At 47.1% G+C, this 121896-nt stretch overlaps 4 protein-coding genes across 7 annotated transcripts; 1 reads left to right on the top strand and 3 right to left on the bottom strand.

Annotated features, from left to right (window-relative positions):
- Positions 1-1310: 1310 nt before the first annotated feature.
- On the bottom strand, positions 1311-11975 carry SLC38A7 (solute carrier family 38 member 7). The gene is made up of 11 exons (XM_063312748.1): positions 11944-11975; positions 10144-10532; positions 9199-9397; positions 8674-8818; positions 7457-7555; positions 6859-6916; positions 3570-3684; positions 3275-3422; positions 2999-3198; positions 2067-2121; positions 1311-1965 (listed from the first exon to the last, which is right to left on the bottom strand). The coding sequence occupies exons 2-11, from the start codon at positions 10402-10404 to the stop codon at positions 1863-1865; spliced, it is 1383 nt and encodes a 460-aa protein (XP_063168818.1). The 5' UTR covers positions 10405-10532; positions 11944-11975; the 3' UTR covers positions 1311-1862.
- A 1715-nt stretch (positions 11976-13690) lies between these two features.
- Positions 13691-27460, bottom strand: GOT2 (glutamic-oxaloacetic transaminase 2). 2 transcript variants are annotated; one of them, XM_063313223.1, is made up of 10 exons: positions 27332-27460; positions 26055-26220; positions 24541-24669; positions 23411-23470; positions 23118-23279; positions 22732-22836; positions 17911-18061; positions 16586-16751; positions 15799-15949; positions 13691-14693 (listed from the first exon to the last, which is right to left on the bottom strand). In XM_063313223.1, exons 1-10 carry the CDS (start codon positions 27400-27402, stop codon positions 14571-14573), a joined length of 1284 nt encoding a protein of 427 aa, XP_063169293.1. In that variant the 5' UTR covers positions 27403-27460; the 3' UTR covers positions 13691-14570. The 2 variants fall into 2 exon arrangements, with proteins under 2 accessions (XP_063169293.1, XP_063169294.1); XM_063313224.1 differs by having other exon boundaries at positions 26055-26211.
- An 8888-nt stretch (positions 27461-36348) lies between these two features.
- Positions 36349-89906, bottom strand: LOC134503964 (G patch domain-containing protein 4). Of its 3 annotated transcripts, none has more exons than XM_063312941.1 (9): positions 89896-89906; positions 46673-46695; positions 40805-41006; positions 39048-39121; positions 38439-38531; positions 37615-37719; positions 37378-37472; positions 37218-37268; positions 36349-36873 (listed from the first exon to the last, which is right to left on the bottom strand). In XM_063312941.1, the coding sequence occupies exons 3-9, from the start codon at positions 40923-40925 to the stop codon at positions 36585-36587; spliced, it is 828 nt and encodes a 275-aa protein (XP_063169011.1). In that variant the 5' UTR covers positions 40926-41006; positions 46673-46695; positions 89896-89906; the 3' UTR covers positions 36349-36584. The 3 variants fall into 3 exon arrangements, with proteins under 3 accessions (XP_063169011.1, XP_063169013.1, XP_063169014.1); XM_063312943.1 differs by having other exon boundaries at positions 40805-40933; positions 89896-89900; XM_063312944.1 differs by lacking the exons at positions 37218-37268; positions 89896-89906 and having other exon boundaries at positions 46673-46699.
- Positions 63097-64608, top strand: LOC134503919 (mitogen-activated protein kinase 15-like). Its single transcript, XM_063312875.1, has 2 exons — positions 63097-63444; positions 63578-64608. Exons 1-2 carry the CDS (start codon positions 63278-63280, stop codon positions 63831-63833), a joined length of 423 nt encoding a protein of 140 aa, XP_063168945.1. The 5' UTR covers positions 63097-63277; the 3' UTR covers positions 63834-64608.
- Positions 89907-121896: the final 31990 nt, after the last annotated feature.

The following is a 121896-nucleotide window of genomic DNA, read 5'->3' as shown; positions in this document are numbered from 1 at the left end:
GTGTCAACAGAAGCATCACATTGAAATCAAGGTAAGTTGTCATGCCTCTATTCTGTATTGAGCAGACCACATCCAGACTGTGTCGAGTTTGGGGCACCACATTTAGGAAAGATACTGACAAGCGAGTGTATCCACAGAACAACCTTGATGAGAAGGGGCCTGGAAAGGAAAAACTTATGAGAAATGGTTGGAAGTGTTGGGTATGCTCAGCCTGGAAAAAAGCAACTTTGGTGGGATATGTGATTGCCATCTTTTAAGTATTTGAACGGAAGTCATACAGAACTCTGGAGAGCTTTAGTTACAGTGAAGACAAGGAGACAAAACGATGGGCTTCAATCTCAGCTGGACATCAGGAAAAATCTAACAGCAACAGCTGTTAATGGTGGGCTCTCTTTCACTGGTGGCATTTAAACAGAGTCACAGATGCTACAGTAGTGGGTTCCTACACTGAGCAGGGTTTGCAGTAGATCCCTTCCAAGCCTTACATTTGGATTCTAAATTACACCTGAACATTTCAAAAATGTGGTCTGGTTTCCAGTGGTCCATATTTTGGGGGAAAGTAGCTGAGCAAATTGTGAAACCCACCTTTCTTGCATCCTGTCTACATCCATTTCTCTCTTTTTTGAGAACCACTTCAATGAATATTATAAATAAGGTGAGGATGGCCAGCACATTGGAAAGGGGAGCTTATTGGCTCAATCCTGATAGCGCTCCCAGTGGCTTTTGATACCAACAACCATGCTATCCTCCTGGGTTGGCTGGTGGGCCCTCAGAAGGGGTCCAAATTTCTCCAGATGGTGGACTTGGGAGAAACCCCTTGGCCACTTGCTTTCACTCCCTGTAAGGCTGTACTACGTCCACTCAAGTGATGAAACCCCCAGATCAATAATGAAAACAAAACTTAGTTTGGGCAAGGCTCTGGGTTAGCAGGTCAGAGAAGGGGACTGCACCTCCCATGATGTTTTGGTATGTAAATGGTGTCACTGATTCTTTACGCCCCAAAATCCACTTTGTCTCTTGCCAGCAAGAGAATAAATCATTTTTCATGAGTGGTCACACCTGCATCTGATCTGTCACCAAATAGTACCTCTGAACAAATGACTTCAAAGAGACTGGGTGACTGCTTTGAGCCCAGATCTGCACTCCTCCTCCAGAGTCCTTCAGCTGCCAACTGCAGAAGCAGATGGGGAGCAGAGCAGAGTGTACACTGCCCACCCACCCCCAGCAAAACAAAGCAGCCAAGTTCTTGTTAGAGGTGGGGGTCAGAGGGGAAAAAAGAAAGAAAAAGGAATTGTGAATCTGCACACAGAGAACTCCTCTCAAATAAATTCAAAATCACTGGACAGGGAAAGTATGCATTTCTAGTCAAGGATTTTTTGCAAGATTCAGTTTCAGATACAAAAAGCAAAAGCAGCTTCACACAAACAAGGTAAGAGGGCCCTTTCTCAGCTAAAACTGGACAGTGTGCTTTCCACATGCTGATTCATAAGCACCAATTCCTTTAAGTACTTCAAGTCACAATGATTTTGCCTAGTCTTCCCCAATGGTGTGACAATCAAATACATTCACTTTATTCCATCCCTGATCCAAACAGAAAAGCTGAGCTTCTTGGCGAAACAAAGAGACGTCCTCATTTGCTGAAGTTCTTGGGTTATCTTTCATGAGGGTGCACTGAAGCAAGGCCAAAAGTCCTGCTCCGAAATGCAACCAGAAACCAGAGAAGTGAAAGTTGACCAGAAGAACAAAAGGATGCTTGTGTTTTGTCAATGCTAAGGTATCTCCAAAATTGGGGCAATGTCTCCATTTTGACTAACTAAATTCCACAGGGGACAGTATAGATCCAATGAGGTAGAGTTGACGGATCACTTCCTGAGATCCACGGAGATGGCATTAGCAGTTGTCTGTCCAAAGATGAATGTGCCAAGGACCACCATGAATACTCCATAGCTAACCGCCATCCACCAGCTGAGGTGAAGAGAGAAACTGTCAGGCCAGCAAGGAGACCCACAGCAGCTGTTTACAGGAGAGCAGGAAGGGTGGGGGAGATGAGAAAGCGCCGCTCTTACCCCACTTGTCCAGCTCCCTGAACTTCGGAAAGCTTGGTATGGAGGAGGCAGAGTCCTGGCAAGGAAAAACAGAGCGGCGGAGTCTTGCAGCCTGTCCACAGTTTCACAGTAGCCACAGAGACCGAGTCCACCCATCCCACCAGGAGCGCCAGCTGGCTAACAGGAAGCACAGCTCCTTTTCTTTTACATTGGCAGTTGATCCCCTCCTGCTGCACAGGGCCAGCTTCTTGGCCAGGCAGGGTCACCTCCTCCGAGGGGTCAGACCTGTGTGGGATTGCAGCCAACCCGGGCTGAACGAGCAGGAACAGCCACCTCCACTTCCTACCGCCATCAGAGGGCCATCCCTGGGGGGACTTGCCCATCCAGTCCTCAGAGCTGCAGAGGAAAGGCCCAAACACTTCCCTTCCTGGGCGGTCCCTCCCCCTCCTCCCTATCTTGTTTCAGCTGCTCCCACCACTTTCCTGCTCCAGTGAAAATGAGAGGGCTGTTCAGGGGCAGCCGTAGCCACATCTCTTAGTGATTTTTTTTATTCAGATTTTTTTATCTGACCTTTATTACTTTTATAAATAACTCAAGGCAGGGAACATACCTAACACTCCTTCCTCCTCCTATTTTCCCCACAGCAACAACCCTGTGAGGTGAGTTGGGCTGAGGAGGGACTGGCCCAAGGTCACCCAGCTGGCTTTCATGCCTAAGGCAGCACTTGAATTCGCTGCCTTCTGGTTTCTAGCCTGGTGCCTTAACCACGAGACCAAACTGGCTCTAGTGTCCCCAAAGCCGGCTTTGAGTTGCACTGGCTGCAGGCCCTGGACCCAGCAGCCCCATTCAAACACCAGCAGGAGTAAAACTGAAGTCCTACAGGGGGATCCCAAACAGAAGCTACCTTCCTCCCACCAGCCAAAGCCAGCCTAGCCTGGAAACCCTTTTTCTACCTGGGAAGACAAAGATGAAGCAGGCAGCCAGCCCTCCGATGACGGAGATGACTCTGCCGATGTCCGGAATGAACAAGGCCAGGAGAAGGGTGAGGAGGAACCAGCAGATTGTCTGCAACAGGCTTCGCCGTCGTTCCTGAACTGTGTCTTCTTCCAGTGCTTCCCCTTTGTAGCGCAACCACAGGCCTTCCAGGACGGCTCTACGAGGAGATCTTGGAAGGGTCAGCAGACACCCATTCCCACATCCCCGGCCAGTCGGCCAGCCTGCCTGCTCACCTGCCACAGAAGTGCAGGATCGGGTAAGAAGTCAGGACAGAGAGAATGATGAAGGCCCGTGCGATGGCCACTGGAATGTCATCCGAAGGGTAGGAGAGCAGCACGTCCTGCTTCACGCTCTCGCCAAAGGTCAGGAAACCACAGACCCCTAGCAGAGACAGAGAGGGGGGTAGAGATCCCCCAGGTCACTGTGTGGCCAACTGGTCCAGGCACTGCTTCTGCCAGGACTGTGACCAAAGCAGAAGCAACTGGACAGAATGAGGAGGGGGTTGGATTTGCAGGATCCACTCCCTACCTGTGCCTGTGTAGACAAAGAGGGCAATGACCATGGCTGCTGTCACGACGATTCCCCAGGACCTTACCTGAGGGCACTTCATGCTGTTGAAGATGGGCACGCTGCTGACGTGGCACTACGCAAGGGGAGGGAAAGGCTCAGTAGCTGTCCTGGCTGAGGGGGGAACAGCAAAGTAGCTTTGGGGCAACCCAGGGCGAGGTCCGCCTTCCCCAACCAAACTCTGAAGTTTGCTGCACTGGATCCCCAAACCCTTTGTCCATTCAGGCTTGGCATTATGGCAATTCAAGGCCACTGCAGATGTATACCCATTTCAGTTCTGATTTGGAAGTATCTAAATTCACAACCAGGAACCCAAAATTCCTTGGTCATGGAAAAAAACTCCTCAACCAAACGATGGGACAATTACAACCTGCATTTCATTCCAGTACCTGAGAATCATTTTAACTACTGTTATCCTTTTTAACTTAGCTTGGCAGCTATACCCTTGCCACTGACGACGACGTAAAGTCCAGTCGTGTCCGACTCTAGGGGGCGGTGCTCATCTCCGTTTCAAAGCCTTGGAGTCGGCGTTGTCCATAGGACACTTCCGGGTCATGTGGCCAGCATGACTCACGGAACGCCGTTACCTTCCCGCCGAAGCGGTACCAATTAATCTACTCACATTTGCATGTTTTCGAACTGCTTGGTGTGCAGAAGCTGGGACGAGCAACGGGAGCTCACCCCGCCGAGCGGTTTCGAACCGCCGACCTTCCGATCGACAGCTCAGCGGTTTAACCCGCAGCGCCACCGTGACCCTTGCCACTATCAAGTATTAATCTCTTTAAAAAACCAAATTCCATTTCAATCTTTTCTACAGTAGCTGAGGAACTTACTCAACGGGATGTCAAATGCTGCTGCTTGTGCCCTTCTTCCTCCATATCTGCCAAGTAAAACTGTACAAGCCCAAAGCCGGTCTAGGAATGCCTCTCTGACTTTGGGATAAGCTCAAGCAGACATGTGTGGGAAGTGTAATAGGCTGTGTCCTCAGACAATCCCTGCTCTCCCCAGAACACCCCCTTTTGAAATTCCCAGGCCAACCCAGGTAACAAAACCACAGTGAGGGATTCTCAAAGGACTTCTCGAAAGACTGCCCACTCAGTTTCTCATTAAATCCGATTCATACGTGTTAAGTAGAAATCTCTTTAATGGATTGTAGTGTGCAGTCAGAGAAAAAGTTTCAAATAGAAGTTCCCGCACTTTCCCCAAGTTAAACAGTCCAATGAATTCAACCCCCTCCCCCTTTTTCAGTATGCAGCCCCCCTTTTCGTGCCAGTCTGTTCAGTCCTGTGCCGATGTCTGCAGCGGCTCTGCTGGTTGACCTTGGATGCCAGAGATAGCCCAAACAAGATGCTTTCACACTCCTGGCTTGTTCCCCCTCCCACTTCTACTGACTCGAAAGTCTTAACCTGTGTTGATTCCATTTATGCATGCGAGTTGGATCAGGTGTTCTGGGAATGTTTGATTTGGGAGCATGTCAGCCCCTCCCTAACATGGGGTAGGGGTGGGGAGCTGCTTTTGTGCAAGGATCTTGGCAAACATGAAGATGAGCAAATATGCCCCCGCTTCTTCCAAGATCTGAGACACCTGAGGTGGGCAGGCGTGCCAGTGATCAAGTCCTAGATGGCAGAAGCGTTGCCATTAACCCACCAGCTGCAGAACTCTAAAGCCTCTGGCTGTTGCAGAAGCAACTTGGATAAGGAATCCCAAGGTGGGAAGACCACTGAAGGCCACGTGGCCTTCCCTGCAAGCACCTGATCACCATCCATCAACATATCTTCATTTGCCTCCTATGATGCCAGACATCACAGGACAAACCTCCCCCAGAAGGCTCTTAACTTGCCTCCACAATTCTCAGCAGGGAGGAGAATGAGTTAACTTGAGTTGCTCTGAGACTGTCATAGCTAAACAGCATTTTGATTGCAAGCTTTCCATGTCTATGACCAGCCAATCCACTTGGCTTTCTTCACTGGGCTGGACACTGTGGGGAGCAGGCACCCGGGCTGTCCTCACAGGACTGATCTACAAGGCTCATGGTTTGTGATGAATAAAAACAACTGACAGTCCTGGGGAGGGAGGGGCTTGCAGAGGAGACTTAAACCCACACAACTGACACATCCATTCTCTCAGTGTTCACCCTAAGGATGGGCAGACTTGTTGAAATGGTGGGTACAGACAGGGTTTTGAGAGCATGCCATGGGTGTGCCCACAAAATGGCTCCTAGGTATGCATGGCCACTTACAAAGATAAACTCTTCAATCTGCTACATGCGACTTTTGTCTTTTTTCCAGGCTGCTAGGCACATTTTCAGTTTGAATCCTGGGCTGCAGCCAACCCTTTCTTCATTCCCACTGACCCTGCAGGCTACCCTGTGCCTCCTGAAGATCTCCAAACTGCCATTTCTTTTCAGATACAACCACATCAGTTTTCATCAATCTACTGCTCAAGAAGCCTTCCCTAAATCACTACTCAGGAAGTGGTCAGCTCGCATGGGAGTCACAAGCCAAGAAGAATCACTCTTCCTCTGTAAACCATAAAAAAAAAATCCCTTGAATTGTCACAGGCAGAAATCTGCCCTTAAGAATGGCTATTTTGTCCTTTGTGTTACCTCTCCATGCTCAGTTATGAACTTTCTCTGATACAGAACAATCAAAATGTTCTGACTCTTTGACTCCCATCTTGCATTTCCACCATTCGCTTTCTGCTCTTTGGAAGACTATTTATCCAGAAAGCTTTAAAACAGGTGTTGCATCCATGAAAGGCATTTTTTCAGTTTCCTTTGGCTATGATACCTAGTAGGCCAACACCACTAATTTGCAATCTTGCAAAAGAAAAAAAATTAATCCAAAGGAAGGTTATTGAAAACCCACTCCAATCATACATACAACCCAACCCTGTCCACGTCCACGTCCACCTCTTGAACCACCCCATTTCAGACTGGCTTTGTTTTATACATAGAAAACATGCAAAAGAGTTAAAGGGTGTGTTAAGATCCTGGGTGACAGACTACCCCCACCCCACCAAGGGACTCCTTCAAACAAGAGACTCCTTCAAACAAGGGGAAGCCAACAGTAGCCCCCCCCCAGGGGGGGGGCTCAGTAACTTAAAGGGGTGAAGCTACCCCTCATCTAGAGCTCTCAAGGACTGTAAACGTTTCCAGTCCTGTGGTAGCACCAACTGCTCCCTCGGCAGCACAGGAAGGTGCAAACTCTGCTCTGGGCAAAGCACAGCAGCAGACAATAGAGAGCGTTACCTGGAAGCCAAAGCAAATGGTGGGCATGGCGTTGAAGACGGACACCCAAGAAGAAGGGCTGTGGGGAAGAACAGGGGCCGGGTTAGCTGAGGCTTGGGTCATTTCTCCAGGACTGAGGCATTCCCCCCCAAGAGCAACTCTCTGGAAGGCGAATGCAGGAGAAGTTCCCACTAAGATGCCCAAGGGGGTTGTTCTTCTCCACCATTACCAGGATGGAACAAAGCTGCCAACCTGACCAGGACTGTGCAAAGGGAGCAGCCCCCTTTCCAGGCAGTGGTTCCATCCCCCAAGCAGAGCAGCAGCTGCAGCCACAGGACCACCCCTGCAAGGGACAGGGCCTTTCCCCAGGAGAGCCAGTGCCTGCTGCTAACCAAGAGTGGCGATATCTGGCCAACACAAACAATACACAATAATTGATGTGGTCTTTTAAGCTCTTCCTGCTTAAATGTTTTGTAAAAGACAGCCAGATTTCTCTTCTGCTTGCTGTGGAAAGTGAAGACGGATGGGAGAAAAGTTGGGGGGGGGGGGTCTGTGACTTTGCCCTTATGCCACTCCCAGCAGGCTCTGCCTCTCCATACACAGCCAGCAATTCACATACCTGGTTGGGACTTCCTCTGGGGAGATGACCTGATCAGGCCAAAAGTACTTTATGATGATGACGATCGTGACGTACCATGTCCCAATCACACTTAAGGAGCTGAAAAACAGCAATACTTGGGAAGGTGCTGCCCAGCAGGGAACATTTCATATATAACTGCTTCTTTATGAGACTCCTCTCATTTTTAAGTTAAACAAGATTTTAATTTAACACAGGGAGGGGTGCTCTGAAGGCATTCTTTGTGGGAGTGATGGATAAGAACAAGCCTATGGAAGGACAAACTCACCACGCAGGATAAACAGGCATTTTCCCCCCTCCTGGGATCCAGAGTTTGCTGCTGCCTGGGAAGGAGGGTTAAAACAGCCCCACCCTCTCCTTAACTGGAGAGTTTGTCCCATAAAAGGGAACCGGAAGCAAGCTTGTGGGTGGGAGTGGCAAGAAAGGAGTCAAGCCAGGAAGACAGCAAAGACACGGGAAAGAGAAACCCCCAGCCCCAAGGCCAGCACCTCAGCAGCCTGTTCAGGCAGCGGAAGAAAACTGCAATTCTTGGAGCCACAAGACCAGCTGCGAGGCGGAGGTGGGGGGAGGAGAGCCCGGCCAGAGCCTGCAAACCCAAGCAAGCCCCTGCGTGCAGCAGCCCGGAAGGAGAGGACTGTGTCTGGGGGTGCGGGGGAGAAAAGCCCATTCGCAAGTCTGCAGAGGGGTGAAAAGGGTTTTCACAGGGAAATGGACAGAGACTGGCTGCAAGAGCCAAAGACCCGGGGAAGAAAAGGAAAGCTTTAGAGCTAAGGAATAGTTAAGAAAACACAGCGCCACAAGCACAGGAATAGCGACACAGACATAGAACACAGAGACATTTATAGATTAAATAAGGTAGAGACAGTTGTAAACACACAGTAATGGGAAGACGGTAGGAAAAGGTAGGAAGGAAAATAGAAACTAGCATAGATCAGTATTAAGGTTAGAGGTATGAAATAGGACTTTGAATTTGCACAATAAAGCAGTGTTTGAGGGAAATAAAACAAATGGTATTTTTGTGTCTGTGGTCTGTAACATATTAAAGAGAAACCCTAACAAACCCAAACTCTTCACATGTGTGATTTGGGGAAAGACTGTCTTTGCATCAATATAAAACCCAATGACTGTGTTGGTTTGCCTGTTGGGATGTGAACACCCAGCAGCTGCAGCCTTCCCCCACCCCACCAACTGGCTGGTACCTGGCGTATTTCTGGAAGCTAATTTCTTTGGGAATGGAGAGAGGAAGGATGAGCAGGAAGGCTGTGATGCTGATGGTGCATTTGCGATCTGTGTACCAGCAGCTCTTCCCTTCTCTGGTGCAGTTCTTCACCAACACGGGAATTACTTCTCGAAACACAAAAGAAGATAGTTGGCATCCAAGGGCCCAATCCACCACAGAAATCCTTACTAGCAGGATGAGCATGCCAAAGATAATTGAAGGGTTAGGTTGGCCTGGCAGAGAAAAGGGCTTGTGCCAACACTGGGGGAGTGAAAGACAGCAACACTTAGAGAAAACTCAGAACAAATTCTAATTGTGCAAGGTGAGAAATACTGAGCAGGTCACAGGCCTCAGATGATCTAGCATATCACAAATGGGGGTCCGCCTGTTTTATTCCTTCCAGAGTTAACAGTGAAGTGGACTGCAAAAAGAAAGAAGTCACCCAGGATGGGACCCAGGAGAAGTCTAGGGAAAGCACTCCCAAGGCTTCCAGTGCCCCACTTACTCTTGTCCTGCTGATCCCCAATGATAATGAGGAAGGCAATGCAGGTGCCAAAAGTATAGACCACGATGGCCACCTCACACAACACACCCAGGACTCGGCCACAAACGGCCCACACCACTTCCTGGTATGTGCGTTCATTACTGGCTTGGGAGCAGTAGGCCAGGATGACCAGTCCACCAATAATGAAGAGCAGCAAGCCCTGCAAGGAAGGGAAAGAAAGGCAGCATTAGTTGGGAGGGAGGGGCACTAAGGCCAGAACAGCCCTTGAAGCCAAGCCAAGCCAAGCCACACACACAGACACATTTGCAGGCAAAGAGTGGCCAGACAACCTACAGCACAGGACAAGCCTCTCTGGCCTATGAATGGATGCTGAATGCAAGATCAGGCCCCTCATGACTCCAAAGAGCATTCATGGAGGGGGTCAGCAAACCAGCCCTTCTGCCACTTGTGCCTGGCTTATGGGGATGGGGAGCACTAGAGAGGGGGATCCCTCTCCTGCTACTCAGGAACAATCAGCTGTTCTGGCTGCCTTCCTGGATCTGGAATTGAGGAGCAGAGCAGCGAGGGAACCTCTCCTGGACCACCAAAGGGCTGGTGCTGGTACAGTGCCTCCTGCTCCCTTCCCTTGCTGGGCAGGGCTTTATTGCCCAGGATGGGAGAGAGGTCAGGCCCAAGCTAAGAGGCCTGGGAGACAAGGAGTCTGCCTGAAGGATCTGCCTGACAAAGGCTGTGATGGTCCAAGCCCAACCCTTTTCCAGGCCTCTGAGACACCCCACAAGTACAGGTCCCTTTTGAGGCACACCTGTTCTGCCCCAAGGAAGATAACCTTTTCCCAAAGGGTAACCAAAGAGCCTAAGAGCCCAGCCCACTTGCCCCAGCCCACAGCCCAGCCCAGCATGCTTGCTCTGGGCCAGCAGCATGAAGAAAGACCCCCGCCCCCTTCACCATCTGCATGGCGATTCCTGCTGCCACTCCACCGGCCATCCGGAAGGCTGCTGGGAAGTTGAGCAGGCCTGCACCAAGGGCGGCGTTCACAACAATGAAGACTGCCCCCAGCATCGAGGTTGTGGTGGCCTTGTGCTCCTCTCGGCCCTTGGGCCCCAGCTCCATGCTGGGGCTCTGCAAAAGCCTGGCCCGTTCACCAGCATCTGCACTCCAGTTCCAGTCACCATAGTCACTGTTGATTCCCACATGGCTCTGAGTCATCTTCTCTGCTGGGAAGAGCTGCCTAGTGGCACAGTCCGGCTTATCCCAGGAGCAAGTCCACACATCACTCAGGGCAGACCTGGACCTTTAGGGAGAGGTGGCGGTCCACTGACACTTAGCCAGCATTCCTGGGGAGAAAAAGCCAAGCAGCTGTCAGCCCAGCGAGTCCCTCCCCATTTCGGACCTCATTGGTTTTTAGAACTGGAGACCTAATTCTGGTAACCTCTTGCTTGCTTGCTCCTAAACTCTCCTCCTTTCGGTCCACTGAAATGAGCTGAAATAATTAACTGCTGCCCATCATGGTCCTGGGCAGCAAAATAATTTCAATACACGAACAGTGGAAAAAGGAAACGTCTGGGGAGGAAAAATAAAAAATAGACTCTGACTCACCAAGCACGCCACAAGGGGCTGCCACCCACACTAACCCAAGGCCTGGGGGAACAGCCAGGTTTTAAGGGTCACATCAGTAAGGCCAGGGTGGGAACTGTAAAGTTCCCGGGGGTGGGGGATGTTCCAGGGTGCAGGTGCTGTGACAGAGAAGGCCCTGCAAACCATCTTAGCAATCTAATTTTTCAGAACTTCAGGAAGCCTGGAAAGGTTCAACAACTAGACAGAAATGGCCAAAACCCTTGACTGGCCACCAGGTTAAGGAGACTGGATGATTTCTTTCTCCTCCAGGCATCCACCACCGCTTTCCCTGGTGGGATATGATCTCAAAACTGAAGACCTGCTGTCCTTGTGGACTGTCAGTCATTAATCTCAAAACCAGCCAGCCTGGTCACTCAAGGCAGAAGCAAAGGGATGGATGGGGCACACCGAGCAGCTCTCCCAGAAACGGTCCTGACCTCGCAAGCCAGACATCACAAGGGCGACTTACTGGTAGCCTGGGAAGAGGACCCCACTCTGGCACCACTTTAAGAACAGGCGGTCTGGGGAGAGGCGAGGGGCTCAGCCTCCGCGTGGGTCCCACAGACAGTTTAACGGTCCAGTCGCGGGCCGCCGCCTCCAAAACTCTCGCTCCCTGTAGCTCAGAAGGTGGCATCCCTTGGGCACAGGAGTAGGGCTCTCTCTGCCGCCGGGCACCGCTGAAAGCTCATCAGGGCTGCCCAAGATCCCGCCCGCAGGGATCCGCGGCCGGAGAAAATCGCAGGAACGAAGGCCTCAGGGTCGGCGGCCAGTCCGCACCACCCCACTGCGGCAATCCGGACGGCCCGGGAAAGGAGTCGCTGGCTCGGCTGCGCAGCGACCTCAACGCGGTCACCGCACCGACCCACGAAACGCCGACCCAAGCTAACCAGGCATCTTGCCTGAACATCCCGCCCTCCCCGCTCGGCTATTAATAAATCGGCTGAGGCGGCGTTGGCGGCCAAGCCGAAGCCGCCCCCCCCCCCGAGCCCCGGACAAGCGGCAGGGCTCGAAGCCGCGGGGCCCCCGTCGTTTTCTCCGGGGCCGAAGGCCTCCCGCGCCCCGACCGGGGGCTGGATCCAGCCTGGCGTCTCCTTGCCCGGGGACCCCGCCGGCCCAGCGCGAGCAGCTCACCCCGCGCGGCACCGGTCCCGGGCTCCAGCCTCGCCCACGCCCGACGCGCACGGGATGCCGGGAAAGGGAGTCCTTGCGGGGCCCCGCCCCCACCCCCGCCCCCGCCCCGAGGAGGGCAGTGCGGCCGCAGCCCGTCACGCCCCAGCCGGGTCCTTCAGCGGCTCCCCCACCGCCTCCGGGGCCCCATCTCCGCTCGCAGCTCTTCCCTCGCCTCCCTTCCCCTCCCCCGGGCTGAGGTTTAGCCCCCCCGAACTCAAAATAGCATTCTGCGCTGAGGCGGGCTGGATGCTCTCTATGGCCCCTTTCTGCCCTTATGCTTTGACCCTCTGGAGTCAAACCTCGGTTTAGAGTTCAGCTTGCAACGGCAGTCTCACCCAGCCGTAGCCATACTTTTCTTGGGATGAGCGAGTAAGGAGCGCGATCTGCTTCAGACCACACCCCTTAGTCAGTTTCATCCCTATGGTGGTTTAGTTTATAGGTCAGCAGGTCGCACAAACCCAGGAAATTAGATTTATTAATTAAGCTGGGGGCATGCAGCACCTTGCCGTTCAGAGTAAATCTTCAGAGCAAGGGGGCATGTAGTTACAGCAGCCACAGTGACACAGGAACCCCCAACTCAGGAGAATGGGCCCTGTGCCTTAAGGAGGCACCTTCAGGGTGAGCTGCTCCCAGCCCAGTTTCTTCAGGGAGGGGCCATTTCCAGGGCACCTCTTCTACTTCCTGTCTCCCTTGAAAGGGCGCTGTGTGGGTGAACTGAGACGAGGCAGAATGAATAGCCCAGGAATAGCCCATGTGCTGCCAGGCACCAAGCGCCCTTTGCAGCCTTTCATGGTTGAGCTAAGAACAGCCAAGGCACAGCTGAGTCCAGCATCTTCTTTCTTGGTGTCAAAGATCAGCCTTGCTCCTGCTACGCTGATCCCCACAACCCACCTGGCCCTACCCAGAGGTTCCCCGAGTGACTGAGAAAGGAGGACCCTAAAGAAATATCTCAGACCGCAGCGCTCAGATGTACAGCAGCTTTATTAAAAACAGGGACGGAAGGCAGGCCTCGGAAAGCTTGATTGAGACCAAGTGGCTTAATGTTCTCTAGCCAAGGGAGGGTGGGCTGAAGCCCAGCAGCTCTACAAGAGGGATGCTGCCCAGGAACTTCTCAGGTTGTGTGTGTGTGTGTGTGGGGGGGGGGGGGGGAGAGAAACCTGCCTGCTTGCCAAGCTGGAAGAGGAGGTTGTGCTTGCTACCCCAGCGGGAGAGGCAGTTTTCTCTCTAGCCGCATAGGAGGCTTTGCTTTCAAGATAAAGAAGCTAATCATTTGAGAAGAGGTAGCAGAGGGTGGATGGGCCACAGGAGGCACTTGATATCTGCAGAAGCGCATGTCATCCTGTTTCCCAGAAACCCTCTACCCACGGGGATTCTGAAGGGACAATCCGATGGTACAGCTGGAGAGGCAGGCCATAGTAGCATCAACGGGGTACACAATGTGCTGCACAGCTAGTAAAGCTTTTTGGTTGACAACAAGACCTGATGGGATGCCCACAGCAGCTTTCACCTGCCCTCTGCTTTCAGGTTGGGGGGAAGCAGCATTCAGAACTTCTTAAGACACAAATGAGAAAATTCAGGGCTCCATTATACAGGTTTTCATAACATAAAGGAGGGATTGAGGTGTGAATACTTTGGAATTGTTTTAGACACACCCAAGCTGGGAAATAGTTTTGCAGCTTCTGCCCTACTTAACACATTCCTTGTGATGTGATGTGATGTTCCATTTCTGTGGACATACCTTTGAGCAACTAACCTTACCAGAACTGGAGCAGCACTAAAAATAACTTTCGAAAAGGAGAAAGGATATTTCCTTGATTAGGTGAGCAGTTGAGAAAGAATGACACTGGCAAGTTGTGTTGTTTAAGAGCAGCATAACATACACTAGCTTCACAAGGGAGCTTTACTCCTACCACCCCAGGAGGGAGGAGCAACACAAACATCCCATCCAGAATATGCACATACCAGGGTTTCCCAAAGACCCCAAATGAAAGGAAAGGCAATTTATTTTGTTGCAGTTATTCAGATCTAAAAAATGCCAGTGAATAGCTTAAAACTGTTCTGCTAACTGCTTTCTATTGGGAAATGAAAAAAAAATGCATCATATTCAGTCTGTAGGAACATTGGCTGAGGTGAAGGGAATGGCCGACCGCACAACTTTTCTAGCAAGGAAGAAAAAAAATTACTTGTATTTCAAGAGCTGTGCTTCGAATTCCCTGGGGCACGGTGCTCGGGTGTAGGATGTCCATTCAAAACAATGGGGCACATTTTAAATTATTCTCAGCACTACCCTGACCACACAGAAGTCCAGCAGACCTGGGGAAGGCTGCTTTCACAAGAGCTGCAAAGAGGCGCAAAGTCTCCCAGCCCAGCCCAGATGCCGCTGAAGCATTTGCACAGATTCCAGCCCGACTGCCAAAAGCAGCCCCAGAACCCATTGCAGAGCCGGGGGGGGGGGCAGGGGGGCTGTGGGGGCAGACATGAGGTCAGTGACGGCTGGAAGCCAGGGAAACACTGATTCTACCTGCTGCTCCTCCTCCCCCCACCAGTCAAGCTGGAGAGCGCAAAGCCGTCCGGACAATTCTCCCTGTTCACTTCGACACTTGGTGGATTGCGTGAGCCAGGTAAGAAACGTTGCCCGATGTGACTCCTGCCACGGAGATGCGGCCGTCTTTCGTCATGTAAATGGAGAATTCTTTGATTAACCGCTCCACCTGGAAAACAGCAGCAGCAGCAGCATCAGACTCGGTTTGGGCGGAAGCCTTCCCAAGGCCCACTCCGGAGGACTGTAACCCCAAGGGACATGCCTGGCTGGCCAAGCAGCAGAGGCCCACTGAAGCGGCTTCCTCCTTGGCTGCAGCAAGGGCAGCAATGATGGGGGGGGAGTCCCTCAGCTATGCTGCGGTTTCTGGGCATCACCAGCTACATTCATTATTTTAATTAATTTATACGCTACACTGCAGCATAAGAGATATTTCAATGCAACATAGTGGAAACTAAAAGAACCAAGTAATTCTCAATGACCAGGGCAGAAGGCATTTCGGCAAGTTCAGGGAGTGTAGCAGGAATGTGACGAGGCCCCCTCGGGCAACTGTCCCACAGGAGGCCCTCTGCCAAGCAGACGAGACCCCGAGTTCTCAGTGGTTTATTGGCCCCCCACAACTCACAAGACTGAACCTGGCTCAGAGGCAACCTCTGCAACTGTTCCAACTGTGAGAAACACAAACAGGAATTGAATACGCAATTATATTAATTTTTGATTTGCCTTTCTTGTTTCACATCTACGAAAAAGGGTATTGCAGGCTTGAACTACCCAGAAAAACAGCCGATACCTTAATAAACGTTATAGTTAAGTATCTGGCTCCTCCAGCAGACTTGGTCAAGACTTGTTGCACTTTCAACATACCCTGAGAGCCAGAGGACTAGGTGGACAGTGCACAACCTTCTTCTTTTTATCTGTCATCTACTTTTTAAAATGTAAGCAGTCTAGAGCAATCTGGAGTTGGGGCAGCCTCCTAATTTGCAATCAAACCCAAGATCCCAGTTATAGCCCCTTAATCAAAGCATCTGGGAGTGACTAGGCAGAGATGAAAACAAGGGTTCCTCTAAAGCAGGGGAGGCATCCAGTACCCTCTCTGAAGCCCCCAAGGATCACACTGCTAAATAATGGTGGCGAGATTTTCTGCTCTTCCAGTGGAAGAGGCAGCACAACAGGCAGGCAGGGCTGCTGTCCAGCTGAGCTCCTCTCTTTGAACGAAACCCAAGCCAGGGTCAAAACAGGCCAAGGGCTCCAGATGCCGAGCCCGCCCCTCCTCTTACCTGTTCTGGCTTCAGCCCTGTGAAGCAGAACATTCCAATCTGATCAGTGATGTGCTTCCAGTTACAAGAAGACCCTTCCTTCTTCAGATTGGCCACGAGCTGGGTGCGCATGCCAATAATGCGATCGGCCATTCCCTTCACCTCAGCCAGCCTGCCCAGGGAAGAATCCAGGAAGGGTGCTCAAGCCAGCACAGAGGGAAGATGCAGCCCCAACCACCAGGGTTCTCACTGTTCTGCTTTTAAAGCACCCCACCCCAGAACCCAGATGGGTGGAAGCAAGCCATCTTTGAAAGAGGCTCTTCTTCCGACCTCTACTCGGTGGTTGGACAGGCCTGTTTCAAAGAAAGGCATTTCTGTAAGGTCAGAACAGTTTGTCCTGATGTCAGAATCATCAGAAATCAGAATGACTACTCTGAGGTCAGATACCTCTACTTTCCCAGGACAAGGGAGACTGGAAAAAACCCCAGGCTGTTCCTCTGTACCATTACCCTTCACTTTACAATGCTTCCCCTGCCACTGGCACATCCAGACACTCCCTTCAAAACCTTTACAGCTGTGCCAGGAGCAGCTCAGGAGGTGGTGCGGCAGTCAAGATGCTTTGGACAGAGCTCCCAATCCTGGCAGGATCTCTGGAGGGCACCCCCCACCCCTGACACCTCCCTCTGACCGCCCCGAGGCCCACACTATCCAAAGGCTTCTGGCTGCAAACCGGAGCAAAGCAGCAGCTAAAGTACGACTGCTCCTGGCACAAACCCAAGCCTTTGCTCCAACCTCCCAGGAAGCTCACCATTCCTTTCGCAGATCAGGGCTGTTTAGGATAGCAGAAGCTATCCGAGCCCCATTGATGGGTGGGTTGGAATACATGGGGCGGATCAGGATCTTGAGCTGGGACTCCACTCTCTTGGCTTCCTCCGAGTCCTTGCAAATGGCAGTGAAGGCGCCCACGCGCTCCCCTAGAGACAAAAGCCAGGTTGCAGTGCTGCTGCCCCCGCCCGCGGCCTCCTGTCCCACTCAGGCAATGCCATCCCCTGCCACCTTTCCAGTCCCTTTTGCCTCCTTCCCTGCCCTCGTCCGCTTTTCACTATCGACAAGACAACCTTCTGCCTGGCACGGATGGCAATGGCACTGCAGTGCACCCCTATCCTGGAGGAGGCGTTCCATAAACCTCGGATTCATTTCTTCAAAATTAAGGTTTCCACCCTGGCACACCCACGGAAGAGCAGGACCCCTTCTTCTGCTGTATCTGCTCTGGTCTCTGACCACACATGGTCAAATAGCAGTGGGGGGGGGGAGGCCCTGTGTGCAGCAGAGAGCAGCGGAGCACTGGAAGTCAAACTCCCTTCCCTGGTGTGTTACGCAAGAGGAGGAGCTAAGCCTGCTCCAGGAGAAGACAGTAGGACAGGGCAGCCAAAACTAGGAAGAACTCTATTTCAAGGTCCAGGTGCACAGACACAGCTCCCATGCACGACTGGCCCAGAGGCAGCACTGGTGTGGCTCAGATACTGTGGCCAAGGGAGAAGCAGGCACTGCCGGGCCAAAGTCTTGGCCATCTTTACCCAGCACAAGAGCTCCTGGGGCCAGGCCAGCTCTGAGGGAGAGGTGGGAACTTGTTTAGTTACATCCTTAATTACATCCTTCATTGGGGGGCGTCTAGTGTGCTGTAGAAACCCAGCCCATTTGGTTAGTGTTGGCTCAATATACTGTGTGAACCTAGAAACTTCAGCAACTAAGTTAAGCAGGTGGTGGGAACCCTAAACGTGGCTCTTGTCTATGTCTGGATGCGCGTGCGCTGTTGCAGCCAGAAATCAGGTGCTATGATTGGGTTTGTGATGGTATGAAGCGCATAGTGTGATTATTCAATACACAGCTTGTGGCTGCAAACATCATGCACCTTCAACCCAGGATGCAGGCTCTCACTAGCCAGACCTGTCTCTGCAAGTAGAGTAAGAGGTCCCAACTCTTCCCCTAGAAGCTGTGTAAAGTCACAGCATTCCTAACTGGGGGCACCTCAGAAACTCCCATTTCTAGCCTTGCACATCCCCACTGCAAGAGGGCAGCAGGAGCGCCACCTTCAAGTGCTGAGCAGTTGCTGGTGGGACCTGAAAGACTTACCATACAGGCCCATGTTCTTCGCATACGACTGGGAGAGCACTATGTTAATGCCTTGTTCAATGAAGTGACGGACGGCCCATGAATCTCGGTTGATGTCCCCGCTGGCAAAACCTTGATAGGCCATGTCAAAAAAGGCAAAGAGATTCTTTTTCTGGAAGAAAGAAATGGCTATTTCAGTTTCAAAGGCAACTGCTGAAATAGAACACAGGACTGTGCTCCAGGGGACTGCTGGGGAGACCCTCCATTTGTACTAGAGGACAGCTCAACAAGCCACATCAGGTTTTCATGCAAAAACCTCACAAAAAACAACAAAAACCCACAGTCTCAATGCCCTGCAATGTGTAATACACAGGCATCCTAAGCATGCAATTCAACCCTCAAAAAGACAGGAAAGTTGAAGGTCATTATAGTACTGCAATGCCATGTTCTCTCTATTTCATAACATTTATTTATTAACACAATAAATAATTCTGGGTGGTGCACAAGATAATACATGATACATAAGAGTCCCCCCGTAAGGGAGAGATGGGCGGAGAATAAATTTATAAAATAAATAAATAAAATAATAAAAATCATCAACAACAACAAAAGGTGGCTACATTCATCCACGCTAGGCCTCCACAGCATCAAAACAAGGTTTTCAGAAGACCAGGAAACAAATGTATCTCTAAGAGCAAGATGTTCTTGAAGGCTGAAACTATTTTCTAGTCCAGTGGTTCACAACCTTTTTGGCACCAGGGACCGGTTTTGTGGAAGACAATTTTTCCACAGACCGGGCGGCAGGGGGGTTGGTTTCGGGATGATTGAAGCGCTTCCTCTTTTTCCCGACCTTTTATTCTTTTTTCTTCGCACTGTTTGGAGATAGCAGCCAATGGGCTTTCTTTCTCTGACAGGAGGTGGAGCTCAGGCGGTAATGCGAGCGATGGGGAGTGGCTGTAAATTTGCTCGCTCGCCCACCACTCACCTCCTGCTGTACATCCCCCACCTCCCATTTCACATGGGCAGCACCTCTCTTGCTGACCAAACAAGAATGGGAAGACTCATTTTGGACAAGGCAGTCCCAATGGTACTTCTTGGTCTAGTAGGTAGGGTTGCAAACTGGTACACCAGCCGCAGCTGGACATGGCTCCCTTGTCCACAGCTTCCACTTGCTGTTTCTTCCTCCCCTTCCAACCCCATGAGGGTTGCCCAGAATAGGGCCTGGGGAGAATCTACAGATGCAATAAGCAGAGGTACACAGGCTTTATTGCTATTATCACTGCTGTATAGACCTGAACATGGGCATGTATTTGGGCTCCGCCACATTCACATTTGGATTTATTTATTATTCAAATTTCTATCACTGCCCATCTCCCCCCAAAAAGGGGGACTCTGGGCGGTTTACAATAAAATGTACAATTTAAAACCACCAAACTCCAATTACAATGCAACAACCAACATAAAAATAAAGATAAATATAAAATATACAATCCAAGTCGCGCATATTTCATTCGGTAGGGAGGACCCTACGACACCAGCCACCCCCAGGAAGAGCTATTGCCCTTCCCATCCCAGGCGAGGCAGCAGAACCAGGTCTTCAAAGCCTTCCAGAAGGCCAGGAGTGAAGGGGCCTACCTCACCTCCGGGGGCAGAATGTTCCAAAGGGCAGGCGCCACTGCAGAGAAGGCCCGCCTCCTGGACCCCGCTAGATGAAATTCCTTTGCTGATGGGGTCCGTAGCATGCCCTCTCTGCATGACCTGGTGGGACAGGTTGATGTTATGGGGATGAGACAGTCCCTCAGGTAGCCTGGCCCCATGCCATGTAGGGCTTTAAAGGTCATAACCAACACCTTGAATTGGACCTGGAAGCAAGCTGGCACCCAGTGCAGCTCGTGCAGCAGTGGCGTCACACATGCCGATCTTGGGGCACCCATAACTGCCTGTGCGGCTGCATTCTGGACCAGCTGGAGCTTCTGGATACTCTTCAAGGGTAGCCCCATGTAGAGCGCATTGCAGTAGTCGATATGGGAGATGACCAGGGCATGAGTGACTGTTCGGAGGGCATCTCGATCCAGGAAAGGGCATAACTGGTGCACAACATGAAGTTGCACAAAGGCCCTTCTGGCCATGACTGCCACCTGCTCTTTGAGCAGGAGGACCCCCAGGTTCTGCACTGGGTCTGACTGGGGCAGTGCAACCCGATCCAGAACTAAAGATGATAGCTTCCTGAGTACAGAGGAGCCGTCAACCCGCAGCCACTCTGTCTTACCAGGGTTCAGCTGAAGCTTGTTGTTCCCCATCCAGACCCCCACAGCCTCCAGGCACCACGAAAGGGCAGTCACCGCATCACTTACTTCACCCGGGATAGAGTATCATCAGCTTATTGATGATACCTCATCCCGTGGCGACAGATGATCTCACCCAGTGGTTTCATGTAGAAGTTCACGTAGAGGAGAGAGAACCGAACCCTGTGGTACCCCACACAAGAGGGGTCGAGGGTCAGATCTCTCATCTCCTATCACCACTGATTGGGACCAGCCCTGGAGGAAGGAGATGAACCAGTGCAAAACCACGTTGCCCACCCCCAACTCCCTGAGCCACCCCAAAAGGATACCATGGTTGATGGTATCGAAAGCCGCTGAGAGGTCAAGAAGAGCCAGGATGGATACACTGCCCCCATCCCGCTCCCGCCAAAGATCATCCATAAGTGTGACCAAGGGTGTTTCCGTCCCATATCCGGGCTTGGAACCCGACTAAGAAAGGTCCAAATAATCCACTTCATTCATCCAGGACCCTCTGAAGCTGCAGCGCCACCATTTTCTCAACCACCTTTCCCAAGAAGGGGAAGTGGGAGACAGGACGAAAATAGTCCAGAATGGTGGCATCCAGTGATGGTTTCTTGGGGGGGGGGGGTGCACCAGCACCTCCTTGGACAGCCAGAACCATCCCCTCTTTCAAGGATTTCTGCATCATTGCTCTAGGCACCTGTTTACTATCATCATTTCTGTAGCTCCACTGAAAACCAGGGAGATGGTCAGAATCAGTGACTACAGAGAGGTCGACCGGGCTTCAACAATGCAACCAACTGGTTGGGAACTCCTTGGAAAAAATGGGCGAGGGTTGTTCTGAAAGTACCATATATTGAACAAAACAGCTTGTTTTCTACTGATAGCCTTCCTTCTACCTTCAGAGTCAAAAACTGTGGCCCTGGACCACACAGGTCACTGGCAGGACACACGTGGTCCAGGTTACTCCCATCCCACAGGCTGTTCACCTACCACTGCCCTTCCCACCCACTCCCCTCTTCCTCTTCCCTCCTTCAGCCACTGAAAGGCCTCAGCTTCCTGGTCCCTTCCAAAGAAGAATTGGAAGGAGCTTCCTTGGAAGGGAGCTATGAACCAAGATCCTGTTTCATAGTCATCTCTAATAATTTAGAAAAGGCAATAGTAGTAGTAGTAGTTTATTAATTGATTAGTCCTGTGACCTTATCAATAATATAAAATTGAATTAAATAAAATACAATACACTGTCTCATTCCAAAAAATAAGAGAAAATACAGTAATACAATACATAGCGATAATACAAGGAGTCAGTAATCAGATGTATGAATCTCCCTTACAAGATATCCCAATTTGTTTAATGTATTGGGTTCTTATGACCGCTGCCTTAATTATAAACTTAGCAGTTCTACGTACAATGTACACATTAGAACCCAGAAGGAAGTAAGACAGTCTGTGGCTTGGATCCCAGTGTACTGTTCTGTCTAATAAGGGTGATAGATATTTAAGCCTAATGGGTACATATAATTGGCAACTGAACAAAATATGAGAAATATTTTCAAGTCTGGTGAACCGCATATGCAGGTTCTCTCATGATATGGCAAGTGGTGGAAGCACCCATATTTGTCCATGGAGTCCAACAACTCAAATCTAGCTCTAGAATAGGCCCTTCTTAAAAATTGTGGCATGTTCATTAATAGATACCTTTCAGGTTGAAAAGTAAGAATAACTTAGCCAGCCATCTTAAAGAGCTATTTTTAGTCAATAATTCCATACCAGTTTGTGCACCAATATCCAGGACTCACTGTTTAAAAATTTCCCTTGTCTGGGAGGCCGTTGAGAACAAATACTGAATGGAAAACCCATGTCATGAAATAACTTCAAAGAGTTGACTAATCCAAGAATTGGGCTGTGCCATATTTATCTGTTCAGTTAAGCATGTTTTAGGAAGTCTATCAGAATCCATTGATTGAATCCTCAGCCAGTATGTGAAAACTTTAATAATTAAATGGCTATGTAAGGAATTTTTGACCTTAGAAAAGGCAAATCTCCCCTCTTTCCGGATAAGATAGGAAAAGCAAAACAAGCAAGCAACCAATAAAAAGGCTATTGTTTTTCGTTGGCAGCAGAACCTTGCGAAGCTTGGTCTCAGATCAAAGCACCCTTTTAAAGTTGTACTTTAAACAAAAATCTCCCAGTTGTAAAATAAAATATTAAATTAAGAACAACAACATGAATAATAAATCTAAATTTAAAAGGGAATCAGACTTTTAGGTACAAAAAAGTAAATAAATCATGAAGTAAAAATCAAGCAGCCCTGCCCTTCACTGGAGTGTGACCCTCCAGGGCAGTCAACCAGACTGGGTACCAAATTCTCACATATATGCCCAGTAAACTGCTTTTTTTAAAAAAATCAAATCCCGAAGTAATTTAAATCAAATGAGACCCAACTTCCCCTGCACCCTGCAGGTTCCAAAGGAGAACCCAGCAGCACAGCAGGACCAAACCTCGCAAGAGGTGAAGGGCTGCAGAGGTTTAAACCCTGCCTGTCGCCGCCACTCACCTTCACAGCCGCAGCAAGCTCCTTCCACTGCTCTGGCCGAGGGTCCACTCCAGTGGGGTTGTGAGCGCAGGCGTGGAATAGAATAATGCTCTTTTCTGGAATTTTCTTTTAAAAAAGGAGGCAGGGATAAGGCACATATCGAGATCCACTTTAACTGAAAACACCATTAAGCGTAATTTCCCCCTTAAAAGGAAAACGGACAAACACTTCTTTTCATTCTTGCAGTTTCATGCATTGGATGAAGTTGTCACTGCCTTTCACATCATCATCTTGGCTTTTTTAAAGTGGCTACAGGACTTAAGCTTAATGCCTCATCTCGCACCTGGGCTGTTTTGGCTACATTTTTCCACAAATGTGACCTTATTCACCCACAAGCATCAACTTACAGAAATATCCTCCAAAGCCCCAGTGAAGTCAAAGCCGCAAGTTTTGGGGTCATAGTATCGATAGCTTTGTAGCTGCATCCCAGCATCTCTGAAAATGGGGGTGTGATTCCCCCAGGAAGGCTTGGGGAGGAACACATCATGGCTAGGTGTGAAGAATCGTTGCTGCACAGGAAGAAAGGAGAGGCTGTTGAGTAGTTGAGTTAGAGCCTTTAGATGGTCCAACTGACAGTTGCATGGAAAACAGGAACCCCATTCTTCCCATTTAAAGATGCTAACCTTAAATCAAGACTCACCAAGAAGTTGGCTCCAACCCTTAGGGACCCAGTTCCAGAAATTGTCTGCACAGTGACATACTGAAAGGATACAGAACAGACATGTGAGACATCAACAAGAAATTGCATTGTTGTGGCTTAGCAAGTGCTGAGCTGCTTCCATTTTGCAGATGAAGACCTCAGAGAAACAGGGGAGGGCAGGGGCCAGACTGCGCCTCAGAGCCAACAGTTACAGAGTTGGAGAAGTCCCAGAAAATCCACAGAACCCCAAGTTGTGCACCACTGCTTTGAGGGCAGTTCTGTTTGCCCACAGTGGAACGAACAACTGGACTTCTCAACTGTTTTTGTGATACAACTAGAGGAGAATATTAATTGAACTTGTGGGTAGTGAAGCTACCCACAACAAAGTTTGAGGCCAGACAGCCCTTGACCTGGGGAGATTTAATTTGAGTTCCTGCACTGTGCAAGGGGTTGGACTCCACGGCCTCAGTGGGGAATGTGAAAACTGAAACCACCATAGAGATACAAGCACCTACAGAGGGCCCATTTTTACTTGGTCTTGGGAGAGTTAAGGGTGAGTTAATCTCCCAGTTGTTTTCCAAGATATCTAACTCCTGCAGGTTATGTGACTAAGTTAACTACACCTTTTTGGGATATCCACAACACACTATGTCTCCTTGTGGACCCAGTTACAGTAAGCATGTTTTGAGAAAAGATCTATAGCATATTAAACTGTAGGATTTGTGGTGGCACATCCAAACCAAATGTAAGGAAAACTTGGACCTTTGGGTTTCAGCATTTTCAGACAATACTGCATTTACATGTCCCGCATATTTCCTCTTCTAACAAATGGAATGCAAGGAGATGGTTTATGTTCTGAAATGCTGCCTCTCTGGGACCCAGAACTTGAAACGTCCAAGAGTTTTTGAAATTAGATCCACTGGCACCAGTGGTGTTATACACTTGCCCTCACCTATTCCAACAGAGCTATTGGAGGGTAACAGCAGGACTTCAAAGGTTCAGCTAAGGGCTCTACAGAAGTCAACTCTTCATCCATGAATGATCCAAATCTTGTACAGCAAAGACTGAAAGCTTCTGATATAGGAATCTCTGTTTGAATACACTTGATAATATTTCATTTGGCTCCTTACCCGGCCACTTTGTATAACCTCATTTGTTTCTCCCAAAGCCAGCTCAGCCGATGCCTTGTTGAAGTCTGCTAACCCAGCAATGGGCAAATATTCCTTGTCCATCTTCTTAGCAGCTATCTGGGCTTCTGCCTAGGTCATAAAGACATTCAAATTACTCACTGATTTCTCCAACCTGTGAATTGAAAATATCATGCTGTTCACCTAATATTGTTCCTAGAGTACTATTTCAAATAAAACGGTGGCAAAAGGAGAGGAGACAAGGAAGAAAGGGGAGTCTGTAGGATTATGAGTATGGTTTGATGAAAGAATTAGCCAAATAGTTGACAGCTTGAGCAGTAATCACTTTTCTAGCTCAGGCACATTCTGGCTTAACCCATTTCTCATTCCCTTAGCCATACTTGCCTTCAGAACTCTATCAAGTTTTTGTAGTTGTCTCCCAAGTGGTCACCGCCCACTGGTAGTTACTTGTCCTGACATTTTCAGGGCAGAAAAGCCAGGCATTTAAATTCAGCCTGGCCTCCCCCTTTCATATGCAAATTTGTTCTCCAAGCTTCCTTTGTTAATCTTGCAGCAAGATCCCTCAGAAGAGCTGCACTTTCACTTATTCAAAGCCAAGGGTGCACCCAACTAATACTCCACTCAATTATTTAAATGTTTACTTCAGCTACTGCAACTCATAATCTCCTTTACAAAACCTTTGCCTTGCAACCTCATCCTTGGTGATACTGGGAAGACTTCAGAAACTTCTGATATTACTGCTGGGGAGAGTCTCCATTTAATCAAGCCATCCCACCGGCACAGTTCAGGCTTCTATAGCTCTTGAGTGCCTGGAGACACTTACAGAGATTGATTGATTGATACCCTGCCTGTATTATTTTTATAAATAACTCAAGGCAGCGAACATACCTAATACTCCTTTCTCCTCCTAGTTTCCCTACAACAACAACCCTGTGAGGTGAGTTGGGCTGAGAGAGGGGCACTGGCCCAAGGTCACCCAGCCAGCTTTCGTGCCTAAGGCGGGAATTGAACTTACAGCCTCCTGGTTTCTAGCCCAGCACCTTAACCACTAGACCGAACTGTATGCTGCCAAACAGACAGTTACAGTGATCCTGGTCAAAATGGAGCAAGCCACTCCAAGTATCTAGGTTACTTTCATCAGAAAAGGCCATAATTCTCACCCATTTCTCTCTGTCTCACTTACTCATGCACACACTTGGCCATTTTTACCTAATTTGACTGCCCAAGACCAGAAAGGAAGGAAGAGTTTAACATAAGCTCCTGTTGCTTCCAATTCCTGGAAACTCCATTCTCAATTCAGAATACCACCAATACAGTATTCAAATGCTGATCATCTGCCTACTGCCCACACAGGGGAAAACATCATGTGGGAGAACAGGGGCCACACTGGAAACTGTTCAAATGTAGCCAAACTAGGATCAGAATCCAGCCACCCTGATTTAACTTCTGGCACATCATCTTAACAGGTGGGGGAAAACGGAAAGGAAGCAGCTTACTTTGCGAACGCAGTTCAAGACATATGGCTTCCCGTTGTCATCTCGGTAAGCCCCAACTCCTAGGTTCATCTTCTTAGTGTTCGTGTCTCGCTTGAAGGCCTCTGTCACCCCCAGGATAGGATCGGGGAGTCCCATCTCCACGTGGGTCCACCAGGAACTGCAGCATCTGTGCAAAAGAGATGACTCAAACTTTATTCCCTTCCAGGAGTAGTTGGGAAAAGCAAAATTTCATGTAGCCTGCAGCACTCAGCATCTGGTCTTGCCCAACATTTACTGCCAGGAGCTACAGGCATCACATACTGCACCCTCTCCTCGCAGCAAAGGCCTGTCCAATTCCCACTAGGCTTCTACAGCAAGAGTGGGCCTGTCCTACCTCTAAGCCACGGCAGCATAGAGGTCTGCATCTACCTTTGGAAAAGAGTGGCCCTTTGCTGACAGTTCCAGGAAGAAGCCAGAACAGGGCTGTTGGGACCACCGCCCTGCCCAGGCGCCCCTCCGGGCCTACTCTGACGGCGCCTTCCCCAGGGCTGACCGCACTTCTCCGCCCTATCAAATCGCAGCGAGGGCGGAGAGCTCTCCAGCGGAGGCGCCGGGGAAGAGCCAATCGCCAGGAGCCGCGGCGGGAGGTGGGGCCGATCTTGGCCCGCGGCCACAGGCAGAGACCAGCCTCCCGGAGCGCCACCTCCGTTCCACACGCGAGTAGCCAGCCAGAGCGGCAGGCGACGCGCACTTCGGACGAGAAGGGGCCTGGCCGCCACCGGGCGCCCAAGACTTTGGGCATAACCCTCTCTGGCTGCCGTCCCTCTCGCACCAGCCGGATATTTGCCGCTTCCCCGGACTGCCCGCTTCCCCGCCAGTCACGCGGCGGGCCCTCGCAGGATAGTCCGGGCGGAGAGGCAGCCACCCCGACGGGGCCGGGCCGGGGGACGCCTCCCTCTCTGAGGCGCGGGAACCAGGCGCGGCGAGAGACCCAACCCCCGCCCCGCACGCAGCGCGGCCCCTCAGCAATGGCGTGCCCTCCGCGCTCCGCTCCAAGGGCACCGAGGCCGCACGCGGGTCCCCCGGTCCCGGCCAATCGGAGGACGCCCAGGCGCTCCCTCCCCCCCGAGCCGTCCAATCGCGGGCCTCCCTTTTGCCGCGGGGCGGGAGGCCGGCGCGATCGATCCTGCGACGGACTCCCCCGAAGGACAAAAAAGGAGACACCCGGTTTGCCCCCCCCCAACAAGGCCGGCCGGTCAGCTCCACTCGGCCGCGTTCACACGTGACGAAGCCGTTACCTGGCTCGGACCGCGACGGCAGCCACGCGGGGGGGCAGGAGCGAGCGACCACCGGACCACAGGAGCGCCATGGCGGCGATGCGAGCGAAAGGCGCCTGTGAGCCTCCTGCTTCCCGGAGCCCGGAAGGGGCGGGCCTTGGTTACCTCGGGAGGAAGCCTGCCTAGGGGCGGGGTCTGCACACGCTCGGAGGCGCTGGGTGGCCCAACTGCGCGGAAGCGGTCTGCCCAGCCCTCGCTGCCGCCCGGGGTCTGCCGCTGCCCAGGTCGCGCCGTCCGGGGCCTCGCCGGGAGTCACCGCGGAGACGGCGCGTTCGGAAGTCTGCTGATTGAACTGCAGCTTCATCTTTGGTCGCAGACACGGCCCCGCTCCTTTGTGCTGAGCAAGTCCCTAATCTTGGGGACTTCCGGCTCCTGCTGCAGTGGCGGCGGTGGCCAGGATGGCCTTTGGATTATTGTGTTTAACTCATTTATATGGCTGTCCATCTCACAGTGGAACTCTAAATTTAACAAAAGAGAAATTTTCTTCCCCATCCAGGCCGGCACAGCTTCCAAGATTTGAAAAGCCCCTTGATGGCATCTCTTTGATGGCCAGGGGCAGAGCTATATAACAGTACTGTCAGCATTCTGAAGGCATTTGACCCTGTGCCAATGGCTGACCTTGCCCGGCAGTTTCACATAGGTGTTAAACAGGTGTGAGGAGAGAGTTGTGCTCTGCTCATCTCACATAGCAGAGGCCTGGGAGTGGACCTTGCCCGCACTTCCAACACTACTGGAACTGCCTTCAGAGGAAAGAGCAGAACCACTGAAAATCTGTGCCCACCCCCCTTTAGCTGGCTCAGGAGGATACCATGAATAATGGCACTGAAAGCCACTGAGAGATCAAGGAGGGTTAGGATGGATAGCTATTCCTCTCCTGAGCCCAACAGAGGATATTTACAATTGCAATGAATGCTGCATTGGCACTGTCATGGCACTGCTGGATGAGGAAATACTTGTGCTCAGCCTGGGATGGAGATACATATTGATGGTATCTCACCCCATGCCAAGACATGACCTCTCCCAGTGACTTCATGTAAACAGTGGAGACAGGGCTGAAGCCTGTGGCAGGTGAAGGACAGATGAGGTTCAGAAAAGGAAAGGGAGTGCCAGAGAACACAGGAAGACAAGTGAAAGTCTGTGACTCAGAGAAGCCTAATCAACCCTGGTTTCACAGAGAAAGGTGGAAGGCACTGGGGCCCCCATGGGTGAAACCCACTTTGAGGAAGAACAGGCACATTGTTGAGGATGGAGACTGGATATAATTTTGAAGAAAGCATGTTGTTTCTGGTTCCTGTATCCAAGTCTCTTCAATTGTGGGGATTTATATGAGGATAAATTTTGTGTCCTGGTTTCAGTGGAAGGGGCAAATGCCTATGTAGCAGGCAGCCTGTCACGCTCCCAGATCAAATGTTCTCCGAACACTTGATTGGACTTGCATGCATCTTTCAGTCAACATGTGTCGTCTTCTTGCGAGTTGAAGCGAAGGGAGGGGGGAACATCATTGGAGTGTGAAATCATTTTGTTTGGACTATCTTGGACTGCCAAGGTCATTTGCAAGGAGTGTTGGAGACAGCTGCACATGCTTACACTAACTGGCATGAGAAGGGGTGTGCTTACCTGAGATGGGGAGTGGTGGGGAATTTGAAGTCACTGAAGATGTTTAATGGGGAAAAAGCACAAGCGTTTCCATTTGCAGCTTTTCTTCTGTACTGAATGCTACACACCATTAAAGAGAATTCTAAGTAATTACTTAAGGGACATGGTGGCGCTGCAGGTTAAACCTCTGAGCTGCTGAGCTTGCCGATCGGAAGGTCAGCGGTTCAAATCCGCGTGACGAGGTGAGCTCCTGTTGCTAGTCCCAGCCCCTGCCAACCTAGCAGTTCAAAAACATGCAAATGTGAGTAGATGTGAGTAGGTACCGCTTCGGCGGGCAGGTAATGGCATTCCATGTAGTCATGCCGGCCACGTGACCACAGAAGTGTCTACGGACAAACGCTGGCTCTTCAGCTTTGAAATGGAGATGAGCACCGCCCCCTAGAGTCGGACACGACTGGACTTAATGTCAAGGGAAACCTGAGTTGGATTTAATGGGAAGTTGAGTATTCCAGTCATCACACAGCCAAGTGGTGGGTGCAACTGTGTGCATTGGTATGCGAGGCTTATGGAGGGGCTGGGGACCAAGTGCATCCTGGGAGAGTGGAGGGCCTGGTAGGAGAAACTGGCGGGGGGGGGCAAGGGAGCGGCACAAGGAGAATGTGGGCGTGGGGAATTCGAATGTCTGCAGGAGAGGCTGGCGGAGGAGCTTGGCGCAGGCACGCTGCAGGACCTGGTTGGTAAGAGCAAGGGTGGCAGGAAGGTGAGGAAGAGGCACAAGGAGAGTCGGAGCAGGGCTAGGAAGGGGCAGCCGGGAGCAGGCCTGTGCTGGGCCGGGATGAGCAGGAGATGTAGATCCTAGAGCCAGTCAAATGGCCTATAATCTGAAAAACAAGACAATGTCTTGAAAGCACCGAGGGAAATGCCAGACACTCGGTCAGAAACATGCGGTAGGAGTCAGGAACAAGAAACCTGGAGGAGCGTGAAGCCGGATGCAGAAGTTGCTTCCAGCAACAGAAGGCAGTCCCAGCGTGGTTTAAATCCTCTTTGCAGCTGTATGCACAGCTGAAGCTTGTCTTGCTCAGGGGGCCAGCAATGAGGCGCTTGGCTTGTTTGAGGGGTCAGCAGCTTGCCGCTTTCTTGTGAGGCGCTGACTTTGGTGGAGGGCTGGGCCTGCAGACATCCTGTGCCTGACTGCCTAAGTTGTATTTCTTACCTTTCCCCTTTCCCCCTTTGCAGAATTCCCCCCCTCTTGTAGAAGAGAGAGATTATCAGAACAAGCTATCTTTTCCCAAACTGCTTTTCAGCACAGCACTCCCCTAAAAGGTGGTAGCTGCAGGTTAATTAGCACTCTCGGCCATCTTCCACTGCTATCTGAAGTTGACCAAGACCCTAATCAGTTTCACCTGAAGACTTTCTCCTGTGATCTAAAGTGGCTCCAGACTTGTAGCCACCAGCATGCTAAGCAAGCAACTGGTGCCAAGGCATTCCTTTCAGTGTCTTCCCACACTGTGTACTTGCTTACTCTCTTGTAATCTCTTCCTCTTCAATGAATGTAAATACAAACATTAATTTCCCCTTGCTAATTATCCCAGAACTGAGGTGAGGATTCCAAGGGGCAGGGGAGTGGGGGAAAAGGGCTTTAGATCTACCCCTTTTTCCCAGCTTCCTGTAAGTTGAGTTCAGGAGCATGAACCTTCTCCTCCATTAGGGCTCAGCCAGCTGCTTAGGGTTGTATCCTCCTGATGCTGTAAGGAATTTGGGGTGATTTCTTAATAAACCTTTTTTGGGACACAATCCACCTGCATCTTGGAGTCTGGCCATTGGATGGTGACAATAAACTCTGCCAGTGTTTCAGTTTGGTCTCCAGTGGCCTTGAGCAGTTTAGGTAGTGTTTTCATGAGTCCTTCCAGTTGAGAACTGCAGCATAAGGGAATGGGATCCTGGATGTGAGCAAGGGTGGTGCCACTAAGAAGGGCTTGGGTTCCTTGGCTATGGTTGGCATTACTTATCTAAAGAACTCTTGGCAAGAGACAAGCTTTATCTCACAAAAACTGGGAATGTGTTCATCGATTACTTCACCAATCATATCAGGAGCATGTTAAACTGGAGCAAAAGGAGTGTGACTGTGTGCATGTGATGAAGCCCCCAAACCAAATATACTGCTGAAGGACAGGAGCCAACAACACAGGAGAGAAAGGTAGAGTGGGACAGGAAACTACGATAGGAAAGCCAATCTCAGTATTTCTATGGGAAGCAAATGGGGGGAGCCTGAAATCCAGGCATCCTTGAACCTTGGTGGGATGACTGATATGATTAAAGGCTGCAGTTTATTCAAAAGGAACATGGAGGGTGTTGCGGTGTACATAAAGCATATGCCTGCTTGTACAGCATGGAAATCCTGAGTTTGGTGAAGGCAAAAGAAGAGAAAAATAACAATGATATAGTTGGGGGAATTTGTTGTAGATTTCTTGAGCAGGCTGAAGAAATAGAGAACTTTCTTGAGTCTGATGACCAAACTTTGGGGTGCACTAATGACAATGGACTAGTTCACCGACTGGTATCTGCTATAAAGAAATTTCAAGATGATCTTGAGGAAGGTATGTCAAGGTAGGCCTGGTCAAGAAACAGACATTGCAAGGACTCCAGGGATGCTACTTTACTGTATTGTTGTAGGGTAGAATAAAAGACTTCAGCAAAGGATCGTTACCTTGTCGTGGTGCTGGAGCTTGAGCACCTCAATGATGCCGTGAGCTAAACCGTGAAGGGCCACCCAAGACGGGAAGAGGTCAGACTAAATGCGATCCCTGGGGAAGGTAATGGCAATCCACCCCAGTATTCTTGCCGTGAAAACTCAATGGATCAGTACAACCAGAGATATGTCGGTATACCATCGGAAGATGAGACCCCCAGGTCGGAAGATGGTCAAAATGCTACTGGGGAGGAACAGAGGATGAGTTCAACTAGCCCCAGACGTGATGACGCAGCTAGCTCAAAGCCGAAAGGACGGCTAGCGGCCGACGGTGCTGGTGGTGAACAGCGAATCCGATGTTCTAAGGATCAACGCACCACTGGAACCTGGAATGTAAGATCTATGAGCCAGGGCAAATTGGATGTGGTTATTGGTGAGATGTCAAGATTAAAGGTAGACATTTTGGGCGTCAGTGAACTGGAATGGGCCACTTCACATCAGATGACCACCAGATCTGCTACTGTGGACAAGAGGACCACAGAAGAAATGGAGTAGCCTTCATAATAGTAAAGTGGCTAAAGCAGTGCTTGGATACAATCCAAAAAACGATAGAATGATCTCAATTCGAATTCAGGGCAAGCTGTCTAACATCACAGTGATCCAAATATACGCCCCAACTACAGATGCTGAAGAAGCTGAAGTAGAGCAGTTCTATGAGGATCTGCAGCATCTACTGGACAACATGCCTAAAAGATGTTATTTTCATCACGGGAGACTGGAATGCTAAGGTGGGCAGTCAAATGACACCCGGAATTACAGGTAAGCATGGCCTGGGAGAACAAAACGAAGCAGGACATAGGCTGATAGAATTTTGCCAAGACAACTCACTCTGCATAACAAACACTCTCTTCCAACAACCGAAGAGACAGCTTTATACATGGACTTCACCAGATGGACAACACCGAAATCAGACTGACTACATCCTTTGCAGCCAAAGGTGGCAGACATCTATACAGTTGGTAAAAACAAGACCTGGAGCTGACTGTAGTTCAGATCACAAACTTCTTATTGCACAATTTAGGATCAGACTCAAGAGATTAGGGAAGACCCACAGATCAGCTAGATATGAGCTCACTAATATTCCTCAGGAATATGCAGTGGAGGTGAAGTATAGATTTAAGGGACTGGACTTAGTAGATAGGGTCCCAGAAGAACTATGGACAGAAGTTCACAACATTGTCCAGGAGGTGGCAACAAAATACATGCCAAAGAGAGAGAAAACCAAGAAGGCAAAATGGCTGTCTGCTGAGACACAAGAAGTAGCCCAAGAAAGAAGGAAAGCAAAAGGCAACAGCAAGGGGGAGATATGCCCAATTAAATGCAAAATTCCAGAGGTAAGGAATTATTTTTAAACAAGTAATGCACAGAAGTGGAAGACACAATAGAATAGGAAGGACAAGTGACCTCTTCCAGAAAATTAGAAACATTGGAGGTAAATTCCAGGCCAAAATGGGTATGATCAAAAACAAAGATGGCAAGGACCTAACAGAAGAAGAAGAGATCAAGAAAAGGTGGCAAGAATATACGCAAGACCTGTATAGGAAGGATAACAATATCAGGGATAGCTTTGAGGGTGTGGTCAGTGAGCTAGAGCCAGACATCCTGAAGAGTGAGGTTGAATGGGCCTTAAGAAGCATTGCTAACAAGGCAGCAGGAGACGATGGCATCCCAGCTGAACTGTTCAAAATCTTGCGAGATGATGCTGTCAAGGTAATGCATGCTATATGCCAGCAAATTTGGAAAATGGCCATCAGATTGGAAAAAATCCACTTATATCCCCATACCAAAAAAGGGAAACACTAAAGAATGTTCAAACGATCGAACAGTGGCACTCATTTCACATGCCAGTAAGGTAATGCTGAAGATCCTGCAAGGTAGACTTCAGCAATTCATGGAGCGAGAATTGCCAGATGTACAAGCTGGGTTTAGAAAAGGCAGAGGAACTAGGGACCAAATTGCCAATATCCACTGGATAATTGAAAAAGCCAGGGAGTTTCAGAAAAACATCAATTTCTGTTTTATTGACTACTCTAAAGCCTTTGACTGTCTGGACCATAACAAATTGTGGCAAGTGGTATGGAGATACCAAGTCATCTTGTCTGCCTCCTGAGGAATCTGTATAATGACCAAGTAGCAACGGTAAGAACAGACCACAGAACGGACTGGTTTAAAATTGGGAAAGGAGTACGGCAGGGTTGTATACTCTCACCCTACCTATTCAACTTGTACTCAGAAGACATCATGTGATGTGCTGGGCTTGAGGAATCCAAGCCTGGAGTTAAAAGTGCTGGAAGAAACATTAACAATCTCAGATACGCAGATGATACCACTTTGATGGCTGAAAGCAAAGAGGAACTGAGGAGCCTTATGATGAAGCTGAAAGAAGAAAGTGCAAAAGCTGGCTTGCAGCTAAACCTGAAAAAAACTAAGATTGTGGCAACAAGCTTGACTGGTAACTGGCAAATAGAGGGAGAAAACATAGAGGCAGTGAAAGACTTTGTATTTCTAGGTGCAAAGATTACTGCAGATGCTGACTGTAGTCAGGAAATCAGAAGACGTTTAATCCTTGGGAGAAGAGCAATGACAAATCTCGATAAAATAGTTAAGAGCAGAGACATCACACTGACAACAAAGGTCCGCATAGTTGAAGCAATGGTATTCCCCATAGTAGCATATGGCTGCGAGAGCTGGACCATAAGGAAGGCTGAGAGAAGGAAGATAGATGCTTTTGAACTGTGGTGTTGGAGGAAAATTGAGAGTGCCTTGGACTGCAAGATCAAACCAGTCCATACTCCAGGAAATAAAGCCAGACTGCTCAATTGAGGGAATGATATTGGGGGAGATGGGCGGTGATATAAATTCAATCAATCAATCAATCAATCAATCAATCAAAAAAAGCAAAACTGAAATACTTTGGCCACATAATGAGAAGACAGGACACCCTGGAGATGATGCTAGGGAAAGTGGAAGGCAAAAGCAAGAGGGGCCGACCAAGGGCAAGATGGATAGATGATATTCTAGAGGTGATGGACTCGTCCCTGGGGGTGGCAACGACTGACAGGAAGCTCTGGCATGGGCTCGTCCATGAAGCGACTGAACGAATAAAGAACGAGGGGGCTTGCAGGAGTGCAGCTTGTAAGTCAAAGTTCATCCTGCTGCTTGCAATCCACAAGAAGTGTTTCAGCCATAACAAACCACCCAGAATTAAAGTTTTGTTTGTAACGCTTGGGACTATGTTGTTACTTCCCGCCTCTTTTTAAAGAAGCGTTTTGAACACTTCCAGAAGCAGAGGACTAATTTTGCTGTTTTTCTACTGAAGCGGCCTTCCCAAGGTTGGGTACCTTCCAGAGGTGTGAGTTCCGGCTTCCCAGCTTCATCAGCAAGCATGGCCATGTGGGAAGATCCTGGGAGCTGGATTTGTACTTCTAGAAGGGATCCAGATTGGGGAAGCTCCCTCTGCAGCCCTTGTGTTGGGTTCACACAGTTCTGATTCCCATGGCAGGCTGAGGCTGTCCTCATTGACGAGGTCTGCTGCCCAGTGGTGGATGCTGTTTTGGGGTTCAGCTTCCAGGGAGCTGTGCAGGAGTGTTTTGGTACAATCCCAAGCACTTTGAAGGTCACCACCCCAATTGCCAGCATTGATGCTTCTTCTGGTACATTTGGCCCAAACTGCCTGAGCTGGCCTGGCACAGCACTTGAGGAAAGGCCTCTGCTGGTTTGCAGGGAGGAGTCATATCTCATCCTGCATACCCCTGTTCTTGGGTGCACATTCCCAATTTCTGTTCCCAGGACCGAGCCCAAGACGTTTTTGTAAGATTTGTAAGATTGTGCATGTTTGGATGCTCTGTTTTACTGTAATGAAATTCTGTAATCTTTTTGTTATTGCTTTGCGCGAGAGTTCTAGTATCATCAAGGACTTTGCAGTCTCTTGCTGGGCTGAGTTTCTGGGTTGTGCTTGATTTAAATAAACCCTCTCCCCCATCCCTTCAAGCAGTCCACAGGAAGTTACTTGGGGCTCCCCAAACTAGCAAGCTTCTAGGCTGAATTCTGCCACAGAAGAGTTTTGGAGGTTTTGCAAGGGGTGTCAACATGCCCCCCCCCCAAGCAAACCGAAGGGTGGAGGTCACTGGGAAGGGTCTGGAAGTTAATTTGGGAAGTTTAATCTTCTCCCAATCTTTTCCTGAAGGATCCATCTGCCATGGAAGCTGTGCTCTGAAACTGAATAGTTTAACTCTTCTGACCCTTTATTGGTGAGCCTCGTTACTTTTGTCTTTGTTTTTCCTCTTCAGTTCTGCTCTTGCCTTGTTCCTCCTGAAAGGTGGAGATGAGGGGGTTTACATTACAAAGGATTGGGGTAACCCTAACCCTTTGCTTCTAGATGCTGCCTTTCATTTAATAAACTTAAATATATCCTACGTAGGTTGTATTTCGGTTTTATTTAGGAGAGTTCAGAACTAGGAACATTACACTCTTTATTGGGCTTTATCTTTTGGAGAGCAAGAGATGCTGTTAGAGTGCCCCCCCAACCAGTATGAACAAGAAGTCTGTAGGTGTAGGATGCCTGACTTCCAAGCCTTCGAAGAAAATTAAGCAATACTTTGTAGATGCACTATTTATGTAAAATTTTTATTTATCTGCACCCTTTCCAACCTAAAGTACTCCTTAGTGAAGGAAATCAGCCAGTCCTTTGTCAGATAAAATGAGGACTGGAAGTTGAAAACAGCCTCTCCGCTTCTGGGACATTAGCAAGATGGTTTCAAGCAGGACTGAAGCTACCAGCAATTCAGCCCACTGGCCCAGGAGGCGGCTCCTCTTCTGCTCCATCCGGCTGCCAAGCTTGGCCTGTGAGTCTCTGAGCTCTGGGCTTCCCTAGTGCCTGTGCATCTCTTTGGCATTCTTCTTCTTCTTTTTCTTCTTCTTCTTCTTTTTGGTCTTGGCCTTGATGCAGGCCCCCTCTGTCTGACTTTTCTTTGGGGCACCCACAATTTTGCTTTTTTTGCATCTCTTGACTTGCTGTGGGTACTGTAGGCGAGGGCAGCCACTGCTGGGGGCAGCCTCCCATCCTTCCTTCTGCTGGACAGAGCAAGCCAAGAAAGCCTTTTCCTGCTCTTCCAGCCGTGCTAGCTTTGCCCTCATTGTAAGGCCATGCCGAGCGCCCCTAGAGAAGCAGCAAATGAGAAAAAGGAGGCTGCTCAAGCCGCCTGGGTTAATGTTCCTGGGGCTGGAAGCAGAAGCTGTTGGCCTGGGCTTGCACAACGGCCTTGGCCATGAACTAGCCAACCCCACTGGGCAAACCCGGCCAGTGGGTTCTCCAATACAATCTCACCCTTGGCAAATCTTGTGTCAGTAGAACAGCAACCTGCTCGTTTTGTTAAGAGGGTTGGCTTTTCTTGTTGCACTAGAACCCACCAACTACAGCCTACTGCTGGGAGCACCCCCCTGCCTGGCGCTGGGTCTTCCCGAGAAAGCTGCATCTAAATCCCGTCCTCCCCCGCTCCTCACTTGTGGACTGTTCTTCCCCCACAGGCTTGGAGCAGTTCCTTGTCGGTCAGCCTGCAAAAGACAGAAGTGGGAAACAGCTTGCATCAGCATCTGCACAGTCCGGGGAGGAGGGGTGGGCAGGCCAGGAGCCATGCTTCTCCAGGCCACTCCACAGTCTTACCTCCTCACTGTGGAGAGGTCCACTTTCTCCTTCTCCTGGTCTGAGGTGGACGTAGGGCTCACAGGCTCCTCTGTGCCGGATATGAGGGTGGCTGCCTACAAGGAGGCCAAGGTGAGCTGCCGTCAGACGTGGTGGTGTTTTGCCTGCCGCCCAGGGAAGGTTCACCCTGAGGGTCTCCAAGCACTGGTGCTCCACCACAGCCCCCCAGTCAATGTTCAAAGCATCAGCCCCAATTACCTTCACAAAGCGGCCATAGAGCATGTTCCCCTCCTGGGCTCGGCGTGGTTTTTTGTTTGTTACTGGTCCATCTTGTTTAGAGATTTTTCTCACTTGGACCCCATCCTGGGGGAGGAATGAAAGTTCTAAGATGTGACTACACCCAACAAGCTTCCACATCCTGCCACTTGTGAAAAGGGCTGGATGTCATTTAACTGCAAAGGTGATAAAGCTGAAAACCCCAAGGGCTTTCATAAACCCATTGGCAGGTCAACAAACCTGACAGCTCTGTTCACATAGCATGCAATGTTCAATTCAATAAAGCCATTTTTAGCTTAATAACCATACTTTATAGTCCATGTACCTCACAAAGTCTATGACTGGGTTTCTCACAGTGTGCTGAATCACAAGGTACCTGACTTCATGTTAGCCTAACTGACCTTTGCTGGATAAACCCCAGCAATGGTTGCATCCAAGCTTAGGCCCATCCACAATAAATGGACTGGAGTTTATTTACTCATGGTTACTTCCCAATTCCAATAGGTCTCCATAAACATGGTTAAATCTGGATCCAAGCCTTTCTAAATAGGATGCTCTCCCAAAACTGCCTCCTGTCTTCAATGCCCAGGCGACTGTACCCACAAAAGGAGCAAGAGGCCAGAGAGATCTCTGCTCTGGCTTAATTCAGAAAAAAGCCACCAACCTTTTGCTGCCAGTCTCTCTCTCTCAACTTAGCATCTGCCTTGTTGACACAGGAACACTCCATGGCTTAAGATTTACAACTTTGGTAGCAAACTGCCAAGCCAAAACTACCACTATGCCAAATCCAGACAGTGCCCCCTTACCTGCCCGGCTTCTACTGTAATGCTAGCAGCAGATGAGTTGAACAGATGGTCCCACCAATGGCAGGTGAACTCCTCAGCTGAGTTGTGCCCCACCTGGGTCAAGAGGAGACAGGGTCACAGATCTGGCATACAGGCTCCACGTGCTCCCAAGTCACTAAGAACCTTCCAAGCTTGGAAGGAATCCTAAAACCAAGGAAGTAATTGTTCACCACTCACCCTCCACTGCCTCCTGATTCCCTAGTGTGCCTCCAGTTTATCCCCATCCATTTGACCATTAGTTTCACCCCAAGTGTAGATGATTCTCTGCAGACTTTAGGTAAAACCTGTGCTATTGTGTTATCAAATACGCAAGTGCATAAGCATTTTGCAACTCAGGAATATGAAACTACTAATCCCCAAGGCTGGATTGTACTTACATGGACAATCCTGGCAGGTAAGAACATGTTTAGGAATAGACAAAGCGAGCCCTGAGCACTGCCTATGAGGAACTCAGCTTTGCTCAAAATAGGTGAAGGCATCTTCTGGAAAGCTGCTTCCAGTTTCTCCCTCTCTCTGGGCTGTGATCCATCCCCCTCCCACTGGTCAGCTTGAAGTCTAAGCCATCCTTACCCCAGCTGTGTTGCATTTCATTTTGACTTTTAGGGCTTCAGAGATCCCGTTTTCTTGTTTCCCAAGTCCTTTACCTAGAAGAAAAGTTTTTAAGGATGGGGTGGGAGTAACGGCAAAGGGGAGGCAGATCCAAGGCCCTGCACCCAGCTTGGCCCTCCTAACTTGGCTCTGAACCCACTTGGCCAAACAGGGCTCCAGGTGGCCGAAACTGCCACACCCAGGACTCTACAGCCTGCTATGGCCCCAAAACACCTGGCTGGGGGAAGATAGCCCCACACATTCATAAACTAGCAAGGAACAGAACACACTACTTTATTCTAAACTGACACCCTGAGCCTAACCGCCAACAGTAAGGGCTTAATCTTTAAGCCTGCAAAGAACTGCATGGAACTTCTTGCTTATCGTTGCAAAAAGGAAACGGGGTAAACAAAGTAACAGTACAGATTCCTTCAATCCCTCTTTCACGGTACTGCCTAGAACTGGACACAGTAGTCAAGGTGGGTTCCGACCAATCCAGAATAAAGTGGAACAATTACTTCCTGTGATTTAGAAAGTGTATATTGTAACCATATAGGAAACTATAACTGATGCAGCCTAAAATTGCATTTGCTGTTTTAGTAGCCATGTTTCATTGCTGGCTCACAGCTTGTGATCAACTATAATTCCCACATTTTACCAAGCCAATTTGATTTTTTTTTCCTAAATGAAAAATTTTGAATTGGTTGTGAAATCTCATTTTCAGTGAGCTGTTCTGGGATGACTCTGACTTCTGGGATATTAATTATCCCACTCAATTTTGTGTCATAAAACATTCCTTCCTCTTTTTCATTAAGGAAAATTTTGAAGTAATTCTAAGAACCCTATAGCATCTCATTCAAGGATCCAACTCTAATTTCTGAGCTAGACCTGCTATTATGTCATTCAATCCCACTTAAGAAGCTTGCTACTCAGAACAGTGAGGTATTTTGTCAGACGCTTTGCTAAAATCAAGGTAAGTCTTCAGCATTCCCGGAATCTATTATGGAAGCTGCCCAATAAAAAATTAAGGTTAGCCTGGCAAGACTTGCTCTTCATAAATCCACACTGACTTTAATAGTGCCTGCATTGTTTCATGGGGTTACAGATTGGTCTTTTTATTATTTGCACCAGAACTATTCTAGCTAGAATTATCAATGTCAGGCAGATTGGTATTTATTTCCACTTTGGATGACAGGGGAACAAATTAATCCTCAGGTCCAAAAAGGGGTTTTTCTTTGAACCATATTTAATTAATTCAAACCCAGGAATTTGCACCTGACATGGCTTGCACAACAGAAAGTGGTTTGTTTTTTTTTTTGGCCCTTTTACTGTGACTTTGGGGCTTTCCAACTCAGTCAGTTTTGCAGGAATAAACCACATGGAAAGCTGTAATCCAGAAAATAATTTAATCTCTCCTTAGATTCTTACTTACTTAATTATCCTATTTATATCAGGCTTTTCCACATTATATGGCAAATCTGGCCCAAAATTTCTACAGTCATGGAAAATTATGAGACTCAAATTAAATCTAGACCTACTCCTCAAGGAATGCAAAACTTGGACAGAAACTTATTTTTCAAATTCTAATTTCCAGTCCTTAAGACAGGTTTGTAAATGTGTAAACAACAACTCACTATTATTTCCATTTGGTTTATTCCTGTCTAAGTGAGGTTCTGCTCTACCTAAATGGGGAGAACAGAGCCCCAGACAGGAAATTTAAAATAGGTGAAGCCCTGCACCTTTTTTCCATCCATGTTTCTTCAACTGCTTCTTTGCAAATTTCAGCCCTTTGCTTGTTGCTGTCACTGCCACCTTCTTTTTCTTTTTCTTCTTCTCCTCCTTCAGAGAAACACTTTTCATGATGGAGGCTGGATAAGTAGACAAGGAAAATCTCTAGTTCTAAATGCAGAACAATTTTCAGTTTGCCTCTGTGATCACCAGCTACTGGAAAGAGAAAAACATCCGGTGAGGGAGAGGCACTCAGTTTTCCACAGTTGTAATATACAGCCACATATGATGGGATTCTAAGTGAGGAAGCCAAAACAACATGGTCTCTTTATTTCAAGAATGAAACAGCAACATCAGGGATTGGACTTTGTCTAAAGCCAATGTGTGTAATTACAAAATACTGTGTATCCTTTACTCATGTAAAAGCCAGGGGCTGATGGTTCCTGACTGAAAGAAAATTTGTCCTATACAAATCTTGGAGAGGAAGAGATCTGCATTTTTTCTATTGCTCAGATCCCAAGCAAAGCAAATGGCAGGAATGAGTCTGCATCCTCCTGTTGCATTTTTTACAGCGGCTCTCCAGAGGTACCACTTCTTATTTTTAATCCAAACTACAAATGCTCCCGCACAAATGCTTTTAAATTTGTGGTTGGCTGAAAGATGTGAAGGAGGAAAAAAACCACAAAAGAAACAAAATAGAAAATCCATTCCTTCCCCTTCTCCAAGAATTTCTATATTTCCTAAAGGAAAAATAGGGAATTTAGGGGATAATGGAAATAAATCCTTCTGAAAATATAAAATATGAAACTAATTTAAACCGTGTAATATGAAGAATTTTAAGACAAGAGTTGTTGTTTGAAACTATGTTTCACTGCCATCGTAACATTTTGGTATCAAAGAAGACCAATCTTTCTCAACCCTGTACTATCCCACCGTAATTTTTTGCTGAACTCAAGGCTCCCAGTTCCCAATTTCCCCACAACAGCAGCCCCCTGAGGTGAGTTGGGCTGAGACAGAGAGAGAGAGAGAGGCTGGCCCAAAGTCACCCGGCCAGCCTCCATGCCTAAGGGAGGATAGAACTCAGTCTCCCAGTTTCTAGCCCAGCACCTTCGCCACTACGCTAAACTGGGTCTCATTATGTATGCAGAGACTGTGTCTATCTAAAAGGCGCTACTTGTTTTTCAGTTACTAGCTCTGCGGTTTTCAGTGTTTTGCTTGACTGTCTTGAGGGCAAAAACTACAATCCATGTGGCCACTGGAGTACTTTGAGTATATCTGCAGTTTGGCTGCTATAAAAATGCAATTCTGTTTTCCTGGGGAACAAGTCCAATGTCATTTAATTGGGCATACCTCTGAGCAGACATGTACAGGTCTGCACTCCAACACATTTGTAGAGATTGCATGTAAAAATGATGGTCTGAAATAGTTTTCTAGCTATGCAAAAAGCACGTGCAACAAGGCTGTATACTCTCCCCTTATTTATTCAACCAATATGCTGAATTGAGGGAAGCTGGATTTGAAGATGAGTGTGGCTTTAAAACTAGAGGAAGAAAAATCAATAACCCACATTATGCTGATGACCTTCAGCAAAGGATCGTTACCTTGTCGTGGTGCTGGAGCTTGAGCACCTCAATGATGCCATGAGCTAAACCGTGAAGGGCCACCCAAGACGGGAAGGTCATGACAGAGAGGTCAGACTAAATGCGATCCCTGGGGAAGGTAATGGCAACCCACCCCAGTATTCTTGCCGTGAAAACTAAATGGATCAGTACAACCAGAGATATGTCGGTATACCATCGGAAGGTGAGACCCCCAGGTCGGAAGATGGTCAAAATGCTACTGGGGAGGAACAGAGGATGAGCTCAACTAGCCCCAGACGTGATGACGCAGCTAGCTCAAAGTCGAAAGGACGGCTAGCGGCCGACGGTGCTGGTGGTGAATGGCGAATCCGATGTTCTAAGGATCAACACACCATTGCAACCTGGAATGTAAGATCTATGAGCCAGGGCAAATTGGATGTGGTTATTGGTGAGATGTCAAGATTAAAGATAGACATTCTGGGCGTCAGTGAACTGAAATGGACTGGAATGGGCCACTTCACATCAAATGACCACCAGATCTACTACTGTGGACAAGAGGACCACAGAAGAAATGGAGTAGCCTTCATAATTAATAGTAAAGTGGCTAAAGCAGTGCTTGGATACAACCCAAAAAACGACAGAATGATCTCAATTCGAATTCAGGGCAAGCCATCTAACATCACAGTGATCCAAATATACGCCCCAACCACAAATGCTGAAGAAGCTGAAGTAGAGCAGTTCTATGAGGATCTGCAGCACCTACTGGACAACACGCCTAAAAGAGATCTTATTTTCATCACAGGAGACTGGAATGCTAAGGTGGGCAGTCAAATGACACCTCGAATTACAGGTAAGTATGGCCTGGGAGAACAAAATGAAGCAGGACATAGGCTGATAGAATTTTGCCAAGACAATTCACTCTGCATAACAAACACTCTCTTCCAACAACCTAAGAGACGGCTTTATACATGGACTTCACCAGATGGACAACACCGAAATCAGATTGATTACATCCTTTGCAGCCAATGGTGGCGGACATCTGTACAGTCGGTAAAAACAAGGCCTGGAGCTGACTGTAGTTCAGATCACGAACTTCTTCTTACACAATTTAGGATCAGACTCAAGAGATTAGGGAAGACCCACAGATCAGCTAGATATGAGCTCACTAATATTCCTCAGGAATATGCAGTGGAGGTGAAGAATAGATTTAAGGGACTGGACTTAGTAGATAGGGTCCCGGAAGAACTATGGACAGAAGTTGGCAGCATTGTTCAGGAGGCAGCAACAAAATACATCCCAAAGAAAGAGAAAACCAAGAAGGCAAAATGGCTGTCTGCTGAGACACTAGAAGTAGCCCAAGAAAGAAGGAAAGCAAAAGGCAACAGTGATAGGGGGAGATATGCCCAATTAAATGCAAAATTCCAGAGGTTAGCCAGAAGAAATAAGGAATTATTTTTAAACAAGCAATGCGCGGAAGTGGAAGAAGACAATAGAATAGGAAGGACAAGAGACCTCTTCCAGAAAATTAGAAACATCGGAGGTAAATTCCAGGGAAAAATGGGTATGATCAAAAACAAAGATGGCAAGGACCTAACAGAAGAAGAAGAGATCAAGAAAAGGTGGCAAGAATATACAGAAGACCTGTATAGGAAGGATATCAATATCGGGGATAGCTTTGATGGTGTGGTCAGTGAGCTAGAGCCAGACATCCTGAAGAGTGAGGTTGAATGGGCCTTAAGAAGCATTGCTAACAACAAGGCAGCAGGAGACGATGGCATCCCAGCTGAACTGTTCAAAATCTTGCGAGATGATGCTGTCAAGGTAATGCATGCTATATGCCAGCAAATTTGGAAAATGGCCATCAGATTGGAAAAAATCCACTTATATCCCCATACCAAAAAAGGGAAACACTAAAGAATGTTCAAACGATCGAACAGTGGCACTCATTTCACATGCCAGTAAGGTAATGCTCAAGATCCTGCAAGGTAGACTTCAGCAGTTCATGGAGCGAGAATTGCCAGATGTACAAGCTGGGTTTAGAAAAGGCAGAGGAACTAGAGACCAAATTGCCAATATCCGCTGGATAATTGAAAAAGCCAGGGAGTTTCAGAAAAACATCTATTTCTGTTTTATTGACTATTCTAAAGCCTTTGACTGTGTGGACCGTAACAAATTGTGGCAAGTTCTTAGTGGTATGGGGATACCAAGTCATCTTGTATGCCTCCTGAAGAATCTGTATAACGACCAAGTAGCAACAGTAAGAACAGACCACGGAACAACAGACTGGTTTAAGATTGGGAAAGGAGTACGGCAGGGCTGTATCCTCTCACCCTACCTATTCAACTTGTACGCAGAACACATCATGCGACAAGCTGGCCTTGAGGAATCCAAGGCTGGAGTTAAAATCTCTGGAAGAAACATTAACAATCTCAGATATGCAGATGATACCACTTTGATGGCTGAAAGCGAAGAGGAACTGAGGAGCCTTATGATGAAGGTGAAAGAAGAAAGTGCAAAAGCTGGTTTGCAGCTAAACCTCAAAAAAACCAAGATTATGGCAACCAGCTTGATTGATAACTGGCAAATAGAGGGAGAAAATGTAGAAGCAGTGAAAGACTTTGTATTCCTAGGTGCAAAGATTACTGCAGATGCTGACTGCAGTCAGGAAATCAGAAGACGCTTAATCCTTGGAAGAAGAGCAATGAAAAATCTCGATAAAATAGTTAAGAGCAGAGACATCACACTGACAACAAAGGTCCGCATAGTTAAAGCAATGGTGTTCCCCGTAGTAACATATGGCTGCGAGAGCTGGACCATAAGGAAGGCTGAGCGAAGGAAGATAGATGCTTTTGAACTGTGGTGTTGGAGGAAAATTCTGAGAGTGCCTTGGACTGCAAGAAGATCAAACCAGTCCATCCTCCAGGAAATAAAGCCAGACTGCTCACTTGAGGGAATGATATTAAAGGCCAAACTGAAATACTTTGGCCACATAATGAGAAGACAGGACACCCTGGAGAAGATGCTGATGCTAGGGAGAGTGGAAGGCAAAAGGAAGAGGGGCCGACCAAGGGCAAGGTGGATGGATGATATTCTAGAGGTGACGGAATCGTCCCTGAGGGAGCTGGGGGTGTTGACGACCGACAGGAAGCTCTGGCGTGGGCTGGTCCATGAAGTCATGAAGAGTCGGAAGCGACTAAACGAATAAACAACAATGCTGATGACACTATCCTGATAGCCAAAAATGTAAAGGATTTGCAAGCTCTAGTTATAAAAGTCAAGGAGCAGTGTGAAAAAATGGGCCTAAAATTACTCTAAAGAAGACTGAACTAATGACAACAGGTACAACAACCAGCCTTAGAATTGACAATAAAGATATCCAAGTGGTGGAGAGCTTCTGCCTTTTGGGATCAACCTTCAACAATAAAGGAACAAGAAGTCAAGAAATATGGCGCAGACCAGCACTTGGTAGAGCAGCCATGAAGACCTTGGAAAAGATACTAAAAGGCTGTGATGTGTCTATACCTACAAAGGTCAGAATCATGCAAGCCATGGTCTTCCCTGTGACACTATGGAAGTGAAAATTGCTTTGAAGAAGCAGGATAGGAAGAGTATTGACACTTTTGAACTCTGGTGTTGGAGAAGACTCCTGAGCATACCATGGACAGCCAAGAAAGCAAACCAATGGATCATCAAACAATTCAACCCAGAGTTCTCGCTCGAGGGACAAATGACAGATTCTAATGATCCCACTTCAGACACATTATGCAAAGACCTAGCATTCAGGAGAAAGGTGAAAGGAAAGCAAAAAGGAGGATGACCAGCAGCGCGGGGGATGGACTCAGTGACTGTGGCAGTGAGTGCTCCGTTGGAAGACCCGAAAGACCCAGTTAGGCACAGACCCTCCCGGAGAAAATCCGCCTATGTGGCCACTAACAGTCGACAGCGACGTGATGGCACAAATGCAGCCAAACCAAACGTCACTCGCTTCACTGCAGGGGAGGCGGAATTAAGTACAAGCGCCCTCCTATGAGCGAGCCCACCCCGCGAACAGGGCAAGCCTCTCCATCAGCAACCTGCACCTCCCCTCCGCCCCATACCGTAGGCATCCCATCCGCCCCAGCCAGAAAGTAGCTGCGTTGGCGGCGGATGGGGAGGAAGCCCAGGAGGGCGCCGGGGAGGGAGGGAAGCGCGCGCTCCGGCCCCTGCCCGGCCCGCTGCTGACCTCCAGCCCGGAATCCCCGCGGTCCTGCCTCGGAAGGTGGGCACTCACCCGCCCATCGGGCGGCTCCCTCGGCTCACCTGAGTCCGCCCGCGGCCCTTCCTGGGGCTGCAGCAGGAGGCCCGCCGCCGCCGCGAAGTTCCGCCAAAGGAAGCGGGCACCTCGTCCGCGTGGCCTCTCCCCTCACGCTAGCTGAAGCTTTCCGGAGGGGCTGGCCGTAGGCGGCGGAGGTCGCCTTCTGATTGGATGTCGTAGGCATGATGCCAGAAAGAAGCCTTTGGATTCGCTGAAAGGATTAGGAGAGACAATAGGCCAGGAAGAAGCCCTTCTATTGGATGTACGTGACAGGATATTCATTACGTTCGAAACAAGCCTTTGGATTTGCTGGTAGGAATGGGTGGCGGACTCTTCCTCGGGGGAGCCGCGGTTGGCGAGGTCCGACAGGAAGCTCTGGCGTGGGCTGCTCCGTGACGTCAGGAGGAGTCGGAAGCGACTGAACGAATAAACAAGCATCGTGTTAGAAATAAGCATCCCATTGGCCGAATGGCCATTGTACAAAGACGGGGCCTCTTATACGTAATGCAGGGAATACACACGCGGATTGGTTCTAAATAATATATTCACTTTATTATACCCATAGTCAGCATTCTCTTTGGATCCAGGTGGCAGTATGTTGGTAACGAGTCTCTCCGTTGGCCGGCACGAGAGACGAGAAAGCCCGCGGTTCTCTCGGCCGCTCTGACCCCGGGAGACGCGCTGTAGGAAGTTGGAGCTCGTTGGTGGCCGTCTCCGCGGCCCGCTTGACCGAGACACTCTGGAATGTCCGCATAAAGTATCCGGCTTTGGATTGGTGTCCTTGAACTTCCCACAGGTGCTGTTTACAGATCAGGACAGGCGGGGGGGGGGGAGAGCATTATCTTCATCACCATCTTGAAAATTGTCATCAGTGTCTGATTCCCACAGGCTGTTATAATGGAAATTCTGCCTCCCGCTCGTCCACGAATGCGAATCGCATGATTGCCCGGATTCTAGATTAGTGATGCAACTTTCCTGGGTGCTAGATTTGATGATACGTGTACCTATTTGATGCATGTTCATCAGCACAATTATCTCCCAGAGACCCGTGTTTTGATTACCATTCACCTCGGTTCCCATTTCGTTTGCTGTGCCCGGAAGAGCCATTATCAAGATCTTTCAGCACGCAATTATACGCAATGTCGTCTGAAGTGGCCAACTTGTAACTTCGAAGGTTATGAACCCAGAGTGAGTGTCACTGGAAACTGCATTCATAGGATCAGATTAATCAGCAACAGCAACTTAGAATAGTGTTAGGAAGTACATGTGACTGACTCAGGGAGCGGGTTTCATGAAGAAAGAAAGAACATTGTGAAAACTTGTTTTGCAACTTTTATTATAAGGAAGAAAATTGAATGTCTCAATAAAAAAGTATATGTTTTGTATCCTCGTTATGTTCTTGTATAATTTTATATATCTTGTAGTTCTCCTGCCAACCTAGCAGTTCGAAAACATGCAAATGTGAGTAGATACCGCTTCAGCGGGCAGGTAACGGCGGTCTGTGTAGTCATGCTGGCCACACGACCATGGAAGTGTCTACCAACGCCGGCTCTTTGGCTTTGAAACGGAGATGAGCACCGCCCCCTAGAGTTGGACACGACTGGACTTAATGTCAAGGGAAACCTTTACCTTTTATCTTGTAGTTACTTATTCCCTTTAACTTTTTTTAGATTTTTTATCCCTCCTTTATTATTTTTATAAATACCCGAAGGTGGTGAAAATACTAAATATTCTGTCCTCCTATTTTCCCCACAACAACCCTGTGAGGTGAGATCGGCTGAGAGTGTGTGTTACCTGCAACATACATCCACACCAGCACTCAAGTACTAACAGCCTGACACCCAATGCATGGGGGAAGAGACAGGTCTTCATAGCCTTTCAAAAGTCCAACAGGGTTGGGGCCATCCATATCTCTGCGGGGAGGTTGCTACATACGGCAGGTACCGCGACAGAGAACACATACTTCTGAGGCCCCACCAGGTGGCCCTCACCACAGGAACCCAAAGCGTACCCACCCTGCCAGGTGTAGTGGGAGGGGAAGAAACCATTGGGGATAGGCAGCCCTATACTAACCTGGTCCCATGTTATGTAAGGCTTTGAAGGTGACAACCAACACGTTGAATTGCACCCAGAAGCCCACTCGGAGCAGTGCAGCTCATGGAGCAGTGGTATTACATGGGTGAGCCACAGTGCACCCAATACTGCCCATGCTGCTGAGTTTTGTACCAGCTGAAGCTTGCAAATGCTCCTGAAAGGTGTCTCCATGTAGACCATGTTGTGATAGTCCAACTAGGAGGCGAGTAGGATGTGAGTGACTGTGAGCAGTGTCTCCTCCTGATCTAGGAATAGGCACAACTGGTGTACAAAAGGTAACCATGCAGAAGCCCTCCTGGCCACGGCTGCCACCAGCCCAGGAAAGCCCCCAGTTTGCGCTCCAGCTCTGCCTGGGGGGGTTATCTCCCCTCTGCTTGTGCAGCTCCACCCCAGGGCAGCTGAACTGCCTCCCAGTCTGCTTCAGAGGTGTAGAGATAAGTGGTAATGGTCAGATAATGGTCAGACATGGGGCCTGAGGCTGGGCCAATAAAGTAATTTGAGAAAAATGTTTCAGACAAGCTGCTCCCTAGTTCACATGAAGACAAAGGGAGGGAGGGGGCAAGCACATTCAGACTTGCAAGGTTCTGTTACTATAGCTTTACAATAAAAGTCCTGACTTGAATGGCATTTCTTCATTTTCTGTCCCGCCTTTATTATTTTTATAAATAACTCAAGGCAGGTGTTAAACACACAAGCTCCCAGGTTCGGCTTATGGTCACTCACAGACTCACAGCCTGTTGAGGCACACAGATCTTGTCAGCCCCCCTTGCTTTCTACCTGGGTTTTCAGAGAGGTGCGGCTTGAGCAGACAAGACACACAGCCCTGGTCAACAGCCAGGAAGTAATTAGGGACCCAGGTTCTTTGAAATACACGGAGACCCAGTGAATTTAAAGTAACAGCAGAACTTTACTGGTTGCAAGATACATTGCTCTTTTTCACACACACACAGACGCACACCCATCCACACTTACCCACATCCAGCTAAGCTGCCAGGCACTAGCTAGAGGGACAGAAGCTGCCAAGTCTGGGTCCAAAGCTTCAGGACCCCTTTTATCCCCAAAAGTCCTTGCTTTGTTGATTCACAAGTTCAGTAGCTGTAGATGGGAATGGGTGGTGGTTCTCCATGTGCTCAGGCCCAACTTCCTTTGTCTGGTTCAGGTGACATTTTTCCTTTGTCTCCTTAATGACTTGCTTCCTTTTTATCTACCTCCCTGAAGGGATCTTTTAGACAAGATTATTCCTGGCTTTTGTTCTCTCTGCCCAGTGACTGCTTTAGGTAATGGCAGCTTAAGCCTAGTCTTACACAGGGAACATACCTAACACTCCTTCCTCCTATTTTCCCCACAACAACCCTGTGAGGTGAGTTGGGCTGAGAGGTAGGGACTGGCCCAAGGTCACCCAGCTGGCTTTCATGCCTAAAGTGGGGCTAGAACTCACAGACTCCTGGTTTCTAGCCCAGAACCTTAACCACTAGACCAAACTGGCTCATTAACTGAACTATAACTGATGGAATAGCAGAGATTTTATTTAAAAGGGCCACAGCCCAGTTGTGTTCAAAATACTGGAGGCAGGGAGTCTCATCAACCCTATTCCTCAAATTGGCTGGAATATCCTGCCCAAAATGTCCATTTGGTGCTACTGACAAATAGATGCTAAAATTCTGAAACCCACCACTGAACATCTGGACATCCAAACTGCAGCCTTTAAACTAAGGGAGCTTCTTCATCTGTCTCTCATGATTGACTAAATGGGAAAGGAAGGAGAGAGGTGCAAATTTATAAAATGAATCAAGATACATCCAGAATCACTGGATGGGGTAGTATAAAAATAATTGAAATCAATAAATGTATCATGAATGACCACATGCAGTTGATGCAGTAAGCCATATTTATCTATTTATTTATTTATTAGACTTCTATGGCAGCCCATCCCACAGGCAGCTCACAACAACTAAAAACAACAGGAATAAAACACATTAAAAATAGAAATAAATGCAACAAACACACAACCATACTAAAACCACCATTAAAAGGTCAATTAAACACAAAACATAATGACAGTCAGCAGATGAATACAACCCAGCATCCCATTCAGTACAAGCATGGAAAAGGCTCGCTTCCATGACTGGAACCCCAGGCATGACGACACAAGGCATGTTTTCAGGCCCTTCCTAAAGGCCAGAAGGCCGGGGGCCAATCTAAGTTCCGGGGGGATAATGTTCCAAAGGGCGGGTGCCACAGAGTGTTTTGGAGTGTACGGGGGAGTATGCAGGGGCCACATATACACAAAGAATGGGCCCACCCACTCCTGGCCTTTTTTCCATCTTCCCTGCCTCTCTCTATCACTTGGGCCTTTTGGATGAAATAGATTTTCCACGTCTGGACCAAACACACGTTGAAATAGTATCTTTTCTTAAATTATATAACGGTCAGTGTCTTTCCTTCCCAGCCACTCCATCTGCTAAAAGGTTCCAACTCACAAAGTAAATCTCAGTAAATTAAATGAAGTGAGAAAGTTACAGGAAAGAAAAGAGAAGAAGTAGGCTAGAGGAACAAGGATACGGAGCAGAGGGAGGGGAGATGGTGAATTGAGAGGGAGCTGAGTGATCCACTTAATCCCTCTAACCTTTGACAGAGATGTTCAAGAGATCATCTCTAGTGCCTGCTACAAACTACTGCAGTCTTCATTGTTCTAGGATAGGAAGCCAGCTAAGCATCATTTGTTGTGCTCAGTTCTCATTGGACTGTTTGAGAGACTCCCTTGTGTCTTTTCCCTCCCATTTTTTCCTACGTTTATTTAACAGACTTTGCCCGAGACATTTGATCCCTCTTTTAGGATCTCTCTTTTAGCTGTATAATGCAGCTTGTAACCCTTCAGACTGAAAGGTTTACAACTGCTTTGGAGTATATGACTGTGCACACCTGGCTACTATCCACAGCACCTTAAGCCATATACATCTTTTTTCCACAATCATGCTGCAATGCAGAAAAACTTTGGCAAATTCTATAAAACATTTAATGACATAAAAATTACCATAAAACAGTTAATGACATAATACAAAATGTCATAAAATATTTCCTGTGCTGATGTTTGTGCTATACAGTTCAACACGGGCTATTTTCAAGGCAAATACGTCTCTGAACGTATCACCAAGTTTCCCAGTGAAGGCAGTACATTAGAAGCTCCATCACTGTTGGAGGCTTTGAGCAATCTGGTGAGGAACTATCTCTGAAACAATTAAAATTAAGTTTAACAACAGCAGACATCCAAGTCCATCGTTACTTTAGCTGCTCAGAATGTCTTCTACTACACCATCTGTTCTCTGTCTTTTTTTGAGAGGTGGGGAGGGCAGCAAGAAATCTCACTGCTAGATAAAGCAGTGAGATGTAATTGCCTCATTTTATTTTCTAAAAATGCTAATGTAAGTCATAGAAACATTCACGTAAATAAAGGTGGCAGAGGCTGGCACTCTGCTTTGCAGCTCACCAGGTTTTTATTAAATTTTTAATAAAGAGGCACTGGTGCACCCCCTCCTTAAGAAGCCATCGCTGGACCCAACTGAGCTGGACAATTTTCGCCCATTCTCCCACATCAGCCCACCCCACCTGATCATCCAGAGAAGGCATGTTACGGACCCCGGCCGTAAGAGAATTTCATCTGGCGGGGTCCAGGAAACGGGCCTTCTCTGCAGAGGCCCCCGCCCTCTGGAATATCTTGCCCCTGGAGGTGAGGCAGGCCCCTTCACTCCTGACCTTCCGGTAGGCCCTGAAGACCTGGTTCTGCCATCTCGCCTGGGGTGGGAAAGTGAACAACCATTCTTGGGGGTGGCTCGCACCCTAGAGTCCCTCCCACCAGCTTGGATTTTATACCCTCTTGGATTTTATATTTATTTATTGCATTTTATAATAATTGTGATGTGTCTGGTTTTATGAGATTTTAATGTTTATGTCGGAGTTTGATTTTATTGTAAACCTCCCAGAGTCCCTCTCTTGGGGGAGATGGGTGGTAATTAAATTTGAATAATTAATAAATAAATAAATAAATAAATAAATGCTTGAACATAGCAGATAAAGCAAATACATTCCAAAGCACAGCCAAGAGATAACTTCTCCCATCCTCCCATGAAAGATGAAACACGCATCCAGCTAATGACATGCGAAATGTTACGATGTATCAAAGACATTGAAACGGCGAACATGACATACCGCCTCCCCAAAAAGAAACTTAGGGACCTGGCTTAGCGGGATAAGCAGAGTGAAAACGGGCAACGAGAACAGGGGAAGCCACATCCGTTGCGGCGACCCATTCAGGATGAGGGAAATGCTTCCAACGGACTAAGTATTGCAGAGTATTGCGAAGGCTTCTAGAATCTAAAATTTCTTTAACTTCAAAGTGTTGTTGACCGTCAATCATGATGGGGGTTGGAGGTGGAGGTTGGTCATGCCAGCGGTCAGAACGAATAGTCGGTTTGAGCAAACTGCAATGAAAAACAGGGTGTAAGCGTTTTAAGTTATGTGGCAGATCAAGTTTAAAAGTCACAGGGTTAATTTGAGCAATAATGGGGAAAGGACCCACAAACTTAGGTGCCAACTTCTTAGAAGGTTGTGATGACTTAATAAACTTAGTGGAGAGGTACACCAAGTCACCGACTTGAAATGCAGGCTGAGGAGCACGTTTCTGATCAGCATAATGTTTGTAATCCAATTGGGCGTCAGCCAATGCTTTTTGAATCATTGGCCAGGAATCTGCCAGTTGTGTTGCCCAATCGCCCGGTGAGGGCGAGCCGCCTGGAGGTTGTGGTAAATCTGGGATGGGTACAAAGTCTCTGCCTTGAGCAACACGAAATGGGGTTTGACCCGTACTTTGATGGACAGCATTGTTGTAAGCAACTTCTGCGAAAGGGAGGAGGTCCACCCAGTCATCTTGCTGGTAATTCACAAAGGCTCGAAGGTACTGCTCCAGAGTAGAATTTAAAGCCTCCGTGGCCCCGTCCGTCTGTGGATGCCACACCGTGGACAGGGCTTGCTTCGTGCCTAGCAGTTTGAGGAATGCCCGCCAAAATTGCGACGTAAATTGTGTGCCCCTGTCCGAAATTAAACGAGAGGGACATCCGTGTAGCCTGTACACGTGTACTAAAAACAGGCAGGCCAATTGACGTGCCGAAGGGATTGATATGCAAGGGATGAAATGGGCTTGCTTTGAGAAATAGTCTTTGACCACCCAAATGACAGTTTTGCGTTGACTGGGTGGTAATTCAACAATGAAGTCCATGGAAATTTCATCCCATGGGCAAGTTGGGGTGGCAACCGGCTGCAACAGCCCCTGAGGTTTACCCACCTTGCGCTTAGACATCGCGCATACAGTGCAAGAGGAGACATACTCCTTGACATCTTTGCGTAATGTGGGCCACCAAAACTGCCTCCGAACCAGGTGCAAAGTTTTCACAAACCCAAAATGTCCCGCTACTTTGTGATCGTGTGAACGGAGCAACACGTCTTTTCTTAACCGCTCAGGGACGTAGAGGCGGTTGGATTTCCAAGCAAAGCCTCGGTCAAAAGTAACATTGTGTTTATTTGCAAGCAACCAGGTATCAGTTTTCAGCTCTTTCAGAAACTTTTGTTGCAACTGGGAGGGAATTGACAAAGCAGTCGGCTGCGCTGGGTCCGCAGAAGGTGGCTGCTGCGTGCGCGTTTGGCTGCGCGTCACAGCCTGCATACCCAATTGGGGTGCCGTCCACAAGGTGCTGACCACCTCCGGCGCTGCACCAGAGTCCTGGGGTTGTCGTGACAACGCATCAGCCAGGAAATTCTTTTTCCCCGGGATAAACTTCAATTGGAAATTGAAGCGATTGAAGAATTGAGCCCAGTGGACTTGTTTTGGGCTCAGTTTCCTGGGGGTGCTAAGAGCTTCCAAGTTTTTATGGTCTGTCCACACCTCGAACGGGTGATTCGCCCCCTCTAGCAAATGCCGCCAAGCTTCTAACGCAGCTTTTACTGCAAATGCCTCTTTCTCCCATACGTGCCATCGCCTCTCAGTCTCAGAGAACTTGCGGGACAAGTAGGCACACGGTTTGAGGCATCCTGCCCCATCAGCTTGCATCAACAATGCCCCAATGGAATAATCGGAGGCATCAGCCTGCACCACAAAAGGCTTAGAGGGGTCAGGGTGTTGCAAAATTGGTTCTTTGGTAAAAGCCGCTTTGAGCCGCTCGAACGCCGCTTGGCAGGCAGGCGTCCAGCGCAATAGCGCCCCTGGATTCTTTACTCTTCGAGTATCACCAAGCCCCTTGGTTCGAAGTAATTCCGTTAGTGGCAAAGCAATTTCAGCGAACCCTCTGATGAATAATCTGTAATAATTACTGAACCCCAGGAAACTTTGAAGTTGCCTGTGGGTGCGAGGGCTTTCCCAGTCCACAATAGCTTGCACCTTAGCAGGGTCCATTTCAATGCCCTTATCTGAAATTCGATACCCCAAGTAATCAATTTGCGTCTGGTGAAAGGCACATTTAGACAGTTTGGCATACAATTGTGCTGTTCTGAGTTTGCTAAGCACCCTTTTTACCAGAGAGACATGTTCTTCCATGGTTTCAGTATAAATCAATACATCATCCAAGTACACCAATACCCCTTTAAACCGATGCTCATGAAGTACTTCATTGATCAATTGCATAAATACCCCAGGGGCCCCAGCCAAACCAAAAGGTAAGACCTTATACTGGAAAGCACCCAACGGGCAATTGAACGCCGTTTTCCACTCATCACCCTCTTTGATGTGTACACGGTAATAGGCTTCTCTCAAATCAAGTTTAGAGAAGATTTTACCCTTCACCAGATGTGACAACATGTCTTTGATCAATGGCAAAGGATATTTATTGGAAATTGAGACGGCATTTAACCCACGGAAATCGGTACAGAGTCTTAATGTCCCGTCCTTTTTTGGGCGGAAGAGGACCGGTGCCCCCACCGGTGAATTCGCTGGCTCAATGAATCCCCGAGCCAAGTTTTTGTCCACAAAGTCCCTCAGCAAAGTTAGTTCCTTTTGCGTCATGGAATAAATCTTTGGCTTGGGCAATTGGGTATTGGGCACCAGCTCAATGGCACAATCCGTTTTCCGATGAGGGGGCAATTGATCCGCTTCCTTTTCGCCAAACACATCAGCAAACATCTGGTACTCAAGCGGCAAGCCTTCCAGAGGAGGGGCCGGGCAATGTGGAGTCGCAGCTGCTGCTACCCCCACCATCTCCTCTGGGGTACCCCTCCCTTCTGGTGCTTGGTAAAATCCATCCCTAAAGGTGACAGTCCGGTAAACCCAGTTTATTTGGGGATTTTGTTGAACCAACCAGGGCACCCCCAAAACCACCAAGGGACCCCCCACCGGAGCCATGACAAAGGACAAACCTTCGCAATGGCTGCCCAACTGCAAGGCTACTCGTCCTGTGAAATGGGTGACTGGTTTGCCCCCTGCCATGGACCCATCCAGCTGCGTAAAGGCGATGGGTCGCTGCAAGGGGAACGTGGGTAGCTCCAGAGCCGCTACCACATCGGGGTGCATCAAACACCTGAAACACCCCGAATCGATCATGGCCCATACTTCTACAGTCTTGGATCGGGAGCCCAACTTCAATTTCACCGTGAGAATGTGGTAACTGCCACTCACCGATGAAGGCTCGTGCCCTTCTTCCACCACCTGCCCAGCGGCGCCCTTTAAAGCAGGTGGCTGCCATTTCCCGCCGGCTGCAGTAGTTCGGGCTCCCCCTCCTCCTCGTAGAATGGCACACCGTCTCCCTCGCTTTCAGCCACCGCCGCTTTCTGCTTCCGCAGCAGGGAAGGGGACTTCGTCGGTGGCTTCCCCGGCCGTTCTTCCCCCTTTGCCTTCGGGCACGCCGCTACTCAATGCCCCTCCTTACCACATCGCAGACACTGCCCTTTCGCGTACCGTTTCTCTCGCTCCTCTTCCCAGGCTCTTTGTCCGGGCCGTCCCCTGGTGCTCGGTGGGCGACTAGGCTTTAGCTCTCGCCCCGATTTGGCAGCCCTGCAATGGGTGAACACCTCATGGGCATGCTCAGCCCTCCCCGCCAGCTGGATCTACTCGTACAACGTATATGGGTCGTCCCTCCCCAGGGACCAGCGCAGCACCTCTGTGTTCAGGCCATCCTTGAATAACTCGATGATGGTGGCTTGGGACCAGTCATCCACTTTCCGGCAAGTGCTTTGAACTCCAGCGCGTAATCAGCCACGGATCTCGATCCCTGCTTGAGTTCCTTCAAAGCTCGCTTTGCCCTCTCTTTTGCCAGGGGGTCCTCAAAGTGCTGCCTCAACGCCCAGAGGAACTCGTTAAATTTCTCCAGTTCAGGCGCTTCCGACTGGCACATCTGGACATACCAGTCTGCCGCCCTCCCTTTCAGTTTGGTGGCAATGGTGATGATCTTTGCCTTTTCTGATCGAAAAAGCGACCCCCATTCCTCCATGTATGCTTTAGCATTTGTCAGGAAGAATGAGAGTTTTGTCGGATCCCCATCAAACTTGACAGGGAAGTCTCGCATCCCACCCGCCGACGGGCTGCGCCCCATCCCCGGGGCTTCAGTGGGCTGCGTCTCTCCGGCCAGTGGCGGCGCGGGGGCTGGGGCTGGTCGCACGGACGGTGATGCTACTTCCATCCGGACCGCTTGTTCCCCTTCCCTCAGATGCGCGGTTCATCTCTGCTCTGGGGACTGCCCATGGGACGAAGGGGTCGAATGCCGTTGGCTTGACCCGTCCCGGGTTTCTTTCAACGAACTCAGGTCTAGACTCAGCTGTTTCAGTATTGTCTCTAATGAGTCCATTTTCGACTCCAACACCCGGATACGATCCGGGGTGGGGGAGCCCTCCTTGGGCTGCACCTGGACCACTGTAGGGGACAGTGGGTACCTCTGCCTCCAGGATGGACCCCCCGCCACCGAGACATCCCCTTGGGTCTCATCCCAGGTGACCAGCTCACCCGAGGTGGTTACGGTAGTCTCCGGGGCGGTTTTCATGCCCCCGGCTTCGCCCTCCGACTCAGAGCTCGCCTCTTCCAGGATAGCTGACAGCTCCCCCACTTGGGACGGTCGGTCGGGGCATCTCACGGTCGAATCCGGCTCCCCTTCTTCCATCAGCTCGATATCGGGTTCGGTCATCGCTGGCGCTCTCCCTCACAGGTTTAGACAACTTGCCCTTTCCTGGAAAGGGGCCAGCGGGGTCGGGATCTTTGATTCTCAGCTTTATGTAATGATTGCCCAGCCCCAAATACTCAGACTCACAAGAGGCTGCTAAATGAAATCTGATTTATTAAGGATCTAGGACAAATACAGAGAAAGCTGAGAATGAGCAAAAAGCGCGCCAAATACAAACTTAAAACCCTCGGTACGAACACATCCCGCCTCCCTGGCAACAGCCCCGCCCGGTCCAGGTGCTAGCAATCGTCAGACCTGCTAGCCTGGGAAAGTAACCTTGAACATAGCAGATAAAGCAAATACATTCCAAAGCACAGCCAAGAGATAACTACTCCCATCCTCCCGTGAAAGATGAAACACGCATCCAGCTAATGACATGCGAAACATTACGATGTATCAAAGACATTGAAACGGCGAACATGACAGGTAAGAAGAACTAACTCTGTGTGTGTGTGTATCTACCTAGAGCTGATGGGTCAGATAGGTGAAGCTGCCCAGAACTCCCTTCCTTGCTGTAAAAAGCTGCATTTTTGAATCATCATAACTTTGTTTCCTGCTTTGCTGAGGGAAAACTGAAGGCTTCCTCCAGAATTTTACTGGTTTGTGTCCGAAAATGCCTTGTTTATCCAGAAGGTTTTCTGCTGTTCCTCCTGCTGAGCCCAATTAGTGCACAGGCAGGGAGCTTTTGAATACTTTCACAAGCAGGAATAAAGATGATAGTCCTGGCATGTTTGACATTTTCCTTTCTTAAAAATTGGGGGCTTCTGAAGATTACACACTGTAAAACTCTCAGATAGAGGGTTAGACTCTTGAGAAGCTTGGCACTGAGCTCCAGTCCTTATAAAATACATTGACAGGTACCACTACCTCTACCTTCTTCCTCAGCCAAGCTTTAAAAGGCAGAGGCTCAGTGAGCTGGCACACACGCCCTGGTTCTCCCCTTTCTGAAATGATATTCACTTTTTGGGTCCTTGGTTATATTGCTGCCAAGAAAGGCATTTGCTTTTGTGATGGCTTGGGAGCTGAACCCATTGTCAGAGTGGAAGTGAATCATAGAGTACCACTACCTCTACCTTCTTCCTCAGCCAAGCTTTAAAAGGTTCTCCCCTTTCTGAAATGATATTCACTTTTTGGGTCCTTGGTTATATTGCTGCCAAGAAAGGCATTTGCTTTTGTGATGGCTTGGGAGCTGAACCCATTGTCAGAGTGGAAGTGAATCATAGAGTACCACTACCTCTACCTTCTTCCTCAGCCAAGCTTTAAAAGGCAGAGGCTCAGTGAGCTGGCACACACGCCCTGGTTCTCCCCTTTCTGAAATGATATTCACTTTTTGGGTCCTTGGTTATATTGCTGCCAAGAAAGGCATTTGCTTTTGTGATGGCTTGGGAGCTGAACCCATTGTCAGAGTGGAAGTGAATCATAGAGTTGGAAGGGACCTAGTTGAACCCTTGCTAAGTGTAGGAGTTGTGCAGGATTTCAGTGCCAGACAGTCTAGGGAACTGAGAGCGTTTGTGGAGATCAGCAACCCAATCACTTTTGTCATGTCCTGAGTTCTGGGGAGCAGGAGGGTAATGTCCAGGAAACAAACACGAGTTGGCCAAATTGTGGTCAGAACCACCAGACTCAGCATCCCCTTTCTGCCCCCAACCACAGGGACAGTGTCGACCAGCCTCGTTTTGAAATGGCTCTTGTGTCTGTGTCTCAAAGCCATAAGGAAAGCTTAACTGCAAAGTAAGTCTTCTTTCTGGGTCCAGAGATCATGAGAAGCCCTGGATCTGATAGTCCGCCCAGAAGCTAACCCAGGTTGCTTGGGGGGAAGGGTGTCATTTGGGCATAGTCCAAATCCAGAAACGAAAATGAAGGTCACATAACAGTTTGTTGCTTATTCATTCAGTCACTTCCGACTCTTCATGACTTCATGGACCAGCCCACACCAGAGCTTACTGTTGGTCGTCAACACCCCCAGCTCCCCCACGGACGAGTCCATCACCTCTAGAATCTCATCCATCCATCCTGCCCTTGGTCGGCCCCTCTTCCTTTTGCCTTCCACTCTCCCCAGCATCATCATCTTCTCCAGGGTGTCCTGCCTTCTCATTATGTGGCCAAAGTATTTCAGTTTTGCCTTTAATATCATTCCCTCAAGTGAGCAGTCTGGCTTTATTTCCTGGAGGATGGACTGGTTTGATCTTCTGGCAGTCCAAGGCACTCTCAGAATTTTCCTCCAGCACCACAATTCAAAAGCATTGATCTTCCTTCTCTCAGCCTTCCTTATGGTCCAGCTCTCGCAGCCATATGTTACTACAGGGAACACCATTGCTTTAACTATGCAGACCTTTGTTGTCAGCGTGATGTCTCTGCTCTTAACTATTTTATCGAGATTGGTCATTGCTCTTCTCCCAAGGATTAAGTGTCTTCTGATTTCCTGACTGCAGTCAGCATCTGCAGTAATCTTTGCACCTAGAAATACAAAGTCTTTCACTGCCTCTACGTTTTCTCCCTCTATTTGCCAGTTATCAATCAGGCTGGTTGCCATAATCTTGGTTTTTTTCAGGTTTAGCTGCAAGCCAGCATTTGCACTTTCTTCTTTCACCTTCATCATAAGGCTCCTCAGTTCCTCTTCGCTTTCAGCCATCAAAGTGGTATCATCTGCATATCTGAGATTGTTAATGTTTCTTCCAGCGATTTTAACTGCAGCCTTGGATTCCTCAAGCTCAGCACGTCGCAAGTTGAATGGGTAGGGTGAGAGTATACAGCCCTGCCATACTCCTTTCCCAATCTTAAACCAGTCCGTTGTTCCGTGGTCTGTTCTTACTGTTGCTACTTGGTCGTTACTACCATGTCATCTTGTCTGCCTCCTTGATTCCTCAGGAGGCAGACAAGATGACATGGTAGTGCCTCACATAAAAATGGCCTCTGGGGTCATACAGTGGATTTCCTCACAGTTCAACTGAATCATAGCTTATTCAACTCATTTTCTAGGTTTCAGCTCTGTTCTGCACAGCCCACCAGACAAGCATGACTGGTTTGCGACTCAGTATGTCATCATGGGAAGTGCAGGAAAGAGTAAGGGAGGTAGAGAGCAGTGTGGCAGGTTTCCTTTAGGATCGCTAGAGGAGTAAATGGAAGAGGAAAGGGGATAGAAGATGGTGCAGTGTGAAGGGCTGGCCAAAATGGGCAAAACAGCTTGTCTCCTGGTTTGGCTTCAGGAGCAGGCCATGTATCTATCCTATATTTGTCCATGGTTTGCTCAGATCCCAGCATTCCTCCTCTGGTTAGTGAATGCCAGAAATTTGGCAATTGTTTTGAAGATGAATTGAGTGGCTTTTGAATACTTTTTCATTCTTGATTCCACTGTTTACTAGGACAGGCTGAGAAAAATCTAGAACAGAAAAGTGGTGGCTTTTTAGAATATTATTTACATGTTTTTAGAAACATGAGAAAATAACTGCAGAGTAAGCAGCATGTTTATTTGTCTTCTGTCAAATTAATATTTGTGAGTAACTGTGGCCAAGCACAGAGGAATACTTTTCGGTTAGGCCCATTCTTGTTAAGGCGCTTCTTCCAACTTGCCTTTTGACATGCCCTCCCACTGATCTTCTCTACTCAGGTAGCATGTCCTCCCTCTAAGTGCTAAGTGGTGCCCTGTCCCTGTCCCTGGCCTCTCCCCAGGGAGCTGTCCTATAGTGCACTTGCAACACAAGGCTTGTAGGTTTCAGTCTTTAAGCCCAGGGCTTTCAGGTCAGAACAGAAGGCCAACAGCTCCTGTTCTTTCAAGGTGCCCACTGGAAAATGAAGGGACAAAAGAAGTTTGCAGGGAAGTTTGTTTATTTGTATTTCCTGGATTTATATGCATGACTTCCGGGTCATGCTGGCCACATGACCCGGAAGTGTCTATGACAACGCCGGCTCCATGGCTTAGAAACGGAGATGAGCACCGCCCCCTAGAGTCGGATTCGACTGGACTTTACGTCAAGGGAAACCTTTACCTTTACCTTAAGCCCTAAACTGATTGAGTGATGTACATACCCAGTAGGTTAACCCAATTAAAAACTACATACATAAGCAGTATTTACCCAAATATACCAGGCAATGCCAACAGCCATTCTGTAAAACATTCCACCTTGCAGGAGGCATCAAAATTGCCCTCTCAGACCCTAGACCATGCCAGAAACACTGAGAAGGCCCTCCTCTGTGGCTCCTGCAAATGAGACTCTGAGGAAACCTTCTTGAAGGAGGGGCAGGAGCCACTGGGACTCCCAAGGATCCCCCTACTCAATGAGCCCTCTGGGGCTTTAACAGAAGACTGATCTGAGAAGCTGTGTATTCTGAGGGACGGATGGATGGGTGGCCTGCTGAACAGCTGCTGATGGCAAAGTCAGGGCTTGTCCCGAGAGCCGCTGATTCCCACCGGGGGAGAGTGTCTGCTTCTGGCTAGTAAACAAAGTGGGGAGGGAAGGCAGCTGCGCTGCAAGGACTGAGCACACAGGCTATCCTTGCTCCTGTGGAACAGAGAAGGTCTTGTAGAGGAGCCCCTCCCCAGAGGCGGTGAGAGTACAGTAATGGCATCCCCACCTGCCAGGGCCTGGTGAAAGTAGGGCCTGGTTAGGAGGAGGAAGGCTGGCCCTGGAGGGCATGGCAAGACTGGCAGGAGTGCCCTTCCTGTTGTCTCAGTTGCCCACAAGGAGAGTGAGGGGAAAGTTCAGGGGCTTTGGGTGAAGGGCTAGGGTTAGGCCAAGGTTGGGGCAGGGCATGGCCCACATTGTAGAGGCCACCCTCAGGTCAGCTAGGAGGCCATTCCATAGCCTGGGCAAGGGCAGGGCCACCGACCTTGTCCCCCCTGCATCCGAGTTGTGTGTGGTTGTTGCCCCTTCCCTGGGATCAGGAGTTGATTCCAGCTGGAGAAGGTGGTCCTGAAGGCCACCCACTTTCCCTCCTGAAAGAAGCAGAGATTGCTTCCTATTTCTGGCCTTTGCGGCCATTCTCTCATTTGGGAGAGCAGCCTCCTGGCCTCATCCCTGCCAGGGTCTTCCCCTCTTACATGGTGACATGCTTGAAAGAGCAGGATCAGTAACTCTGTTGTCTGACACTAAGGCCCAGGCAGGTGCTGCTTAGGTTGAAGGCTGTTCGCTCGGGGACCCCAGTCTGTTGCTTTGCCTTGCAGATCTGGAAGCCTTCCATTCTGACTACCAAGCATTGGTGATCCACTGTGTGAACTGCCAGTGAGTGTTTCTTTTTGCTGAATGGAACATGGTTCCAGAGAAGGCGTCTCTTTCACCCTAGCAAGGCCACCGGGTAAGGGTGTCTGGGAGCACTCTGTGGTTTGGAATGGCAGCATGCTTTTTGTCCAACTGCAGGCCCCAGCTGACCCTGGAGGAGCTTTTGCCTGCCTCCACCCCTCCCCAGGCGCTGGACCTTCTGAAACAGCTCTTGGTGTTTAACCCTGAGAAATGGCTAACAGCGGAGGAGGCGCTGGAGCATCCCTATGTGCAAAGGTGAAAACTCTGGGGAGCGTAGGTTCAGCCATCCGGCCTCTCCTGTGCCGTGAAAGCCACGGGCAAAGCTGTGTTGGTGCCTGTTGCAGCCTCCTTCAGTCAGTCTTGTGCTCACCAGTCCTTGTCTCTGTAGGTTCCACTGTGCTGCCAAGGAGCCTGCTCTAGACCACAGTGTGACCCTTCCTCTTGCCGACGATGTGCAGCTCTCGGTGGCGGAGTATTGCAATCGGGTTTATGAGGTAATGCCCTGCCCCAGCACAGAACAGATCCAAGGGGCCTTTAGCCATAATCTTGGAAGAACCCTTAATGGCCAGAGGGCTGAGAGATGGCACGTCCTGTTCTTCAAAATGAAGGAAAAAGGAGAATCCAGGAATTTACTCCTGACATAACCAAGAAACTTCTAGACAGTTGTTCATCACAATTCCTCTTTAATATCTTGAAAACAAACCAGTGTCAGTTTGAATGTGTCAAGCTAACTTTACCTCCCTTTAGGATTGAGTAAGGCAGTAAATCATGGGAGTGTTGCAGGCACAGTATTACATGATTTCAGCAAAGCTTTTTGTGAAATATGTCAAGGCATTCTGATTAGTGTGTTACTGAAATGCAAATTAATCCCAGCTTGGTGTCTCAGCGTGTTCAGTGAAATGGAGAGGGTCAAAAGAAGTGTTACAAAGTTTAGTATTTTAATAATAAAGCCTGGATGAGCAGAGCAGAGGGTGCACTTACCAGATTTTCAGATGACAGAGAATTTGGTGAGATACCACTGAAGTCAGAAACAAAATTTAGAATGGCCCTGTTAGTTAAAGAAGTGGTTGAAAAAAAGAAAAGGAAGCTTAACATAAATAAATGCTAAGTTCTTCACTTAGGAATCATGTGGTAAGGGCCCAGTGTATAGGACAAGGTATGCCTGGCATGGTGATATTCTAAAATGCAGAAAGACGGATTCCAGACAAACTTTAGAAAAAGCTTCCTAACAGCCAGAGCAGTTTGACAGTGGAGGCAGATGTTTCGATAGTAGGCCAGTTCCCTTTCAGTAGAAGTGTTCATGGAGACACTGGACCACCATGTGTTGGGTGTGCCTGGATTTTGATTTGCTTGGCCTTGAGCAGGGGGTTGGAATGCATGGCCTAAATGACCTCTTCCAGAACTAGCATTCTGTGAGGGACAGGTTTCCTCAGGAAGCTCCACTTTTATTTATTTTATAAATTAATCTTTAAATTGCTTTTTTTAATGGCCAGTGATGTTAACTGTATAATGGGGCCAGACTTTTCCACCTTCCTCCTTAGAGGCTTAATGTATATTTTACAACTTAAATTTTTGGAAAAAAGCCCCAGGAAGTCATGCTGCTGGAAATTATTATTTTGCCTCTGATAGCAGCAGGTTTATCCTAGGAAGCTTTGGGGATTCCCATGCAGGCCATAGGTTACCCAGTCTTACTTAACACAAACCTGGCTTCCTCTGTATTTACTGCTTTTCCTGTTCATCCAAGATTATTTGTTATTTGTTTTTATAACTCTCCCATCAAAGGATTCTGGATGGCATACAATAAAACATTAAAATAGGTATTCCAGTCATTAAAATATAACAAAAACGACGAAGAACGGTCATCTAGTACTCACCAGCTAGCTGTCAAATGTGAGTGCTTTCTGGAATGCCAGGAGTTGAAGGATCTCAGTGCACTTCTGGGGGCAGTGTGTTCCATAATATAGGGACTACCAGACAGAATGTCTGTCTTCTAGTCCACATACCCCTCACAAAGTTGGAATGTTGACCAGATCTCTCTAGATCTCCTCACAGAACCCTATTGGGTAAGGTGGTCCTGACACATACAGGTGCTATGCTAGGCTTTCTAGAGAATAATCAGCACTTTTAATTGTGCCTGGAAGCCTAGTGGCAACAAGAACAGCAACTGTAAAATAGGTATTATCTTATAATAGCAGATTTCCCCAGCTTGCAGCCTGTACTCATTGTGGGTCCTGAGTTGTCTTCAAAAATAGCTCCACATACAGCATGTTGCAATCATCCAAGCACGCAGTGAAAAGGTCATGAGTAGCTATAACTAGCAAAGATAGACAAAAGCTATTCAAGCAGGAGCCATGAGACCAGGAGGATTTCCCAAGCCACAGATCTGCCCCTGTTTAGGGCAACTATCTTGAACCAGTGTTCTCAAAAGGCTAAAAGTTAATGGACAAACATCAACTCTATTTTGAGTTTAATCTGAACTTGTTTCTCCCCTTCTGGTCCCTGACATCCTCCAGATACTGGGCCAAGATTTCCCCAGGATCTCTGGCCTGGGCAAAGGTGGCAATATATAGTTTAGCATCAGAGTAACAATGATACTTTACCCCAAACTGATGGATGACCTTTCCCTTTGGTTTTGTATAGACATTAAATAATACGGATTTGGCATGGATATACAGGTAGTCCTCGCTTAACTATGGTAATAGGGACTGGCAACTCCATTGTTAAGTGATGGTGTAAGGAATGCCTAAGACTAAATTAAAGACTCAGACTCTAAATCAAGTTTAAACTCTGGCTTTTATTTAGAATAGAATGCACACCAGTAAAAAGCTGAGAGTGAGGGAAGGACGCCAAAAGTTGAATTAAATAGTCTCGCGCCAAACAGCGCTCCACCCCCACACTCCTCGGGTGTGCCCCACGAGTTCCACGGAGTGACAGGCCATCAAGACTTGATAGGTGAGAGGTCGTCCAGCCCCATTCGCCTCGGGCATCGCCCTGTTTATCTTCCTGCGAGGTAATGGTCCATTACTGGGCGATTAGACCTCGATATTCCTCGAAAGCCCGGATGTGCCTTTCCGAACCTCACCCTGATCCTTTCTTTATCAGGGGCGTCAATGGCCGATTACCGGGCGATGGGACCTTGTTTGTTCAGTAGATGTCCCAACCCCATTACCTTCTTCTGTCCGGCTTATCGCCTGCACCTCTCCAGCCATTGACACGCATCCGCACTTTGTCATGCGAGCCGTTACGATGTCGCAAACACTGCAACGGCGATCATGACACATGGTTGTAAAGTGCAACACCATGTGATCGTGCCAACTTAAGTTACAGCAGTTCCAGTTGCCATTGTTAGGCAAATCCTGTGCGGTCCCATGATGACCTTCTGCTGTGTGGTCCCATTTGTGACCTCCTGCTGTCTTTGCGATTGACGTTGTTTGTCGGAAGCTGGTGGTGAAGGTTGCAAATGGCGATCACGTGACCACAGGATGCTGTGACCATTCTAATTGTGAGCTGGTTGCCAAGTGTCCAAATCATGATCATGTGACCATGGGGACACTGCAACAGCCACAACTATGAGGAACAGTTGTACATCCCCTTGTTCAGTGCCATTGTAACTTCGAATGGTCACCGAACACATGGTCACTGAATGAGGACTACCTGTATATATGGTAGTCCTTTGGGTTCACAGAAGACATGCTGTTGTGTAATTCATCTGTGGACACAGAGGTGGCTCTGCAGTCCCAGACTGGAGGTGCAGAATCTAACACAATGGGGGCACTGGAAGTCCATTGTTGTAGTAACCATGGGTGTTATTCTGCGATGCTGCTTGTGGTTTTCTATCAGTTTTTGGTGGCGCCTGTCTTCAAAGACAGTGGAGGCTTCATAGCACAGGCTCACCAATGGGTTCTGTCAGCAGCTGCAGCTCCTAGTTCCCTTGGCTGGATGTCACAGTGGTGTATGGTTTATTTCACAGCATCTTTGTAGTGTTTGCATGGTCAACCTCGAGGTCTCTTCCCAGACTCCAGCACACTATAGAGCAACTGGTGAGGCATACAGTGGTCATCCATTCTGATTATGTGTCCCACCCCCTGCATCTGGGCTCTGATAATCAGGGACTCAATGCTGGTGGACTCTGCGCAATCCAAGACCTCCAGGTTGGAGACATAGTCTTGCCAATGAATGCCGAGGATGGAGCGGAGAGTGCTCATGTGAAATTTCTCCAGTTGTTTTATGTGCCTTTTGTACTCTAGGACTCACATCCATATAGGAGAGAAGGGATAATCGCTCTGTAGACTTTCAGCTTTGTGGAGATACAGATTTTGTGTTGATTGAGCACTCTGATATGCAGCCGTCCCAGTGCCTGGCTGGCTTTGCTGATCCTGAAGTCAATTTCTTTGTCCAAAAACCCATCGCATGAGATGATGCTTCCCAAGTATTTGAAGTTGTTTACATTTGTCAGCTGGGTGTTGTCAACAGTGATTTTTGGTTCTATGAGGTTGGTATTTGGCACGGACTGGCAAAGTACTTCCATCACGTTCAGGCTGATAGCCTGAATTGCATAGCAGCATCTGAGAATTTGTTCAGCATCAACCATAGATCATTGTTTTATTGTAAACCGCCCAGAGTCCCTTTTGGGATATGGGTGGTGATAAATTTGATTGATTAATTGATTCATTGATTGATAGATAGATAGATAGATAGGTAAATAAATAAATAAATAAATAAATAAATAAATAAATAAATAAGAAAATAAGAAAAATTATCATTGTGCACCAGGAGAGTACAGTCATCAGCAAAGATGTACGGATGCACTTTGTCCATGTGTTCAAGCAGCGAAGGTCAAAGAGAGAGCCATCTATTTGGTACCCAATGTACACTCCCTCCTCCAGATCCTGGACAGCACGTGAGAACATGCAAGCGAAGAACAGATTGAACAGGACTGGGGCTAGCACACAACCCTGTTTTACCCCATTGGAAATGGCAAATGCAGCTGTATCACCATGTAAAGACCCTGTCCTGTCATTTTGTCATGGAGTAGCTGAATCAACTTCACGAATTTCCTCAGGCATCCATAATGACTCAGGATGATCTAGAGAGCCTCCCTGTTTACAGTGTCAAATACCTATGTCAGATCAATAAAAGGCTAGTTCTGATCAATGCACTTCTCCTGGACTTGCCTCATGGCAAATATGACTGCTGTACTCCTTTCTGGCCAAAAGTCACACTGTGCCTCTAGGAGGTTTTTTTCTGAGACAGTGACAAGTCTGTGTAAGGATTGTGCGTCCTGCCATGATGCCTGTGTACATCCTGCCAGGGCGCCTGGCCCCAAACATCCTATCACAAGCATAAGGGGGAAACCTCCTGTGGATCCATCAAAGCAGGAAGCAGGGAGCAATTTCAGGGTGGGTGCGAACGCGCACGGGAGGATTTTAGCCAAGTGAGAGGCTGCAGAGGCTGATATATATCCCCATACCAAAAAAGGGAAACACTAAAGAATGTTCACACTATCGAACAGTGGCACTCATTTCACATGCCAGTAAGGTAATGCTCAAGATCCTGCAATGTAGACTTCAGCAATTCATGGAGCGAGAATTGCCAGATGTACAAGCTGGGTTTAGAAAAGGCAGAGGAACTAGGGACCAAATTGCCAATATCCGCTGGATAATGGAAAAGGCCAGGGAGTTTCAGAAAAACATCTATTTCTGTTTGACTATTCTAAACCCTTTGACTGTGTGAACCATAACAAATTGTGGCAAGTTCTTAGTGGTATGGGGATACCAAGTCATCTTGTCTGCCTCCTGAGGAATCTGTATAACGATCAAGTAGCAACACTAAGAACAGACCACGGAACGACTGGTTTAAGATTGGGAAAGGAGTATGGCAGGGTTGCATACTCTCACCCTACCTATTCAACTTGTACGCAGAACATATAATGCGACGTGCTGTGCTTGAGGAATCCAAGGCTGCAGTTAAAATCGCTGGAAGAAACATTAATCTCAGATATGTAGATGGCTGAAAGTGAAGAGGAACTGAGGAGCCGTATGATGAAGGTGAAAGAAGAAAGTGCAAAAGCTGGCTTGCAGCTAAACCTGAAAAAAACCAAGATTATGGCAACCAGCTTGATTGATAACTGGCAAATAGAGGGAGAAAATGTAGAAGCAGTGAAAGACTTTGTATTTCTAGGTGCGAAGATTACTGCAGATGCTGACTGCAGTCAGGAAATCAGAAGACACTTAATCCTTGGGAGAAGAGCAATGACCAATCTCGATAAAATAGTTAAGAGCAGAGACATCACACTGACAACAAAGGCCAGCATAGTTAAAGCAATGGTGTTCCCTGTAGTAACATATGGCTGCGAGAGCTGGACCATAAAGAAGGCTGAGAGAAGGAAGATCAATGCTTTTGAATTGTGGTGCTGGAGGAAAATTCTGAGAGTGCCTTGGACTGCCAGAAGATCAAACCAGTCCATCCTCCAGGAAATAAAGCCAGACTGTTCACTTGAGGGAATGATATTAAAGGCAAAACTGAAATACTTTGGCCATGAGAAGACAGGATAGATACCCTGGAGAAGATGCTGATGCTAGGGAGAGTGGAGGGCAAATGGAAGAGGGGCCCACCAAGGGCAAGGTGAATGGATGATATTCTAGAGGTGACGGACTCATCCCTGGGGGACCTGGGGTTGTTGATGACCAACAGTAAGCTCTGGTGTGGGCTGGTCCATGAAGTCACGAAGAGTCGGAAGCGATTAAACGAATAAAGAACAAGAGGCTGCAGGGATCAAATGACTGTGGTATGAAATTCAGCACCAAGGACAGCTGAAAGGGACCGATTGCCAGCTTCTTGAAGGACTGCGGCTGAGAAAAACCTGAAATCAGCAAAGGAAGTGTGGGGGGTGGGACTCGTGACTCGCTGATGGGGAGGGGAATCCTGGAGATTTAAAACCACCAACTGTGTGGCTTTTCTTTACTCGAATCTTTAACGTGCATTGGATAACTAGTTTTTAATAAAGATTTCTTCATATTCCTAAATGACTTGTGTAAGGAGTTCTCATTTAACAACTAAAGCATCGAGAGTGTCACAGAAAGATTCAAGTCTAAAGAATGGCAACCTTACCTGAAAACTCGTTTACTGAGGAAGGTCCGCAGATGGCAAACTCACAAACCAAAGTCACCCCTGTCGGGGACATGGGAGATGAAGGAGGGGAGGACCCTGGCTGGAGCACCCAAGAGTACCACAGGGCACTGTGCCAAATCAAGCAGGGGGGAAGAGAGGGAGCTTGGATCCCCAACAAACTCAACCAGGCAAGAGGATGGAAAGTGGCCAAAAGAGCAGGGAGTCAAGCTGGGAGCCTCCACCAACTTCGAGAGCGCACCTTGATCCAGGACAGCGAAGGGGACCAAGCCTGCCTGGTTCCTGGATGCAGGAGAGAGCACAGAGAAGGAGCCAGACCAGTGGGAGGCTACAAGCAAGAAGGACTCCTGTCCCAGATGGTCAATTTCAAAGCAACAGATGGAGGAGCTGAAATGGGAGATGAGCTGCATGAGAGCGTGGGTATCCAACCTGCAGGAAGCAGTTGAGCAGCTTCTTTGGGACCTCAGCCGGGGAACAGTGACTGGCCTGGGGAAAACAAGGGGTCAGTCATCCTTGGAGGGGGAGACAAGTCTGAACTGGAGGGAGGGCGTGGGGTGGCCAAGCTGGTGGCCACTCGCCCTCCTCACCACCAAACCACAAGAGAAGCAGTGAGATGAGCCCCTGGTGCAGGTGAGCCTTCCGGACTAAGAGACTTGAGGGTGAAGTTTGCTGGGGACACCCAAAGCCTGCCTGCTTCCTAACCCATGTGAGGGAGTTCATGGAGGAATGGGGGGACTTTCCCCACAGAAGACTCTAAGGTGTGGTACATTTCAACCTATCTTGAAGGTGAGGCATCAGAGTGGTTGGTGGGGATGCATGATTTGGAAGCTCTGGAACTGGTGGACTTTGAGAGCTTTATGAGGGCTCTGAGGGATAGATTTGAAGATCCCTTTTCTAAGATGAGCCTGTAGTACATTAAGCAGGGAAGCAGGTCTGTCCCTGAATACGCTATGGAGTTCAAAAGGCTGGCTGGGAAGCTAACCGACTGGCTGGAATTGCTGAAAATTGAATACTTCCAAGGGAAACTGCACCCGGAGATCCTTGAGTGGTCTTTAGCAAGGGGGGACCCCAGAACCCTGAAAGGATTGATTTGCCTGGCTGGTGAAGTAGAAGAAATGTAGATTCGCATCAAGAGACAGCAACGAGCCCAAGTGGTGGGGAAGTGATCAGCACCACCAGCCCCTACACTGGAGAAGCAGGGAACACGTAAGTTGTGGGAGGAGGAGGAGCGAAGGGCCAAAAGAAGATTGTGTTTTAAATGTGGCAAAGAAGGGCATTGCATCGCCAGCTGCCTATAATTGGCAACCTCAACAAAGGGCAGGATGGGGGAGAATGGTGCTAAGATCCCGGGTGTAAAACCCAAGGGAACCGTGGCCACCCAAGGGGAAGACCCACAAATTCTCATTCCGGGTGTAAAACCCAAGGGAACCATGGCCACCCAAGAGGAAGACCCACAAATTCTCATCAGAAGGGGGAGATTCAACTGAGGAAGAAATCCAGCTGGTGGGAAAAGGCGTGAGTCTGTTCTGAGCAGTGCCAAGGAACAGGCCAAGCCAGGTGGGTGCAGAGATCCAGTGGTGAGTGCGAACTGCCCAGCAATGCTCGTGAGGGTACAAATTGAGACATTGGGGGGCAGTGGCAATGTGACTCTAGCAGGCTTGCTGGATTCGGGGTGCACAAGATGTCTCATGCACCCCACCCTAGTAACTGGACTGAGACTGAAAGAAAGCCTATGTTTCATTCAACTTGATGGGATGGAGATGAGAGGGGGCCCTGTGGAGTACTGCGGTTCAAATGCGAATAGGGAGCCACATAGAGACTATAAGTTTTATAGTGGCACCTTCCTCTGATCAACCTGTGGTGCTGGGACTAATATTGCGAGCACAAAATTCCTAGGTGCACTTGGTAACTGGGTAGTTTTAACTTTCAAGAATGGAACTTATGAGGGGTAACCCCCTAAAATGTGGAAGGTGGCACCTGAACTAATAGGTGCAGCTTCCGAAATGGGGGGAGTGACAGGAGAGGAAAGCGATCTCATTCCCTTGCAGTACAGGGATTTAAAGGAAGTGCTCAGGGAAGCAGAGTCCAACCAGCCCCCCCCCCATAGAAAGACTGCACTATAGAATTGGAACCAGATGCTGTATTGCCCAAGGAGAAGCTGTACTCCATGACTCCCAAGGAACTGGAGGCGTTGAGTTCGTTGACAAAAACTTAGACTGAGGATTCATTCACCCAGCCAATTCATCAATGGCTGCACTGTCCTGTTCAGAAACAAGAAGGATGGATCCTTGAGATTGTGCACTGATTATCGGGGATTGAATGCCATCTGTACATCCAATAAGTACCCCTTACCACTGATGAAGGACATGTTGGCACACCTGTCAAAAGGGAGTATCTTCACTGAGCTGGACTTAAGGGAAGTGTATTTCCGAGTACGAATACATGAAGGGGACAAATGGAAAACAACATTTAATTGCCAGCTGGGGGCCTTTGAGTACTTAGTAATGCCTTTCGGGTTGAGGGGGGACTGGTGGTCTTCATGCAATTAATAAATAAGGTGCTGCATGATTTTCTGTACTGGGGGGTGCTGGTCTATTTAGATGATATCGTGATCTACACCGAAACAATGGAAGAGCATGTGGCTCTGGTGAGAGAGGTGCTGAAATGGTTACTACAGAATCAACTGTATGCTAAGCTTTCAAAATGTGAATTCAACAAAGAGCAGTTGGATTACCTAGGATATCAGGTGTCAAGCAAATTGAGATGGACCCAGGGAAAGTATGGGATATGGAGGCTTGGGGTCCCCCCAAATGAGAAGGCAGCTACAAAGTTTTCTGGGGTTCACCAACTTTTACCAGCAGTTTATTCCCCACTTTGTGCAAGTGGCTCTACCCCTCACTGATTTTCTGAAAACAAAAGGAGAGACTTGAAGGGGGCGAAGAGGCCTGGAGCAGCCATACAGTGGATAGTGGAATGCCAGGTGGCTTTTGAGCAATTAAAAACACTATTCACCTCAGAGCCAGTGTTAAGACATCCTGACTCCATGAAGCCCCTAGTTGTGCAGGTCAACGCATCAGACGTGGCTGTTGCAGAGATCTTACAAAAGGATGGGGAGGGGGAGTTAAGACCATGTGCTTACCTCCTGTAAATTTACTGACATGGAGTGCTGCTGGCATGTGTGAGAAAAGGAAGCATTTGCAGTACTCTAGGTTTTGATGACTTGGAGGCATTTACTAGAGGGGGCAGCTCATCCTTTTGAGGTCTGGACAGATGATAAAAATTTAAACACGCTGCACACCCCAGGAAAGTTAAATCCCAAACAGATTAGGTGGACGCAGTTCTTTAGAAGGTTCAATTTCACCCTAAAGTATTTCCCTGGGGGAAGGAATTTTTTGGCTGATGCTTTATCCTGGCTACCGCAACATAACAGCCAGAGAGAGGAGGTGGTAGACGCAATCATCCCTACCTGACAGCTAGGGATGGCAGTGGTCACTAGGAGTCAAATAATCTGGTCCAGGTCCTCGTAGAAACCTCCTTTGTCTTCAGGGTTAGAGTTAGGACTTGTAAGAGATGGTGTGTAGATGCTGACAGTGGTGATATACTGGGAGTTGCTGAAAGTGGAACTTCGTAATGTGTTCATTTATTCCAGTGGGTAGAGTAGAAATGTTCTTCAGCAGAGCAGTTTTGATTGCAAAACCTACTCTGTCCTGTTGTCAGTCTGTGGTTTGCCTTTCCAAAAGGACATATATCCAGTCGCTGCTTCTTGTAATGAACCCTTCTCTGCCAGCCTGGTCTCACTGAGTGCAGCAGTGTCAATGCTATAATGGCAAAGTTTGGCAGCTATGAGTTCTGTTTGTCTTTTAGGCCTTGACACTTTGTCTCTATCCAGCAAGGTATGGATGCTCCAGGCTCTGAAAATGCGTTTTCTTTGATTCACTTTTCTTTGATTCATTTTTCTTGGTGCTCGACTGCTAAGGACTGCCAGCCACAGTTAGCTAGTCAGATGTTGTGGGGCAGGCAATGTTTAGGGTACCTTTTCTAACCCCCTCCCTCATGTGAGGGTGGGCAGTGCTATCCTAGAAGGGTTGCCCAGTGGATGCTGCCAGACATCTCTGGATGCTGCCAGACATCTCTGCTGCCCCGGGTACTGAGACAAGCAACCACTTGTCCAAGGGCCGCCCATGTGCAGGTTTGTAACTATAGCTGCCAGTGGTCATCTCCACTTGTTGTTTCACCTCTAATGTGCTTCTAATTACATCCTCTCTTTGGTTTCCAAAGAATGAAACCATCTTTCACTATTTTCAGGAGACGCACAGCTCTGTTTTTGTGGATTTCCAGGGCAAAAGAATTCTAAATGTTGAGGGGTAGCCATGAAAACATCTAAGTACCCCTTTGTAGGTCTGATTTAATGCTTAAGTGACCTGTGGAGAATGGAGTCAGCTTCAAGTCCAGGCCATTGGAAATTCTTATTGGGCGGTATTAGGCAATATTGGGCCTGTAGGCACTTCCTTTGTTGCAATCAAGTTTCTGTGCTCCATCTCATTTAATTTTTTTTTAAACATTCAGAAAATAATATGAATGGTCATGCTGCATAGCTGAGTATCAATACTGAGAATCATCTTTATTTCCAGTTATGTTTCTGGGGCTAGAGAAGCTCCATAGAAAAACAGTATCCCAGAATATTGGAGGTTTTTTGGAAGTGGGGTGGGGTGGGGGGATTCCAGGAAGCAATCTACCTATTTGCTTTTGGGTAAATCTGTGTTTTGTGACCAGCAGTACTCTGGATATTTCAGAGATGTTCAATGGCTACTGGATACCTTTCACCTTTCTAAGATGTCTCATGTGCTGCTTTCTTTAGTTTAGAAAGCAAGAGTGAACCAATGCAGCTCTGGGGCCCTGTGCTTTTCATGGCTGCTATACATCATTTCACTGCTAGTATTTTCCATTGCTTCAGCAAAGGATTGTTACCTTGTCGTGGTGCTGGAGCTTGAGCACCTCAATGATGCCGTGAGCTAAACCGTGAAGGGCCACCCAAGACGGGAAGGTCATGACAGAGAGGTCAGACTAAATGCGATCCCTGGGGAAGGTAATGGCAATCCACCCCAGTATTCTTGCCGTGAAAACTCAATGGATCAGTACAACCAGAGATATGTCGGTATACCATCGGAAGATGAGACCCCCAGGTCGGAAGATGGTCAAAATGCTACTGGGGAGGAACAGAGGATGAGTTCAACTAGCCCCAGACGTGATGACGCAGCTAGCTCAAAGCCAAAAGGACGGCTAGCGGCCGACGGTGCTGGTGGTGAACAGCGAATCCGATGTTCTAAGGATCAATGCACCACTGGAACCTGGAATGTAAGATCTATGAGCCAGGGCAAATTGGATGTGGTTATTGGTGAGATGTCAAGATTAAAGGTAGACATTTTGGGCATCAGTGAACTGAAATGGACTGGAATGGGCCACTTCACATCAGATGACCACCAGATCTGCTACTGTGGACAAGAGGACCACAGAAGAAATGGAGTAGCCTTCATAATAGTAAAGTGGCTAAAGCAGTGCTTGGATACAATCCAAAAAACGATAGAATGATCTCAATTCGAATTCAGGGCAAGCTGTCTAACATCACAGTGATCCAAATATACGCCCCAACCACAGATGCTGAAGAAGCTGAAGTAGAGCAGTTCTATGAGGATCTGCAGCATCTACTGGACAACATGCCTAAAAGATGTTATTTTCATCACGGGAGACTGGAATGCTAAGGTGGGCAGTCAAATGACACCTGGAATTACAGGTAAGCATGGCCTGGGAGAACAAAACGAAGCAGGACATAGGCTGATAGAATTTTGCCAAGACAACTCTCTGCATAACTGTAATGGTTGCCTATCCCAAACACTCAGACTCACAAGAGGTTACTTAAATGAAATCTGATTTATTAGGGAAATTATGGCAGATACAGAGAAAGCTGAGAATGACTAAAAGCGCGCCAAATACAAACTAAAAACCCTCAGCTCCAAACGTAATCCCTCCCCCCTATCGCCATGGCAACCACCCCCCTCCCAGGTGCTGGTAACCGTTTTCCACACATCCTGGGAAAGCAACCTTGAATACATGAGATAACCCAAACACATTCCAACCCAGCAGCCAACAGATAAGGACTCCCCAAAGAGGAATCTTCCTCCCTCCTGAAATCAAACACGTATCAAGCAAATGACATGCGAAACCTTACGATGTACCAAGCACATTGAAACGGTGAACATGACAATAACAAACACTCTCTTCCAACAACCTAAGAGACAGCTTTATACATGGACTTCCCCAGATGGACAACACTGAAATCAGATTGACTACATCCTTTGCAGCCAAAGGTGGCGGACATCTATACAGTCAGTAAAAACAAGACCTGGAGCTGAGTGTAGTTTAGATCATGAACTTCTTATTGCACAATTTAGGTCAGACTAAAGAGATTGGGACGCGGTGGCGCTGCGGGTTAAACCGCTGAGCTGTCGATCGGAAGGTCGGCGGTTCGAAACTGCGCAGCGGGATGAGCTCCCGTTGTTAATCCCAGCTCCTGCTCACCTAGCAGTTCGAAAACATGCAAAATGTGAGTAGATCAATAGGTACCGCTTTGGCGGGAAGGTAACGGCGTTCTGAGTCGTCATGCTGGCCACATGACCTAGAAGTGTCTATGACAACGCCGGCTCCAAGGCTTAGAAACGGAGATGAGCACCGCCCCCTAGAGTCGTATTCGACTGGACTTTACGTCAAGGGAAACCTTTACCTTAAAGAGATTAGGGAAGACCCACAGATCAGCTAGATATGAGCTAACTAATATTCCTAAGGAATATGCAGTGGAGGTGAAGAATCGATTTAAGGGACTGGACTTAGTAGATAGGGTCCCGGAAGAACTATGGACAGAAGTCCGCAACACTGTTCAGGAGGCGGCAACAAAATACATCCCAAAGAAAGAGAAAACCAAGAAGGCAAAATAGCTGTCTGCTGTGACACTAGAAGTAGCCCAAGAAAGAAGGAAAGCAAAAGGCAACAGTGATAGGGGGAGATATGCCCAATTAAATGCAAAATTCCAGAGGCTAGCCAGAAGAGATAAGGAATTATTTTTAAACAAACAATGCGTGGAAGTGGAAGAAGACAATAGAATAGGAAGGACAAGAGACCTCTTCCAGAAAATTAGAAACATCGGAGGTAAATTCCAGGTCAAAATGGGTATGATCAAAAACAAAGATGGCAAGGACCTAACAGAAGAAGAAGAGATCAAGAAAAGGTGGCACGAATATACGGAAGACCTGTATAGGAAGGATAATAATATCGGGGATAGCTTTGACGATGTGGTCAGGGAGCTAGAGCCAGACATCCTGAAGAGTGCGGTTGACTGGGCCTTAAGAAGCATTGCTAATAACAAGGCAGCAGGAGACAACAGCATCCCAGCTGAACTGTTCAAAATCTTGTGAGATGATGCTGTCAAGGTAATGCATGCTATATGCCAGCAAATTTGGAAAATGGCCATTAGATTGGAAAAAATCCACTTATATCCCCATACCAAAAAAGGGAAAAACTAAAGAATGTTCAAACTATCGAACAGTGGCACTCATTTCACCTGCCAGTAAGGTAATGCTGAAGATCCTGCAAGGTAGACTTCAGCAGTTCATGGAGCGAGAATTGCCAGATGTACAAGCTGGGTTTAGAAAAGGCAGAGGAACTAGGGAACAAATTGCCAAAATCTGCTGGATAATGGAAAAAGCCAGGGAGTTTCAGAAAAACATCTATTTCTGTTCTAAAGCCTTTGACTGTGAGGACCATAACAAATTGTGGCAATTTCTTAGTGGTACGGGGATACCAAGTTATCTTGTATGCCTCCTGAAGAATCTGTATAACGACTAAGTAGCAATGCCAAGGAACAACAGACTGGTTTAAGATTGGGAAAGGAGTATGGCAGGGCTGTATGTTCTCACCCTACCTATTCAACTTGTATGCAGAACACATCATGCAATGTGCTGGGCTTGAGGAATCCAAGGCTGGAGTTAAAAGCGCTGGAAAAAACATTAACAATCTCAGATATGCAGATGATACCACTTTGATGGCTGAAAACGAAGAGGAACTGAGGAGCCTTATAATGAAGGTGAAAGAAGAAAGTGCAAAAGCTGGCTTGCAACTAAACCTCAAAAAAACCAAGATTATGGCAACCAGCTTGATTGATAACTGGCAAACGGGGCGAAAATGTAGAAGCAGTGAAAGACTTTGTATTTCTAGGTGCGAAGATTACTGCAGATGCTGACTGCAGTCAGGAAATCAGAAGACGTTTAATCCTTGGGAGAAGAGCAATGACAAATCTCGATAAAATAGTTAAGAGCAGAGACATCATGCTGACAACAAAGGTCCACATAGTTAAAGCAATGGTGTTCCCCGTAGTAACATATGGCTGCGAGAGCTGGACCATAAGGAAGGCTGAGCAAAGGAAGATAGATGCTTTTGAACTGTGGTCTTGGAGGAAAATCCTGAGAGTGCCTTGGACTGCAAGAAGATCCAACCAGTCCATCCTCCAGGAAATAAAGCCAGACTGCTCACTTGAGGGAATGATATTAAAGGCAAAACTGAAATACTTTGGCCACATAATGTCAGGCTCTGCCTGCTACTAAATACAGACGCTAATTTAAAGAAATCAGGTTCTGGGTTTATTAATAGTATAGTGCATGCCTAGTTAAAGCTGAGAGTGGAGGGGGCGCGCCGGTGTGGGGTTTAAATAGCCCGCGCCGGTCAGCGCCCCTTCCTCATTGGTTATGCAATCCCCGAATCCCGGATGTCTCGCTCACTGGTGGATGAGGGGGCGCGAGGCTTCTGCTGGTGCTCCGGGCGTCTGCGTAATCTTCCTCCTCCGGCCGGTGATGGCTTATCTTCGGCGATCCTTTGGAGAGTCCCGTGTGTGTTTTGGATCGGGCGTTGCCGGTGTCAGCCTTTGTTACTAGGTATCGTTTGATGGGATCTTTACTTAGTCGTTATGTCATTGCTGGAGTTTTTATGCTTTTCTTTTGTTAGTCATTTACGTGTCCTTTGCCCCATTTCCCTGCATTTTTGTCAGTGTCGTGCTGACGCAATCAGTGCAACGGTGCTCTTGACACATAATGAGAAGACAGGACACCTTGGAGAAGATGCTGATGGTAGGGAGAGTGGAAGGCAAAAGGAAGAGGGGCTGGCCAAGGGCAAGATGGATAGATGATATTCTAGAGGTGATGGACTCATCCCTGGGGGAGCTGGGGGTGTTGACGACCAACAGGAAGCTCTGGCGTGGGCTGGTCCATGAAGTCATGAACAGTCGACTTCAACAAGCGACTGACGAATAAACACAGACATTTTCCATTGGCTGAAGCCTCCCATTGTGCAGTGTTGCCTCTAGCTTAGAAACCTAGTCTAGTTGGAGGGCTGGTTGGCTGGGCAAAGTTGTAGCCATGTCACCAATTGGGATTTGTTTCCACAGCCCCTATTTTGTCTTAGCCTATGTGCTTTTCCCTTCCCTGACCAGAGTTTGGTCTCTCTGTAAAGTGGGGTTGTATTACAAGGGTTGTATGCTTGGTTGGGAGGACATCTGCTTTACATACAAATGATATCATCCAATTTCTTCTTAATGAGAACTCTTTCTGCCTGAAATATGGGAGACCCAGTTAGCATAGACATTTATTTGTTTGTTTGTTTGTTTGTTTGTCATATTTCTTTATTGCCCAACTCGTATTATAATGACTCTGGGCGGTTTACAGACAATTAAAAATAGAAGAATAAAGTTAAAACAGTAAAATATTAATATCAATATATATAAATATAAAAGTGTAAAATATATACTATAAAATTCAAGATGGCAAATTGTGATGTTATCATTGGCCCCATCAAGGAGCCAACCACCCCCATGATCTGCTATCCCCTCTCCCACCCCAGGCAAGGTGGCATAACCAGGTTTTAACCCCCTTCTGGAAGTCTGGGAGAGTGGGGGCCTGACTTACCTCCAGGGGTATATTCCAGAGGGCAGGTGCCATAGCAGAGAAGGCCCTCCTGGACCCTGCCAATTGACAATTTCTCTTGGGCAGGGTCCGTAACATGCCCTTTCTGCCTGACTGGGTGGGATGGGTCGATGTAACGGGGTGAGGCAGTCCCTTAGGTAGCCTGGACCCATGCCATGTAGGGCTTTAAAGGTCATAACCAACACCTTGAATTGGACCTGGAAGCAAACTGGCATCCAGTGCAGCTCGCACAGCAATGATATACGTGCCCTCCTTGGGGCTCCCAGAACTGCTCATGCGGCTGCATTCTGGATCAGCTGTAGCTTCCAGATACTCTTCAAGGGTAGCCCCATGTAGAGTGCATTGCAGTAGTCTATATGGGAGATGACCAGGGCATGAGTGACTGTTCGGAGGGACTCCCGATCCAGGAAGGGGTGTAGCTAGCGCACAACATGCAGCTGTGCAAAGGCTCCCCTGGTCATGGCTGCCACCTCTTTGAGCAGGAGTTGTGAGTCCAGGAGAACCCCCAGGTTCTGCACTGAATCTGTCTGAGGCAGTGCAACCCCATCCAGAGCCAAAGATGGCAAATTCCCGGATACCCAGGAGCCCTCAACCCACAGCTACTCCGTCTTACCAGGGTTCAGCTGAAGCCCGTTGTTCCCCATCCAGACCTCCACAGCCTCCAGGCACTGGGAGAGGGTGGTCACAGCTTCACTTAAGTCACCCGGGATGGAGATGTATAGTCGAGTATCATCAGTGTACTGATGATACCTCATCCCATGGCAACGGATGATCTCACCCAGAGGTTTCATGTAGATGTTAAAAAGGAACAGAGAGCATACTGAACCCTGTAGCACCCCTCAAAGGAGTGGCCGAGGGCAGGATCTCTTGCTCCCTATCAACACCGATTGGGACTGACCCTGGAAGAAGGAGGTGAACCAGTGCAAAACCACGCTGCCCACCCCCAACTCCCTGAGCCGACCCAAAAGGGTACCATGGTCGATGGTATCGAAAGCCACTGGAGGTCAAGAAGAGCCAGGATGGATGCACTGCTCCCATCCCACTCCTGCCAGAGATCATCCAGAAGTGTGACCAAAGCTGTTTCCATCCAATATCTGGGCCTGACACCTGACTGAAAAGGGTCCAGATAATCCGTTGCATCCAGGATCCTCTGGTGCTGCAGTGCCACCACTTTCTCAACCACCTTCCCTAAAAAGGGGAGGTGGGAGACTGGACAAAAATTGTCCAAAATGGTGGGATCCAGTGATGGCTTCTTGAGGAGGGGGCACACCAGCACCCGAGCTGCTTTCACCAGCCAGGAGGGACAAGGATCTAATTGACGTGGTGGCGTTTACAGACTGGAGAACCCTGTCCACTTCCTCTGGCCCAACAGGATCAAACTGTTCCCAGATAATCGGGTAAGTACATTCCCCAGGCATCTCCGCAGACTCTGCTACATGCTTGATGTCCAACATGGAACGAATCTGAGCGATTTTATCCTCTAGATGCCTCGAAAACTGCTCAGCACGGCTCTGTAAGTGGGTTTCTAAACCCGCCTTCCCCAAAGGGAATCAGGTAATCTTGAACAGGGCCATTGGGTGGCATTCTGTGGATGCAATGAGAGTGGAAAAATATTGGCGTTTCACTGCTCTTACCACCACATGGTAGGCCTTAACAGCGGCTCTAGCTTGTATTCAGTTGGGTTTGGTCCTTGTCTTTCTCCAGCGTAATAATTAATACATGTCACTACAAAATTCCTTGCCTGTAAGTAACAAGTAGCTCTTCTACCCAGCAGGGTTTGGATTTGCTCTATTGCTTGAAGGAAATGATGCAGTTCTTGTGGCCATATCAGAACAGGAGTGTCATGAGTAAGGATGGCGAGCAGGGGGCTCCCATCCAGGCTGTAAAGCGCATGAGGAATTAGGTAGCCATTCAAAGAGAAACAGATCGGGCCCGCCTTAGCCTTTGGGGTTTATATGTCAGGGTTTTTCCCACGCTTCTTCAGTTTGTTAGGATTTTCTGTTTATGTAGCAGTAATAAAACACTAGAGACCTATTCCTTGTCTCAGCGTGGTTCCTGGCTGTTAGGACATCAATCCTAACAAACTCTTACTCCCATCGAAAGAGGGAGGAACAAGGAAGTTAAGGGGGAGACATTGGAAATGTCTTCAGAAAACCAAGAAATTCGGCTCACCATCCAACAATTAGCAGCAGCCCTGCAACAACACCAACAACAGGTAGATCTACAGGTCAACACATTACAAGCTGCCATGCTACAACAGTTACAACAACCAGCTCCGATTAACCCACAACCGGCACCAGCAGCAGCAGCAGCAGCTCCGCCAGTAGTCTTGAGATCCCAGGGAAGTCTACCAGAGAAGTTTGGAGGAAAAGCAGGACAGTTGAGAACCTTTCTCACACAGTGCACAATGTTTTTCGACAGCAGACCGGCAGAGTTTCCCACAGGCAGAACCAGAGTCACCGTCATCCTAAGTCTGCTAATGGGACCAGCAGCAAAATGAGCTATTCCCATGTTGGAGGGGCTCCAAACTAGTGCTCTAAAGGCTGAATTCCTCCTTCCCATTGATAGGGCTCATACGAGTTGCTGAGAGGAGGCCTCCCTGTGACCATGCCAGAAACGGAACCGGTGTCCGAGACTGCATTTGGATGTCAACTTCTCAGTTAGCTTCCTCTTCAGAGATTCATGAAAATACATAGATACCCGGATTCTCCTTTCCAACCAGAACATGAATCATCACTGTCTTTTAGATATGGTCTTTCACTGGGCTGCAAACCAGAGTTGTAAAAGTTGAATTCTGCCTTCGCATCAATAGGGCTCATACGAGTTGCTGAGAGGAGGCCTCCCTGTGACGATGCCAGAAACGGAACCGGTGTCCGAGACTGCATTTGGATGTCAATTTCTAAGTCAGCTTCCTCTTCAGAGATTCATGAAAATACCTAGATTCCCAGATTCTCCTTTCCAAGCAGAACATGAATCATCAACTGTCTTTCAGATATGGTCTTTGACGGGGCTCCAAACTTGTGTTCTAAAAACTGAATTCCTCCTTCCCATTGATAGGGCTCATACGAGTTGCTGAGAGGAGGCCTCCCTGTGACGATGCCAGAAACTGAACCGGTGTCCGAGACTGCATTTGGATGTCAATTTCTAAGTCAGCTTCCTCTTCAGAGATTCATGAAAATACCTAGATTCCCAGATTCTCCTTTCCAAGCAGAACATGATACATCAACTGTCTTTCAGATATGGTCTTTGACGGGGCTCCAAACTTGTGTTCTAAAAGCTGAATTCCTCCTTCCCATTGATAAGGCTCATACGAGTTGCTGAGAGGAGGCCTCCCTGTGACCATGCCAGAAACTGAACCGGTGTCCTAGACTGCATTTGGATGTCAAATTCTCAGTTAGCTTCCTCTTCACACAGAGATTCCCGGATTCTCCTTTCCAAGCCATGAACCTACTGTCTTTCAGCTCTGGTCATTCACTGGGCTGCAAACTCGAGTTGTAAAAGTTGAATTCTGCCTTCCCATTTATAGGGCTCATACGAGTTGCTGAGAGCAGGCCTCCCTGTGATGATGCCAGAAACGGAACCGGTGTCCTAGACTGCATTTGGATGTCAATTTCTCAGTTAGCTTCCTCTTCAGAGAGAGATTCTAAGTCAGCTTCCTCTTCAGAGATTCATGAAAATTCCTAGATTCCCAGATTCTCCTTTCCAAGCAGAACATGAATCATCAACTGTCTTTCAGATCTGGTCTTTGACGGGGCTCCAAACTTGTGTTCTAAAAGCTGAATTCCTCCTTCCCATTGATGGGGCTCATACGGGTTGCTGAGAGGAGGCCTCCCTGTGACGATGCCAGAAACTGAACCGGTGTCCTAGACTGCATTTGGATGTCAATTCTGAACTCGCATGGTATTGCTAATACAACGCAGAGCTTGACTTTCCCCTATTGTGTACGTTTGTGCGGAGGCCATGTTGGGCAATGTGTTAAAACAGCGATTCTTCTCAATATCTCAGTTAGCTTTCTCTTCAGGCAGACAGAGATAAATGAAAATGCAGGCATTTCCAGATTCTCCTTTCCAAGCAGAACATGAATCATCACTGTCTTTCAGATCTGGTCTTTCACTTGGCTGCAAACTTGAGTTATAACAGTTGAATTCTGCCTTCATATGAATGGGCTCATAGGGGTTGCTGAGAGGTGGCCTCCCTGTGACGATGCCAGAAACTGAACTGGTGTCCTAGACGGCATTTGGATGTCAACTTTTCAGTTAGCTTCCCCTACAGAGATTCATGAAAATACGTAGATTCCCGGATACTCCTTTCCAAGCACAACATGAATCATCAACTGTCTTTCAGATCTGGTCTTTCACTTGGCTGCAAACTTGAGTTATAACAGTTGAATTCTGCCTTCATATGAATGGGCTCATAGGAGTTGCTGAGAGGTGGCCTCCCTGTGACGATGCCAGAAACTGAACCGGTGTCCTAGACTGCATTTGGATGTCAATTCTGAACTCGCATGGTATTGCTAATACAACGCAGAGCTTGACTTTGCCCTATTGTGTACGTTTGTGCGGAGGCCATGTTGGGCAATGTGTTAAAATAGCGATTCTTCTCAGTATCTCAGTTAGCTTCCTCTTCAGAGAGAGATTCTAACTCAGCTTCCTCTTCAGAGTTTCATGAAAATTCCTAGATTCCCAGATTCTCCTTTCCAAGCAGAACATGAATCATCACTGTCTTTCAGATCTGGTCTTTCACTGGGCTGCAAACTCGAGTTGTAAAAGTTGAATTCTGCCTTCCCATTTATAGGGCTCATACGAGTTGCTGAGAGCAGGCCTCCCTGTGACGATGCCAGAAACGGAACCGGTGTCCTAGACTGCATTTGGATGTCAATTTCTCAGTTGGCTTCCTCTTCAGAGAGAGATTCTAAGTCAGCTTCCTCTTCAGAGATTCATGAAAATTCCTAGATTCCCAGATTCGCCTTTCCAAGCAGAACATGAATCATCAACTGTCTTTCAGATCTGGTCTTTGACGGGGCTCCAAACTTGTGTTCTAAAAGCTGAATTCCTCCTTCCCATTGATAGGGCTCATACGAGTTGCTGAGAGGAGGCCTCCCTGTGACGATGCCAGAAACTGAACCGGTGTCCTAGACTGCATTTGGATGTCAACTTTTCAGTTAGCTTCCCCTACAGAGATTCATGAAAATACGTAGATTCCCGGATTCTCCTTTCCAAGCACAACATGAATCATCAACTGTCTTTCAGATCTGGTCTTTCACTTGGCTGCAAACTTGAGTTATAACAGTTGAATTCTGCCTTCATATGAATGGGCTCATAGGAGTTGCTGAGAGGTGGCCTCCCTGTGACGATGCCAGAAACTGAACCGGTGTCCTAGACTGCATTTGGATGTCAATTCTGAACTCGCATGGTATTGCTAATACAACGCAGAGCTTGACTTTCCCCTATTGTGTACGTTTGTGCGGAGGCCATGTTGGGCAATGTGTTAAAACAGCGATTCTTCTCAATATCTCAGTTAGCTTTCTCTTCAGGCAGACAGAGATAAATGAAAATGCAGGCATTTCCAGATTCTCCTTTCCAAGCAGAACATGAATCATCACTGTCTTTCAGATCTGGTCTTTCACTTGGCTGCAAACTTGAGTTATAACAGTTGAATTCTGCCTTCATATGAATGGGCTCATAGGGGTTGCTGAGAGGTGGCCTCCCTGTGACGATGCCAGAAACTGAACTGGTGTCCTAGACGGCATTTGGATGTCAACTTTTCAGTTAGCTTCCCCTACAGAGATTCATGAAAATACGTAGATTCCCGGATACTCCTTTCCAAGCACAACATGAATCATCAACTGTCTTTCAGATCTGGCCTTTCACTTGGCTGCAAACTTGAGTTATAACAGTTGAATTCTGCCTTCATATGAATGGGCTCATAGGAGTTGCTGAGAGGTGGCCTCCTTGTGACGATGCCAGAAACTGAACCGGTGTCCTAGACTGCATTTGGATGTCAATTCTGAACTCGCATGGTATTGCTAATACAACGCAGAGCTTGACTTTGCCCTATTGTGTACGTTTGTGCGGAGGCCATGTTGGGCAATGTGTTAAAATAGCGATTCTTCTCAGTATCTCAGTTAGCTTCCTCTTCAGAGAGAGATTCTAACTCAGCTTCCTCTTCAGAGTTTCATGAAAATTCCTAGATTCCCAGATTCTTCTTTCCAAGCAGAACATGAATCATCACTGTCTTTCAGATCTGGTCTTTCACTGGGCTGCAAACTCGAGTTGTAAAAGTTGAATTCTGCCTTCCCATTTATAGGGCTCATACGAGTTGCTGAGAGCAGGCCTCCCTGTGACGATGCCAGAAACGGAACCGGTGTCCTAGACTGCATTTGGATGTCAATTTCTCAGTTGGCTTCCTCTTCAGAGAGAGATTCTAAGTCAGCTTCCTCTTCAGAGATTCATGAAAATTCCTAGATTCCCAGATTCGCCTTTCCAAGCAGAACATGAATCATCAACTGTCTTTCAGATCTGGTCTTTGACGGGGCTCCAAACTTGTGTTCTAAAAGCTGAATTCCTCCTTCCCATTGATAGGGCTCATACGAGTTGCTGAGAGGAGGCCTCCCTGTGACGATGCCAGAAACTGAACCGGTGTCCTAGACTGCATTTGGATGTCAACTTTTCAGTTAGCTTCCCCTACAGAGATTCATGAAAATACGTAGATTCCCGGATTCTCCTTTCCAAGCACAACATGAATCATCAACTGTCTTTCAGATCTGGTCTTTCACTTGGCTGCAAACTTGAGTTATAACAGTTGAATTCTGCCTTCATATGAATGGGCTCATAGGAGTTGCTGAGAGGTGGCCTCCCTGTGACGATGCCAGAAACTGAACCGGTGTCCTAGACTGCATTTGGATGTCAATTCTGAACTCGCATGGTATTGCTAATACAACGCAGAGCTTGACTTTGCCCTATTGTGTACGTTTGTGCGGAGGCCATGTTGGGCAATGTGTTAAAATAGCGATTCTTCTCAATATCTCAGTTAGCTTCCTCTTCAGAGAGAGATTCTAAGTCAGCTTCCTCTTCAGAGTTTCATGAAAATTCCTAGATTCCCAGATTCTCCTTTCCAAGCAGAACATGAATCATCACTGTCTTTCAGATCTGGTCTTTCACTGGGCTGCAAACTCGAGTTGTAAAAGTTGAATTCTGCCTTCCCATTTATAGGGCTCATACGAGTTGCTGAGAGCAGGCCTCCCTGTGACGATGCCAGAAACGGAACCGGTGTCCTAGACTGCATTTGGATGTCAAATTCTCAGTTAGCTTCCTCTTCACACAGAGATTCCCGGATTCTCCTTTCCAACCAGAACATGAACCTACTGTCTTTCAGATCTGGTCTTTCACTGGGCTGCAAACTCGAGTTGTAAAAGTTGAATTCTGCCTTCCCATGAATAGGGCTCATACGAGTAGCTGAGAGCAGGCGTCTCTGTGACGATGCCAGGAACTGAACGGTGTCCTAGATGGCATTTGGATGTCAACTTCTCAGTTAGCTTCCCCTACAGAGATTCATGAAAATACGTAGAATCCCGGATTCTCCTTTCCAAGCACAACATGAATCATCAACTGTCTTTCAGATCTGGTCTTTCACTTGGCTGCAAACTTGAGTTATAACAGTTGAATTCTGCCTTCATATGAATGGGCTCATAGGAGTTGCTGAGAGGTGGCCTCCCTGTGACGATGCCAGAAACTGAACCGGTGTCCTAGACTGCATTTGGATGTCAATTCTGAACTCGCATGGTATTGCTAATACAACGCAGAGCTTGACTTTGCCCTATTGTGTACATTTGTGCGGAGGCCATGTTGGGCAATGTGTTAAAATAGCGATTCTTCTCAATATCTCAGTTAGCTTTCTCTTCAGGCAGAAAGAGATAAATGAAAATGCAGGCATTTCCATATTCTCCTTTCCAAGCAGAACATGAATCATCACTGTCTTTCACATCTGGTCTTTCACTGGGCTGCAAACCCAAGTTGTAAAAGTTGAATTCTGCCTTCCCATTGATAGGGCTCATACGAGTTGTTGAGAGCAGGCCTCATGTGACGATGCCACAAACTGAACCGGTGTCCTAGACTGCATTTGGATGTCAATTCTGAACTCGCATGGTATTGCTAATACAACGCAGAGCTTGACTTTCCCCTGCTGTGTACGTTTGTGCGGAGGCCATGTTGGGCAATATGTTAAAATAGCGATTCTTCTCAATATCTCAGTTAGCTTTCTCTTCAGGCAGACAGAGATAAATGAAAATGCAGGCATTTCCATATTCTCCTTTCCAAGCACAACATGAATCATCAATTGTCTTTCAGATCCGGTCTTTCACTTGGCTGCAAACTTGAGTTATAACAGTTGAATTCTGCCTTCATATGAATGGGCTCATAGGAGTTGCTGAGAGGTGGCCTCCCTGTGACGATGCCAGAAACTGAACGGTGTCCTAAACTGCATTTGGGTGTCACCTTCTCAGTTAGCTTCCTCTTCAGAGATTCATGAAAATACATAGATACCCGGCTTCCCCTTTCCAAGCAGAACATGAATCATTAACTGTCATGTTCGCCGTTTCAATGTCTTTGATACATCGTAACGTTTCGCATGTCATTAGCAGGATGCGTGTTTCATCTTTCTCGGGAGGCTTTGCTCTGGAATGTATTTGCATTATCTACTGCGCTCAAGGTTACTTTCCCAGGCTAGCAACTCTGACGATTGCTAGCACCTGTGCCGGGCGGGGCTGTTACGAGGGAGGCGGGATATGTTTGCACCAAGGGTTTAAGTTTGTATTTGGCGCGCTTTTGCTCATTCTCAGCTTTCTCTGTATTTGCCTTTAGTTCCTTAATAAATCAGATTTCATATAGCAGCCTCTTGTGAGTCTGAGTATTTGGGCTACGGCAATCATTACATAAAGCTGAGAATCTAAGATCCCAACTCCGCTGGCCCCTGTCCAGGAAAAGACATGTTGTCTCACCCTGTGAGGGAGAGCGCCAGCGATGACCGAACCCGACATCGTGATGATGGAAGAAGGGGAACCGGACTCGACCGTGAGGCAGCCCGACCGACCGTCCCAGGGGGGGGAGCTGTCAGCCATCCTAGAAGAGGCGAGCTCCGAGTCGGAGGGTGAAGCCAAGGGTCTGAAAACCGCCCCGGAGACTACCGTAAATTCTCCGGGCGAGCTGGTCACCTGGGATGAGACCCAAGGGGATGTCACAGTGGTGGGGGGCCCATCCTGGAGGCAGAGATACCCATTATCCCCCACTGTGGTGCAGGTGCAGCCAACGGAGGGCTCCCCCACCCCGGATCGTATCCGAGTACTGGAGTCAAAAATGGACTCGTTAGAAACTATACTGAAGCAGCTGAGCCTAGATGTGACCTCGTTGAGAGAAACCCGGGAAGGATCAAGCCAGCGGCATTCAACCCCTTCGTCCCATGGGCAGTCCCCGGAGCAGCGACGGCCGGCGCGGAGGCGCGAGGGGGACCAGTCGGTCCAGATGGAAATAGCAGCATCGCCGGTGCGGCCGCCCCTGGGCCCCGCGCCGCCGCGAGCCCGGGAGGTACCAACCCCTGCCGCCCCGGTGGCGGGATGCAGCCCGGCGGGGGGCGGGATGAGAGACTTCCCTGTCAAGTTTGATGGGGACCCAACCAAACTCTCATTTTTCCTGACGAATGCTAAAACCTACATGGAGGAATGGGGGTCGCTTTTTCAATCGGAAAAGGCAAAGATCATCACCATTGCCACCAAACTGAAAGGGAGGGCGGCAGACTGGTATGTCCAGATGTGCCAGTCGGAAGCGCCTGAACTGGAGAAATTCGATGAGTTCCTCTGGGCATTGAGACAACACTTTGAGGATCCCTTGGCGAAAGAGAGGGCAAAGCGAGCTCTGAAGGAACTTAAGCAGGGGTCAAGATCCGTGGCTGATTATGCACTGGAGTTTAAAGCGCTTGCTGGGAAGGTGGATGACTGGTCCCAAGCCACCATTATCGAGCTATTCAAGGATGGCCTGAATACAGAGGTGCTGCGCTGGTCCTTGGGGAGGGACGACCCATATACGCTGTACGAATGGATCCAGCTGGCGGGGAGGGCTGAGCATGCCCATGAGATCTTCGCCCATCGAAAGACCGCCAAATCGGGGCGGGAGGTGAAGCCCAGCCGCCCATCAAGCACTGGGGGGAGACCAGGACAACGACCCTGGGATGAGGAGCGAGAGAAGCGGTATGCAAAAGGCCTGTGTCTGAGATGTGGTAAAGAGGGGCATCGAGTGGCGGCGTGCCCGGAGGCAAAGGGAGAGGAACGGCTCGGCAAGCCGCCGACGAAGTCCCCTGCCCTGCCGAGGAAGCAGAAAGCCGCGGTGGCTGAAACCGAGGGAGACAATGTGATGTTCTACGAGGATGAGGGTGAGCCCGAAATCCTGCAGCCGGCGGGAAATGCCAGCCACCTGCTTTAAAGGGCGCCGCAGGGCAGGTGGTGGAAGAAGGGCGCGAGCCTTCATCGGTGAGTGGCAGTTACCGCATTCTCACGGTGAAGTTGAAGTTGGGCTCCCAATCCAAGACTGTAGAAGTATGGGCCATGATTGATTCGGGGTGTTCCTGGTGTCTAATGCACCCCGATGTGGTAGCGGCTCTGGAGCTACCTACTTTCCCTTTACAGCGACCCATCACCTTTACACAGCTGGATGGGTCCATGGCAGGGGGCAAACCGGTCACCCATTTCACAGGGCGGGTAGCCTTGCAGCTGGGCAGCCATCGGGAAGGTTTGTCTTTTGTCGTGGCTCCAGTAGGGGGTCCCTTGGTGGTGTTGGGGGTGCCCTGGTTGGTTCAGCAAAATCCCCAAATAAACTGGGTTTACCGGACTATCATGTTTAGGGATGGGTTCTACCAAGCGACTGAGGGGAAGGGTGCCCCAGAGGAGATGGTGGGGGTTGCGGCAGCTGTGACTCCGCATTTCCCGGCCCCTCCTCCGGAAGGTTTGCCAGCAGAGTACAGGATGTTTGCTGATGTGTTTGGCGAAAAGGAAGCCGACCAATTGCCCCCCCATAGAAAGACGGACTGTGCCATTGAACTGGTGCCCAACACCCAATTGCCTAAGCCAAAGATTTATTCCATGACACAAAAGGAACTGACTCTGTTGAGAGACTTTGTGGACAAAAATTTGGTGCGCGGATTCATCGAGCCGGCGAATTCACCGGTGGGGGCACCGGTGCTTTTTCGCCCAAAAAAGGATGGGACATTGAGACTTTGTACCGATTTCCGCGGATTAAATGCCGTCTCAATTTCCAATAAATATCCCTTGCCATTGATCAAGGACATGTTGTCGCATCTGGCTAAGGGAAAGATCTTCTCTAAACTTGATTTAAGAGAAGCCTACTATCGTGTACGAATCAAGGAGGGCGATGAGTGGAAAACTGCCTTCAATTGCCCGTTGGGAGCCTTCCAGTATAAGGTGTTACCTTTTGGATTGGCTGGGGCCCCTGGGGTATTTATGCAATTGATCAATGAAGTACTGCATGAACATCTGTTTAAGGGGGTATTGGTGTATTTGGATGATGTATTGATTTATACTGAAACCATGGAAGAGCATGTGTCTTTGGTAAAAAGAGTGCTGAGTAAACTCAGATCAGCAGAATTGTATGCCAAACTGTCTAAATGTGCATTTCACCAGACACAAATTGACTATTTGGGGTATAGAATTTCAGATAAAGGCATAGAAATGGACCCTGCCAAGGTGCAGGCTATCATGGACTGGGAAAGCCCCCGCACCCGCAGGCAACTTCAAAGTTTCCTGGGGTTCAGCAACTACTACAGATTATTCATAAGGGGCTTCGCTGAAATTGCCTTGCCCCTAACAGAACTGCTCCGAACCAAGGGGGTGGGAGATACTCGGAGAGTAAAGAATCCAGGGGCGCTGTTGCGCTGGACGCCTGCTTGTCAAACGGCGTTTGAGTGGCTTAAAGCAGCTTTTATCAAAGAGCCCATTTTGCAACATCCTGATCCCTCAAAACCTTTTGTGGTGCAGGCGGATGCCTCCGATTATTCCATTGGGGCATTGTTGATGCAACAAGATGGGAAAGGATGCCTCAAGCCATGTGCCTACTTGTCCCGCAAGTTCTCCGAAACTGAGCGACGTTGGCATGTATGGGAAAAGGAGGCATTCGCAGTAAAAGCCGCGTTAGAAGCCTGGCGGCATCTGTTAGAGGGGGCGAATCATCCCTTTGAAGTGTGGACCGATCATAAAAACTTGGAGGCTCTTAGCACCCCTCGAAAACTGAGCCCGAAACAGGTCCGTTGGGCTCAATTTTTTAATCGGTTCAATTTTCAATTGAAGTTTATTCCGGGGAAAAGGAATTTCCTGGCTGATGCGTTGTCAAGGGAACCTCAGGACTCCGGGGCAGCGCCAGAAGTGGTTAGCACCTTGTGGACAGCACCCCAATTGGGTATGCAGGCTGTGACGCGTAGCCAAACGCGCGCCCAGCAGCCACCCGCTGCGGACGACGCCCAGCCGAGCACTTTGTCAATTCCTTCCCAGTTGCAACAAAAGTTTCTAAAAGAACTGAAAACTGATACTTGGTTGCTTGCAAATAAAAACAATGTTACTTTCGACCGAGGCTTCGCTTGGAAATCTAACCGCCTCTACGTCCCTGAAAGCCTCAGAAAAGAGGTGTTACTACGTTCACACGATGACAAACTGGCAGGTCACTTCGGTTTTGTAAAAACCTTGCACCTGCTTAGGAGGCAGTTCTGGTGGCCCACATTACGTAAGGATGTCAAAGACTATATTGCCTCCTGCACTGTTTGTGCGATGTCTAAGCGCAAGGTGGGGAAGCCCCAAGGACTGCTACAGCCGGTGGCTGCCCCTTCTTGCCCCTGGGATGAAATCTCCATGGACTTTATTGTTGAATTACCACCCAGTCAACGCAAAACTGTCATTTGGGTGGTCAAAGACTATTTCTCAAAACAAGCCCACTTCATCCCTTGCGTGTCCATTCCGTCGGCACGTCAATTGGCCCGCCTGTTTCTGGTACACGTGTACAGGCTACACGGATGTCCCTCCTGCTTAATTTCGGACAGGGGCACACAATTTACCTCACAATTTTGGCGGGCGTTTCTCAAATTGTTGGGAACGAAGCAAGCCCTGTCCACGGCTTGGCAAGCCCAGACGGACGGGACCACAGAGGCTTTGAATTCTACTCTGGAGCAGTACCTTCGAGCTTTTGTGAATTACCAGCAGGACAATTGGGTAGACCTCCTCCCGTTTGCCGAAGTGGCTTACAACAATGCAGTGCATCAAAGCACCGGCCAAACCCCATTTCGGGTGGCCCAAGGCAAAGACTTTGTACCTATCCCTGATCTGCCGCAGCCTTCGGGCGGATCGGCCACTCCGGGGGATTGGGCGTCGCAACTGGCTGACTCCTGGCCAATGATTCAAAAGGCACTAGCTGAGGCACAATTGGATTACAAACAATATGCTGATCGGAAGCGTGCTCCTCAGCCGGCGTTTCAAGTTGGGGACTCGGTTTACCTGTCCACCAAGTTCATAAAGTCCTCACAACCTTCAAAGAAACTGGCCCCTAAATTTGTTGGTCCTTTCCCAATTACTGCTCAAATTAACCCTGTGACTTTTAAACTTGACTTGCCTCATAACCTCAAGCGCTTACACCCTGTTTTTCATTGCAGTTTGCTCAAACCGACTATTCCTTCTGACCGCTGGCATCGCCACCCTCCACCTCCAACCCCCATCATGATTGACGGTCAGCAACACTTTGAAGTTAAAGAAATTTTGGACTCTAGACGCCTTCGCAATACTCTGCAATACTTAGTTCGTTGGAAACATTTCCCTCATCCAGAGTGGGTCGCTGCACCAGATGTGGCTTCCCCTGTCCTAGTTGCCCGTTTCCACTCTGCTTATCCCACTAAGCCGGGTCCCTAGGTGTATTTTTGGGGAGGCGGTATGTCATGTTCGCCGTTTCAATGTCTTTGATACATCGTAACGTTTCGCATGTCATTAGCAGGATGCGTGTTTCATCTTTCTCGGGAGGATGGGAGTACTTATCTTTTGGCTTTGCTCTGGAATGTATTTGCATTATCTACTGCGCTCAAGGTTATTTTCCCAGGCTAGCAACTCTGACGATTGCTAGCACCTGTGCCGGGCGGGGCTGTTACGAGGGAGGCGGGATATGTTTGCACCAAGGGTTTAAGTTTGTATTTGGCGCGCTTTGGCTCATTCTCAGCATTCTCTGTATTTGCCTTTAGTTCCTTAATAAATCAGATTTCATATAGCAGCCTCTTGTGAGTCTGAGTATTTGGGCTAGGGCAATCATTACATTAACTGTCTTTCAGATCTGGTCTTTCACTGGGCTGCAAACTTGAGTTCTAAAAGTTGAATTCTGCCTTACCATTAATAGGGCTCATACGAGTTGCTGAGAGCAGGCCTCCCTGTGACGATGCCAGAAACGGAACCGGTGTCCTAGACTGCATTTGAATGTCAAATTCTCAGTTAGCTTCCTCTTCACACAGAGATTCCCGGATTCTCCTTTCCAACCAGAACATGAACCTACTGTCTTTCAGATCTGGTCTTTCACTGGGCTGCAAACTCGAGTTGTAAAAGTTGAATTCTGCCTTCCCATGAATAGGGCTCATACGAGTAGCTGAGAGCAGGCGTCTCTGTGATGATGCCAGGAACAGAACGGTGTCCTAGACGGCATTTGGATGTCAACTTCTCAGTTAGCTTCCCCTACAGAGATTCATGAAAATACGTAGATTCCCGGATTCTCCTTTCCAAGCACAACATGAATCATCAACTGTCTTTCAGATCTGGTCTTTCACTTGGCTGCAAACTTGAGTTATAACAGTTGAATTCTGCCTTCATATGAATGGGCTCATAGGAGTTGCTGAGAGGTGGCCTCCCTGTGACGATGCCAGAAACTGAACCGGTGTCCTAGACTGCATTTGGATGTCAATTCTGAACTCGCATGGTATTGCTAATACAACGCAGAGCTTGACTTTGCCCTATTGTGTATGTTTGTGCGGAGGCCATGTTGGGCAATGTGTTAAAATAGCGATTCTTCTCAATATCTCAGTTAGCTTCCTCTTCAGAGAGAGATTCTAAGTCAGCTTCCTCTTCAGAGTTCCATGAAAATTCCTAGATTCCCAGATTCTCCTTTCCAAGCAGAACATGAATCATCACTGTCTTTCAGATCTGGTCTTTCACTGGGCTGCAAACTTGAGTTGTAAATGTTGAATTCTCCCTTCCCATTAGTAGGGCTTATACGAGTTGTTGAGAGCAGGCCTCCCTGTAACCATGCCAGAAACTGAACTGGTGTCCTAGACTGCATTTGGATATCAATTCTGGACTTGCATGTTATTGCTAATACAACGCAGACCTTGACATTCCCCTACTTTGTATGTTTGCGTGGAGGCCATGTTGGGCTATGTGTTGAAATAGCGATTCTTCTTAGTTAGCTTTCTCTTCAGTCATACAGAGATAAATGAAAATGCATGCATTTCAAGATTCTCCTTTCCAAGCAGAACATGAATCATCACTGTCTTTCAGATCTGGTCTTTCACTGGGCTGCAAACTCGAGTTGTAAAAGTTGAATTCTGCCTTCCCATGAATAGGGCTCATACGAGTAGCTGAGAGCAGGCCTCATGTGACGATGCCATAAACTGAACCGGTGTCCTAGACTGCATTTGGAGGTCAATTCTGAACTCGCATGTTATTGCTAATACAACGCAGAGCTTGACATTCCCCTACTTTGTATGTTTCCGTGGAGGCCATGTTGGGCTATGTGTTGAAATAGCGATTCTTCTTAGTTAGCTTTCTCTTCAGTCATACAGAGATAAATGAAAATGCATGCATTTCCAGATTCTCCTTTCCAAGCAGAACATGAATCATCACTGTCTTTCAGATCTGGTGTTTCACTGGGCTACAAACTTGAGTTGGAAATGTTGAATTCTCCCTTCCCATTAATAGGGCTTATACGAGTTGTTGAGAGCAGGCCTCCCTGTAACCATGCGGGAAACTGAACCGGTGTCCTAGACTGCATTTGGATATCAATTCTGAACTCGCATGTTATTGCTAATACAACGCAGACCTTGACATTCCCCTACTTTGTATGTTTCCGTGGAGGCCATGTTGGGCTATGTGTTGAAATAGCGATTTTTCTTAGTTAGCTTTCTCTTCAGTCATACAGAGATAAATGAAAATGCATGCATTTCCAGATTCTCCTTTCCAAGCAGAACATGAATCATCACTGTCTTTCAGATCTGGTCTTTCACTGGGCTGCAAACTTGAGTTGTAAATGTTGAATTCTCCCTTCCCATTAATAGGGCTTATACGAGTTGTTGAGAGCAGGCCTCCCTGTAACCATGCCGGAAACTGAACTGGTGTCCTAGACTGCATTTGGATATCAATTCTGAACTCGCATGTTATTGCTAATACAACGCAGACCTTGACATTCCCCTACTTTGTATGTTTGCGTGGAGGCCATGTTGGGCTATGTGTTGAAATAGCGATTCTTCTTAGTTAGCTTTCTCTTCAGTCATACAGAGAGTAATGAAAATGCATGCATTTCCAGATTCTCCTTTCCAAGCAGAACATGAATCATCACTGTCTTTCAGATCTGGTCTTTCACTGGGCTGCAAACTGGAGTTGTAAAAGTTGAATTCTGCCTTCCCATGAATAGGGCTCATACGAGTAGCTGAGAGCAGGCCTCATGTGACGATGTCATAAACTGAACCGGTGTCCTAGACTGCATTTGGAGGTCAATTCTGAACTCGCATGTTATTGCTAATACAACGCAGAGCTTGACATTCCCCTACTTTGTATGTTTGCGTGGAGGCCATGTTGGGCTATGTGTTGAAATAGCGATTCTTCTTAGTTAGCTTTCTCTTCAGTCATACAGAGATAAATGAAAATGCATGCATTTCCAGATTCTCCTTTCCAAGCAGAACATGAATCATCACTGTCTTTCAGATCTGGTGTTTCACTGGGCTGCAAACTTGAGTTGGAAATGTTGAATTCTCCCTTCCCATTAATAGGGCTTATACGAGTTGTTGAGAGCAGGCCTCCCTGTAACCATGCGGGAAACTGAACCGGTGTCCTAGACTGCATTTGGATATCAATTCTGAACTCGCATGTTATTGCTAATACAACGCAGACCTTGACATCCCCTACTTTGTATGTTTCCGTGGAGGCCATGTTGGGCTATGTGTTGAAATAGCGATTTTTCTTAGTTAGCTTTCTCTTCAGTCATACAGAGATAAATGAAAATGCATGCATTTCCAGATTCTCCTTTCCAAGCAGAACATGAATCATCACTGTCTTTCAGATCTGGTCTTTCACTGGGCTGCAAACTTGAGTTGTAAATGTTGAATTCTCCCTTCCCATTAATAGGGCTTATACGAGTTGTTGAGAGCAGGCCTCCCTGTAACCATGCCGGAAACTGAACTGGTGTCCTAGACTGCATTTGGATATCAATTCTGAACTCGCATGTTATTGCTAATACAACGCAGACCTTGACATTCCCCTACTTTGTATGTTTGCGTCGAGGCCATGTTGGGCTATGTGTTGAAATAGCGATTCTTCTTAGTTAGCTTTCTCTTCAGTCATACAGAGATAAATGAAAATGCATGCATTTCCAGATTCTCCTTTCCAAGCAGAACATGAATCATCACTGTCTTTCAGATCTGGTCTTTCACTGGGCTGCAAACTGGAGTTGTAAAAGTTGAATTCTGCCTTCCCATGAATAGGGCTCATACGAGTAGCTGAGAGCAGGCCTCATGTGACGATGTCATAAACTGAACCGGTGTCCTAGACTGCATTTGGAGGTCAATTCTGAACTCGCATGTTATTGCTAATACAACGCAGAGCTTGACATTCCCCTACTTTGTATGTTTGCGTGGAGGCCATGTTGGGCTATGTGTTGAAATAGCGATTCTTCTTAGTTAGCTTTCTCTTCAGTCATACAGAGATAAATGAAAATGCATGCATTTCCAGATTCTCCTTTCCAAGCAGAACATGAATCATCACTGTCTTTCAGATCTGGTGTTTCACTGGGCTGCAAACTTGAGTTGGAAATGTTGAATTCTCCCTTCCCATTAATAGGGCTTATACGAGTTGTTGAGAGCAGGCCTCCCTGTAACCATGCGGGAAACTGAACCGGTGTCCTAGACTGCATTTGGATATCAATTCTGAACTCGCATGTTATTGCTAATACAACGCAGACCTTGACATCCCCTACTTTGTATGTTTCCGTGGAGGCCATGTTGGGCTATGTGTTGAAATAGCGATTTTTCTTAGTTAGCTTTCTCTTCAGTCATACAGAGATAAATGAAAATGCATGCATTTCCAGATTCTCCTTTCCAAGCAGAACATGAATCATCACTGTCTTTCAGATCTGGTCTTTCACTGGGCTGCAAACTTGAGTTGTAAATGTTGAATTCTCCCTTCCCATTAATAGGGCTTATACGAGTTGTTGAGAGCAGGCCTCCCTGTAACCATGCCGGAAACTGAACTGGTGTCCTAGACTGCATTTGGATATCAATTCTGAACTCGCATGTTATTGCTAATACAACGCAGACCTTGACATTCCCCTACTTTGTATGTTTGCGTGGAGGCCATGTTGGGCTATGTGTTGAAATAGCGATTCTTCTTAGTTAGCTTTCTCTTCAGTCATACAGAGAGTAATGAAAATGCATGCATTTCCAGATTCTCCTTTCCAAGCAGAACATGAATCATCACTGTCTTTCAGATCTGGTCTTTCACTGGGCTGCAAACTTGAGTTGTAAAAGTTGAATTGTGCCTTCCCATGAATAGGGCTCATACGAGTAGCTGAGAGCAGGCCTCATGTGACGATGTCATAAACTGAACCGGTGTCCTAGACTGCATTTGGAGGTCAATTCTGAACTCGCATGTTATTGCTAATACAACGCAGACCTTGACATTCCCCTACTTTGTATGTTTGCGTTGAGGCCATGTTGGGCTATGTGTTGAAATAGCGATTCTTCTTAGTTAGCTTTCTCTTCAGTCATACAGAGATAAATGAAAATGCATGCATTTCCAGATTCTCCTTTCCAAGCAGAACATGAATCATCACTGTCTTTCAGATCTGGTCTTTCACTGGGCTGCAAACTTGAGTTGTAAATGTTGAATTCTCCCTTCCCATTAATAGGGCTTATACGAGTTGTTGAGAGCAGGCCTCCCTGTAACCATGCCGGAAACTGAACTGGTGTCCTAGACTGCATTTGGATATCAATTCTGAACTCGCATGTTATTGGTAATACAACGCAGACCTTGACATTCCCCTACTTTGTATGTTTGCGTCGAGGCCATGTTGGGCTATGTGTTGAAATAGCGATTCTTCTTAGTTAGCTTTCTCTTCAGTCATACAGAGATAAATGAAAATGCATGCATTTCCAGATTCTCCTTTCCAAGCAGAACATGAATCATCACTGTCTTTCAGATCTGGTCTTTCACTGGGCTGCAAACTCGAGTTGTAAAAGTTGAATTCTGCCTTCCCATTGATTGGGCTTATACGAGTTGTTAAGAGCAGGCATCCCTGTAACCATGCCGGAAACTGAACTGGTGTCCTAGACTGCATTTGGATATCAATTCTGAACTGGCATGTTATTGCTAATACAACGCAGACCTTGACATTCCCCTACTTTGTATGTTTCCGTGGAGGCCATGTTGGGCTATGTGTTGAAATAGCGATTCTTCTTAGTTAGCTTTCTCTTCAGTCATACAGAGATAAATGAAAATGCATGCATTTCCAGATTCTCCTTTCCAAGCAGAACATGAATCATCACTGTCTTTCAGATCTGGTCTTTCACTGGGCTGCAAACTCGAGTTGTAAATGTTGAATTCTCCCTTCCCATTAATAGGGCTTATACGAGTTGTTGAGAGCAGGCCTCCCTGTAACCATGCCGGAAACTGAACTGGTGTCCTAGACTGCATTTGGATATCAATTCTGAACTCGCATGTTATTGCTAATACAACGCAGACCTTGACATTCCCCTACTTTGTATGTTTGCGTGGAGGCCATGTTGGGCTATGTGTTGAAATAGCGATTCTTCTTAGTTAGCTTTCTCTTCAGTCATACAGAGAGTAATGAAAATGCATGCATTTCCAGATTCTCCTTTCCAAGCAGAACATGAATCATCACTGTCTTTCAGATCTGGTCTTTCACTGGGCTGCAAACTGGAGTTGTAAAAGTTGAATTCTGCCTTCCCATGAATAGGGCTCATACGAGTAGCTGAGAGCAGGCCTCATGTGACGATGTCATAAACTGAACCGGTGTCCTAGACTGCATTTGGAGGTCAATTCTGAACTCGCATGTTATTGCTAATACAACGCAGAGCTTGACATTCCCCTACTTTGTATGTTTGCGTGGAGGCCATGTTGGGCTATGTGTTGAAATAGCGATTCTTCTTAGTTAGCTTTCTCTTCAGTCATACAGAGATAAATGAAAATGCATGCATTTCCAGATTCTCCTTTCCAAGCAGAACATGAATCATCACTGTCTTTCAGATCTGGTCTTTCACTGGGCTGCAAACTTGAGTTGGAAATGTTGAATTCTCCCTTCCCATTAATAGGGCTTATACGAGTTGTTGAGAGCAGGCCTCCCTGTAACCATGCGGGAAACTGAACCGGTGTCCTAGACTGCATTTGGATATCAATTCTGAACTCGCATGTTATTGCTAATACAACGCAGACCTTGACATCCCCTACTTTGTATGTTTCCGTGGAGGCCATGTTGGGCTATGTGTTGAAATAGCGATTTTTCTTAGTTAGCTTTCTCTTCAGTCATACAGAGATAAATGAAAATGCATGCATTTCCAGATTCTCCTTTCCAAGCAGAACATGAATCATCACTGTCTTTCAGATCTGGTCTTTCACTGGGCTGCAAACTTGAGTTGTAAATGTTGAATTCTCCCTTCCCATTAATAGGGCTTATACGAGTTGTTGAGAGCAGGCCTCCCTGTAACCATGCCGGAAACTGAACTGGTGTCCTAGACTGCATTTGGATATCAATTCTGAACTCGCATGTTATTGCTAATACAACGCAGACCTTGACATTCCCCTACTTTGTATGTTTGCGTCGAGGCCATGTTGGGCTATGTGTTGAAATAGCGATTCTTCTTAGTTAGCTTTCTCTTCAGTCATACAGAGATAAATGAAAATGCATGCATTTCCAGATTCTCCTTTCCAAGCAGAACATGAATCATCACTGTCTTTCAGATCTGGTCTTTCACTGGGCTGCAAACTGGAGTTGTAAAAGTTGAATTCTGCCTTCCCATGAATAGGGCTCATACGAGTAGCTGAGAGCAGGCCTCATGTGACGATGTCATAAACTGAACCGGTGTCCTAGACTGCATTTGGAGGTCAATTCTGAACTCGCATGTTATTGCTAATACAACGCAGAGCTTGACATTCCCCTACTTTGTATGTTTGCGTGGAGGCCATGTTGGGCTATGTGTTGAAATAGCGATTCTTCTTAGTTAGCTTTCTCTTCAGTCATACAGAGATAAATGAAAATGCATGCATTTCCAGATTCTCCTTTCCAAGCAGAACATGAATCATCACTGTCTTTCAGATCTGGTGTTTCACTGGGCTGCAAACTTGAGTTGGAAATGTTGAATTCTCCCTTCCCATTAATAGGGCTTATACGAGTTGTTGAGAGCAGGCCTCCCTGTAACCATGCGGGAAACTGAACCGGTGTCCTAGACTGCATTTGGATATCAATTCTGAACTCGCATGTTATTGCTAATACAACGCAGACCTTGACATCCCCTACTTTGTATGTTTCCGTGGAGGCCATGTTGGGCTATGTGTTGAAATAGCGATTTTTCTTAGTTAGCTTTCTCTTCAGTCATACAGAGATAAATGAAAATGCATGCATTTCCAGATTCTCCTTTCCAAGCAGAACATGAATCATCACTGTCTTTCAGATCTGGTCTTTCACTGGCTGCAAACTTGAGTTGTAAATGTTGAATTCTCCCTTCCCATTAATAGGGCTTATACGAGTTGTTGAGAGCAGGCCTCCCTGTAACCATGCCGGAAACTGAACTGGTGTCCTAGACTGCATTTGGATATCAATTCTGAACTCGCATGTTATTGCTAATACAACGCAGACCTTGACATTCCCCTACTTTGTATGTTTGCGTGGAGGCCATGTTGGGCTATGTGTTGAAATAGCGATTCTTCTTAGTTAGCTTTCTCTTCAGTCATACAGAGAGTAATGAAAATGCATGCATTTCCAGATTCTCCTTTCCAAGCAGAACATGAATCATCACTGTCTTTCAGATCTGGTCTTTCACTGGCTGCAAACTTGAGTTGTAAATGTTGAATTCTCCCTTCCCATTAATAGGGCTTATACGAGTTGTTAAGAGCAGGCATCCCTGTAACCATGCCGGAAACTGAACTCGTGTCCTAGACTGCATTTGGATATCAATTCTGAACTGGCATGTTATTGCTAATACAACGCAGACCTTGACATTCCCCTACTTTGTATGTTTGCGTGGAGGCCATGTTGGGCTATGTGTTGAAATAGCGATTCTTCTTAGTTAGCTTTCTCTTCAGTCATACAGAGAGTAATGAAAATGCATGCATTTCCAGATTCTCCTTTCCAAGCAGAACATGAATCATCACTGTCTTTCAGATCTGGTCTTTCACTGGGCTGCAAACTTGAGTTGTAAAAGTTGAATTGTGCCTTCCCATGAATAGGGCTCATACGAGTAGCTGAGAGCAGGCCTCATGTGACGATGTCATAAACTGAACCGGTGTCCTAGACTGCATTTGGAGGTCAATTCTGAACTCGCATGTTATTGCTAATACAACGCAGACCTTGACATTCCCCTACTTTGTATGTTTGCGTTGAGGCCATGTTGGGCTATGTGTTGAAATAGCGATTCTTCTTAGTTAGCTTTCTCTTCAGTCATACAGAGATAAATGAAAATGCATGCATTTCCAGATTCTCCTTTCCAAGCAGAACATGAATCATCACTGTCTTTCAGATCTGGTCTTTCACTGGGCTGCAAACTTGAGTTGTAAATGTTGAATTCTCCCTTCCCATTAATAGGGCTTATACGAGTTGTTGAGAGCAGGCCTCCCTGTAACCATGCCGGAAACTGAACTGGTGTCCTAGACTGCATTTGGATATCAATTCTGAACTCGCATGTTATTGGTAATACAACGCAGACCTTGACATTCCCCTACTTTGTATGTTTGCGTCGAGGCCATGTTGGGCTATGTGTTGAAATAGCGATTCTTCTTAGTTAGCTTTCTCTTCAGTCATACAGAGATAAATGAAAATGCATGCATTTCCAGATTCTCCTTTCCAAGCAGAACATGAATCATCACTGTCTTTCAGATCTGGTCTTTCACTGGGCTGCAAACTCGAGTTGTAAAAGTTGAATTCTGCCTTCCCATTGATTGGGCTTATACGAGTTGTTAAGAGCAGGCATCCCTGTAACCATGCCGGAAACTGAACTGGTGTCCTAGACTGCATTTGGATATCAATTCTGAACTGGCATGTTATTGCTAATACAACGCAGACCTTGACATTCCCCTACTTTGTATGTTTCCGTGGAGGCCATGTTGGGCTATGTGTTGAAATAGCGATTCTTCTTAGTTAGCTTTCTCTTCAGTCATACAGAGATAAATGAAAATGCATGCATTTCCAGATTCTCCTTTCCAAGCAGAACATGAATCATCACTGTCTTTCAGATCTGGTCTTTCACTGGGCTGCAAACTCGAGTTGTAAAAGTTGAATTCTGCCTTCCCATTGATTGGGCTTATACGAGTTGTTGAGAGCAGGCCTCCCTGTAACCATGCCGGATACTGAACTGGTGTCCTAGACGGCATTTGGATATCAATTCTGAACTCGCATGTTATTGCTAATACAACGCAGACCTTGACATTCCCCTACTTTGTATGTTTGCGTGGAGGCCATGTTGGGCTATGTGTTGAAATAGCGATTCTTCTTAGTTAGCTTTCATTTCAGTCATACAGAGAGTAATGAAAATGCATGCATTTCCAGATTCTCCTTTCCAAGCAGAACATGAATCATCACTGTCTTTCAGATCTGGTCTTTCACTGGGCTGCAAACTTGAGTTGTAAAAGTTGAATTGTGCCTTCCCATGAATAGGGCTCATACGAGTAGCTGAGAGCAGGCCTCATGTGACGATGTCATAAACTGAACCGGTGTCCTAGACTGCATTTGGAGGTCAATTCTGAACTCGCATGTTATTGGTAATACAACGCAGACCTTGACATTCCCCTACTTTGTATGTTTGCGTCGAGGCCATGTTGGGCTATGTGTTGAAATAGCGATTCTTCTTAGTTAGCTTTCTCTTCAGTCATACAGAGATAAATGAAAATGCATGCATTTCCAGATTCTCCTTTCCAAGCAGAACATGAATCATCACTGTCTTTCAGATCTGGTCTTTCACTGGGCTGCAAACTCGAGTTGTAAAAGTTGAATTCTGCCTTCCCATTGATTGGGCTTATACGAGTTGTTAAGAGCAGGCATCCCTGTAACCATGCCGGAAACTGAACTGGTGTCCTAGACTGCATTTGGATATCAATTCTGAACTGGCATGTTATTGCTAATACAACGCAGACCTTGACATTCCCCTACTTTGTATGTTTCCGTGGAGGCCATGTTGGGCTATGTGTTGAAATAGCGATTCTTCTTAGTTAGCTTTCTCTTCAGTCATACAGAGATAAATGAAAATGCATGCATTTCCAGATTCTCCTTTCCTAGCAGAACATGAATCATCACTGTCTTTCAGATCTGGTCTTTCACTCGGCTGCAAACTCGAGTTGTAAAAGTTGAATTCTGCCTTCCCATTGATTGGGCTTATACGAGTTGTTAAGAGCAGGCATCCCTGTAACCATGCCGGAAACTGAACTGGTGTCCTAGACTGCATTTGGATATCAATTCTGAACTCGCATGTTATTGGTAATACAACGCAGACCTTGACATTCCCCTACTTTGTATGTTTGCGTCGAGGCCATGTTGGGCTATGTGTTGAAATAGCGATTCTTCTTAGTTAGCTTTCTCTTCAGTCATACAGAGATAAATGAAAATGCATGCATTTCCAGATTCTCCTTTCCAAGCAGAACATGAATCATCACTGTCTTTCAGATCTGGTCTTTCACTGGGCTGCAAACTCGAGTTGTAAAAGTTGAATTCTGCCTTCCCATTGATTGGGCTTATACGAGTTGTTAAGAGCAGGCATCCCTGTAACCATGCCGGAAACTGAACTGGTGTCCTAGACTGCATTTGGATATCAATTCTGAACTGGCATGTTATTGCTAATACAACGCAGACCTTGACATTCCCCTACTTTGTATGTTTCCGTGGAGGCCATGTTGGGCTATGTGTTGAAATAGCGATTCTTCTTAGTTAGCTTTCTCTTCAGTCATACAGAGATAAATGAAAATGCATGCATTTCCAGATTCTCCTTTCCTAGCAGAACATGAATCATCACTGTCTTTCAGATCTGGTCTTTCACTGGGCTGCAAACTTGAGTTGTAAATGTTGAATTCTCCCTTCCCATTAATAGGGCTTATACGAGTTGTTAAGAGCAGGCCTCCCTGTAACCATGCCGGAAACTGAACTGGTGTCCTAGACGGCATTTGGATATCAATTCTGAACTCGCATGTTATTGCTTATACAACGCAGACCTTGACATTCCCCTACTTTGTATGTTTGCGTTGAGGCCATGTTGGGCTATGTGTTGAAATAGCGATTCTTCTTAGTTAGCTTTCTCTTCAGTCATACAGAGATAAATGAAAATGCATGCATTTCCAGATTCTCCTTTCCAAGCAGAACATGAATCATCACTGTCTTTCAGATCTGGTCTTTCACTGGGCTGCAAACTCGAGTTGTAAAAGTTGAATTCTGCCTTCCCATTGATTGGGCTTATACGAGTTGTTGAGAGCAGGCCTCCCTGTAACCATGCCGGATACTGAACTGGTGTCCTAGACGGCATTTGGATATCAATTCTGAACTCGCATGTTATTGCTAATACAACGCAGACCTTGACATTCCCCTACTTTGTATGTTTGCGTGGAGGCCATGTTGGGCTATGTGTTGAAATAGCGATTCTTCTTAGTTAGCTTTCTCTTCAGCCATACAGAGATAAATGAAAATGCATGCATTTCCAGATTCTCCTTTCCAAGCAGAACATGAATCATCACTGTCTTTCAGATCTGGTCTTTCACTGGGCTGCAAACTCGAGTTGTAAAAGTTGAATTCTGCCTTCCCATTGATTGGGCTTATACGAGTTGTTGAGAGCAGGCCTCCCTGTAACCATGCCGGATACTGAACTGGTGTCCTAGACGGCATTTGGATATCAATTCTGAACTCGCATGTTATTGCTAATACAACGCAGACCTTGACATTCCCCTACTTTGTATGTTTGCGTGGAGGCCATGTTGGGCTATGTGTTGAAATAGCGATTCTTCTTAGTTAGCTTTCTCTTCAGCCATACAGAGATAAATGAAAATGCATGCATTTCCAGATTCTCCTTTCCAAGCAGAACATGAATCATCACTGTCTTTCAGATCTGGTCTTTCACTGGGCTGCAAACTCGAGTTGTAAAAGTTGAATTCTGCCTTCCCATTGATTGGGCTTATACGAGTTGTTGAGAGCAGGCCTCCCTGTAACCATGCCGGAAACTGAACTGGTGTCCTAGACTGCATTTGGATATCAATTCTGAACTCGCATGTTATTGTTAATACAACGCAGACCTTGACATTCCCCTACTTTGTATGTTTGCGTTGAGGCCATGTTGGGCTATGTGTTGAAATAGCGATTCTTCTTAGTTAGCTTTCTCTTCAGTCATACAGAGATAAATGAAAATGCATGCATTTCCAGATTCTCCTTTCCAAGCAGAACATGAATCATCACTGTCTTTCAGATCTGGTCTTTCACTCGGCTGCAAACTCGAGTTGTAAAAGTTGAATTCTGCCTTCCCATTGATTGGGCTTATACGAGTTGTTGAGAGCAGGCCTCCCTGTAACCATGCCGGATACTGAACTGGTGTCCTAGACGGCATTTGGATATCAATTCTGAACTCGCATGTTATTGCTAATACAACGCAGACCTTGACATTCCCCTACTTTGTATGTTTGCGTGGAGGCCATGTTGGGCTGTGTGTTGAAATAGCGATTCTTCTTAGTTAGCTTTCTCTTCAGTCATACAGAGATAAATGAAAATGCATGCATTTCCAGATTCTCCTTTCCAAGCAGAACATGAATCATCACTGTCTTTCAGATCTGGTCTTTCACTGGGCTGCAAACTCGAGTTGTAAAAGTTGAATTCTGCCTTCCCATTGATTGGGCTTATACGAGTTGTTAAGAGCAGGCCTCCCTGTAACCATGCCGGAAACTGAACTGGTGTCCTAGACGGCATTTGGATATCAATTCTGAACTCGCATGTTATTGCTAAAACAACGCAGACCTTGACATTCCCCTACTTTGTATGTTTGCGTGGAGGCCATGTTGGGCTATGTGTTGAAATAGCGATTCTTCTTAGTTAGCTTTCTCTTCAGTCATACAGAGATAAATGAAAATGCATGCATTTCCAGATTCTCCTTTCCAAGCAGAACATGAATCATCACTGTCTTTCAGATCTGGTCTTTCACTGGGCTGCAAACTCGAGTTGTAAAAGTTGAATTCTGCCTTCCCATTGATTGGGCTTATACGAGTTGTTGAGAGCAGGCCTCCCTGTAACCATGCCGGATACTGAACTGGTGTCCTAGACGGCATTTGGATATCAATTCTGAACTCGCATGTTATTGCTAATACAACGCAGACCTTGACATTCCCCTACTTTGTATGTTTGCGTGGAGGCCATGTTGGGCTATGTGTTGAAATAGCGATTCTTCTTAGTTAGCTTTCTCTTCAGCCATACAGAGATAAATGAAAATGCATGCATTTCCAGATTCTCCTTTCCAAGCAGAACATGAATCATCACTGTCTTTCAGATCTGGTCTTTCACTGGGCTGCAAACTCGAGTTGTAAAAGTTGAATTCTGCCTTCCCATTGATTGGGCTTATACGAGTTGTTGAGAGCAGGCCTCCCTGTAACCATGCCGGATACTGAACTGGTGTCCTAGACGGCATTTGGATATCAATTCTGAACTCGCATGTTATTGCTAATACAACGCAGACCTTGACATTCCCCTACTTTGTATGTTTGCGTGGAGGCCATGTTGGGCTATGTGTTGAAATAGCGATTCTTCTTAGTTAGCTTTCTCTTCAGCCATACAGAGATAAATGAAAATGCATGCATTTCCAGATTCTCCTTTCCAAGCAGAACATGAATCATCACTGTCTTTCAGATCTGGTCTTTCACTGGGCTGCAAACTCGAGTTGTAAAAGTTGAATTCTGCCTTCCCATTGATTGGGCTTATACGAGTTGTTGAGAGCAGGCCTCCCTGTAACCATGCCGGAAACTGAACTGGTGTCCTAGACTGCATTTGGATATCAATTCTGAACTCGCATGTTATTGTTAATACAACGCAGACCTTGACATTCCCCTACTTTGTATGTTTGCGTTGAGGCCATGTTGGGCTATGTGTTGAAATAGCGATTCTTCTTAGTTAGCTTTCTCTTCAGTCATACAGAGATAAATGAAAATGCATGCATTTCCAGATTCTCCTTTCCAAGCAGAACATGAATCATCACTGTCTTTCAGATCTGGTCTTTCACTCGGCTGCAAACTCGAGTTGTAAAAGTTGAATTCTGCCTTCCCATTGATTGGGCTTATACGAGTTGTTGAGAGCAGGCCTCCCTGTAACCATGCCGGATACTGAACTGGTGTCCTAGACGGCATTTGGATATCAATTCTGAACTCGCATGTTATTGCTAATACAACGCAGACCTTGACATTCCCCTACTTTGTATGTTTGCGTGGAGGCCATGTTGGGCTGTGTGTTGAAATAGCGATTCTTCTTAGTTAGCTTTCTCTTCAGTCATACAGAGATAAATGAAAATGCATGCATTTCCAGATTCTCCTTTCCAAGCAGAACATGAATCATCACTGTCTTTCAGATCTGGTCTTTCACTGGGCTGCAAACTCGAGTTGTAAAAGTTGAATTCTGCCTTCCCATTGATTGGGCTTATACGAGTTGTTAAGAGCAGGCCTCCCTGTAACCATGCCGGAAACTGAACTGGTGTCCTAGACGGCATTTGGATATCAATTCTGAACTCGCATGTTATTGCTAAAACAACGCAGACCTTGACATTCCCCTACTTTGTATGTTTGCGTGGAGGCCATGTTGGGCTATGTGTTGAAATAGCGATTCTTCTTAGTTAGCTTTCTCTTCAGTCATACAGAGATAAATGAAAATGCATGCATTTCCAGATTCTCCTTTCCAAGCAGAACATGAATCATCACTGTCTTTCAGATCTGGTCTTTCACTGGGCTGCAAACTCGAGTTGTAAAAGTTGAATTCTGCCTTTCCATTGATTGGGCTTATACGAGTTGTTAAGAGCAGGCATCCCTGTAACCATGCCGGAAACTGAACTGGTGTCCTAGACTGCATTTGGATATCAATTCTGAACTGGCATGTTATTGCTAATACAACGCAGACCTTGACATTCCCCTACTTTGTATGTTTCCGTGGAGGCCATGTTGGGCTATGTGTTGAAATAGCGATTCTTCTTAGTTAGCTTTCTCTTCAGTCATACAGAGATAAATGAAAATGCATGCATTTCCAGATTCTCCTTTCCTAGCAGAACATGAATCATCACTGTCTTTCAGATCTGGTCTTTCACTGGGCTGCAAACTTGAGTTCTAAATGTTGAATTCTCCCTTCCCATTAATAGGGCTTATACGAGTTGTTAAGAGCAGGCCTCCCTGTAACCATGCCGGAAACTGAACTGGTGTCCTAGACGGCATTTGGATATCAATTCTGAACTCGCATGTTATTGCTTATACAACGCAGACCTTGACATTCCCCTACTTTGTATGTTTGCGTTGAGGCCATGTTGGGCTATGTGTTGAAATAGCGATTCTTCTTAGTTAGCTTTCTCTTCAGTCATACAGAGATAAATGAAAATGCATGCATTTCCAGATTCTCCTTTCCAAGCAGAACATGAATCATCACTGTCTTTCAGATCTGGTCTTTCACTGGGCTGCAAACTCGAGTTGTAAAAGTTGAATTCTGCCTTCCCATTGATTGGGCTTATACGAGTTGTTGAGAGCAGGCCTCCCTGTAACCATGCCGGATACTGAACTGGTGTCCTAGACGGCATTTGGATATCAATTCTGAACTCGCATGTTATTGCTAATACAACGCAGACCTTGACATTCCCCTACTTTGTATGTTTGCGTGGAGGCCATGTTGGGCTATGTGTTGAAATAGCGATTCTTCTTAGTTAGCTTTCTCTTCAGCCATACAGAGATAAATGAAAATGCATGCATTTCCAGATTCTCCTTTCCAAGCAGAACATGAATCATCACTGTCTTTCAGATCTGGTCTTTCACTGGGCTGCAAACTCGCGTTGTAAAAGTTGAATTCTGCCTTCCCATTGATTGGGCTTATACGAGTTGTTGAGAGCAGGCCTCCCTGTAACCATGCCGGAAACTGAACTGGTGTCCTAGACTGCATTTGGATATCAATTCTGAACTCGCATGTTATTGTTAATACAACGCAGACCTTGACATTCCCCTACTTTGTATGTTTGCGTTGAGGCCATGTTGGGCTATGTGTTGAAATAGCGATTCTTCTTAGTTAGCTTTCTCTTCAGTCATACAGAGATAAATGAAAATGCATGCATTTCCAGATTCTCCTTTCCAAGCAGAACATGAATCATCACTGTCTTTCAGATCTGGTCTTTCACTCGGCTGCAAACTCGAGTTGTAAAAGTTGAATTCTGCCTTCCCATTGATTGGGCTTATACGAGTTGTTGAGAGCAGGCCTCCCTGTAACCATGCCGGATACTGAACTGGTGTCCTAGACGGCATTTGGATATCAATTCTGAACTCGAATGTTATTGCTAATACAACGCAGACCTTGACATTCCCCTACTTTGTATGTTTGCGTGGAGGCCATGTTGGGCTGTGTGTTGAAATAGCGATTCTTCTTAGTTAGCTTTCTCTTCAGTCATACAGAGATAAATGAAAATGCATGCATTTCCAGATTCTCCTTTCCAAGCAGAACATGAATCATCACTGTCTTTCAGATCTGGTCTTTCACTGGGCTGCAAACTCGAGTTGTAAAAGTTGAATTCTGCCTTCCCATTGATTGGGCTTATACGAGTTGTTAAGAGCAGGCCTCCCTGTAACCATGCCGGAAACTGAACTGGTGTCCTAGACGGCATTTGGATATCAATTCTGAACTCGCATGTTATTGCTAAAACAACGCAGACCTTGACATTCCCCTACTTTGTATGTTTGCGTGGAGGCCATGTTGGGCTATGTGTTGAAATAGCGATTCTTCTTAGTTAGCTTTCTCTTCAGCCATACCGAGATAAATGAAAATGCATGCATTTCCAGATTCTCCTTTCCAAGCAGAACATGAATCATCACTGTCTTTCAGATCTGGTCTTTCACTGGGCTGCAAACTCGAGTTGTAAAAGTTGAATTCTGCCTTCCCATTGATTGGGCTTATACGAGTTGTTGAGAGCAGGCCTCCCTGTAACCATGCCGGAAACTGAACTGGTGTCCTAGACTGCATTTGGATATCAATTCTGAACTCGCATGTTATTGTTAATACAACGCAGACCTTGACATTCCCCTACTTTGTATGTTTGCGTTGAGGCCATGTTGGGCTATGTGTTGAAATAGCGATTCTTCTTAGTTAGCTTTCTCTTCAGTCATACAGAGATAAATGAAAATGCATGCATTTCCAGATTCTCCTTTCCAAGCAGAACATGAATCATCACTGTCTTTCAGATCTGGTCTTTCACTCGGCTGCAAACTCGAGTTGTAAAAGTTGAATTCTGCCTTCCCATTGATTGGGCTTATACGAGTTGTTGAGAGCAGGCCTCCCTGTAACCATGCCGGAAACTGAACTGGTGTCCTAGACGGCATTTGGATATCAATTCTGAACTGGCATGTTATTGCTAATACAACGCAGACCTTGACATTCCCCTACTTTGTATGTTTCCGTGGAGGCCATGTTGGGCTATGTGTTGAAATAGCGATTCTTCTTAGTTAGCTTTCTCTTCAGTCATACAGAGATAAATGAAAATGCATGCATTTCCAGATTCTCCTTTCCAAGCAGAACATGAATCATCACTGTCTTTCAGATCTGGTCTTTCACTGGGCTGCAAACTTGAGTTGTAAATGTTGAATTCTCCCTTCCCATTAATAGGGCTTATACGAGTTGTTAAGAGCAGGCCTCCCTGTAACCATGCCGGAAACTGAACTGGTGTCCTAGACGGCATTTGGATATCAATTCTGAACTCGCATGTTATTGCGAATACAACGCAGACCTTGACATTCCCCTACTTTGTATGTTTGCGTGGAGGCCATGTTGGGCTATGTGTTGAAATAGCGATTCTTCTTAGTTAGCTTTCTCTTCAGTCATACAGAGATAAATGAAAATGCATGCATTTCCAGATTCTCCTTTCCAAGCAGAACATGAATCATCACTGTCTTTCAGATCTGGTCTTTCACTGGGCTGCAAACTTGAGTTGTAAATGTTGAATTCTCCCTTCCCATTAATAGGGCTTATACGAGTTGTTGAGAGCAGGCCTCCCTGTAACCATGCCGGAAACTGAACTGGTGTCCTAGACGGCATTTGGATATCAATTCTGAACTCGCATGTTATTGTTTATACAACGCAGACCTTGACATTCCCCTACTTTGTATGTTTGCGTTGAGGCCATGTTGGGCTATGTGTTGAAATAGCGATTCTTCTTAGTTAGCTTTCTCTTCAGTCATACAGAGATAAATGAAAATGCATGCATTTCCAGATTCTCCTTTCCAAGCAGAACATGAATCATCACTGTCTTTCAGATCTGGTCTTTCACTGGGCTGCAAACTCGAGTTGTAAAAGTTGAATTCTGCCTTCCCATTGATTGGGCTTATACGAGTTGTTGAGAGCAGGCCTCCCTGTAACCATGCCGGATACTGAACTGGTGTCCTAGACGGCATTTGGATATCAATTCTGAACTCGCATGTTATTGCTAATACAACGCAGACCTTGACATTCCCCTACTTTGTATGTTTGCGTGGAGGCCATGTTGGGCTATGTGTTGAAATAGCGATTCTTCTTAGTTAGCTTTCTCTTCAGCCATACAGAGATAAATGAAAATGCATGCATTTCCAGATTCTCCTTTCCAAGCAGAACATGAATCATCACTGTCTTTCAGATCTGGTCTTTCACTGGGCTGCAAACTCGAGTTGTAAAAGTTGAATTCTGCCTTCCCATTGATTGGGCTTATACGAGTTGTTGAGAGCAGGCCTCCCTGTAACCATGCCGGAAACTGAACTGGTGTCCTAGACTGCATTTGGATATCAATTCTGAACTCGCATGTTATTGTTAATACAACGCAGACCTTGACATTCCCCTACTTTGTATGTTTGCGTTGAGGCCATGTTGGGCTATGTGTTGAAATAGCGATTCTTCTTAGTTAGCTTTCTCTTCAGTCATACAGAGATAAATGAAAATGCATGCATTTCCAGATTCTCCTTTCCAAGCAGAACATGAATCATCACTGTCTTTCAGATCTGGTCTTTCACTCGGCTGCAAACTCGAGTTGTAAAAGTTGAATTCTGCCTTCCCATTGATTGGGCTTATACGAGTTGTTGAGAGCAGGCCTCCCTGTAACCATGCCGGATACTGAACTGGTGTCCTAGACGGCATTTGGATATCAATTCTGAACTCGCATGTTATTGCTAATACAACGCAGACCTTGACATTCCCCTACTTTGTATGTTTGCGTGGAGGCCATGTTGGGCTGTGTGTTGAAATAGCGATTCTTCTTAGTTAGCTTTCTCTTCAGTCATACAGAGATAAATGAAAATGCATGCATTTCCAGATTCTCCTTTCCAAGCAGAACATGAATCATCACTGTCTTTCAGATCTGGTCTTTCACTGGGCTGCAAACTCGAGTTGTAAAAGTTGAATTCTGCCTTCCCATTGATTGGGCTTATACGAGTTGTTAAGAGCAGGCCTCCCTGTAACCATGCCGGAAACTGAACTGGTGTCCTAGACGGCATTTGGATATCAATTCTGAACTCGCATGTTATTGCTAAAACAACGCAGACCTTGACATTCCCCTACTTTGTATGTTTGCGTGGAGGCCATGTTGGGCTATGTGTTGAAATAGCGATTCTTCTTAGTTAGCTTTCTCTTCAGCCATACCGAGATAAATGAAAATGCATGCATTTCCAGATTCTCCTTTCCAAGCAGAACATGAATCATCACTGTCTTTCAGATCTGGTCTTTCACTGGGCTGCAAACTCGAGTTGTAAAAGTTGAATTCTGCCTTCCCATTGATTGGGCTTATACGAGTTGTTGAGAGCAGGCCTCCCTGTAACCATGCCGGATACTGAACTGGTGTCCTAGACGGCATTTGGATATCAATTCTGAACTCGCATGTTATTGCTAATACAACGCAGACCTTGACATTCCCCTACTTTGTATGTTTGCGTGGAGGCCATGTTGGGCTATGTGTTGAAATAGCGATTCTTCTTAGTTAGCTTTCTCTTCAGCCATACAGAGATAAATGAAAATGCATGCATTTCCAGATTCTCCTTTCCAAGCAGAACATGAATCATCACTGTCTTTCAGATCTGGTCTTTCACTGGGCTGCAAACTCGAGTTGTAAAAGTTGAATTCTGCCTTCCCATTGATTGGGCTTATACGAGTTGTTGAGAGCAGGCCTCCCTGTAACCATGCCGGAAACTGAACTGGTGTCCTAGACTGCATTTGGATATCAATTCTGAACTCGCATGTTATTGTTAATACAACGCAGACCTTGACATTCCCCTACTTTGTATGTTTGCGTTGAGGCCATGTTGGGCTATGTGTTGAAATAGCGATTCTTCTTAGTTAGCTTTCTCTTCAGTCATACAGAGATAAATGAAAATGCATGCATTTCCAGATTCTCCTTTCCAAGCAGAACATGAATCATCACTGTCTTTCAGATCTGGTCTTTCACTCGGCTGCAAACTCGAGTTGTAAAAGTTGAATTCTGCCTTCCCATTGATTGGGCTTATACGAGTTGTTGAGAGCAGGCCTCCCTGTAACCATGCCGGATACTGAACTGGTGTCCTAGACGGCATTTGGATATCAATTCTGAACTCGAATGTTATTGCTAATACAACGCAGACCTTGACATTCCCCTACTTTGTATGTTTGCGTGGAGGCCATGTTGGGCTGTGTGTTGAAATAGCGATTCTTCTTAGTTAGCTTTCTCTTCAGCCATACCGAGATAAATGAAAATGCATGCATTTCCAGATTCTCCTTTCCAAGCAGAACATGAATCATCACTGTCTTTCAGATCTGGTCTTTCACTGGGCTGCAAACTCGAGTTGTAAAAGTTGAATTCTGCCTTCCCATTGATTGGGCTTATACGAGTTGTTGAGAGCAGGCCTCCCTGTAACCATGCCGGAAACTGAACTGGTGTCCTAGACTGCATTTGGATATCAATTCTGAACTCGCATGTTATTGTTAATACAACGCAGACCTTGACATTCCCCTACTTTGTATGTTTGCGTTGAGGCCATGTTGGGCTATGTGTTGAAATAGCGATTCTTCTTAGTTAGCTTTCTCTTCAGTCATACAGAGATAAATGAAAATGCATGCATTTCCAGATTCTCCTTTCCAAGCAGAACATGAATCATCACTGTCTTTCAGATCTGGTCTTTCACTCGGCTGCAAACTCGAGTTGTAAAAGTTGAATTCTGCCTTCCCATTGATTGGGCTTATACGAGTTGTTGAGAGCAGGCCTCCCTGTAACCATGCCGGATACTGAACTGGTGTCCTAGACGGCATTTGGATATCAATTCTGAACTCGCATGTTATTGCTAATACAACGCAGACCTTGACATTCCCCTACTTTGTATGTTTGCGTGGAGGCCATGTTGGGCTGTGTGTTGAAATAGCGATTCTTCTTAGTTAGCTTTCTCTTCAGTCATACAGAGATAAATGAAAATGCATGCATTTCCAGATTCTCCTTTCCAAGCAGAACATGAATCATCACTGTCTTTCAGATCTGGTCTTTCACTGGGCTGCAAACTCGAGTTGTAAAAGTTGAATTCTGCCTTCCCATTGATTGGGCTTATACGAGTTGTTAAGAGCAGGCCTCCCTGTAACCATGCCGGAAACTGAACTGGTGTCCTAGACGGCATTTGGATATCAATTCTGAACTCGCATGTTATTGCTAAAACAACGCAGACCTTGACATTCCCCTACTTTGTATGTTTGCGTGGAGGCCATGTTGGGCTATGTGTTGAAATAGCGATTCTTCTTAGTTAGCTTTCTCTTCAGTCATACAGAGATAAATGAAAATGCATGCATTTCCAGATTCTCCTTTCCAAGCAGAACATGAATCATCACTGTCTTTCAGATCTGGTCTTTCACTGGGCTGCAAACTCGAGTTGTAAAAGTTGAATTCTGCCTTCCCATTGATTGGGCTTATACGAGTTGTTGAGAGCAGGCCTCCCTGTAACCATGCCGGATACTGAACTGGTGTCCTAGACGGCATTTGGATATCAATTCTGAACTCGCATGTTATTGCTAATACAACGCAGACCTTGACATTCCCCTACTTTGTATGTTTGCGTGGAGGCCATGTTGGGCTATGTGTTGAAATAGCGATTCTTCTTAGTTAGCTTTCTCTTCAGCCATACAGAGATAAATGAAAATGCATGCATTTCCAGATTCTCCTTTCCAAGCAGAACATGAATCATCACTGTCTTTCAGATCTGGTCTTTCACTGGGCTGCAAACTCGAGTTGTAAAAGTTGAATTCTGCCTTCCCATTGATTGGGCTTATACGAGTTGTTGAGAGCAGGCCTCCCTGTAACCATGCCGGATACTGAACTGGTGTCCTAGACGGCATTTGGATATCAATTCTGAACTCGCATGTTATTGCTAATACAACGCAGACCTTGACATTCCCCTACTTTGTATGTTTGCGTGGAGGCCATGTTGGGCTATGTGTTGAAATAGCGATTCTTCTTAGTTAGCTTTCTCTTCAGCCATACAGAGATAAATGAAAATGCATGCATTTCCAGATTCTCCTTTCCAAGCAGAACATGAATCATCACTGTCTTTCAGATCTGGTCTTTCACTGGGCTGCAAACTCGAGTTGTAAAAGTTGAATTCTGCCTTCCCATTGATTGGGCTTATACGAGTTGTTGAGAGCAGGCCTCCCTGTAACCATGCCGGAAACTGAACTGGTGTCCTAGACTGCATTTGGATATCAATTCTGAACTCGCATGTTATTGTTAATACAACGCAGACCTTGACATTCCCCTACTTTGTATGTTTGCGTTGAGGCCATGTTGGGCTATGTGTTGAAATAGCGATTCTTCTTAGTTAGCTTTCTCTTCAGTCATACAGAGATAAATGAAAATGCATGCATTTCCAGATTCTCCTTTCCAAGCAGAACATGAATCATCACTGTCTTTCAGATCTGGTCTTTCACTCGGCTGCAAACTCGAGTTGTAAAAGTTGAATTCTGCCTTCCCATTGATTGGGCTTATACGAGTTGTTGAGAGCAGGCCTCCCTGTAACCATGCCGGATACTGAACTGGTGTCCTAGACGGCATTTGGATATCAATTCTGAACTCGCATGTTATTGCTAATACAACGCAGACCTTGACATTCCCCTACTTTGTATGTTTGCGTGGAGGCCATGTTGGGCTGTGTGTTGAAATAGCGATTCTTCTTAGTTAGCTTTCTCTTCAGTCATACAGAGATAAATGAAAATGCATGCATTTCCAGATTCTCCTTTCCAAGCAGAACATGAATCATCACTGTCTTTCAGATCTGGTCTTTCACTGGGCTGCAAACTCGAGTTGTAAAAGTTGAATTCTGCCTTCCCATTGATTGGGCTTATACGAGTTGTTGAGAGCAGGCCTCCCTGTAACCATGCCGGAAACTGAACTGGTGTCCTAGACTGCATTTGGATATCAATTCTGAACTCGCATGTTATTGTTAATACAACGCAGACCTTGACATTCCCCTACTTTGTATGTTTGCGTTGAGGCCATGTTGGGCTATGTGTTGAAATAGCGATTCTTCTTAGTTAGCTTTCTCTTCAGTCATACAGAGATAAATGAAAATGCATGCATTTCCAGATTCTCCTTTCCAAGCAGAACATGAATCATCACTGTCTTTCAGATCTGGTCTTTCACTCGGCTGCAAACTCGAGTTGTAAAAGTTGAATTCTGCCTTCCCATTGATTGGGCTTATACGAGTTGTTGAGAGCAGGCCTCCCTGTAACCATGCCGGATACTGAACTGGTGTCCTAGACGGCATTTGGATATCAATTCTGAACTCGAATGTTATTGCTAATACAACGCAGACCTTGACATTCCCCTACTTTGTATGTTTGCGTGGAGGCCATGTTGGGCTGTGTGTTGAAATAGCGATTCTTCTTAGTTAGCTTTCTCTTCAGCCATACCGAGATAAATGAAAATGCATGCATTTCCAGATTCTCCTTTCCAAGCAGAACATGAATCATCACTGTCTTTCAGATCTGGTCTTTCACTGGGCTGCAAACTCGAGTTGTAAAAGTTGAATTCTGCCTTCCCATTGATTGGGCTTATACGAGTTGTTGAGAGCAGGCCTCCCTGTAACCATGCCGGAAACTGAACTGGTGTCCTAGACTGCATTTGGATATCAATTCTGAACTCGCATGTTATTGTTAATACAACGCAGACCTTGACATTCCCCTACTTTGTATGTTTGCGTTGAGGCCATGTTGGGCTATGTGTTGAAATAGCGATTCTTCTTAGTTAGCTTTCTCTTCAGTCATACAGAGATAAATGAAAATGCATGCATTTCCAGATTCTCCTTTCCAAGCAGAACATGAATCATCACTGTCTTTCAGATCTGGTCTTTCACTCGGCTGCAAACTCGAGTTGTAAAAGTTGAATTCTGCCTTCCCATTGATTGGGCTTATACGAGTTGTTGAGAGCAGGCCTCCCTGTAACCATGCCGGATACTGAACTGGTGTCCTAGACGGCATTTGGATATCAATTCTGAACTCGCATGTTATTGCTAATACAACGCAGACCTTGACATTCCCCTACTTTGTATGTTTGCGTGGAGGCCATGTTGGGCTGTGTGTTGAAATAGCGATTCTTCTTAGTTAGCTTTCTCTTCAGTCATACAGAGATAAATGAAAATGCATGCATTTCCAGATTCTCCTTTCCAAGCAGAACATGAATCATCACTGTCTTTCAGATCTGGTCTTTCACTGGGCTGCAAACTCGAGTTGTAAAAGTTGAATTCTGCCTTCCCATTGATTGGGCTTATACGAGTTGTTAAGAGCAGGCCTCCCTGTAACCATGCCGGAAACTGAACTGGTGTCCTAGACGGCATTTGGATATCAATTCTGAACTCGCATGTTATTGCTAAAACAACGCAGACCTTGACATTCCCCTACTTTGTATGTTTGCGTGGAGGCCATGTTGGGCTATGTGTTGAAATAGCGATTCTTCTTAGTTAGCTTTCTCTTCAGTCATACAGAGATAAATGAAAATGCATGCATTTCCAGATTCTCCTTTCCAAGCAGAACATGAATCATCACTGTCTTTCAGATCTGGTCTTTCACTGGGCTGCAAACTCGAGTTGTAAAAGTTGAATTCTGCCTTCCCATTGATTGGGCTTATACGAGTTGTTGAGAGCAGGCCTCCCTGTAACCATGCCGGATACTGAACTGGTGTCCTAGACGGCATTTGGATATCAATTCTGAACTCGCATGTTATTGCTAATACAACGCAGACCTTGACATTCCCCTACTTTGTATGTTTGCGTGGAGGCCATGTTGGGCTATGTGTTGAAATAGCGATTCTTCTTAGTTAGCTTTCTCTTCAGCCATACAGAGATAAATGAAAATGCATGCATTTCCAGATTCTCCTTTCCAAGCAGAACATGAATCATCACTGTCTTTCAGATCTGGTCTTTCACTGGGCTGCAAACTCGAGTTGTAAAAGTTGAATTCTGCCTTCCCATTGATTGGGCTTATACGAGTTGTTGAGAGCAGGCCTCCCTGTAACCATGCCGGATACTGAACTGGTGTCCTAGACGGCATTTGGATATCAATTCTGAACTCGCATGTTATTGCTAATACAACGCAGACCTTGACATTCCCCTACTTTGTATGTTTGCGTGGAGGCCATGTTGGGCTATGTGTTGAAATAGCGATTCTTCTTAGTTAGCTTTCTCTTCAGCCATACAGAGATAAATGAAAATGCATGCATTTCCAGATTCTCCTTTCCAAGCAGAACATGAATCATCACTGTCTTTCAGATCTGGTCTTTCACTGGGCTGCAAACTCGAGTTGTAAAAGTTGAATTCTGCCTTCCCATTGATTGGGCTTATACGAGTTGTTGAGAGCAGGCCTCCCTGTAACCATGCCGGAAACTGAACTGGTGTCCTAGACTGCATTTGGATATCAATTCTGAACTCGCATGTTATTGTTAATACAACGCAGACCTTGACATTCCCCTACTTTGTATGTTTGCGTTGAGGCCATGTTGGGCTATGTGTTGAAATAGCGATTCTTCTTAGTTAGCTTTCTCTTCAGTCATACAGAGATAAATGAAAATGCATGCATTTCCAGATTCTCCTTTCCAAGCAGAACATGAATCATCACTGTCTTTCAGATCTGGTCTTTCACTCGGCTGCAAACTCGAGTTGTAAAAGTTGAATTCTGCCTTCCCATTGATTGGGCTTATACGAGTTGTTGAGAGCAGGCCTCCCTGTAACCATGCCGGATACTGAACTGGTGTCCTAGACGGCATTTGGATATCAATTCTGAACTCGCATGTTATTGCTAATACAACGCAGACCTTGACATTCCCCTACTTTGTATGTTTGCGTGGAGGCCATGTTGGGCTGTGTGTTGAAATAGCGATTCTTCTTAGTTAGCTTTCTCTTCAGTCATACAGAGATAAATGAAAATGCATGCATTTCCAGATTCTCCTTTCCAAGCAGAACATGAATCATCACTGTCTTTCAGATCTGGTCTTTCACTGGGCTGCAAACTCGAGTTGTAAAAGTTGAATTCTGCCTTCCCATTGATTGGGCTTATACGAGTTGTTAAGAGCAGGCCTCCCTGTAACCATGCCGGAAACTGAACTGGTGTCCTAGACGGCATTTGGATATCAATTCTGAACTCGCATGTTATTGCTAAAACAACGCAGACCTTGACATTCCCCTACTTTGTATGTTTGCGTGGAGGCCATGTTGGGCTATGTGTTGAAATAGCGATTCTTCTTAGTTAGCTTTCTCTTCAGTCATACAGAGATAAATGAAAATGCATGCATTTCCAGATTCTCCTTTCCAAGCAGAACATGAATCATCACTGTCTTTCAGATCTGGTCTTTC

Source organism: Candoia aspera, chromosome 11 (assembly GCF_035149785.1).
Source record: "Candoia aspera isolate rCanAsp1 chromosome 11, rCanAsp1.hap2, whole genome shotgun sequence".
Lineage (NCBI taxonomy): Eukaryota > Metazoa > Chordata > Lepidosauria > Squamata > Boidae > Candoia > Candoia aspera.
The sequence above is the reverse complement of the archived record's forward strand: the minus strand, read 5'-3'. Positions and strand labels throughout refer to the sequence as shown.

What these genes read in the sequence shown, in the direction of transcription:
- SLC38A7 (XM_063312748.1), bottom strand. Translation starts at nt 10,404, where the DNA reads ATGACTCAGAGCCATGTGGGAATCAACAGTGACTATGGTGACTGGAAC. An exon ending in TGGGGATCAGCAGGACAAGA is followed by an intron (nt 8,819 to 9,198) that starts GTAAGTGGGGCA and finishes TGTTTCGAGAAG; the next exon opens with TAATTCCCGTGTTGGTGAAG. An exon ending in CCATTTGCTTTGGCTTCCAG is followed by an intron (nt 3,685 to 6,858) that starts GTAACGCTCTCT and finishes CCCCTTGCGTAG; the next exon opens with TGCCACGTCAGCAGCGTGCC.
- LOC134503964 (XM_063312941.1), bottom strand. Translation starts at nt 40,925, where the DNA reads ATGAAAAGTGTTTCTCTGAAGGAGGAGAAGAAGAAAAAGAAAAAGAAG. An exon ending in GAAACATGGATGGAAAAAAG is followed by an intron (nt 39,122 to 40,804) that starts GTGCAGGGCTTC and finishes CTTTTCTTCTAG; the next exon opens with GTAAAGGACTTGGGAAACAA. An exon ending in TCTATGGCCGCTTTGTGAAG is followed by an intron (nt 37,473 to 37,614) that starts GTAATTGGGGCT and finishes GCCTCCTTGTAG; the next exon opens with GCAGCCACCCTCATATCCGG.
- GOT2 (XM_063313223.1), bottom strand. Translation starts at nt 27,402, where the DNA reads ATGGCGCTCCTGTGGTCCGGTGGTCGCTCGCTCCTGCCCCCCCGCGTG. An exon ending in GGGCTTTGGAGGATATTTCT is followed by an intron (nt 22,837 to 23,117) that starts GTAAGTTGATGC and finishes CTTTTTTAAAAG; the next exon opens with AAAATTCCAGAAAAGAGCAT. An exon ending in CAGGGCTGAAGCCAGAACAG is followed by an intron (nt 14,694 to 15,798) that starts GTAAGAGGAGGG and finishes GCTGTTTTCCAG; the next exon opens with GTGGAGCGGTTAATCAAAGA.
- LOC134503919 (XM_063312875.1), top strand. Translation starts at nt 63,278, where the DNA reads ATGGCAGCATGCTTTTTGTCCAACTGCAGGCCCCAGCTGACCCTGGAG. An exon ending in GAGCATCCCTATGTGCAAAG is followed by an intron (nt 63,445 to 63,577) that starts GTGAAAACTCTG and finishes TTGTCTCTGTAG; the next exon opens with GTTCCACTGTGCTGCCAAGG.